This window comes from Pseudophryne corroboree, chromosome 10 (assembly GCF_028390025.1).
Source record: "Pseudophryne corroboree isolate aPseCor3 chromosome 10, aPseCor3.hap2, whole genome shotgun sequence".
In the NCBI taxonomy this organism is placed as follows: Eukaryota; Metazoa; Chordata; class Amphibia; order Anura; family Myobatrachidae; genus Pseudophryne; species Pseudophryne corroboree.
Window position 1 is genome coordinate 261227394 of NC_086453.1, and position 144179 is coordinate 261371572.

Below are 144179 nucleotides of genomic sequence, written 5' to 3' on the forward strand. Positions count from 1 at the left end.
ATCATGCTATGGGGATGTTTTTCAGTGGATAGGAACTGGGATACTAGTCAGGATAGAGGGAAAGATGAATGCAGCAATGCACAGACACATCCTGGATGAAAACCAGCTCCAGAGTGCTCTTGACCTCAGACTGGGGTGATGGTTCATCTTTCAGCAGCTCAATGACCCTAAGCACACAGCCAAGATATCAAAGGAATAGCTTCAGGACAACTCTGTGAATGTCCTTGAGTGGTCCAGCCAGAGCCCAGACTTGAATCCGATTGAACATCTCTGGAGAGATCTGAAAATGGCTGTGTACTGACGCTTCCCATCCAACCTGATGAGCTTGAGAGATGCTGCAAAGAGGAATGGGTGAAACTGCCCAAAGATAGGTGTGCGAAGCTTGTGGCATCATATTCAAAAAGACTTGAGGCTGTAATTGCTGCTAAAGGTGCATCAACAAAGTATTGATTAAAGGAAGTGAATACTTATATACATGTGATTTCTTAGTTTTTTTTATCTACTATATAAAGTGAAAATTTGTCCTTCTTTCTGTATACAAATCCACAGTTTACAAGTGAAGATCGTGAAATTTGACATACAAGCATATTAAAACACGGCGGAGGCATTTAAAAAAATTAGAAATCCCTACACCCCTGGGGAGGGAGACAGCAGCACAGAGTATATCAGGAGACAGCATAACTCTGGAATTGCTGGAGCAATGTACTCAGAAATTGGTACACATATGCCTTACAATCTGGGAACAAACACTGTGGGGGTAAGACACCCCTAGCACCCCTAGGTGTGGGACAGCAGCACAGAGTATGTTAGCAGACAGCATAACACTGGAATGCCTTCAGCAATTTACATCAAACTTGGTACACATATGACTTACACTCTGGAAACAAACACTGTGGGGGTCAGACAACCCTAGCACCCCTAAGGGTGGGAAAGCAGCACATAGTATGTCAGCAGACAGCATAACTGTGGAAGGGCTGGAGCAATTTACACCAAACTTGGTACACATCTGACATACAATCTGGGAACAAACTCTGTGGGGGATAGACACCTCTAGCACCCCTAGGGGAGGGACAGAAGCACAGAGTATTTCAGAAGACAGCATAACTCCCCGAATGCCTGGACCTATTTACAACAAACTTGGTCCACATATGACTTACAGGTTGGGAACAAACACTGTGGTGGTAAGATACCCCTAGCACCCCTAAGGGCGAGGCAGCAGCACAGAGTTTTTCAGCAGACGGCATAACTCTTTAATGCCTGGAGAATTTTACACCAAACTTGCTACACAAGTGACTTACACTCTGGGAACAAACACTGTGGAGGTAACAAACCACTAGCACCCCTAGGGGTGGGCCAGCAGCACAGACTATATCAGGACATGCATGATATGCCAGTGATGACAGGGCTGCATGTGACAGGGCCAGAGACATGATGTGAGGAGGGGAATGCAGGTAGCACAAACCCACACACTGAGAGTTATATAGTGGAAGTAGCACGGTCCTCCAGCAACACAGAGTATATCAGGAGATACAAAATTATTATTATTTATTAATATTATCCTTTATTTATATGGCACCACAAGGGTTCTGCAGCGCCCAATTACAGAGTACATAAATAATCAAACAGGAAAACAGCAACTTACAGTTGATGACAGTATAGGACAAGTACAGGGTAAATAAACATAGTTACATCAGCAGATAACACTGGAATAAGTATCAGGTGACAGAAGACTGCTGGATGTAGTACAGTTGAAGATTATTAAAGTAAGACAAAGGATAAGCACATGAGGGAAGAGGGCCCTGCTCGGGAGAGCTTACAATCTAAAGGTATGTGCTCTACTATATAATGAACTGTGAAAAAATCTATAATTTCACAAGGGCACTGACATGATGTGAGGAGGGGAATGGAGGCAGCACGAAGCCACAGACTGAAAGTTGTATAGTGGAAAGAGCAGGGTCCCTAGGGGGATCAAAAAGGGGTCTGGCCACTACATAAAGTGCATCAGGGAAGCAAGATATGCCTATATACTAGATCTCCAACCAACGTAAATTAACAAACAACTATCATTCTAATTTACCATCCTCATCCTGTAGCAAAGCATGGTTATTCAGCTATCTACAATGTTATCTATACTGTATGTTTAATATTTACATTTATTTTTGTAAACAGACATTCTTAAAATCTCGGGCATCACCAGGTACTCCAGCTAGTTTTTAATAAATTTGCAAAAATCTCAAAAAAACTTTTTTCACATTGTCATTATGGGGTATGGGGGGTCATTCCGAGTTGATCGCTAGCTGCTTTTGGTCGCTGCACAGTGATCAGGCAAAAAACGGCACATCTGCACATGCGTATGTGGCGCTATGCGCATGAGCGTTGTACTGTTGCAACAAACGATGTAGTTTCACACAAGGTCTAGCGATTCTTTTCAGTCGCACTGCCTGCCGCAGAGTGATTGACAGGAAGAGGGCGTTTCTGGGTGTCAACTGACTGTGTTCAGGGAGTGGTCGAAAAAACGCAAGCATGCCAGGAAAAACGCAGGCGTGGCTGGGCGAACGCAGGGCGTGTTCATGACGTCAAAACAGGAACTGAATAGTCTGAAGTGATCGCAAGCGCTGAGTAGGTCTGAAGCTACTCTGAAACTGCACAAAATTATTTTGTAGCCGCTCTGCGATCCTTTCGCTCGCACTACTGCTAAGCTAAAATACACTCCCAGTGGCATAGCATTTGCACGGCTGCTAAAAACTGCTAGCGAGCGATCAACTCGGAATGACCACCATTGTGTGTAGAATTTTGATAAAAATAATGTATTTATTCCATTTTAGATTAAGGCTGTAACATAACAAAATGTGGACAAAGTGAAGCGCTATGAATGCTTTCCGGGTGCACTGTATATCACTGCTGTGTATATCTTATTCTGTATGATTTGAAATATCTATAAATAAACAGTCAGATGATAAGAGCTGTTAATTCCACGTTGGAACTTACTTTGGATTCATAATTTAATAATTCATATGTATGAGAACTGCATATATGTATCAGCTACCTAATTTGTAAGTCTGACATAATATATTTACGGGTGTAGTACTTGTGACTGGCGGTCTCCTGACCGCCGGTCACCTTACCGACGCCGGGATCCCGGCAGCATAACGACGCCGGGATCCCGGCGGGGAGGGGCGAGTGCAGCAAGCCCCTTGCGGGCTCGCTGCGCTCGCCACGCTGCGGGCTCGGTGGCGACCTGCGGTCGCCACGGGTTCTATTCCCACTCTATGGGTGTCGTGGACACCCACGAGTGGAAATAGTCCCTGTTGGTCGGCATGCCGACCATCGGGATAGTGAGCTGTCGGGCTCACGGAGGAGGTCATGTGACTGTCGGTCAGCTGACCGGCGGTCACATGAATACCACCCATATTTACAGATATATGATAAATGTATATTATAAAATATACATATATTATTATTATTGAAGAGTCCCCTTTTCAATAATTGGCACCCCAGACATTAATATAAAAATATAATATAATAGAAGATTCCTCAACAAATCCCCGTTTTTCCCAACTCTGCCCACCGCCTGTCAATCAGGCAGAGGCATTCGTATATCTGTGCCGTGATCACAGGACCCATTCTGCACACATGCGATCCTTACTGAATTAGCCCGTGTAAGATAAAAGGGTCTATTCATAAAGAAAATAAAAATGGATTTGTTACTTATCACTATACATCGTATTGGTTCAATGCGATGTATAGCTGTTATTAGTAAAAATTCATTTATAATCACCCTTCATGCAAAGCGATGAGGTGTCCTGTGTTCCAGCAATGCTCTCTTCTCTGGCGGTCTCCCTCTGAGGTCTTGATGTCAGCCGGCTGGTCCTTCTGTGCATGTGTCACCAGCTGACCTCCCGGAAGGCTGCAGTGGCTAATGGGAGGTCAGGGGGCAGAGCCAGTGCCGGGTGTGGACAGAGCTTCCCTGCAGTATCTGCACCATGGTTCAAGTTGTGCCATCCTGAGATGGCGAACCTGAACACCATGCAGATGCGGAAAGCAGAGCTCCTTCATGAATCGCACTCACCATACTAAAGTATGGTGATGCGATTCTGCCGTGGAACAAGGGTGCCACTGGAGAAGTCAGGGACTTCTCCAAGGTAACCTGCTCCATGAATAGCAGGAAGCAGAGAAAAGCCCTGTTTTCCGCAAAACAGGATTTTTCTCTGCTTTATGACCTGACCCCAAATAGTTATGTTTTCAGACTGAAGTGCACTGCCTCGAATGAAATCGGATGCTTGCAGACTGAAGTGCAATATGTAGAATAAAGCAGGTGATTGCAGTCTGCAGTGCACAGGGCAGAATGATTGCTGGTGTTTCAGTCTGGAGGTTACAGTGAAGAATTAATGCTACTGCCTAGGGTCACAGGTCGGCTGCCACCTTCCACACCACCGTTGGCCAACCCGCAGCTCTTGACCCGCATGCGGCTCTTTCTATCTCCGCATGCGGCTCGTAAGCTCCCGCGGCACCTCCTGCTGCCCTAGTCTGCAGTGCCCGGTACCGGCCTGTGAGCCAATCAGAGCTTGCGGACCGGCAGCCAATCAGAAGTCTTACCTGCCAGTCTGCAAACTCTGATTGGCTCACACACCGGCACCTGTTTAGAGAAAATCAACGCCACCGGAGAGTGGAGAATGAGGGTCAGGAGAGGCGCACGCAGCGCTCTCCTCCCCTTACAAGCAGCAGACTGAGCAGCAGACTGAGCAGAGCAGCAGTGCGGTGGTGAGCAGTACTTGGGGGGTCGCAGTGTGGGGACATGTGTATATTACACTAGGGGCATATCTGGCACTGGGGGGACGTGTTTCTGGCACTGGGGGCATATCTGGCACTGGGGGGACATGTGTTTCTGGCACTTGGGGCATATTTGGCACTGGGGGCATATCTGGTATTGGGGAGATGTGTAGCTAGCAGTGGGGGCATATCTGGCCCTGGTGGGACATGTGTATCTGGCACTGGGGACATATCTGGCACTGGGGACATATCTGGTAATGGGGACATATCTGGCACTGGGGGGACATGTGTGTATCTTACACTGGGGGCATATTTGGCACTGGGGAGATGTGTATCAGGCAGTGGGGGCATATCTGGCACTATGGGGACATATATGTATCTGGCACTGTGGGGGCATATATGTATCTGGCACTGTGGAGGAATATATGTATCTGGCACTGTGGAGGAATATATGTATTTGGTACTGTGGAGGCACCCTTTTTTTGGTGTTTTTATATGTATGTGGCACTGTACAGGAGCTGTATTTGTATGTGGCACTGTACAACATGACTAAAAACAGGATTTTAATACCTACCGGTAAATCCTATTCTCCTAGTCCGTAGAGGATGCTGGGGTCCATTTCATGACCATGGGGTATAGACGGTTCCACAGGGCACTTTAAGACTTTTCAAGGGTGTGAACTGGCTCCTCCCTCTATGCCCCTCCTCCAGACCTCAGTTATAGGAACTGTGCCCAGGGAGAAGGACATTTCGAGGAAAGGATTTACATTTATACTAACGGTGAGAATCATACCAGCTCACACCTCAACCATGCCGCTCAACATGGCATTCAACATAACACACGCCAACAGGCATGAACCATATACAGCAACATGCTGAAAACAAATGTAACACAACTTGTGTAACTAACTGAACAAAACTGCAGGTAAAGTACGCAATGGGTCGGGCGCCCAGCATCCTCTACGGACTAGGAGAAAAGGTCATAACCCCATTTTCTCATACGTCCTAGAGGATGCTGGGGTCCATTTCATGACCATGGGGTTTATACCAAAGCTCTAGTATGGGCGGGAGAGTGCGGATGACCCTGCAGCACCGATTGACCAAACTTGAGGTCCTCATAGGCCAAAGTGTCAAACTTATAAAATTTAGCAAAAGTGTTTGACCCTGACCAAGTAACTGCTCTGCAAAGTTGTAATGCCGAGACCCCCCGGGAAGCCACCCAGGACGAGCCCACCTTCCTAGTAGAATGGACCCTCACAGACTTCGGCAAGGGCAAACCAGCCAAAGAATGAGCGTGCTGAATCGTACCACTGATCCTGCGCGCAATGGTCTGCTTGGAAGCAGGACACCCAATCTTGTTGGGAGCACACAGGACAAACAGAGCCTCTGTTTTCCGTATCCGAGCTGTTCTAGTGACATAAATCTTCAAAGTCCTAACCACATCTAGAGACTTTGACTCAGTGAACATGTCAGTAGCCACTGGCACCACAATAGGTCGATTTATGTGGAAGGATGAAACTACCTTAGGAAGAAAATGTTGGCGAGTTCCTAACTCCACCCTATCTTCATGGAAGATCAGGTAAGGGCTCTTGTGAGACAAAGCCCCCAACTCAGACACCCGCCTTGCGGATGCCAAGGCTAAAAACATCACCACTTTCCAAGTGAGAAACTTCAACTCTATCTCCTGTAGAGGTTCAAACCAACTCGATTGAAGGAACTGCAACATCACATTAAGGTCCCATGGTGCCAATGGAGGCACAAATGGAGGCTGGATGTACAAAACCCCTTTCACGAAGGTCTGAACTTCTGGAAGAGAAGCCAATTGTTTTTGAAAGAAAAATTATAAGGCCGAAATCTGGACCTTGATTGACCCCAATCTATGGCCCGCATCCACACCAGCCTGCACAAAATCGTGAAAACGTCCCAACTCAAACTCTTCCGTAGGAGCCTTCTAGGATTCACACCAAGACACATATTTTCTCCAAATACGGTGGTAATGTTTAGATGACCTTTAGTGACCTGAATAAGAGTGGGGCTGACGTCCTTTGGAATACCCTTTCGGGCTAGGATCCGACTCTCAACAGCCATGCCGTCAAACGTAGCCGCGGTAAGTCTTGATACACACACGGCCCCTGCTGTAGTAGGTCCTCTTGAGGAGGAAGAGGCCGAGGATCTTCTATGAGCAACTCCCGAAGATCTGGAAACCAAGCCCTCCTTGGCCAGTCTGGGGCAATGACGATTGCTCAAACTCTTGTTCTACTTATTATTTTGCGAACTTTTGGAATCAGTGGAAGTGGAGGGAAAACATATACCGACCAAAACACCCACTGGGTCACCAGTGCATACACTGCTATTGCTTGAGGGTCTCTTGACCTGGAACAATATCTCTGAAGCTTCTTGTTTAGACGAGATGCCATCATGTCTACTTGAGGAACTCTCCAAAGACTTGTCACCTCTGCAAAGACTTCTTGGTGGAGGCCCCACTCTCCTGGATGGAGATCATGTTTGCTGAAGAAGTCTGCATCCCAGTTGTCCACTCCTGGAATGAAAATTGCTGACAGAGCTCTAACATGTCTTCTGCCCAGAGGAGAAACCTTGTCACCTCTGCCATTGCCGCTCTGCTTTTCGTTCCGCCTTGCCTGTTTATGTACGCAACTGCTGTTACATTGTCCAACTGGATCTGCACGGGATGATCTTGAAGAAGATGTACCGCTTGTAGAAGGCCACTGTAAATGGCTCTCAATTCCAGAACGTTTATGTGAAGGCAGGCTTCCTGACTTGACCATTTTCCTTGGAAGCTTTCCCCCTGTGTGACAGCTCCCCAGCCTTGGAGACATGCATCCGTGGTTATCAGGACCCAGTCGTAAATCACAAACCTGCGTCCCTCTAGTAGGTGAGAACTGTGTAGCCACCACAGGAGAATAATCCTTGCTTTGGGGGACAGGATTATTTTCCGGTGCATGTGTAGGTGGGATCCAAACCACTTGTCCAACAGGTCTCACTGGAATACTCTGGCATGAAATCGGCCAAACTGTATGGCCTTGTAGACCGCTACCATTTTCCCCAACAACCGAATGCATTGAGGGATCGACACGCTTGCTGGTTTCAATATTTGTTTTACCATTTTCTGGATTTCCAGAGCCTTTTCCACTGGAAGAAATACTCTCCATACTTCTGTGTCCAGAATCATCCCTAAAAAGTACAATCTTGTCGTCGGTTCCAACTGAAACTTTGGAAAATTCATGATCCAACCGTGTTGTTGGAGTATTGACAGGGAGAGTGCGATGTTCCGCACCAACTGTTCCCTGGATCTCACTTTTATCAGGAGATCGTCCAGATAACGAATTATATTGACTCCTATTTGACGAAGGAGGACCATCAACTCCGCCATCACCTTGGTGAATACCCTCGGTGCTGTGGAGAGTCCGAACGGCAACGTCTGGAACTGGTAATGGCAATCCTGTACTGCGAATCTCAGATAAGCTTGGTGAGGAGGATAAATGGGAACATGCAAGTAAGCATCCTTTATGTCTACTGACACCATGAAGTCCCCCTCCTCCAGACTGGAAATCCCTACCCTCAGGGATTCCATCTTGAACTTGAACCGTTTCAGGTAGAGATTCAGATTTTTCAGGTTTAAAATTGGTCTAACCGAGCCGTCCGGCTTCGGAACTATGAAGGGGCTTGAATAAAAACCTTCTCCTTGCTGTGACAAGGGTACCAGGACAATGACCTGATCCTGACATCATTTTTGAATTGCCGTTGTTACTGTCTCTCTTTCTGGAAGAGAAGCTGGCTAGGTTGATTTGAAAAATCGGCATGGGGGGACATCTTGAAACTCTAGTTTGTACCCATGGGACACTATTTGTAAGACCCATGGGTCCAGGCCAGATTGAATCCAGATTTGGCTGAAAAGTTTCAGACGTGCCCCCACCCGAGCGGACTCCCGCAAGGGAGCCCCAGAGTCATGCTGCAGATTTGGCAGGAGCAGGGGTTGACTTCTGCTCCTGGGATATCTTTAAGAAGGGAAAATGAGGGAAAGGTATGTCTTCTGCACCAGAAATTTTTGGTTTTTACACTAAAAAGATCCCCAAATTAAATTGTATCTTGAAAAATTTGCATTAATTTGTAGGGGTTGCCGCCATAGACAATAAGAATGAAGAGCAACATTGGGCAGAAAAGATTGTCTCTTTGTTGGCGCCAACAAAGAGACAATCTTTTCTGTCCAATGTTGCTCTTCTGCTCCTTGGATCCTGGAGACGCTGCGGACCTCTCTCCTTTTCCCCTTCCCCTACCTGCAAAGAAGGGGAAACCTTTAGCCTTTTTGTATTTGTTGGGCCAAAAGGACTGCATGTGAGAGTGATGTGTCTTTTTTGCTGGTGCAGGAGCAGAAGGCAAGAATGTCGACTTACCTGTGGTAGCCGCCAAGACTAACGCATCCATCCCATCACCAAACAAGTCCTCACCTTTATACGGGAGAGCCTCCATATTTATTTTGGAATCTCCATCAGCATTCCACTGGCGAATCCACAACGCCCTCCGAGCCGAAACTGCCATGGTAGCGGTTCTTGATCCTAAGAGACCAATATATTTCATGGTTTCTAGTACGTACGCAGCAGCGTCTTTGATATGACCTAATGTTAGGAGTATCTCGTCTCCATGTATTGTGTCAATGTCTAATGACAAGTTTTCTGACCACTTTTCAATAGCACTACTCACCCATGCACAGGCAATGGTAGGCCTGAGTAGTTTCCCATTGGCCACATCAATAGATCACCTCACTCACTTGCGGTGTGTTGGCTCCTTAAGTGAAGCCATTCCAGGCGCAGGGAGAAACACCTTTTCTCTTTTATGTCAGGGCCATGTCTAAAATGCGGAGTGACTCCCACCTTTTGGAAAAAGGTAAGCTGCCTGAATTCCTTTTGGGAATCTGACATTTCTTTTCAGGTTAAATCAGACTCCCTCCAAGAGACTGTTCAACTCCTGAGGTGGAGGGAAAATTACATTATTTCTTTACGAAAGTAAACCCTCTCCTTGTGGTAAAAGAGGGGGCTTCGTAACTTCTAACACCTCCTTTATAGCTAAAACATGTTTTGAATGCTTTTTGCTAACTTAGGACCTATTCCCCTGGAATCACTAGTGTCGACACAGGAATCAGAGTCCGTGTCGGTATCAGTTTGTACTACTTGTGCAAATTTGTATGTGACCCAGAGGGGTCCCTGTGGATGAAAGGTAGAACTATTAAAAATCACATCTTCAACAGATTATATTCAGTTTTCTGTATGAGATTCAGTAGTGATTTACACTATCATGTAACCTTTCACCCAGTCAGGCTCTTGGTGTCATATTATACCTCTGTGTCTCTAACATGTCTCCCACAGAGGAAGAGTTCCCTGCCACAGACATGTCACACATGTGCACAACCACACCACAGACACTCTTGGACTTATAGGCCTAAGGGACACAGATAGGATTTGCCAGTTCACAACCCAGCACCAGTAACACAATGTCTGTGAACACAAAATGCCCACTGACATGCAGCGCTTTTATAATGCTAATCACACAATTATATAGCTGCAAATTCACTGTGGCCCCCCCTGTTTTGCACCCTGATACTTGTTCAGTAGTGTCAGAGGACCAGCGTTGTCTCTGCAGCCTGAGGAGAGAGAGAAAATGGCGCTGAACAGTGTGCTGGCTGACTGAGGAGGAAGCTCCACTCTTCAATGGCGTGTTTCTCCTCAGCTTTAATGAGGTAATTTTTTTATACTGGCGGGGGTAGGACTGTGCCTCAGCAACTTATGCCCCTTATTTATGCCAGTTTCCATAGGTTTCATGCTGCCCAGGGCGCCCCCCCCCTGCGCCCTGCATCTTGCAGTGCCTGTGTATGTGTGGGCAACATGGCGCACTGCGCTTTTGCCAGCCGCACGGTACCTTTAGCCGTCACTTTCTTGATTGAAGATCTGTCTTCTAACACTCACCTGTCTTCTGACTTCTGGCTCTGTGAGGGGGGTGAAGGCGTGCTGTGGGAGTGAGCATCTAGGCAAGGCTAGCGTTCAGTTCCCTTCAGGACCTAATGGTGTCCTGTCAGCCAGAAGCAGAGCCATGAAACTCTTTAGGAAGTTGGTTCCTACTTCTGCCCCCTCAGTCCCATGAAGCAGGGAGACTGTTGCCAGCAGTTCTCCCTGAAAATAAAAAGCCTAACATAAGTCTTTTCAGAGAAACTCAGTAGAGCTCCTCTGGAGTGTATCCACTCTGCCTGGGCACATTTCTACAACTGAGGTCTGGAGGAGGGGCATAGAGGGAGGAGCCAGTTCACACCCTTGAAAAGTCTTAAAGCGCCCATGGCTCCTGCGGAACCGTCTATACCCCATGGTCATTAAATGGACCCCAGCATCCTCTAGGACGTATGAGAAAATGGGGTTATGATGACACAAGGTCATACTGCTACAAACGTCAAACCGAAAGGTGTGCACATAAAAATGGGGTGTGGCTTTGTGACAACTATGCCATGCCCCCATTTTTGCTTGCGCGCCTTTGGCGTGCGCATGATATGGCTCTTACCAGGGGCGTATCTACCCATTGGCCGGGATGGCACTCGCCAGGGGCGCCAGCCAAGGTGGGGCGCCAACCAGTGGTGCCACCCATGGCCATGTGGTAGATTTGTTTTGTAGATGCTGCGGTATCACCTGTCTCCCGCCCCCCAAGGCAGTTCCATCCTCACCCGCAGTGAATTCCGTAACCGACCGTAGCAGCAACTGTTCCTGATGCCGGTGTCCGGCACTGCACCTCACTACAATCAAGAAACTGTGCATAAACTACAGCTCCCAGCAGCCCTGCTATTTGCTGGGAGCCGTAGTTTATGCAGAGTTTTTCGACTGTAGTGCGGTGCAGTGCCGGATGGACACCGGCATCAGGAACAGTGGCTGCTGCCTGCTGTGGTCAGTGCTGAGCGTCACTGCAGGTGAGGAACTGCCCGGAGGGGAGGGGGGTGGGACAAAAGATGCCTCTACAAAGTGAAAAAAAAAATAATAATAATATTATATATGTATATCTATTTTGTGGATATTCGGCACTTAGTAAAAATATTATTAGCTCCCGGGCTAGGGTGACCTCCTTGCATAATAATATAGCCTTGTATGGTCCCTTGTGTGAGGTGTGCACCTTCCTGACACACAAAAAGACACAGGCGGAACTCCATGGACTTGTATATAAATATAAATATATATAAATATATTAGTGCAAATACAGTATCATGGATCCCAACGTTTCAACACCACGCAGGGTGTTTTTTTTAACCACATTGTTTACTTGAAAAAAACACCCTGCGTGGTGTTGAAACGTTGGAATATATATATATATAAGTCCAAACAGACTGTACTCTCACTTTAATCCACACACCGGCTGTGGTGACGTTCTCAAAGCCATAAAAATCCTTTCTTGCCTCCAAATGCAGTGTACTGTAGGTAGAGAGGACACTCACCAGGCTTTAGCACTTAAAAGTTTGAAGTTTATTTCATCATATTAAAATTGATGTTCAATGTTTTCGGCCCTCAGCAGAGCCTTTTTCAAGACCACATCCGTGCACCACGGCACCCAAACAATAAATACTACTCCTCATCATTAAACCAATTATCCATGTCAGACGCCACCGGAAGTGATGTCACATTAGTTATTAGAATGAATCACATTCATATGAACTGTTTATGCTCAATTATAGAAACCAGGTAACATTTAGACACACCTCCGTGTGCCCCTGGTGCCACCTGCCTTTGGATTAACTTAAAAGCAAGCCTCCAGATCCGCTCGCGGCAGCCGCATCGCAGACCCCCACTTCCGGTAATCTGGCGACAGTAAGTATTGTCTGACCACGCCCCTATTTCAAATATGGGGGGCGCCAATCCCTTACTTTGCTAGGGGTGCTCGGACTCCCAGATACACCCCTGGCTCTTACCCTTGACTACAGATCTTTTCTGGCTCTTTGCCACTGACTGGTTGGCCACCCCTGCACTACACAGCTCTGCTGAAGCCGCGGCCGCACTGACAAATTTATAATAAAGTATCTTTAGGATAATTTACACCAGGCCTAATTTTTTTATTAATAAATATTTTTTACACAAAAAAAACTTTTTTTAAGATGGCGCCATTACTTACGGGCCAGTGCTCTGGACTTGCCCCCCCAGGCTAAAAGTTGCCAGCCAGCCCCTGTCTTTCAGCCTGGAGCATACTTACCTACTCTTCCAGAATGGCCGGGAGGCTCCCGAAAATCGGGTGACCCTCCCGGCCCCCCGGAAGAGCAGGCAAGTCTCCCAGAATCTCAGGGGTCCCCCTGCCCGTCCGCCCACTTAGTGTGTAAAGTGGGCGATCCGGGCAGTTGATGACGCGATTCTTGCTGAATCGCGTCATCATAGCCACGCCCCCTGCAGTGTAATGCCGGGGATCGCGGCATTACAGAGCGGGGGGCGTGGTTTAAAGGATGTACCGCCAAAACTCCGCCCCCGTCCCGCCTCCGGCCCACCTCCTCCCCACGTCACAGCCCTCCCCTGCCCATTTGCTGAGCCGACCTGGCTGCTCTCTCCCGCAGAGAGCAGCCAGAATGTCGACAAGTATGGTCTGGAGTCTACAGTGCAGAATGAATGCTGGTGGTTTCAGTCTGGAGATTACAGTGCAGAAAGAATGCTGGTGTTTTCAGTCTCAAGCTTGTATTGAATGAAAAGGTGCCAGTAAGTTAATATCAACTAAGTACTGAATTAACAGGTGTGAGACACAAGAAAACATACTGTATAGACAAACACACATATTTCTGCATTGTAAAGCAACATATTGTAACTATCATAATTACCCTTTCATCTACTACAGATATGGACAATTGAACTATCTCTGCGATTTGTACCAAGATGTCTATATCTTCTTGTCAACATTTTGAGCACGTCAAAGTGTTGACATTTAAAATCTAGTAACAGCTTATAGTGGTATTTTAGGTCAACAATGACAATGTGGACAGCCATGATGCAGATTGTAACATGAGTGTGCGGTGTGGGCCCCCCTGGACTCTAGAGGCCTGTGTACGTCCATGCCCTCATAGCAAATTTGTGACAGGGCATGCTGGGGTGTGTAGTTTCACAACAGCTGGAGAGCTACAGGTTGGCCATGCCTGCCCTAATGTAATCCTAGATGTTTATATTTTACACAGTATTGTATGTCAAAATTGGGACCATATCAAACTGATGAAATATAGGTTACTGCACATAGTTTAACCTGCTGTCAAAATATAGGAAGGTTGTCAGTCAAAACAGTCTATTTTGACTATTACATTTTGACCATTTTGGCATTATGGGAGGAACTTCAGGCCCTCATTCTGAGTTGTTCGCTCACAAGCTGCTTTTAGCAGCATTGCACACGCTAAGCCGCCGCCCTCTGGGAGTGAATCTTAGCTTAGCAAAATTGCTAACGAAAGTTTCGCAATATTGCGAAAAGACTTCTCTGTGCAGTTTCTGAGTAGCTCGAGACTTACTCTTCCAGTGCGATCAGTTCAGTGCTTGTCGTTCCTGGTTTGACGTCACAAACACACCCAGCGTTCGCCCAGACACTCCTCCGTTTCTCCAGCCACTCCCGCGTTTTTCACAGAAACGGTAGAGTTTTTACACACACTCCCATAAAACGGCCAGTTTCCGCCCAGAAACACCCACTTCCTGTCAATCACACTCCGATCTCCAGAACAAAGAAAAAACCTCGTAATGCCGTGAGTAAAATACCAATCTTCATAGCAAATTTACTTGGCGCAGTCGCAGTGCGAACATTGCGCATGCGCAATTAGCGAAAAATCGCTGCGATGCGAAGAAAATTACTGAGCGAACAACTCGGAATGACCACCTCAGTTGGGAATCAGGTTTAGCGAGGTAAAAAACCTTAGGTACCTCGTGCCCAGTTTTGGATTACCGTGGGTATCAGGAGTACGCATACCTGTGGTAATCCAATTAAAAAATGTTCACATGGGTTTCAGAGCTGCGATGATAGATTTAGGAAACATCAGATTTACTCTGGGGATGCGTGAATTTCTATAGAAATCACCATGACTCATTTTCTGTCCTGCAATTGAATTGCAAAACCCAGTGGCTGCTGGAATATCCCTGCACTGTTTTGTTTTTTAATTTACCACCATTAATTGATTTCTCCCTATGACTATATCAAGATTAAGACGATGGGATAAATTTACTAAGGTGGGAGTTTTTTTTTAGAACTGGTGATGTTGCCCATAGCAATCAACCAGATTCTATCTATTATCTTCTAGAAGCAGCTAGATTGGTGTTAAGTACTGTAGAATCTGATTGGTTGCTATGGGCAACATCAGCAGTTCTGAAAAAACTTCCACCTTAGTAAATTTACCCCATTGTTTATATTTTGTCCATGTCCACATTTTGACTATGTCTATATTTTGGTTGTATTCATTTTGACCCTATAAACATTTTGTCCTGTCTATATATTCATTTTCTACATTGCGGAACATTCAATTATCCAAGGTGTGTACAGCATAGGTAAAGTTCCAGGTTAAATGGATGGAGCTATTCAATTGTTCTGCATTGTCCCCATGTAGTAAACCTGTGCAGACATGTGGTAACTCATAGGTTCCATGTTAAGTGCCAGAAACTATGAGTTTCCCTGCACTTTAAGCCCCAGAATGTACATTTATGTAGATTTTTTTTCTTGTAGCTCCTGAGGCTGCAAGGAAAAATCTATGTTGTTAAGTGCACCCTCTAAAGCTTAATGCACAGGGTTAGAGCCTTAGTTGAATGGCTGAACAATTAGCTGTGGGGTAAACACAGCTACTAATTGAATCTACTCCCTTATGTCCAAGGCTACGTTATATCTCTGTCGACGTTTTGGTATTCTGCTTGTAAATACTGTACTTTCTGACTTTGGGGTCTATTCAGTGCATGTCGGATACTCTCCGACGGAGAGGATCTGACAATGCAGTATTCAATTTGCGGCCAAATCCGACTGGTTTTGCCTGTTTTTGACAATACCAATCCAACTTTTAAAGTTTTTAAAGTTGGATTGACATTGTCGAAAACGTGACTAAAACCTGTGGATCCGCGGCTAATCTGCTGATCCACGTGTTTTATGACAAGTAGGAATTGCCGACAAGTCAGAAAAATGGCAGTACCATTGAATAAGTCGAATCATGATTCGACCTAAAAAAGTCGGAAACTGCCGTCTCTCCGGCTAGACGGCAGTTCCGACTTCAATTGAAATGACCCCTTGGTGTCTATATTATGACTGTCTATATGTGCAATATCAACATAATATGCCACACCCCTTACAAAAACATGAACTGTAAATATAGTCCTTTGGAATATCCTGTGCACCCCTCCTGGTTATGCCAATATATTAAGCTGTATCTGCTGTCACCCCAGGTGAATATCTGAAACCCTAATGAAGTCGGATATGGGTCATTAGGTCGACACCACTTAGGTCGACAGTCATTAGGTCGACCACTATTGGTCGACGTGCATTAGGTCAATGGGGTCATTAGGTCGACATGCACTAGGTCGACAGGTCAAAAGGTCGACATGAGTTTTTTAAATATTTTTGGTGTCGTTTTCTTTGTAAAGTGACCATGAACCCCGATTAGTGCACCGCGTCCCCTCGCATGGCTTACTTTGCTCGCCTTGCTTCGGGCAAGGTGCCTCGCTTTGCTACCGCTGTGCTCGGCACAGGTTACTATTCCCAATCGTAGTCCACGTGGATCGGAAAGTGTGAAAAAGTCAGATTTTTTTTTTTTAAAAACCCTCATGTCGACATTTTGACATGTCGACCTCATAGATGTCGACCTAATGACCCTGTTGACTTAGTTACCCTGTCGACCTAATGCTTGCCGACCAATAGTGGTGTCGACCTAATGACGGATTTACAGCTGTCCGCTGACTGAGGGATTTTTTGCAGCTCAGCGTACACATGCAATCACACACTTACATGGCAAATATACATTCCCCTTGGCCAGCAACTATCTGTTTGCAGGATAACAATTTTAGCAGCCCAGCAATCAGGTCTGAATTAGTCCCAATATGTCTACAAGCACATACAGTACAGTATGGAACATGTTTTTGTCTGCTCTTACTGTAAGTCAGTGTGTGGTGATCACCAGATCACCAGACAATAGCTGCTAATGGGTCACATCATGTGAAATAGAGGACTACCCTCATTAAAATGTGGCTGCTGCTCTCCTCTCTGTATATACATTCTCTTTCACCTGCGTTTTAATTAGAGATGTGAGGGTTCGGTTTAACTTGTATTTACTCGGGGCTCAAAACGGCATCTTATTGGATCACGCATTTTGGATAGCCAATAAGCAAAACCCGAAATACCCGAGTAAAACCGAACCCACTAATCTGTACTTTTAATATAAGACAATCTTCATACAGTATGTAGATTTCCATTATACTTTTTAAATTACCCTCTGCATTTACATCTCAACCCATCTGCCCATAGCTGATGTTTTCTTGCCCATTGATGTGGTCTAACAGTTTGGTGGCCTCTAATGTGCTTGTAGAACAACATAATGCTTGATATTAGAGCACAGTTTCCCGATAAGTAAATCTGAAATTTCTGTAAACCAAACACACCCAAATTTCTCCATTTCTGTCTGAAGTGATTGCCATATAGGGGGTAATTCAGACCTGATCGCTCGCTAGCTGTTTTTTGCAGTCCTGCGTTCGCATAGTCGCCGCCCACCGAAGAGTGTATTTTAGCTGTGCAAGTGTGCGATCGCATGTGCAGCCGAACAGTACAAAAAGATCTTGTGCATTTTCTGAGTAGCCCAGGACTTACTCAGCTGCTGCGATCACTTCAGCCTGTCCAGGACCGAAATTGACGTCAGACACCCGCCCTGCAAATGCTTGGGAATGCCTGCGTTTTTCCAACCACTCCCTGAAAACGGTCAGTTGCCACCCACAAATGTCATCTTACTGTCAATCTCCTTGCATTCGGCTGTGCAAATGGATTCTTCGTAAAACCCATCGCAACGATCCGATTTGATCTGTGCGACGCGCCTGCACATTTGTGGTGCATACGCATGTGCAATTCTGACCTTATCGCAGCGCTGAATAAAACACTAGCGAGCGATCAGGTCTGAATTACCCCCATAGTAAACAACACATTCCAGTGGCCACCATACAGTACACGGCAGGGTCGGACTGGCCCACAGGGGTACCAGGGAAACCACCGGTAGGCCCCATTGCCTGAGGACCCAATCCTTCCTCTACGGATCAGGTTCAAGACTGTGCACTTGTATTGTACATGGTAGATATGTTGCATTACACTGCACTAAACTATTGTGTATTTCAAGCCTCAGTGGACAGTGGCCACACCCCCTTGATAGGATGGCCACACCCCTAAGTATGGGCCCCTATCACTGCATTCCCCCGGTGGGCCCTTCATGCCCCAGTCCGACACTGGTACACGGTGTATTCCAGTGACCGCTATATAGTACACCCTACATCTCTCCATACAGAACACTCTGCATCCCAATGACTACCATACTGTAAACAGAGCATTCCAGGGGTGCCATATAGTACAGAGTTACTGAATGCTGGTGAAACACTGGGATGGTGGGTGGGGTAGAGTGTAGTTGTTTGGATTGGATAATGAACAAGGGTGAAAGACTGGGATGGAGGTGTGAGGTGTAGTTTCAGGTTGAGTATCCCATATCCATATATTCCGAAATACGGAATATTCCGAAATACGGACTTTTTTGAGTGAGAGTGAGATAGTGAAATCTTTGTTTTTTGATGGCTCAGTGTACACAAACTTTGTTTAATACACAAAGTTATTAATAATATTGTATTAAATGACCTTCAGGCTGTGTATACAAGGTGTATATGAAACATAATTGAATTGTGTGAATGTAGACACACTTTGTTTAATGCACAAAGTTATAAAAAATATTGGCAAAAATTACCTTCAGGCTGTGTGTATAAGGTGTATATGTAACATAAATGCATTCTGTGCTTAGATTTAGGTCCCATCACCATGATATCTCATTATGGTATGCATTTATTCCAAAATACGGAAAAATCCGTTATCCAAAATACCTCTGGTCCCAAGCGTTTTGGATAAGGGATACTCAACCTGTATTAGAATAATGGATATTGGTGGAACACTGGGGCAGGGTATGTAAAGCATCTATTTTATCTAGGTTTCAAATTATAATTTGATACATTTTGGTGGTAAAAACATAAATCCACTCACTTGTTTTGCAAATTGTAAAATAAATGAATGTGACATGAAAAGTCAGGGATGCCATCCAGGGTGTAAGACCAAGGGAGTTACCATATAACTACTCCATCAGCACCTGCATTTGCTTGCCTGGAAAGGCATATTGTAGCCAAGAAATCCACTTAAGAATCACCAACCACTTTCTTAGGATATGTCTGGCTCTAAGGTTTCTGATGCCATCACCCCCTTTTTGGTGCTGTGACATTACATGTACAGGTGTGGGGGGTGGGGATGGTCCGTGTTCACAAGAAAACCTAAGAAAAAAAGAAAACATAAAATAATAACAAAATGAGTCACTTATCGACCAACTGAAGAAGTGGTTGAGCTGTGCAATGTTGTAAGATTCCAAATAAGTGACAGACATTCTGTTTTTATTATTTTATGTTTTTCTTTTTACTTTTAATTGATTCACATTTTTATGTTTTTATATTTATCATCTGACTTTTTAGTGTCAACAGCCTAGTTAAATGTAATTTATTTTGTTTTATTAAATTAGCCATTACCTGTTATAGGAACTGAAGAGGTCCAAGACATATTTGTACCTTATATACTGTTTCATTTATAATAAAATATATTTATTTTCCATCTAAACTACTGTAGTGGACAATTCCCCTTTCTTTTGTGCACATTCCATTTAGGAAGCTGCATTCATCTCCTCGGCTGCAGTCTTTAGATGCTATGGCACCAGCCATTTCTACTTTGACCTATTAAAACAGGGCTGGCCAAACCGGTCCTCGAGATCTACCAACAGTGCATGTTTTCCAGGCCTCCTGGAGGTCTGTAGAATTGTCAGTTAGGAATGAATGCATCACATCTTAATTAGTAATAAGAAAGTGTAAACTGGCGCTTATGTGTTTCTCCAATATTAATAATGACTGTGGATCAATTTCAATGAAAATAGCATAAAATTTATTACCTATACATCATAAACTAAAAAACTAAAAACATCCTGAACATATATATCCGATATAAAATTGAGGCATATATGGAGCTGAGAAATGTTTAAAGGTGGCTGCTTTCAGTGTCCACAAAAGGATCCCGGACTAAGTGCCTTGTGCAAAGTTCTCTGGTGAGAGGAAATGTGTACAGCTGGTTTTACCCGTGTTGATGGAGGCTTCCAGAGGTGTGGAGATTTTTCAGCAAGCAAGCTGTAGCAATGGAACAACCTGGGTCTCTCCCATCAATGCTGTACAGATGATATTCCTCAGAGTTCAAAAAAGGCAGGTTTGAAAGTCCATATCTGGATCCGTCTTGAAAGTGGAACACTTGTAATAGTCGTCGCAGCTTCAACACTTAACGCGTTTCCCTAGGTTAGGTCACCTAGCTTCATCAGAAGTATGGCTCCATCTGATTTTTGGGATCTATTTATACCCCATTTAATGACCTGATGCCCCACAGGTGTGATGTAAAAATAGTCAATCATCCACAGTCATGCTAAAAATACAGAAATTCTATAGATAGTATACTCATAATATACATAGAAAAGATTGGGAGGCAAACCCACATGAAAAAGAACTTTAAGAAACAGCAAATCAATGAAATAAATCTCTATGATCAAGAGGGTCAGAGGTCAATGTAGTCACATGACTCACCCCCTGTTTATTATGGACAACCGCTTTTAATCAGATGCATTAATTCCAGAAACTTCCCTTCCCCAATTACTGGGATGGTAGTGTCCCCATAATGAATATAAAACTTACATGACTATCCCCAAGCTGATATATGGAGATGGGGAAGTTTTTCTCCGGGGCTCCGTATAGCGCTGTGCGTTCCTTCCGGGTCACGTGACAGGCGGCGTCACGTGCAAAAAGCTTTACTAGGGCGCCCTGGTTGCTGAGCAACTCATGCGTGTATCCGCGTGGTGTGCAATGCGTGACGCCGCTGTCACGTGATCGGAACTCCGGAGAAAGCATATTTGTGATGCTGGTTGCCAAGTGACCTGAACGTGCACCAGCGTGGTGTACGTAACTATCAATCCGCTGTCATACAACCAAAGGCTTCCAATTATGTAGCTACAACATATATTCCCACTGATGGGCTAATCAGAAACCAATTATAAATGAATATATACATTTAATATGATGAGGTCATTGTACCCACATAGGTTAGTAACTCGTTTTTAATAATTACTATGTCCCTCAGCAGCATACTATTACACAGCCCACATGACCAGATGTAATCATATATTGGAATCTCACTGTACACACCAAGCATTACATAATAAATAGTGACAAATATTATAGCGCTCATATCACTTAGAATGGGAAACAACTGAGTTATATTGTATTATTTTTTGTTATTTGTTTTTTATTTTTTTATTTTTTATATATGTTTTTTATTTTTATTTTTTATATATATTTTAACCCTCAAGAACACTAAAAGAAGTAACATGATTATAGTTAATATAATAATGACATGCATTATGGTTATAGGGAAGCTTATCCCATTCATAGGTGTCTACTTATGTATGGTAAATAAAGAAAACTGACTCACATTGAGTCTAGGAGGCAATTATAAGTACATTTAATGCTGAGAGTATTCATAGGACATGTTAGACCCAAGTCATCACAACCCTGTCGAGAAACATAGGGTGGTTGTACAGCCCTGGAGTGACTCCGGTTGACAGGAGTTCCTAAACACTCAAAAGGAAGTTTTGAATGACCGCTAATCCTAAACGTGCTGACAGGTGTAAACACTGTCCCGTCCAGGGTTACGTGGGAGTCTCCAAGGCCATACAGACCACACACAGGTGACACAGATTTGTCACCTGTACCTATTGGTCTCGAGAGTGGTTGGTGGCATGGGATCAACATGAGAAGGTGGTCAAATATAATTAATAAATTCTAAACCACTACATTTAGTTCCATTGTCTCATTTAGACCTGTAGGGTGCACTGAATTGAACTGAAGCATCCAGTAGATTTCTCTCTTGCATAATAACGAAAATCTATCACCCCCTCTCCCCGTAGGGGCTATATGTTCCAATGCTAAAATCGAGAGACAGCTGGGATCTTTCTGATGTGTGGAATAAAAATGTCGAGACACACTATGTTTGAAAAAACCTTTTACAATATTTCTTTTATGCTCCATGAACCTGGTACGCAGTTTCCTAGTGGTGCGGCCCACATAGTATAGGTTGCAACTGCACCAAAGGAGGTAGACTACATAGGAGGAGTCACAATTTATAAATGATTTAATGAAATGAGTATCTATTTTATTTGGTAGTTCGATTGACACAGTTTTCCTTAGTGTATGGAGACAGACTTGGCATTTATTTTTACCACAATGAAAAAAACCCGAAGGTTTTTTTGTCAACCATTCAGAGCCTGATTCTTGTTTTCCAGTACAGTCTTTATTCTCTACTTTTTTCAAAAAGCTTGGAGCTAAAAGAGTTTTTAGAGACCTATTTTTTCGATAGATAATGAGTGGAGCTTGAGGAAGTGTCTCCACCAAGATACGGTCCTGTTTCAAAATTTTATAGTTTCTATTTATTATACTGCGTATCTGTCCTGCACAACTGTTGAATTTACATATAAATGCAGAACTCCTATCTTTTTTGGTTGGGTCTTCTTCTCTTTTAGAATGATGTTGTAAAAGGCTATTTCTATCCAAATCAGAAACCTCCGTGAGGGCTTTTTGTAAAATGTTATCTGGATACCCACACTCTCTAAAGGAAGTGAGTAGGGTATTCGCTTGTTCAGTGAAAGTGGTAAAATTGGAGCAATTTCTTCTAAGGCGGATAAGTTGTCCCTTAGGAATATTTTGCTTCCAGGGTTTATGATGTGCACTGCTAAAGTGCAAAAAGGAGTTGGTATTGGTCTTTTTACTAAATGTGGACGTAACTATTTTATTATTGATAATCTCTAAATCAATATCTAAAAAATTAATTTTGGTGGTGTGAAACATGGAAGTGAAAGTGAGGTTATACTTATTGCGTGATAGTGACTGAATGAACTGTGAGGCAGAGTGTGAATCCTCATCCCAAATGATAAAGAGATCATCTATGTAACGGCCATAGAGGACCAGGCCATAGAGGACCAGGCCATAGAGGACCAGGCACATAAGCGCCAGTTTACACTTTCTTATTCTGAAATATTTTCAGGGACTGACAATCCCTTCTGGCAGCTGTGACAGCGCGTCTGGGCCATTTTCTTTTCTTAATTAGTAATGACTACACCTGTGCACCAGCTAGGTGGTCTGGAAAATGTGAACTGTTGGTAAATCTCGAGGACCGGTTTGGCCAGCCCTGTATTAAAACATGAGGAATATTGTAAGAATATCACAATTCCAGTACTAAGGAGCGCTGTATTGCAGGATACAGGAACTGCAGATTTTGTATACCGTACTGTATGTGTTCTGCTTTTAGTGGCTATTTTTATTTACTTCAAAGCATTTATGATATTATTCTATATGAAATAAAGATTTGCTTTTTTAAGATGTGAACAATTGTATTGTGGGGAAGAAATAAAAGCACATGTGCAATAATAAGTAGGAAATTATTATATAATTTTAAATTTACAGCACAAATATAGGAAAGACAAATAGATGACAGCATGGCATTTGACAAATATTTTTTTAAGGAGGATGAAGCGGTGTTGATAATTATAAAGTTGCAGAAGCCGATGACGAAGGTAATGATGACTTCCATTATGTGCCAAATGTCTAAGAGTGACACTAAAGTCAATACCCTAGAGCTGCATGTTGCACTATAAATTGTCCTGCAGCTTGTGTAATTGCATATTCAAGTTGTAGCCTCAACACTAATTAAATTAACCATGAAGATTGCAATTGTTTTCCTCCTCGTGGGCCTCAGCTGTAGCTTTGGTAAGATCTGGTCTGTTTAATAGTGTTGTATGGGAATGTAAGACGTATATATATAGTTCCATGTTACCATACAATGCATTAATGGGTTTTATAGTAAATGTTGAGCAAAGGAGGTAAAATTGTAACAGTATAAGAATGGTGATGGCTAAAGAATGTATCATTTAACCCTTACTGTGTATTTGTAGCATTCCTAAATGATAAAGCAAAATATATGCACTTTTTCTGCCAATCATAGGAGATGACATTTCAGCTATACGTTAGCATCTCCCATTTCTAAAGATTGAGAACAAAGTTATTCTCAACTCTCTATCAGATTCAAGACCAATAAAAATGTTGTTCTTTTAAAACACTGGTTTCACTTCACCTTGCTAAATGCTTTTATTCTGTCTGTAAATTTTATATTGAAAAAAATTTTGTATTTTTTTTCTAGCTTCTGCTGGTTTGTTACCGTGCACTGGGACGCTGACAGTAAGAATACATTTCTTTTATCATTTGTTATTTGTCTCGTTATTATTATCCTTTATTTATATGGCACCACAAGGGTTCCGCAGCGCCCAATTACAGAGTACATATGCAAGTAATCAAAACAGAAACACAGTGACTTACAATTGAAGACAATATAGGACAAGTACAGGGTAACTAAAGGGGGGTACTCACGGGAGAGATGTGTGCTGAGTGATCTTAACACAGACCGCTCAGCACACATCTCTCACCCCGCTCAGCACAGCGCGAGGGGGAAAGCCGACGGGGGGCCGCTCACTTCACACAACGGTGAAGTGAGCGACCCGCTAGATTGAGCCTGCATGCAGGCTCAATCTAGCACCGGCGATAGCGATGCGCGGTGCCGCGCATCGCTATCGCTGGGGGGCATACCCACGGCAGATCCGTGCTTAAAATCTAAGCAATCTAGCAAGATTGCTTAGATTTTGAGCACGGATCTCTCCGTGTGTACCCCCCTTTAGCATAACTACATCAGCAGATGACACTGAGATAGGTATCACGGTGGCTGAAAACTGCAGGATTTGGGGCAGTTGAGGATTATTAAAGTAAGAAAAGGATAAGCACATGAGGGAAGAGGTCCCTACTCGTGAGAGCTTACATTCCTAAGGGGAGGGGCAGACAGGGGAACAATGATCATAGTTACTGTTAGGATTGCCAACACTTTACAATAGTTTCTAAAAACCCTTTGCTGCTCAGCCAGCACATCCAAATATTTCCTGATGCCCCATGTGAAACTGACTAGACGGACCTTAGAGTACTAATGTCTCTATTATGAGCAATTTATTTTGAGTACATTATACTTTTTTGAATGTTATATACTTCTACAGGGGGAACATATATATCCCAATTCGCCTCTCTGATGAGATGAGATAAACTCACCTAAATTCGCAATGTTATATTTGAATACATTGTAAGAATGTACTAGACATCACTTGCAGGGACAGAACTTGCAAGAAATCTCTGTCCCTGCAAATCCCTTCCAAGCACTTCTCAGGGTAATATGGGTTTAATTCTGTAGTTGTCATTCAGCCTAACATGAAATAAAAAGCTTTAAACTTTACCCATTCATATGAGCAATTAATGTATGGATTGTGTGATCTAGGGGCTAAAGAACTTCTGAGAATACTTTGTTAGGATTAGATGATTCTTCGTTGCTTAATTTAGCTGCAAACTCTTTTATGTGCATTGGGTTTAGGTGTCCTTAAGGTAAAAGCTACCCGAGGCATAGGGGCAAATTCAGGTTGGATCGCAGTGTGCGATCCAACTGGAATTTTTGCTGAAAAGATGCGGGCGCATGCGCAGCACCCGTCTTGTGGATGCGCCCGCAATTTCCGCAGGGGGCCATAGAAAATGCGATCGCCTCTGCCTGCCAATCAGGCAGAGGTGGTCGCGGGGTGGGTGGGGAGGGCAGGCAACGCTCCTTTTCTAGGGAGGAGACGGAGTGTTGCGGGGGCGGGGCAAACGGTGGGCAGTGCAGCGCGAATGGTGGTGTGTCAGGCGTGATCGCAGTGGCTGCGTCATGTCACACGCAGCCGCCATGATGGGTAAGATGGCGCTGGCAGGAGCCATCCTTAGTTTCTGCTGACAAGCAGAAATTGCGAAGTGATCACAATTTCTGCTTGTTGAAGGGGGGAGTTCCGGTCAGCATGCTGGGCGGCTTTGCCCAGTGATGGGCAGTCCCCAGCATGCGACTAAAAGGATAGCAAATTCTGAATTAGCCCCAATAGCTTCTGTTTTGAAAAAACTGTGTATGAAGACTAGGAGGTCTATATACTAAGTCTTGGAGAGAGATAAAGTAGATGGAGATAAAGTACAGTACCAAAAAGCTCATAGGTGCCATGTTATTGGCTGTGTTTGAAAAATGACAGGAGCCGGGCGGTTGGTACTTTATCTCTGCCTACTTTATCTCTCTCCAAGGCTTAGTAAATAGACCCCTAAGTCTAAACATCACAAATTTGATGAGACAAATGCTGAACATTAAGCTTTACATTTTTCACATCTCTTTTGCAATGTTTAGAATATAGGCCCTCATTCCGAGTTGTTCGCTCGCTAGCTGCTTTTAGCAGCATTGCACACGCTAAGTCGCCGCCCTCTGGGAGTGAATCTTAGCTTAGCAGAATTGCGAACGAAAGATTAGCAGAATTGCAAATAGAAATTTCTTAGCAGTTTCTGAGTAGCTCCAGACTTACTCAGCCATTGCGATCAGTTCAGTCAGTTTCGTTCCTGGTTTGATGTCACAAACACACCCAGCGTTCGCCCAGACACTCCCCCGTTTCTTCAGACACTCCCGCGTTTTTCCCAGAAACGCCAGCGTTTTTTCGCACACGCCCAGAAAACGGTAAGTTTCCGCCCAGAAACACCCACTTCCTGTCAATCACACTCCGATCACTTCAACGATGAAAAAACATTGTTATGCCGTGAGTAAAATTCCTAACTTTTGTGTAAAATAACTAAGCGCATGCGCTCTGCAAACCTTGCGCATGCGCAGTAAGCGACTAATCGCAATATAGCAAAAATCGGCAACGAGCGAACAACTCGGAATGACCCCCATAGACCAGAGGTAAACAACCACCCAGATGAATGTCTGACGTGGCATGCAGACTTAAATTTAGGACTCAATATTTTATAATTAAATCAGCAATTTGTTTACTTATTTACTTATAGCCAAGCATATTTCTAGATATAAAGGTCTGTAATGATATACTGATCGGTTGTATCATCTATGGACCATTTGGTGAATTTTATATTTAGAATGGCATAAATTCAGATAAGCACATTATTCCATTTATTAAGTACGCTCAATACCTATTCATATTTACCATTAAGTGGTGTTTTGTTTACTACATTATGGGCCTAATTCAAGGTTGATTGCAAAATAACATTTTCCTTTAATGGACAAAACTAGGGCCCTCATTCCGAGTTGTTCGCTCGCTAGCTGCTCTTAGCAGCATTGCAAACGCTAGGCCGCCGCCCTCTGGGGGTGTATCTTAGCTTAGCAGAATAGCGAACGAAAGATTAGCAGAACTGCTACTAAATAATTCCCTGCAGTTTCTGAGTAGCTCCAGACCTACTCCTAGACTGCGATCAGCTCAGTCCGTTTAGTTCCTGGTTTGACGTCACAAACACGCTCTGCGTTCGGCCATCCACTCCCCCGTTTCTCCAGCCACTCCAGCATTTTTACCTGGCACGCCTGCGTTTTTTCGCACATTCCCTGAAAACGGCCAGTTTCCGCCCAGAAACACCCACTTCCTGTCAATCACACTACAATCACTCGAGCGATGAAAAAACGTTGCTCGAGCTTGTGTAAATCTACAAATTTTTGTGTGAAAGTACTTAGCGCATGCGCGCTGCGTACCATGCGCATATGCATTTTTGCCGTTTTTCACTTGATTGCTGCACTGCGAAAATCGTCAGTGAGCAAACATCTCGGAATGACCACCAATGTGCACTGCAGGTGGGGCAGATATAACAGGTGCATAGAAAGTTAGATTTAGGTGGGTTTTATTGTTTCTGTGCAGAGTAAATAGTGGCTGCTTTATTTTTACACTGCAATTTACTGTAGATTTAAGTTTGAACACATCCCACCCAAATCTAACTCTTTCTGCACATGTTATATCTGCTCCACCTGCACTGCATATGGTTTTGCTTACTAGAGGAAAATGTTGTTTTGCAATCAAATTTGCATTAGGCCCAATGAGCGCCTTCCTGTATTGGCATTTTTTTACTGTTTCTTAGATCCATTCTTAACTAGCTCAAATTAAAAAAGGGACAGGAAGCAGTGACTAATGAAACCAATGTATCAATGTTATGACAACATAAGCACCCTGACAAAAATACGTTCTCATTTATTTGATTGCCGCCATGCTTATCATTGTACTGTATCTATACCTTCACAGCTGTGTTGGTCTTTGGAGTGCACCAGACTTACTACTGGCTGCAGGAGAGTCACTGCCCCCCCACCCCCCAATTTATATGTGTATATAGGGGTTGATTCAGACCTGATCGTTGGGCTGCAGACTTTGCTGTCCTGCGTTCAGATAGTCACCGCCTCCAGGGGGTGTGTAAACTCGCTGTGTAAGTGTGCGATCCCATGTGTATGCCGAGCTGCAAAGATCCACTGTGTGCAGTCTCTGTGGATATATATATTACATAAGCTTACCATTACATTTTATTGTATTTCAGAAATCTGAAGCAGAAGCAGCGGTTCAGGCTTATGTGAACTTTATTGCCGATTATCAAAAAGTAAAGGTATGTTTTATTTTTATTAAGTGCTTCCCATTATTACATGTGAATTGCATCTGCCAGCTCGTTGAAAATTTACTTACAGTAGTTACACAATCATGTTCCTAGATTTTCTATAGATACACAAAGTCATCCAGTTATTACTAGCAGCAAATAAATGATTTTCATCTGAGAACTCCGTTATAGCTCTCCAACACCCAGTGGAGGTTCTATTCACCCCACTTGGCTGCTTGTAGCCAGGGCTGCCATCAGAAATTGTGAGGCCCAGGACTGACAATAAGGCAGGCCCCCTAGTGCCAAACCCCCTTTCTCAAACCCCCGGCATGAGGCCACTGGAGTGCACAGCACAGGCCACACTAATTGACCGGGTCTGCCTTTAGTAGAAGGATGGGGAACAGAAAGGAGGGGGAGACAGATGAAATATTGGGACAAATAAAGAAAGTGACTAGTAGGCAGAGGTATACATGTTAGTTGGTGCAGTGACACATGGTGGGAACAGAGGTAAACACAAAAAAAACTGTAGTTAAATAAGGGTAAGACTGGAACAGACATATGAGGAGGGGGGGGGGGTGTCAGAAGCATAAGGCAGTAGACTCAGGGAATGAGATTTGTGTGATACAGTATGTACTTGCAAGGCCATGTACTCTATGGACTAGACTGTGTGGTGCAGCAGCAACAAACGAGGAAACTGGGCAAGGAGAAATAGCAGTGGTGGGGGTGGAGTCACATAGGGCAAATTGGAGTGTGCTCCATTTCCTGTCATTAAGGTCACAACATGCAGTAACACACAAACTGTCCAATGTTATAATTTTTACATTCAACCATAGAATAGATAAGGCCTTGGAATAATTTATCATAGGACTGGGACAAGGGGAAGCAATTGTATAAAGAGAATGGTCAGTGTGTGTGTGCAATGTGTATAAGGGGCTACCTGGTGCAATGTGTATAAGGGGCTACCTGGTGCAATGTGTATAAAAGGCTCTACCTGGCGTAATGTGTATAAGGGGCTCTACCTGGTTCAATGTGTATAAGGAGCTCTACCTGGTGCAACGTGTATAAGGGGCTCTACCTGGTGAAATGTGTATAAGGGTCTCCACCTGGCACAATGTGTATAAGGTGCTCTACCTGGCATAACATGTATAAGGGGCTCTACCTGACGCAATGTGTATAAGGAGCTCTACCTGGCACAACATGTATAAGGGGCTCTACCTGGCACAACATGTATAAGTGGCTCTACCTGATGCAATATGTATAAGGGGCTTTACCTGGTGCAATGTGTATAAAGGGCTCTACGTGGCGCAACATATGTAAGGAGCTCTGCCTGGGGCAACATGTGTAAGGGGCTCTATCTGACATAATGTTTATAAAAGGAGCTCTATCTGGGGTAACATGTATAAATGGGGTACTATCTGGCATAATGTGTATAAGGGGCTTTACCTGTCTTGTTTAAGGGTTACCATTGTGTGTTGTAATGTGACTGATGGACATAACTGTGAAGTGTAATGTGAATTGCTACTATTCTGTGGCCATGGCCCTGCCCCATGAAGTCACACCCCTACATTTTTGGCGCACACCTTTGGTGCGCACTGTCCATGTTTTAAGTGGGAGAGGGCATCAAAGGAAATGTTCACCCTGGGTGCCACAAGGTCTAGGTCTGGCCCTGGATGCAAAAAATAGTTATAATGTTCCTTCTCCTCTGCAGTAGCCATCGGGAACTGACTGGGATGACAGTGTTCTTAATATAAGGTGCAGCCAATCACGCAGCATCACAGTAAACATTTAATCCTGGACACCGGGGCTGGTGATCTGGCTATCTTCACTGAGCTCTGCTTATAAATTGAAGCAATGACAGGCTGCCCGCTGCTTCTTAAATAAATTGTAGTCACTTGGGGGACTGACAGTATAGAAGGGGATACATTGGTCTCCCTTGACTTAGCTCAACTATTGCAGTAGCAGCTGGGTTAACTATGTTACCCGGAACATTCAGGCCCAGCCCGACGCATATGCCAGTTACGTTGCAGCGTAGAGCACTGGACCACTGAAGGCGCTGCTGCATTCTGTGACAGTGAGACATTGTCACTCACGCTGCGGCGCGCCGCCCGCCAACAGTCTCCTCTGACAAGCGCACAGCTGTGACGTTGTACAGTGGAGACATGGAACCCCCTATACCTGCCCCGCACATTTTTAAAGCCGGTACCGTGACCACTCCAGTCACTTACGCCGCGACGTGGCCACGATGAGCAGCAGCATCAGCAGGCACCTCCAGCCTAAGCTCCTAGGACAAGTCTGCTGCTGTCTTTGCCATGGCTACACTTAGAGGGGATCCAGTCAGCGGGTGTCAGGTACGGGTCACTGTGCATGTGCTGCATGGTAGGGGAGCGGGTCACTGTGTAGTGTGGGGGAGGGGATCAGTGACTATGTGCTTTGGGGGGGTGAGCACTGGTGAGGGGATAAAAGAGGTGAGCAGGTCAGGGGAGCACTGGTGAGGGGAGAAGAGGTGAGCAGGTCAGGGGAGCACTGGTGAGGGGAGAAGAGGTGAGCAGGTCAGGGGAGCACTGGTGAGGGGAGAAGAGGTGAGCAGGTCAGGGGAGCACTGGTGAGGTGAGAAGTGGTGAGCAGGTTAGGGGAGCACTGGTGAGGGGAGAAGAGGTGAGCAGGTCAGGGGAGCACTGGTGAGGGGAGAAGAGGTGAGCAGGTCGGGGGAGCACTGGTGAGGGGAGAAGAGGTGAGCAGGTCAGGGGAGCACTGGTGAGGGGAAAAGTGGTGAGCAGGTCAGAGGAGCACTGGTGAGGGGAGAAGAGGTGAGCAGGTCAGGGGAGCACTGGTGAGGGGAGAAGAGGTGAGCAGGTCAGGGGAGCACTGGTGAGGGGAGAAGAGGTGAGCAGGTCAGGGGAGCACTGGTGAGGGGAGAAGAGGTGAGCAGGTCAGGGGAGCACTGGTGAGGGGAAAAGTGGTGAGCAGGTCAGGGGAGCACTGGTGAGGGGAGAAGAGGTGAGCAGGTCAGGGGAGCACTGGTGAGGGGAGAAGAGGTGAGCAGGTCAGAGGAGTACTGGTGAGGGGAGAAGAGGTGAGCAGGTCAGGGAAACACTGGTGAGGGGAGAAGAGGTGAGCAGGTCAGGGGAGCACTGGTGAGAGGAGAAGAGGTGAGCAGGTCAGGGGAGCACTGGTGAGGGGAGAAGCGGTGAGCAGGTCAGGGGAGCACTGGTGAGGGGAGAAGAGGTGAGCAGGTCAGGGGAGCACTGGTGAGAGGAGAAGAGGTGAGCAGGTCAGTGGAGCACTGGTGAGGGGAGAAGTGGTGAGCAGGTCAGGGGAGCACTGGTGAGGGGAGAAGAGGTGAGCAGGTCAGGGGAGCACTGGTGAGGGGAGAAGAGGTGAGCAGGTCAGGGGAGCACTGGTGAGGGGAGAAGAAGTGAGCAGGTCAGAGGAGCACTGGTGAGGGGAGAAGTGGTGAGCAGGTCAGGGGAGCACTGGTGAGGGGAGAAGAGGTGAGCAGGTCAGAGGAGCACTGGTGAGAGGAGAAGAGGTGAGCAGGTCAGGGGAGCACTGGTGAGGGGAGAAGCGGTGAGCAGGTCAGGGGAGCACTGGTGAGGGGAGAAGCGGTGAGCAGGTCAGGGGAGCACTGGTGAGGGGAGAAGAGGTGAGCAGGTCAGGGGAGCACTGGTGAGAGGAGAAGAGGTGAGCAGGTCAGTGGAGCACTGGTGAGGGGAGAAGTGGTGAGCAGGTCAGGGGAGCACTGGTGAGGGGAGAAGAGGTGAGCAGGTCAGGGGAGCACTGGTGAGGGGAGAAGCGGTGAGCAGGTCAGGGGAGCACTGGTGAGGGGAGAAGAGGTGAGCAGGTCAGGGGAGCACTGGTGAGGGGAGAAGAGGTGAGCAGGTCAGGGGAGCACTGGTGAGAGGAGAAGAGGTGAGCAGGTCAGTGGAGCACTGGTGAAGGGAGAAGTGGTGAGCAGGTCAGGGGAGCACTGGTGAGGGGAGAAGTGGTGAGCAGGTCAGGGGAGCACTGGTGAGGGGAGAAGAGGTGAGCAGGTCAGGGGAGCACTGGTGAGGGGAGAAGAGGTGAGCAGGTCAGGGGAGCACTGGTGAGGGGAGAAAAGGTGAGCAGGTCAGGGGAGCACTGGTGAGGGGAGAAGAGGTGTGCTGCCTGGGAGGGGAGGTAGGGGGAGCGGGTCACTGTGCATGTACAGGGGAGGGGGAGACTGCTATAATGTACATTGAGGGTATATCATCCAAATGGTACTGACTGCTGTTATATACCATATCACACTAACTGCTATTGAAATATGAATTGATACTATTCTGTGGTCACACCTCTTCCCCTTGAAGCCACGCCCCACTAAGGAGAAATATGATCCCCAGGAGAAAATGTGCTCTCTACTCTGTAGTGCAAGGCAGTGCCGTACCTATGTGTATGCCAGGTGTGCCTGGCACACAGCGCAGTTACCCTGAGGGCGCAACGGCCCCCATTCCCTAAAGTCAGCGGCTTGTAATGAGTCTAATTGACTCATTACAAGCCGCCTGTGCCGGAGGAGGAGAGGAGCAGCGGAGAAGGAAGAGGAGGGAGGGGGAGGAGGGAGGGAGCCGCAGCAGCGCTGTGTAATTGGTGGCGGCACCGCTGCAGCAGTCCCTCTCCTTCCACAAAGGCTTTCCGCCGCTGCTGTGAATGCCGGGATGCACTTCCCTCATCCCAGCATTAACAGCGGCAGCGGACAGCCAATGCGGAAGGAGAGGGACTGCTGTAACAGCAATTACAGTGTGGCATGCTGCAGCGGCTCCCTCCTCCTTCTCCCTTGCCTTCAGAGCTGCCAACACCGAGGAGCCTGACTACCTGAGCCAGCGGAGAGATGGTAACTATCATCTATTCCATAGGTTCTCAAACTCGGTCCTCAAGAACCCACACAGTGCATGTTTTGCAGGTCTCCTCACAGAATCACAAGTGAAATAATTAGCTCTATTTGTCCTGTCTACCTAATGTGTAAAAACGGGAAGCTGCCTGCCGCAAGGTGTAAAAAGGGGACGTAGTCTGTCGTAATGTGTAAAAAATGGGACGCTGTCTGCCATAATGTGTAAAAAGTGGACGCTGTCTGCCATAATGTATAAAAAGGGGGATGCAGTCTGGCGTAATGTGTAAAAAGGGGATGCTGTCTGCAGTAATGTGTAAAAAGGGGGATTCAGTCTGCCGTAATGTGTAAAAGGGAAATCTGTCTGCCATAATGGGTAAAAGGGGCTCTACCTGGTGTAGTGGCGCTACTGTGCGGCGTAATTTGAATAATGGAGACTACTATAATATGTAATATGAATTGGTATTATTTTGTGGACACAGCCCTTCTCCATAAAGCCACGCCCCTATATTTTTTGCGCACTGCCCCTATTTTGCATAGGGGGGGCGACGATGTCCTATCTTGCACACAGCGCTAAAATGTCTAATTACGGCACTGGTGCAAGGTGCCCACAAGTAGAAAAGCGCATTGCTACTCCCAGGGCCATAACTATGTGAGTTGTGTCACACCAGATAAAAGAACTGATTGTGGTATAATATAGAAAATATGCCTTATTGTAATAGTTGCGACAACCTCAAAAATTACACATTGGCAATAGGTGGCCAGTCAATGAGGAGGGGGAGCCAGTTGAGAGCTTAGCTCTTGGAAGGAGACTCGGCACCAGGAAGGCGAGAGAGGTTGCGGCTGCCTGAAGTGTCCATAGAGAAGACGTGTGTTATGAGGGGTGATTGCTTCTCTGGATCCGTCACTGCTACTTACTATCTTACAGATGTGACACTTGTCATCTTACACTCTAATTGTGGCAAACACAGGTCGTTTGCTGTGATTAGTGCCCGTGAATGTGCACATGCATACGATCACATGGGTGCAGGCGCACCTACGATCGGATCACAGTGGGGCATGAATAGTCACAATCACGGCACATTTACAGTTATAACTTCCTGCTGGTCTGTCTACGAGCGCATACAGTAACTCTACCATGACACTCACATTAGACAGATCTTTTCCATGCTTTGTTGACTTCAAGAAATGACCATTTCACGCAAAAGGGATGATCTACTAAGCCTTGGAGACAGAAAAAGTGAAGTGAGATAAAGTATCAGCTCATTAGCTTCTAATTGCCATGTTGTAGCTGTATTTAGAAAATGATAGGAGCTGATTGGTGGTTAGTTTATCGCTCTCCACTTTATCACTCTCCAAAGCTGAGTACATCTGCCCACAAGAGTTGATGGATCTATCAAACCGACCACATGCTCAAGCCCTGTCCATCTGTGCATGCATATTCCAATTCATTGCATTTATTGTTATTCTTGGTATCCAGATGATAGGTCGACAGTGAAAAGGTTGACAGTCAATAGGTCAACACAAATGGTTGACATGCATATGGTCAACGTGGTCAAAAGGCATACTTACCTACTTTTCATGTCTCCTCTAAGGGAGGAGCCCGGAGAGGAGACACTAAATGCCATTTGGGGGGTGGGGCTGAACTGTTGTGTCATTTGGCCCCACCCCAATACTGTGAAAAACCGGCAATTCGCAGGAGCTTGATGAGGGGTTGAGCTATAGGTCCCGCCCACAACACAGAAACCACATGTGATTTGCTGGTCCATGTCAAGGGGCGGAGCTAAATGACAATGCCAGTCATTTAGCTACGCTTACTTCCAGCTTTCCGCAATTTCCATTAATTATCACACCATCCTGCCTGCATCACTAGGAAGCGGGCAGGATGTGGGAGAGCCACCTACTCTTATGGGGCTGCGGGGAACTACTCCAAAAATAGCTAGTCTCCCACAGCTTCCGGGAGTGTAGGCAAGTATGTCAAAAGGTCGTTAGGTTCAAATGGTCAATGTGAGAATGGTCAACACAGGAAAAGGTCGACCAACATTTTTTTATGTTTTTTTTATTTCTTCAACTATTTAATACTTTACCATGCACATGGAGTATGATTGGGAAAAGTAACCCGTGCCAAGCGCAGCGGTAGGAGAGCGAGTCACATTGCCTGAAGCATGGCGAGCAAAACGAGCCATGTGAGAGAACGTGGTGCACTAACTGGAGTTCCATGTGCTGCAAGGTAAAATTTCACACCCCAAAAATGCAAAATTCATGTCGACATTTTTATTTATTGGCCTTTTCCGTGTTGACCTTTGCAAAGTAAAAATGAGATTATTTTGCGTTACAATAAATGTAGTCTCACAGGGAGCAGTGTGCTTTCATTACTACTCACTGTAATTTTTTTTTTTTTTTCTCTTATTGCAGTTCACGGGTGCTGAAAATTCACCTACAAATCTTCCCATAAAGATATGCCTTGTAACAGATCTCTTCAATGTTGTGGTAAATGAAAATTACATTAATATACAGTATTAGTGGATTTGGGGATTGTAGATGCTTCATTGCCGTATGCTAAATGTAATACTGAACAATGCAAGTTATTCAACTACCAGCTTGGAAGATAAAGGGAATATGTTTAAAGTTTTAGTTCAAGTTTTAGTCCTTTCACCCACTTGTGCCAAAAAAACAAAACAAAAAACAACTTGATCCTGTTAAACATGAAGGGGTAGATTTACAAATGCTTCTATAGCAGACAAGTGGATTTGTTGCCCGTAGCGACCAATCAAATCTATCATTTTCCAGAATGCAGTAGAGAAATGATAGCTAAAATCTAATTGGTTGCTACGGGCAACAGTAAATTTACATCGCAGTGTGTAACTAGTGTTCTACTAGATGTTTTCTTACTATCACTGCCCTCAGCCACAGGCACAAGCAGAAGTGGCTAAGTGGCCATTGGAATCCTCATATGTCATCCCCGCACTTGATTTCATACTTTTATTGTGTTAAAAACTTCCACAAAGAAATTTACAAAATATTTTAGTGAAAGTTATTATTATTATTATATCTCTGATCTGTAAGGCGCTGCAGTATTCTGCAGTACCAGAGAGTAGGGGAAACTGACCATATGGAAAACAAGGATATATAAGATAAGGCCAGTACACACAGGTCAATCTAGCATCGGTGATAGTGACACGCAGGGCCGTGCTCGCTGGGGGGCATACACACGAGAGATCCGTGCTTAAAATCTAAGCAATCTAGTCAGATTGCTTAGATTTCAGGAATAGATCTCTCCATGTGTACCCCCCTTTAGTTAAAAAAAGTGCAGACTTTAAAACCAAGGGTAGGAAGGGCTTTACTCACAAGAGCTTGCAATCTAAAAGAGGGCCTAGCTGATACAAAAGATGTGAACATGACTCAGAATGCAGATTGGACAGCAGGAAAGGTGTAACATAATACTCGTTGGTAATGAAGGCTCTAATAAAGAGCAAATGGCTATACTCCAGTTAAAACAAATATAATAGCAGAACTTTGATTAACAACAGTCTATTATAATATAATATATTATGATATGGGGGGATGTATGAAGCCTTGCACAGAGATAAATTGGAGAGAGATAAAGTACCAACCAATCCACATCTAACAGTCATTTTTCAAACAGTCTGTAACATGGCAGTTAGGCGCTGGTTGGCACTCATCTCTTGCCACTTTGGGGTCTATTCATATAGCAGAGAAAAGCCCTGTTTTGCGTTAAACAGGGCTTTTCTTTGCCTAGTGCAATACACAGAGCGGGTTACCTAGCGGCACCCCCGTTCTGTGCTTGATTTGCAACATCATACTTTTATATGGTGAGTGTGATCCGCTTCTCCATGGAGTTCAGGCTCGCCATTTCAGGATGGCGTAACCTGAACTGCGGTGTGGAGACGAAAGGGAAGCTCAATGCTTCCCTGGTCTCTGCCCGGCACCCGGCGCTGGCTCCACCCCCTGACCTCCCAGCAACCACTGCGGCCTGCCAGGATGCCAGACTGCGGCGCATGTACAGAGGGGCCCGCCGGAGGACTCAACGCGTCAGAAAGGGGACTGCCTGGAGAAGACCTCACCGCTGGACCCCTGGATTTCCAGAAGGGTGAGTATACATGAATTGCTTCTTATTACAGCTATACATGGCATCGAAACAATGTGATGTATAGTGATAAGTAGCAATTAAGTTTACATTTTCTTCATGAATAGACCCCAACTATCCAATCATTGATAGATATGCTTCATAATATAAAATTTTATTCAGTTATAAAACAACTTATTGAAAAAGTAACTAGTCGAAAGTAACATATAAACATATGACAGTAGTGGCACAGCAATAAATGCAGGATCATGGGGAGAGAAATCATTAAGAAAATTAAGTGATATGTTTATATGAAACTGTGAAGATTTATACATACTTGCCGAGAAGATGAGCGATGTCACTCATTTTCACCTTTCCTGAGCGACGTCGCTCATTTTCACCTTTCCTGAGCGACGTCGCTAACTGTCACCATTCCTGAGCGACGTCACTAACTTTCACCATTCCTGAGCGACGTCGCTCATTTTCACCATTCCTGAGTGACGTCACTAACTTTCACCATTCCTGAGCGACGTCGCTCATTTTCACCATTCCTGAGCGATGTCACTCATTTTCACCTTTCCTGAGCGACGTCACTAACTTTCACCATTCCTGAGCGACGTCGCTCATTTTCACCATTCCTGAGTGACGTCACTAACTTTCACCATTCCTGAGCGACGTCGCTCATTTTCACCATTCCTGAGCGATGTCACTCATTTTCACCTTTCCTGAGCGACGTCGCTCATTTTCACCATTCCTGAGCCAGGTCGCTAACTGTCACCATTCCTGAGCGACGTCGCTCATTTTCACCATTCCTGAGCGACGTCACTAACTTTCACCATTCCTGAGCGACGTCGCTCATTTTCACCATTCCTGAGCGACGTCACTAACTTTCACCATTCCTGAGTGATGTTGCTCATTTTCACCATTCCTGAGTGATGTTGCTCATTTTCACCATTCCTGAGTGATGTTGCTCATTTTCACCATTCCTGAGCGACGTCACTAACTTTCACCATTCCTGAGTGATGTTGCTCATTTTCACCATTCCTGAGTGATGTTGCTCATTTTCACCATTCCTGAGCGACGTCACTAACTTTCACCATTCCTGAGCGACGTCGCTCATTTTCACCATTCCTGAGCCAGGTCGCTAACTGTCACCATTCCTGAGCGACGTCGCTCATTTTCACCATTCCTGAGCGAGGTCGCTATCTGTCACCATTCCTGAGCGACGTCGCTAACTTTCACCATTCCTGAGTGAAGGCTATCGTCCAAAAGCTGCCTGCATGGCCCGGCCGCTGCGTGACGTCACTGAGCGATATGAACGTCATATTGCTCAGTGTGTATGCCCGGCCGCGGACCAGCCCTGAAGGGGAAACACTAGGCGATGTCGCCCATAGAGCACGTTGCCTAGTGCCCACCTTAAAAGTCACTCCAGTAGCTTTTATACAAATAAGGATCTCACAATAAAATCAAAGCTCTCCACTTGAAAAGTTCCCCTGATGATTGCTATAGAAAAAGAAAGCAATCTCCATTGTTTATTTTAGATAGGAAACTTGATACATTTTACAGAGCTACTGTATAGAGATTGGCATTGTCTGGTGTGACTGTCTTTTCCATGTGCTAATCTCTTTGTGTACACACGGTGAGATATGGGCTAAACCCCGATTCTCACTATGCGATAGGGACTAGGTCGGTATCACAAGCCTAGATGACTGTGCTATGATGTACAATTTTGGCTAAGTGTCAATTTTGTCTATACTTTTATACTATATAGTCAAAATTGATTGCCTGCACAGTCTATCTAGGCTTGCAATACCGACCTCGCGGGACCGCGCATCGATATCACATGGGGATCGTAAGGTGACTTTCACCTTGCAATCTGCACTAACTTTTCTTGTGATTTTCACTATATAGTCAAAATCGGAAGAAAAAAATCTTACCGTGCGAAGACACCTCAAGCTGTAAAACGTTTTGGTGTGATGTGGCACTCTCCTCAGGAAACTTTTGCAGAACTTAGTAATAAACACCACACATGTATCAGCCTCCTGCCCTGTAAATTTCACCTGCCATTCTTCTACATGTACAGATACCTCTTGTGGGAGCTCTTGAGAATACAACTCTAGCAAGAACTGTGCTCCCATATCAGTAGTTAGGAAATGCTGCAGGCACAGTTCTGAGTTAAGCTACTCACAAGCAGTCTAGATCATTTTATATACAGTATAGGCAAGAATCTCACCTAAATTTGCTGTAACCTGGCATACTGTATATTGGTGGTCATTCCGAGTTGTTCGCTTGCTAGCTGCTTTTAGCAGCATTGCAAATGCTAGGCCGCCGCCCTCTGGGAGTGTACCTTAGCTTAGCAGAATAGCGAACGAAAGATTAGCAGAACTGCTACTAAATAATTTGCTGCAGTTTCTGAGTAGCTCCAGACCTACCCCTAGACTGCGATCACCTCAGTCCGTTTACAGTAGCAGATCTTGCCACGGGCAAGCAGGACTTTTGCCCGGGGCGCCGCCTTCCGGAGGGTGCCGGCGCCATCCAGAGGGCGCCGCATCATGGCAAGATCCGCCACTCTGCCCCCCGCTGTGTCCCGCTGTGCCCCCCGCTTTGAAGGGAACCAGACGTGTAGCGTCTAGTTTCCCTTCATGGAGAGGACCTTTGTTGTGCGGTGCGCGATGACGTCATTGCGCACCGCACAGCAAAAGTCTTCTCCATGAAGGGAAATTAGATGCTACGGTCTGGTTTCCCTTCATGGAGAGGACCTTTGCTGTGCGGTGCGTGATGACGTCATCGATCACCGCACAGCATAGTGGGACAGACACTAGGGGTCATAATTGACCTCTAGTGTCTATGCTGTTCTATGGGAGAGACATAATAACGTCTCTCCCATAGATCGAGACGAGGAGAGGAGATGAGAAGAGCGGCGCAGGCGGAGGAGGTCTGCAGCGTTCTGGATCAGGAACGGGGAAAGTAAGTATACTTTTTTTTATTTTATTTTTTCTTCCTGCGGCGCTACAGGGGGCACAAATGGGGGCGTAACTGACCACGCCCCCATTTGAAGCGACGCCGCTATACTTTGCGCGGGGCGCCACAAGGGCAAGAACCGGCCCTATCCATTTAGTTCCTGGTTTGACGTCACAAACACGCCCTGCAAGCCACTCCCCGTTTCTCCAGCCACTCCTGCGTTTTTTCCAGGTACGCCTGCGTTTTTTAGCACACTCCCTGAAAACGGTCAGTTTCCGCCCAGAAACACCCACTTCCTGTCAATCACACTACGATCACTCGAGTGATAAAAAAACGTCACTCGAGCTTGTGTAAATCTACAAAGATTTGTGTGAAAGTACTTAGCGCAAGCGCGCTGCGTACCATGCGCATGCGCATTTTTGCCGTTTTTTTACTTAATCGCTGCGCTGCGAAAATCGGCAGAGAGCGATCAACTCTGAATGACCACCGTTATGCGCCTTTTGCTTTCTTTCCCATGCTCAGAATTGAAGCAGTGGGAGCAAGGGTAAAGCATTGAAAGAACTTTCTTTTGGAATGTAAAACTATTCTCTCTAATCATTACAGAAGTGAGCGGACCCTATAGCAAGCTGGCAGTCCCTGAATGTACACATTCATGGATGCGGATGGTGATAAATAGGCCCCTAAGGATTTGAAAAATGACAATTAGGAGCTGACTGGCTGGCGCGTTATCACCTTGCACTTATCACTGCTTTATCACTTCTTTATCTCTTCTTCAGGCTAAATACATCTGCTCCAATGATACATAAGTAGCTTGACATCATTTTATGTATTAAATTCAAGTAAATAAACAGTGCATTAGATATTTGCTTATGAAATATAGACCTTAATGTATTTTATGTATTAGTACATGTTTTCTGTTCAAATATTATCATAGGTGGCTGTTCAAAATATGTTTTTCTGTTCTCTAGAAAATGCTGGCTGCTTTCATGGATTGTGATCCAAACCTAGTCTTTGCAGAATTGGTACAGTATATTTTATTAATATTTAGTGTTAATTAGACTGATATCGAGGCAGTGATATATAATTTTATAAACTAATAATATTACCATCAATAATATAAAACAATGTATAACTGGATTTTGTTTACTAAAAATTGGTATTGTTATAATCCTGAAGCGGTACATTTATTGTCATTTCAAATTATGCAATTAATCAGTGTTGGCATCATTGGCATTTTTATTTTTCATCAAGCAGGTCATTGTAAGCTGGCTATAGACTAGTGCGATTTGTCCTCTTTTCATCAGATTTAGAGATGCATCGGGCCGAGAAATCAGATGAAAAGTGGCCAAATTGCAGGTGTTTGACATCTGACCTGATCCGATGCGCGGTCCCGTGCGCATTGGGGCTGAGTCAGTTGTCAGATGCGCTGCAGAGAGGATAACGCAGCCATCAGGTGCACATTGCAGTTGTTTTTTTAACACTTGCCATATATCGCATGCAATTGCTCGCATGTCTTCCCTTGAGTGGCTTTTCTCTGGACCCTCCCAACCCACGCACCCACACACAAAGAAGCAGCAGCAGCATGCGATGTATAGCATGCAATATATTACATTAAAAAAATGGCACATCAAGTAGCAAATCGGATGTAAGCACTCCCGGGGAGCTCCCGGGGGAGTTCACAGGAATTCGGATCGGACTTGTGCCTTAGACAAGTTGCAGTAATGTATGGGGTGGCTTTAGTCTTCACATGTCATACACATGGCCGCCACGGGGGGAGGTGTGTGTACTAAATAACTGTGTCCGGGCTTGCTGAGGAAGGACGGGATCTGCACCCCTGCCTCCATTCTACCTGTCCATATGCTGTGTTACTGGTGCTGTGTGTTGGGCTGCAGTAGGGCCAGGGAGGCTATGAGCAGCAGCAGTCTCCTATGCCTGTACAGAGGTTGGGATCAGAGAGGTCAGAATGGGTGGGGCAAGGGGGTAGCTCACCCCCCCAAACATGAGAGGCGCCAGCAATGTACACAGGAGCGATATGTTGCCAATTCAAAGACCGCGCATCACAACCTCCATGCAGTGCTGGGACCAGGCAATGGTGCTCTCCCACCCCCAACTCCCAGCAGAGCAGTGCCACGATTTGTGGGTATTTAGTGGGTATGGCCTAATGCCCAGCAGTGCCCACTTCCATGTGGGTGTGCTGCTGTGTAATCAGGACAGGTACAGTAGTGTCTCTCCCACTCCATCTTTCTCCCTGTTCCACCCTCTCTCCCTGTTCCACTCTCTCTCTCTCCCAAACACTAGCTCCTCTTTCTCTCCCTAACACTATCTATCCGCTCTATCTCTCTCTTCCTAACACTCTCTCCTCTCTCTCTCCCTAACACTATCACTCCTCTCTCTCTTTCTACCTAACACTCTCGTTCCTCTGTCTCTACCCCCTTAACACTTTTGCTCCTTTCTCTCTCTCTCCCTAACTCTCTCTCTTCACTCTCTCTCCCAAACACTCTTGCTCCTCTTTCTCTCCCTAACACTATCTATTCTCTCTCTCTCTCCATAAAACTCTCTCCTTTCTCTCTTGCTAACACTCTCTCTCTCTCCCTAACACTCTTGCTCCCCTCTCTCTCCCTGACACTCTTACTCCTATCTCTCTTTCTCTCCCTAACACACTCTCTCTCTCCTCTCTCTCTCCCCCTAACACTCTTGTTCCTCTCTCTCTCTCTCTCTCTCTCTCACTTTCTCTCCCTAACACTCTCCCCTCTCTCTCCCTAACACTCTTGTGCTCTCTCTGTTGCTTGCTCTCTTTCCTCTCTCTCCCTAACACTCTTCTCTCTCCACTCTCTCTCCCCAACACTCTTGTTCCTCTCTCTCTATCTCCCTAACACTCTCTCCTATCTATCGCTCTCTCATTAACACACTCTCTCCTCTCTCTCTAACACTCTCTCTCCCTCCCTAACACTCTTGCTCCTCTCTCTCTCTCTCTCTCTCTCTCCTTAACACTCTTTCCCTAACACTCTCTCTCCTCTCTCTCCCTAACACTCTTCTCTCTCCATTCTCTCTCCCTCTCCATAACACTCTTGCTCCTCTCTCTCTCTCTCTCTCTCTCTCTCTCACACACTAACTCTCTCTTTCTCTCCCTAACACTCTCTCTCCTCTCTTTCCCTCCCTCCCTAACACTCTTCTCTCTCAACTCTCTCTCTCCCTAACACCCTTGCTCCTCTCTCTCTTTATCTCCCTAACACCCTTGCTCCTCTCTCTCTCTCTCTTTCTCTCCCTAACACTCTTTCTCCTCTTGCTCCTCTCTCTCCTTGACACTATCTCTCTCTGTACATGACACGGTCTTTCTCTCTTCCTCTCTCCTGACACTTAGTATCTCTCTCTCTCTTTCTCCCTCTTTCTTTCCCTGACACTCTCCCTCTCACTTCCCACCTCCTCCCCACCGTGGTGCCACTGCCGCCTCCATTTTGTCCCCGAAGTACCGCCTCCTCCTCCCCAGTTGCTCCGCCACAAGGGGCGCCAAATTAGGGTCTTTCCTGCCCCCCTCCCAGCCCATATATGTTCTGACTCCCCTGGTTGGGACCATCATACTGACCATGCGTCCCCCATGTATTTGTCGCTGGCTGAGGAGAGCATGTCATCCCACAGAGATTAATAATAAAGGAGGAAAGAGAGAGGAGGAAAAAAAGCTCTCTGCAGTTGTTCATAAAAGACTGCAAAGAAAGATACATGTGTGAATATACAGTGCGGCTCAAATAAAAACTGTGACATCTAAACCAGCACAACATCTACTAATGCAAAATAAGGCTGTCACTAACAAGCAACTGTGACGCTGTTTGCTGAAATAAAGCAGTTATATTTAACTCAGCACAAAATATATTAAGGTTTAATAAGGCTTTTTACTAACAAATAATTGTGGACTTTGTCTATTTTAACAAGTAATCTGTTACAGCTGTGCTGAGGCAGCTTTCACTAATAAGTGTTATGCTTTTTGATTGTTTGTTAGGGTCTATATAGTCCTGATAATATTAAACTATGGATTTATCAAAATATTAGTAAGATAGATTTGGGGTTAAAGCAGGACGTTCTTATGGTGCCCACACACGGTGCGATTTGAACTAGACGCGATGCTATTTGAACTAAAAAGATCAAATAGCATGCGAGAATCGCACCATGTGTGGGCACCATTAGGCATATTGTTATTATTGTTTATCTTATATAGAATACATTTATATTCTAAATAGACTGTTTGCCAGCGCTTTCTCTGAATTTGTTATTACCATTTGTAAAAACCACATGGACATTTTGCTTAACTATAGGAATAATTCAATATAAAACACAAGTAAACCACTTACAGTACTTTGTTTTTATTAACAGGTTTTGCATTTTTATACATTTCTAAATGCCTTCCAAATAACTCTGAAAATCCAGATCCATTAACAGTGTCATCCGTTGTTGTTCTATAAAAGCAAAATAATCCTGTATACACTCTTGGTATAGAGGTTCCTATGTTACACTATGTAACGTAAAGTTTCCATGACTAATACCAAGAACTGTATATAGCCACACATTGCACGGGGCTCCAACGGGAGCTACTGTATAATTATGTACATGAATGTAAACTGCAAGATTTTATGTAAAGACGGAAGCACCATTTATACTAAAATCACTGTTTTGTTAATAGTTGAACTGCCTTACGGGGCTTGACGACCAAACCAAAGAATACTTGAAGAAATGTTTCGCAGTAAGTTTATAATATCTTTACTTGTCTAGCATCTATTAGAGTACATTAGCATGATGTACAGCAAGAGCAATACTGCTGAAGTAATCACCCAATGGCTCCATATTGTGCACTAATTAAAATAGAACAGACATCCTTATTTACTCCATCTTGTAAAAAAACAAAACACTTTGTATTTGTACATGTATGGAAGGGCAGAGACCAAAAACTCAGCATCAGCACTCAGCTCTCAAAGCATCTGCCAGTCCTTCATCTTCATTTGTTTTATGTTTGTATACTGTACTTTCAAGAATGGACTTCACATTATGATTGTAACAAACAAGTATTAAGAACTAAGGATCAACTGGGGTTGAAGTTACCAAAAGGTAAAAAAAAAAAAGGCAGATTAGATGGGCCCAGTGGTTTTTAACTGCCGTCACATTCTATGGGGGGGAGGGGGGTATTCAAATGTTTGAAAAGTCAGTTGTGTGTCTGTTTTTTACTATCTAATAGACAGGAAAAAACCCAGCCAACTTTTCAAATAATTGAATTCCCCCCTATGTGTCTATTTTAAATAGCGGAGTAATAAACTGGGTGTTGGTACCATTAAGGTGCTGCCCAAAGGAATTCCCTTGTAGGTCTTTAATCTTGTCAGCAGTGACTGTAGCAAATAACTATGAAATGAGTGTAGGGAGATCTGTTCTTGTTCAGCAGCCCCCCAGGTGCCCCCCAGGATCCTCTGACAGCTGGAACCCTGTGGCCACTTCCTCCAATGTCTCTGGAAGTTATGCCACTGCTTCCGGCAAAGAGGCAAAGACCCCCCAAAAATAAACAAGAAGGGCTACAAGGAAAATTAGAAGAGTTGGAATCAATAATTACCAGATTTTTACTTATACATTATTTAATTTGTCACAAATTCCACACAATTAATAAGTCTTCAATAATAAATTGAACTTCACTAAATAAATGAATGAATATTATACAGTGTGTATGAATTAATAAACCTTTCTACCCTACAATAGGTTAATACATTTTAAACTTCTATGTTACACTACACACATCCACAGCAAATATTAAAGTAAAATCAGTTCATCTACCACAATGTAATTGTAATGTTGGTGCCAGGGACCAGGGCCAGTTCTATCCCTTGTGGCACCCCGGGTGAAAACAGGGGCATGGCTTCATAAATGGGCGTGGTCAGTTATGCCCCCTGTAGAGTTGTGCTCCTGTTTGTGCCCCCAGTAGAGTTGTGCCCCCGTTTGTGCCCCCAGTAAAGTTGTGCCCCCTTTTGTGCCCCCAGTAAAGTTGTGCCACTTACAAAAATAAAAAATAAAAAAATTAATTAATACTCACCATCTCCGCTCCTGATTCCCGACCACTACTGCCCTCCGTCTCCGGCCGCCGGCGCCGCTCCTCTGATCTATGGGAGAGATGTCATGATGTCTCTCCCATAGCACCGCATAGACACTAGAGGTCAATCATGACCCCTAGTGTCTATGTGCCACTCCCACAATGCCGTAAGGTGCACGATAACTTAATCGCGCACCGCACTGCACCGCATCTACCGAGGACCAGGGGCACCAGTTGCGGATCTTGCTACGGCGACGGCACCCTCTGGATGGCAGCTGCGCCCTCCGGAAGGCGGTGCCCCGGGCAAAAATCCTGTGTGCCCATAGCAAGATCCACTACTGCCAGGTACACTGCCTCCCCTGCCATTAATGATTACAATAATAAAAAGTGGATACTTGAGACACATATTCTATGTCAGAAGTATCTTCTTTATATTATTCTGAACAATTTAATGCATTAATTTAGTTTGGGAGGCACCGATAGCAGTTCCACCCATTGACAATGGTAACGGTGATAAAGCGGGGGGCGGGGCCATGCCATGGGCAGTAAATGCCCATTTAATAAAGTGGAGGAAGCGGCACTTACACAAGTGCCTCAGGGACAGGGGCGTGCTTTCAGCTCACATGAAAGCACGCCCCTGTCAGTGATGCAGATGTGATTGGACAGCGGATCCGTGCTGGTTCCACTGTCCAATCACTCATATATGGTGGGGAGACAAGGAAGCAGATCATGGCACACACACCAGGCAGCAAAGGATGTTTTAGAAAGGTGCCCTGCGTACATAGAGTATGTGGGTGCTACCTGGCTGGTGTATGTGTGGCCTTAACTAGACTGGGGTGAGTGGCTGTACATTGGTGGTGGTAAAGCCCACCTCCACAATCTCCACCTACCCGGCTCCATTCACTGAGGACTCGGAGCAATGGGCTCGGCCTCCTAGTGCCGCTGCCGGCACACTTAGAGCATGGGAGGCGAGGCCCCTCCTCATGCCTGATAGATGTGCTGGGAACGGCAATGACGCTGTGGCTGCCTTCTCTCGGGGCAACTCCCAGCAGCGGCGGTGCGTGTGCTTCCTGCAATACAGGGTAAGAGAAGTGGTGGCTGCAGGAGAGAGGTGCAGTGATGAGGCTGCTGAAATGAGAGGCGGTTGTATGCACTTATTAATGTCAGGTGGGGATGGGGACGGGGGGCGCTGGGCAGACAGCAGCACACTCAATACGCTGCTCATACTCTGTCTGCATGCAGTGAAGGCGACTATGGTTGGTGGGACCCAGGGGGCCCCTCTGTCAGCTGCCACCGCCTAGTTGTATATGGTGATTTTTTCCTCTAACACGGCCACAATCAGCAGGCGTGTGAGCCGCAATCGAGAAATGTGGGGTGCCAGCGCCTAGACTCACCTGGTGTGGGTCTACTATGATATCCTGGCTGTTGGGATCCCAGCGCCCAGCATACCGGCACCGGGATCCCGACCACCGGAATGCCGGTAGTGGGGTGAGTGCAAAAGAGATCCTTGTGGGCATGGGGGCGCGCTGCATGCACCATGCTATTTATTCTCCCTCCAGGGGTGTTGTGGACACCCTAAGAGGGAGAATAGTTGTTATCCGGCAGTCGGGATCCCGGTACCAGTATGCTGAGTGCCGGAATCCCAACAGCTGGGATATCGAATATTTCCCCCTGGTGGTGGTGGGAGCCTGACAGCAGCAGCCACAGCCTGGTGGTCTCTCTCTGTTACCCCACCGCAGTAGGCACTAGGGAGAAGGCAGAGCCAAGTGCAACTAATCTGCGGCAGCCCCGGAGGAAGCGGGAAGCCCAGAGCTTGGGGGTGCATGCATTGACAGGCGTTCTTCCCTCTCCTTCCTCCTCCTCCGCCCTCCGAACCCACAGCAGCAGCATCGGTGTCTGCATTCTCCTAGACCGGAGGCTCTGCACAGGGCATGTATACCCAGGACCCAGGTGAGAGAGGGGGGCAGCTGGGCTGGGTGGGAAGTGACTGGACAGCTCACCCTCAGATCCTCTACACCCACCCAGGTGAGATGGGTTGCAGGGAGGTTTTGTAGAGGGAGGGCGCAGAAGCCCATGGGTGATGCTGCCCATGCCATCCTGTGCTGTCTTGGTACTTTAGGTCTGTATTGTAAATACAGTATATACACAAAGCTGCAGTACCAGCGCACCTACCATGCCCTCTACTGTATCTGCTGTTCCTAAAAAGTGAGCTGTGGTTTGTGTTCTTGTGCTGCTGGGAATGTGATGGAGAAGTACAGAACCCAGTGCCTCCCCAGCTATTAACCTCCCCGCACGTCACTGGTTGGTGCACATTTGTGGCACATACTGTATAACATTTTCTGAGGTCATGTCTGCAGCTGCACAAAAGATATATACAAGTGGATTTCCATGACTTGTACCCTGTTTCACCGTCTGGCTATGATAATTATCACATATTAATGCTGGAGACTAGTGACCTCTTAAATTCATGGCTGTATATCTATGAAACATATCTCAGTTCCTAAATAAAGGTAACTGGATGCATTCCTCATTGTTTGCCCAGCTGCGCTGTCTATGTAGCACAAAATACTTTCAAGATAATATTCATAGGTTTTCTGACAGCAAATGGCTAATTGCGTTTCTGCTGTCCATATACCTGTAGTCTGTGATACATGATCTCTTTTCAGTGATTGACAGCTGGATAAGAAAATGGCTGACTGGGTTCTGACTAACCAGTGACAACTATTTGCAGAAGGTTATGTCTACCTTATGGTTTATAGTCTGACAATATTCAACATTTTAGTCACACAGCCTCTTTAGGCCCCCCTCTCTCTCTTACACACATATGGCACACAGATAGAAACATACATACATACATGCACTTGTGTCACACAGGCACACACATACATACAGGGCCGTAACTAGAGATGTGCACCGGAAATTTTTCGGGTTTTGTGTTTTGGATTTGGATTCGGTTCCGCGGCCGTGTTTTGGATTCGGACGCGTTTTGCCAAAACCTCCCTGAAAATTTTTGGTCGGATTCGGGTGTGTTTTGGATTGGGGTGTTTTTTTACAAAAAACCCTCAAAAACAGCTTAAATCATAGAATTTGGGGGTCATTTTGGTCCCATAGTATTATTAACCCCAATAACCATAATTTCCACTCATTTTCAGTCTATTCTGAACACCTCACACCTCACAATATTATTTTTAGTCCTAAAATTTGCACCGAGGTCGCTGGATGGCTAAGCTAAACGACCCAAGTGGCCGACACAAACACCTGGCCCATCTAGGAGTGGCACTGCAGTGTCAGGCAGGATGGCACTTCAAAACAATAGTCCCCAAACAGCACATGATGCAAAGAAAAAAAGAGGCGCACCAAGGTCGCTGTGTGACTAAGCTAAGCACACAGGTGGCCGACACAAACACCTGGCCCATCTAGGAGTGGCACTGCAGTGTCAGACAGGATGGCACTTAAAAAAATAGTCCCCAAACAGCACATGATGCAAAGAAAAATGAAAGAAAAAAGAGGTGCAAGATGGAATTGTCCTTGGGCCCTCCCACCCACCCTTATGTTGTTTAAACAGGACATGCACACTTTAACGAACCCATCATTTCAGCGACAGGGTCTGCAACACGACTGTGACTGAAATGACTGGTTGGTTTGGGCCCCCACCAAAAAAGAAGCAATCAATCTCTCCTTGCACAAACTGGCTCTACAGAGGCAAGATGTCCACCTCATCATCATCCTCCGATTCCTCACCCCTTTCACTGTGTACATCCCCCTCCTCACAGATTATTAATTCGTCCCCACTGGAATCCACCATCTCAGATCTCTGTGTACTTTCTGGAGGCAATTGCTGCTGGTGAATGTTTCCATGGAGGAATTGATTATACTGTAATTCATTTTGATGAACATCATCTTCTCCACATTTTCTGGAAGTAACCTCGTACACCGATTGCTGACAAGGTGAGCGGCTGCACTAAACACTCTTTCAGAGTACACACTGGAGGGAGGGCAACTTAGGTAGAATAAAAGTCAGTTTGTGCAAGGGCCTCTAAATTGCCCTTTTTCCTGCCAGTATACGTACGGACTGTCTGACGTGCCTACTTGGATGCAGTCACTCATATAATCCTCCACCATTCTTTCAATGGTGAGAGAATCATATGCAGTGACAGTAGACGACATGTCAGTAATCGTTGGCAGGTCCTTCAGTCCGGACCAGATGTCAACACTCGCTCCAGACTGCTCTGCATCACCGCCAGCGGGTGGGCTCGGAATTCTTAGCCTTTTCCTCGCACCCCCAGTTGCGGGAGAATGTGAAGGAGGAGCTGTTGACGGGTCACCTTCCGCTTGACTTGACAATTTTTTCACCAGCAGGTCTTTGAACCTCTGCAGACTTGTGTCTGCTGGAAAGAGAGATACAACGTAGGTTTTAAATCTAGGATCGAGCACGGTGGCCAAAATGTAGTGCTCTGATTTCAACAGATTGACCACCCGTGAATCTTGGTTAAGCGAATTAAGGGCTTCATCCACAAGTCCCACATGCCTAGCGGAATCACTCTGTTTTAGCTCCTCCTTCAATGTCTCCAGCTTCTTCTGCAAAAGCCTGATGAGGGGAATGACCTGACTCAGGCTGGCAGTGTCTGAACTGACTTCACGTGTGGCAAGTTCAAAGGGTTGCAGAACCTTGCACAATGTTGAAATCATTCTCCACTGCGCTTGAGTCAGGTGCATTCCCCCTCCTTTGCCTATATCGTGGGCAGATGTAAAGGCTTGAATGGCCTTCTGCTGCTCCTCCATCCTCTGAAGCATATAGAGGGTTGAATTCCACCTCGTTACCACCTCTTGCTTCAGATGATGGCAGGGCAGGTTCAGGAGTGTTTGCTGGTGCTCCAGTCTTCGGCACGCGGTGGCTGAATGCCGAAAGTGGCCCGCAATTCTTCGGGCCACCGACAGCATCTCTTGCACGCCCCTGTCATTTTTTAAATAATTCTGCACCACCAAATTCAATGTATGTGCAAAACATGGGACGTGCTGGAATTTGCCCAGATGTAATGCACGCACAATATTGCTGGCATTGTCCGATGTCACAAATCCCCAGGAGAGTCCAATTGGGGTAAGCCATTCTGCGATGATGTTCCTCAGTTTCCGTAAGAGGTTGTCAGCTGTGTGCCTCTTCTGGAAAGTGGTGATTCAAAACGTAGCCTGCCTAGGAACGAGTTGGCGTTTGCGAGATGCTGCTACTGGTGCCGCTGCTGCTGTTCTTGCTGCGGGAGGCAATACATCTACCCAGTGGGCTGTCACAGTCATATAGTCCTGAGTCTGCCCTGCTCCACTTGTCCACATGTCCGTGGTTAAGTGGACATTGGGTACAACTGCATTTTTTAGGACACGGGTGACTCTTTTTCTGACATCTGTGTACATTTTTGGTATCGCCTGCCTAGAAAAATGGGACCTAGATGGTATTTGGTACCGGGGACACAGTACCTCAATCAAGTCTCTATTTGCCTGTGAATTAACGGTGGATACCGGACACACGTTTCTCACCACCCAGGCTGACAAGACCTGAGTTATCCGCTTTGCAGCAGGATGACTGCTGTGATATTTCATCTTCCTCGAAAAGGACTGTTGGACAGTCAATTGCTTACTGGAAGTAGTACAAGTGGTCTTCCGACTTCCCCTCTGGGATGACGATCGACTCCCAGCAGCAACAACAGCAGTGCCAGCAGCAGTAGGCGTTACACTCAAGGATGCATCGGAGGAATCCCAGGCAGGAGAGGACTCGTCATACTTGCCAGTGACATGGCTTGCAGGACTATTGGCTTTCCTGTGTAAGGTGGAAATTGACACTGAGGGAGTTGGTGGTGTGGTTTGCAGGAGCTTGGTTACAAGAGGAAGGGATTTAGTGGTCAGTGGACTGCTTCCGCTGTCATCCAAAGTTTTTGAACTTGTCACTGACTTCTGAAGAATGCGGTCCAGGTGACGTATAAGGGAGGATGTTCCTAGGTGGTTAACGTCCTTACCCCTACTTATTATAGCTTGACAAAGGCAACACACGGCTTGACACCTGTCTGCATTTGTGTTGAAATAATTCCACACCGAAGAGGTGATTTTTTTGGTATTTTGACCAGGCATGTCAATGGCCATATTCGTCCCACGGACAAAAGGGTGTCTCCCCGGGTGCCTGACTTATACAAACCACCTCACCATCAGAATCCTCCTTGTCAATTTCCTCCCCAGCGCCAGCAACACCCATATCCTCATCCAGGTGTACTTCAACAGTGACATCTTCAATTTGACTATCAGGAACTGGACTGCGGGTGCTCCTTCCAGCATTTGCAGGGGGCGTGCAAAAGGGTGGAAGGCGCAAGCTCTTCCCGTCCAGTGTTGGGAAGGTCAGGCATCGCAACCGACACAATTGGACTCTCCTTGGGGATTTGTGATTTAGAAGAACGCACAGTTCTTTGCTGTGCTTTTGCCAGCTTAAGTCTTTTCATTTTTCTAGCAAGAGTATGAGTGCTTCCATCCTCATGTGAATCTGAACCACTAGCCATGAACATAGGCCAGGGCCTCAGCCGTTCCTTGCCACTCCGTGTCGTAAATGGCATATTGGCAAGTTTACGCTTCTCATCAGACGCTTTCAATTTTGATTTTTGGGTCATTTTACTGAACTTTTGTTTTTTGGATTTTACATGCTCTCTACTATGACATCGGGCATCGGCCTTGGCAGACTACGTTTATGACATTTCATCGTCTCGGCCATGACTAGTGGCAGCAGCTTCAGCACGAGTCGGAATGGGATCTTGATCTTTCCCTATTTTAACCTCCACATTTTTGTTCTCCATTTTTTAATGTGTGGAATTATATGCCAGTATCAATAGCAATGGCCTACTACTATATATACTGCGCACAACTGAAATGCACCACAGGTATGGATGGATAGTAAACTTGACGACACAGAGTTAGGTAGAGCAGTGGCCTTCCGTATCGTACGGCTATATATACTAGTGGTCACTGTCAGCAAACTGCAAAACTAAAATGCACCACAGGTATAGAATCTAGATGGATAGTATACTTGACGACACAGAGGTAGGTAGAGCAGTGGCCTTCCGTACCGTACTGCTATATATACTGGTGGTCACTGTCAGCAAACTGCAAAACTTAAATGCACCACAGGTATAGAATCTAGGTAGATAGTATACTTGACGACACAGAGGTAGGTAGAGCAGTGGCCTTCCGTACCGTACTGCTATATATACTGGTGGTCACTGTCAGCAAACTGCAAAACTAAAATGCACCACAGGTATAGAATCTAGATGGATAGTATACTTGACGACACAGAGGTAGGTAGAGCAGTGGCCTTCCGTACCGTACTGCTAGATATACTGGTGGTCACTGTCAGCAAACTGCAAAACTAAAATGCACCACAGGTATAGAATCTAGATGGATAGTATACTTGACGACACAGAGGTAGGTAGAGCAGTGGCCTTCCGTACCGTACTGCTATATATACTGGTGGTCACTGGTCAGCAAAACTCTGCACTGTACTCCTCCTATATAATATACTGGTGGTCCCCAGTACCTATAATAAAGCAGTGTGAGCACAGATATATACAGCACACTGAGCACAGATATGGAGCGTTTTTCAGGCAGACAACGTATACTGGTGGTCACTGGTCAGCAAAACTCTGCACTGTACTCCTCCTATATAATACTGCTGGTCCCCAGTCCCCACAATAAAGCAGTGTGAGCACAGATATATGCAGCACACTGAGCACAGATATGGAGCGTTTTTCATGCAGAGAACGGATAAAACTGGTGTTCACTGATCAGCAAAACTCTGCACTGTACTCCTCCTATATAATACAGCTGCTCCCCAGTCCCCACAATTAAGCAATAAGCACAAATATTTGCAGCAACATTAATAAATGGAGAGGACGCCAGCCACGTCCTCTCCCTAACATTTCCAATGCACGAGTGAAAATGGCGGCGAATGCGCGGCTCCTTATATAGAATCCGAATCTCGTGAGAATCCGACAGCGGGATGATGACGTTCGGGCGCGCTCAGGTTAACCAAGCCATACGGGAGAATCCGAGTATGTCTCGGACCCGTGTAAAATGGGTGAAGTTCGGGGGGGTGCGGTTTCCGAGGAACCAAACCCGCTCATCACTAGCCGTAACTAGGTTTGTGCGGAGTGTGTCACCGCACATATTACTGCAGCGTAGGGGGCACTGTTAGCGGCACTTGCCAGTTATCTGTTTTATTACTTTCTCTTGCAGCTCCCCCCTTTTTTGAAGCCCAGCAACCTAAGCGAGCCCATCTCCCCCCACCCCTTCCGTCGCTAATACCTATACAACATTAATAAACTTAACTTGAGAGCTCTTATTCAGTCACACTGTCCTTTATTACATTTCAAAATGCTGACATACCCGGGATTCTAACCCATTGCCTGTGGCTTTGCAGTCAGTCACTCTATTTATTGCGCTATCTGCCCTTGTATAGAAAGCTAGAGAATTCTAAGCCAGAAAATTCTAACTATTTGATGCTTACCTTGTACTTTGTGAAAAATGATCAGCATTGTAGCTAAGTACATCTATGTAGTGTGTGGCTGCAAGGGATTGGATGTGTGACTGCATGCTACATAGATCTGTTCAATTGCAATGCTGATTATTTTTTACAAAGTAAAAGTAGCTTCATATAGTTAGAAATCTCATAGTTTTTATGCAGGGTCAAATAGCTCAATGAATAAGATGCTTGACTGTAATGCAACAGGTTATAGATTTGAATCCTGTCTATATCGGTATATTGAAACTTTACTTAATAAAGGGTATTGTAATTGAATAACCACAAGCTCTCTAGTTAAGAGCATGAATTTGGTATAGAGAGGATTTGTGTCCAAATCTATTTTCTTGCAGAGTTCTATGAATGTGTGTGCGTGTGTGTGTATATATATGTATATATATATATATATGTATATATATATATATGTGTAGTTACGGATCAGAGCGGCACTCATAGGACTTCAATCAAATGATCAGGACATCACCCCGTCTTTAGCAACGTTTCGGTTTTATTGAAAAACCGTCATCAGGCTTACATAACAAACAGAGAAATACATCTAGAGCGTGGACAGCAGAAGTGGCTCGCACTATTCTGTCCTTTCAGTCTCCAGGTCGACGGTCTTTCCCCGCTCTCATTGTATCCATTCACTGCCCAGGTATACCTTGGCACATGGAACAACAGTAGAAAGGGAAAACCGTCAGGATACACCTGGGACTCTTTATCTTCTAGTTATGATACTCATTAATGGTTGGAATTCTTGGACTTCATCATATTAAGGAATATCCCAGAATTGTTTGTATTTAATCTGAAAATGACTACTAATGGTTACAGGAATATCAATGTGAATGATTTACCAGCAGAGAGATAGGAGCACAATTGACACTACAAATGTCTCTGAGAATTCTGATGTGTTTACATCAACAATCATCTTAACATTAGTAATAGCTCAGAAATAGCTATCACAGAACTGATTTCATTAGAGAGGAATTTAATCACCAACATTGAATATTGGAGTGTCATCATATTTTTCAGCACATTACTGCTTCAATTGTATGGTTATTATTAGCGCATGCACCCTGCTAGGTGGAATTTTCCTCACGGCGTTAGTACCATCCATATATGATCTTATCTGTAGCATGCGTCCTATTGATTCAGTTTTTTCATTTTTTCTAATGAATCAGAAATTATACCACTATTATATGTGAATATTTAACACATACCACACCTATTTGTCAGCGTGCTTTTCAAATAGGTGCTGCGTATTTCTCATCTCAATCGTTGTGATTTTTGCATATGATTTGCTAATTTCTACTATAGGTTTAGAGACAGTATGAATATTATCTGTTCTCTTGCATGAATGGCCTTTTTTTGCCATTATTGTATCTTGTCACTGTGGATACAAAGAAACTTATTAAATTACATATGCACAGCCACTGCAGTCTGAATAATAGACTGGCAGACGAAGTGTATACATGTTACAATACACATTGCCACTGTCTCCCCCTGCAATATAAAGATGAGAAATTACCAGGAAGATCTCTACATGGACAACCTCTGAGGTAATTCTGAAACTCACAATTTTGAACTATATTGATCATTACAGTATTAAGGCGCCTAACATCTCTTTATTCTAAATGTAACCACATCCTTTAATAGCGGTCAATTTCTAAGCTATGTCTGTGATTACAGACTAATCAAGTCTTGGTAACAGGTGATATTGGTAACCGTTACAGTACGAGATATTTACAGTAATATTTCACTAAGCTTGACATTTAGTCTTAATTGGCCCTAATCACAGTGGAAAAATTAATTACTATCCCTGAATAATAATTTTGGGCAATAATTACACAGGTGTTTACTCTCAGGCTATCAAGCATATTTATTTGCCTGGCTATAGAGATTTATTTTATAATTATGTAATAAAAGTTAAATTTTATTGATTCATAATCATTTCAAAAGAGTGCGCCACACACTAAGCTCTTTTTCAGTGCAGTACCCACTAGTGGTCTACACTGATAACCTTTAGAAAAAATTACTAATACTCCAGCTTAGTGGCGCACCTCCAACTTGATACATCATTTTGGTCTTTTCAAATAAAAGGACCACGAATTCATTTTATTGGTTGGTTTTATCTTAATTTTGCTGCTAATTCTAGTTACCTGTGCATTGTCCCACTGACACTTTTGTGTTTCTCCCTAGAGAGAAATACATCTTACCTATATATCTTACCTGACTATTTATATATATATATATGTATATATATATGTGTATATATATATATATATATATATAAATGAATAAATAAATAAATAAGGAAAAAGGAAGCAGCGGCACTCCGTCGGTATAAATAATCATACGTGTATTCAAATCAAAATCATAACAATGGTCACATAGAGAACCAACGTTTCGGGGTCCTGAGACCCCTTTGTCAAGATGCCTTGACAAAGGGGTCACAGGACCCTGAAATGTTGGTTCTCTATGTGACCGTTGTTATGATTTTGATTTGAATACACGTTTGATTATTTATACCGACGGAGTGCCGCTGCTTCCTTTTTCCTTATTTGAATTATTGTTTGTTGCGGAGGGCACCCGGACTTGCCATATCATATCGAGAGTGCCGGGCATTTCTATACCATATATATATATATATATAAATAATGCGGGAAGGGCCATAGTAGCATGGGCATTCTCTGGGATCAATTTTGTCATGCCTCTTCCCATGAGGCATGTGCATTATGTCTCTATTGAAAAAATTGGGGGCGCTTCTCTTCCTGGCACAGGCCACCAAAAAGTCTAGTTATGGCTGTGCATACATACATGCACACGTGACACACAGACACACCCACACACAGAGTTTCCACTGCTTGTCCATCTTTGAATTAACTCTGGCATGTTGTCACTGCACTGCCTGCGCTATCGCCTTACTTATATAAGTTCATATGCTTTATGGGCTTCTCTCTCTGCCTCTGCTTACACTGTGCTTTCCCTCAGCAGCTCATTTTGACTCCTCTCTCCATGATCTGCCATCTCTCTCTTCACTTACACCTCATCTCGTGCTCCCTTTCCAACTGCCAGTAGTTTCCATCTGACTCTTGTCTCACCACTCAAGACTGCTTATGTGACGTCCTCCTCACTTCTTGAGCAGCTGCAGAGGCTCCTGAGAATTGCAGCCTGTGGTCTGCCTATATAACTATATTACACAATGCCTTCCTGTGTTGTGTTGACTTGTTTCCTGCAGGATTAATTCTTTATAAAACATATAGGGGCCTATTTATTAACATTATTTTGACTAAAAAAATGTGAAAAACTTTTCACATTATTTTAGTATCACAGGATTGTACTAAAGGGCAATTGTAGGAGAATACTCGAAATTCTCCTCTAAGCCCTTCTTATCACACTTCTTTAGTAAGCAGATCGCATTTCCCATAATTATCATGGGAAATGAGGTCTGATGGAATTTACTAACCTCAAATTGTGAAAAAATAAGTTGGAAATACCTGGTGTTAATTTCGCCAGTTGGGAATGACGTTATGGCAGTCCAGCTCCGGCGTCTCCCCCCTCCCTCTGTGTTTTGCTAAGCAGCAGCAGCCACCTGAGGACTCCTGTTATCAGTAAGAAACGGAGCTCCTTTCAGCCCTGCATGACAGGTTTATGGTAAGAGGGGAGACTGAGCAGCAGAGAGGGGAGAGTGGTAAATTATACATGTCACCTCACAAGATACATAAAAAAAGCACAGGGGTGCAGGTTTGTAAGCAGCGTTACCAGAATGTTAAACAAACAGGAGAGCCCAGTGTCGGACTGGCCCACAGGGGAACAGGGGAAACCACCGGTGGGCCCCACTGCCTGTGGGCCCTCCTCCTCCTCTAGGGATCAGGTTCCAGACTCTATCCTAGTGCACTTGAATTATTTATTATACTTATGTTACGTTATACTCCACAATAATATGGTTTATTATATATTTACCAAGGGTAACAGAACATGTACTCTGCTATGGTTAGCCAAATCTCTGTGGTAGCTTTCCTCGCACCAGTGGAGCTTGGCCACACCTTTAAGCATGGGCTCCTACAACATCATCCCCCGGTGGGCCTTTCATGCCCCAGTCCGGCACTGAGAGAGCCACACAGTAACCTTCTCTCCGTATAGAGTGGGAGCCCTCTGTCCAGCGGCCAGCGGTGTGTCTCCAGTCACAGCTGTGCATGCTCAGTAGGATTAGACTCTACATTTGCGATAAGCAGAGGGAAACTTCAGTGAAATGGATTCACCTGGAGAGTGCTATTTCACATGCTCTGTCCAGGCCTGTGAATATTGGTCCATTCCTGAGATTTAGATATAAATGGCAATGTGAATTGAATCGAATTTTTCACTTCATAAATGCAATGTAATTGTGATTTATGATAAATCTCCCCCACAGATAGTTATCTGTCTCAGCCATAAGTTTCTAATCATTTGTATGTGTTAATTTATATGTTTCCTAGACTTATCTCTGTGTAAAACTTCCTAAAAAATAGTCTTAATTGTTTATTTTATTTAAAATACACATCTTACAATTTTAACTACATATCTTTAGTATACCATACTTATTGTACCATGGTAGTTATACTGGTGGGGAGGGAAGGATTATGCTGCATAGTGGGGTGGTCATAGGCAGTAGTGCCAGTATGCGGGTACGGCATACCCTTAAGAATTTGGCAGTGGGTACGCAGTACCACCGGCCACACAATTTGTACCTGTGACCATTATTACCACAATTATAATGCGCCACCAAACAACAAGACCATGGTGCTTGGCAGCATGACAGCACCTCCCACTTAGACAGGTTTATTGGGAGCGCGACGGTGACCTCATGATGTCACATCACGCTACCTCCTCTGGCTGCTGTGGCTGGCGTGAAGAGAGGAGCCTGACTGCACTTTCCCGCAGCATCCCTTGCTGTGTGCCACAGTGCATTTGTTTCCCTTCACTCAGCTTGTGTGATGCACCAGATGCAACAGCAGTGAGCGGCTTTGTTCTTCACAGGCTGGGCTGCTGGGCATGTCTCTGGCTTCACTGTGTGGGGAAATTGATTTCTAATATAACGTGGACACTACTATATACTTCTATTATTATGGGGGTATTGCTATATATTTCTATTGTAATGTGGACACTACTATATAGTTCTATTATTATGGGGGTATTACTATATATTTCTATTATTATGAGGGTATTGCTATATATTTCTATTGTAATGTGGACACTACTATATATTTCTATTATTATGGGGGTATTGCTATATATTTCTATTGTAATGTGGACACTACTATATATAGTTCTATTATTATGGGGGCCATACTATATATTTCTATTGTAATGTGGAAACTACTATATACTTCTATTATTATGGGGGTATTACTATATATTTCTATTATTATGAGGGTATTGCTATATATTTCTATTGTAACGTGGAAACTACTATATACTTCTATTATTATGGGGGTATTGCTATATATTTCTATTGTAATGTGGACACTACTATATATTTCTATTATTATGGGGGTATTGCTATATATTTCTATTGTAATGTGGACACTACTATATATTTCTATTATTATGGGGGTATTGCTATATATTTCTATTGTAATGTGGACACTACTATATATTTCTATTATTATGGGGGTATTGCTATATATTTCTATTGTAATGTGGACACTACTATATATGTCTATTATTATGGGGGTATTACTATATATTTCTATTATAATGTGGACACTACTATATATTTCTATTATTATGGGGGTATTGCTATATATTTCTATTGTAATGTGGACACTACTATATACTTCTATTATTATGGGGGTATTACTATATATTTCTATTATTATACCATTGATTAGAACAAATAATTCCTGTGATATTGAGGTGTTTGTGTCACTTAGTTTAGCCATCCAGCGACCACAGTGCACCTCTTTTTCTCTTTTCTTTGCATCATGTGATGTTTGAGGATTATTTTTTTAAGTTCCATCCTGTCTGACACTGCAGTGCCACTCATAGATGGGCCAGGTGTTTGTGCCGACCACTTGGGTCGCTTAGCTTAGTCATCCAGCGACCTTGGTGCAAATTTTAGGACTAACAATAATATTTTGAGGTGTGAGGTGTTCAGAATAGACTGGAAATGAGTGGAAATTATGGTTATTGAGGTTAATAATACTATAGGATCAAAATTACCCCCAAATTCTATGATTTAAGCTGTTTTTGAAAAAAAAAAACACCCGAACCCAAAACACATCCGAACCCAAAACACACCCGAATCCGACCAAAAATTTTCAGGGAGGTTTTGCCAAAACGCGCCCGAATCCAAAACACGGCCGCGGAACCGAATCCAAAACCAAATCCCGAAAAATTTCTAATTTTTACACATTAGACAGGCAGTCCCCCTTTTTACACATTAGACAGGCAGATTCCCCATTTGTACACATTAGACAGGCAGTACCCCTTTTTACACATTAGACAGGCAGAATCCCAGTTTTTACACATTAGACGGGCAGAATCCCCATTTTTACACATTAGACAGGCAGTCCCCCTTTTTACGTATTAGGCAGGCAGTTCCCCTTCTTTCCACATTAGACAGGCAGAGTCCCCCATTTTTACACATTAGACAGGCAGTGCCCCCTTTTTTTTTGTACACACGCAGAGGGAGAGAAGGAGAGATTGTGAGAGAGAGAGAGAGAGAGAGAGAGAGAAAAAGAAAGGGAGGGAGAGACTTGCCTGCCATCGGGGGAGCCACCACTCTTCCTGGGAGCCCACAGCACAGGGGAAGTCACTTCTCTGCTCCTAGATGCTGATGCCGTGAGATAACAGTGTTGGGGGGGGGAGCGGGGGAAGCAGCTACGCTGTCCTTCAACAGCGCCAGGGAGACCACAGCATGGAGACAACAAGCTACAGTGCCCGGCGGCCAGTCTATATTACACACTGACAAGGTTGCCGGGCGCTGCAGCTTGTCGGCTGCATGTTGGTTTCTCTTGTGCAGCGCAGCCCTGTACGATGTGTGTGTGTCGGCGGATGCGCCTACAGCGCAGATGCACTGTGGGCAATGCACCATTGGCCCACACGTAGTTAAGGCACTGGACACTACTGTATATTTCTATTATTATGCAGGTATTACTCATACTTGCCTACCCTCCTGGAATGTCCAGGAGGCACCCAAAAATTGGGTCACCCCCTGGCCCCCCGGATAGGTGGGTAAGCCTCCTGTTTTCCCTGTCAGGCCCTCCGCACCCCCCCCCCCCACCCCTCCCCTCGGCCACACACAGCTGGAACATGTGGGCAGTCCGATGGGACCTGATGACGCAATTCGGGTTGAATCACGTCATCGTAGCTCTGCCCCTGCTATACAATGCCTATTTTCTTGGACGCAATCGTGCCTTTATCAAAAGATGGCGATACCCTCTGTGGCGAAAACCCAGCAGCCGGGGGTTAGTACATATGAAAATGCATTAAAAACCCTGAAAATTGGGGTTTTACCACATTTTCCCTTTAGTACATCCCGCCCTAGACTGTGGTAGCTGTTACATAACAGATTGGGTGCTGGTTACAAAGGATCATATCAAAAAACCTTTCAAAACCGCAGTGTTACAATTTATGACATTGAAATTATTAGATCTACCTTGTAACAACTTAGGAGCAGCATTTACAGACTGCTGAACATACTGCTGGAGCTGGCTCTGGTTTGGAATTGAAGCAAAAAATAAAGCAAGACCTGTGCACCTGAGCAAAACCATGTTACACTGCAGGTGGGGGAAGATGTAAAAATGAGCAGAGATTCATATTTGGGTATTGTGTTTCCAAACTGAGGGCCTGATTCATTACGGATCGCATCCACGATCCTTTTTGCAAATCCCCACGGTTTGAGTTCTGCGCATGTGCAGGCTGACCATCTGCACATGTGCAAAATGGGTGCTGTGATTATGATGCAGATATGCGAACGCCCCTGCCTGATTGACAGACAGATGCGTTTGCGGGGAGGGATGGGGGTGAGGGCAGCCGGCGTTGGGGAAAACTGAAGTTTATCTCCCCCATTTTCTGGGAGTGGTGAGTCTAAGGACTGTGTGCGAGACGCAGTTGACTTGGCCTTGCAGTCCTGTCGGAGATGGCAAAGCTTAGTAAACTGAAGCCTATCCAGCCTACCATTGCAGATTACCATCGCAAATGCAGGTAGGAGTTGGTGTGCACCTCCTCCTGCATTTGCATTGCAAAGGATTGTAAATGCAAAGGTGCTGCATGCAATTTTGCATTTGCAATCCTTAATGGATCGGGCCGTGAAATCTAAATTGCAGTGTAAAACTAAAGCTGTCTAATATTTGTGGGCTGCATGCAAAAGCTGCAAGTATTTACCCTGCATGGAAAACTATAAATGTATTTGCTCCGCTTGCATGGCAACATGGTTTGTTCCAGACACAAAGTTACTTGCTTTTTTGCTTTACTTCCAAACTAGTAATTAGCCCCATAGACTGAGTTAGCTGAAAACAGAAGGATATTGTGTTGCAGTAGCTAATATAGGGCCTGATTAGGATTTGGAAGCAAAGCAAAAAAGCAAGCAACTGGGCAAAACCATGCTGCACTGCAGGTGGGGCAGATGTAATGTGCAGAGAGATTTAGATTTGGGTGGGTTGCATTCAAACTGAAATCTAAATTGCAGTGTAAAAATAAAGCTGTCCAATGTTTTGGCTACATGCAGAAGCAACCAGTATTTACCCTGCACAGAAAAAATACAAATTCATTTACTCCATTTGCATGGCCACATGGTTTGTTCCAGATAAAAATTACATGCTTTTTCTCTGTTGCTTCTAAATCTGAATTAGACCCATAATTTGGACAATTCATTCGATTCACAATTGCTCAACTTCAGTGGTTCCCAAACGCAGTCCTCAAGGCACCCCAACAGTCCTGGTTTTAAGGATATCTATGGCTGAGCATAGATGCTTAAATAAGAATTATTGATGTACTACTTAATTCACCTGCACTCAATCATGGATATCTTTAAAACTTGGACCATTGGGGTACCATGAGGACCATGAGGACCGTGTTTGGGAACCACTGGTGTCGGCTATTTATAATCTTGCAAATACAGTAAATGTATTTTATTTGCACTATATTTGAAACTTTATGTTATATCACACGTTTTAATTGAACACCTTCTGTTCTGTTCAGTATAAACACTGACCGCATCTATTTTTTAGAAACAAAGGGGGAGATGTACTAAGCCTTGGAGAGAGATACAGTGGAGAGAGATAAAGTACCAGCCAATCAGCTGCTAATTGCCATGTTACAGGCTGTGTTTGAAAAATGACAAGAGCTGGTTGGTTGGTACTTTATCTCCGTCCAATTTATCTCTCCAGGTCTTAGTACATCTTTATTTTGTTGGTAAGTGCTAGCTATATATACTTGTTCTTACCTATTGGGGAGGCTGGTGACCTTTGGAAGATTAGCTGCTCCTAAAATTGTGGGATGTAGTCATGTGACCAGTGGTCAGGAGACCAGACGGTCCCATTACCTCCCCCTACATCCCGCTCCCTTACAATCCCAATGGTCGGCATGTCTACCAATAGGGACTATTCCCACTTGTAGGTGTCCACGATACCCATAAAGTGAGAGTAGAATCCACGGAAGTCGCCACTGAGCCCGCAGCATGGTGAGCGCAGCAGGCCCACAAGGGACTTGCTGCACTCGCCCCCCCCCCCCCCTTCACCTTCCCACTTGGATTCCACTGCTGGGATCCCGGCGTCGGTATGCTGACCGCTGGTCAAGCATACCACACACCAAAACCGTAATCCTGTGTGTCCTTGTTATGCAAACCCACCATCTTCAGTATCTATATGTGTATGCACAAAGACTGCACATGAGACCCCTCCTCCAAAGATACGCTAAGTCAGCCATCTTTACTAAAACATATCTATTGTGGTTATGGCCTTATAACCCCTTCATGATTCAGGGGTAACTTGACTCAGATACAGAAGTTATTGAATTTCCAGGCTCTGTGCTGCTCACAAATTTGAACACCAACCATTTAACATCACTTGTCATCTATGTGTAGTTTTCCATCCTTGCTTTTGGGAGAAGGTAATGCCTGAAAGGAAAATGTGATTCAAACCACAAATTGGAGGGGTTATTACAGTATGTTTTATTAAAGTGAGCGGTAGAGGCGTGATAACACAGTTCATGTTATCATACCCCTTCTGTAAAATTATATCTTCCCAATATAAGCACATGACATGTAATACAAGTGAATATAACACGCTAATTTAACATTGTTATTGAATTCAGCATGGGTGTATTATTGTCAAGACCAATAAAAACATCCTACCGTATGCCTATCCAATTAGTTAAGATTATGGGCCGCATGTAGTGAAGTCTGAGTTGGCAGGAGGTGGGGGCATTTTTAAAGTGGCAATCATGTACAAGGCAAAACCATGCCTTGTTATGGATTGCCACTTTAAAAAATGTCCGAGTCCGGCTGGGAACCCGCACTTCTGGTCAACTGGGACTTCACTACATCCGGCTCTATACAGTAGATCAGGATTGGGCAACCTGTGGCGCTTAAGCTGTTGTGAAACTACACATCCCAGCATGCCCTGCCACAGTTTTAGCATTACCTAAAAGTAACAATGTGGAAGGACATGTTGGGATTTGTAGTTTCTCAACAGCTGGAGAGCCGCAGGTTAGCCAGTACTGCTATAGCTTGAACTTTGAATTTTAAAAGCATTACGTTTTCAATGATTTTACTTAACTGTCTTAAATAATTGAACCTTCTTGGTGCAAGGGAAATTATTAGTTTCTATGAACCATAACACCATTTCCTTTACATATTAATGTACTTACAATGTTGGCATAATAGTGCTATCTGTCAGTAGATATCCTCTGTATATCTAGTATTGCATGATTATACAATACACTAGTCACATCTGCATCTATCCTCAAGTGTCATTTAAATGGTCATATTATATTATTCATGTGTATTAATCATACTTATATATATTTATTTGTTTCAGAACAATGACTATGCTGGAACTGCACAACTTGTGATACCTATTAAAGTATTCTCTGACGCTACTTGCTGCTTAATGGTAATTTCATTCTATTGCTGTGTTTATTTGTGTTCTGGCATTATTGAAATAAAAGGTCTGCAAAATAAAAATAATAATTTTTCAGTGTCACATAAAAATAACAAAAACTTTTTTGAAGGGGAAAAAGGAACAACCTTCTGCAGTAATGTAATTTTTTTTAACCACTTAACTGGCTGTTATTTTTTCCCAAAAAAACACTCAGAAATTGCTATTTTTCAAATGATTGAATTAGGTTAAGATCATCTGCTTAAAACCTATCCAGCACTACTTTATTAAACAAATTTTTCATATCAAATATTATTATTATTTTTTTAAACTTCGATGACTGACACAACAGACCATCGCGGCATCACAGCTTTATATTTCCCCATCAGCTGCCCCTCTCTGCATCCGCTGGGTGTACACTGGGAGGCTGGGGGCTGCTTTATTTACATGGCTCCAGTGTCTGATCCTTTCTGCAGCCAGTGGGTGGAAAGTGATCAGTGATTGGCTGTTGGGGGAGGGAACAAGTATGTACTGGGGCCGGGAGGTCCCATTGAGCTTACCTTCCAGCAGCCGCCCACTGAGTGTTTCTGACTTGTCACATCAGATGCAACCGCAAGTGGTTAAAGACTAATGGAAATTTTTATCAAAGCTTCTAAAGAGGCAACAGCTCCAAGTTCCTTCTTTAGAAGGTTTGATAAATCTGCCCCTAAGGAGCTGATACAAAGCCCATACTACACAAGTTTGTGTTGCTTATTATGGGTGATATCTCTGTGTATGCTCATAAAGAAAATACACGTATATTCATGATTACAGATGCATATAGTAATACTCTCTATAACTGGAGATCTAGGACAGGGGAGGGAAGGGCTGGTCTAATACAAGCCAATTACAGTAAAATCAGATACATGCATATACACATGCAGGGCCGAAACTAGGAGAGTGTGAGCGGTGCTGTTACACAAGGTGGAGGGCCCAGGTGGTGGCACTATCATTGCCCCATTGCACCGGCATTTGCCATTCATGATGCTTGGACTGACACCCTGCATCCAGTAATGTTACTGTAGATCTGCTAGGGGACGCTCAGGGAAACCACTTTGCAGCCTATTGAGCTTCCCGGAGTATCCATAAGATGCTCCATCCAGAGCTCTACCTCCCAGAGCCGATGGCCCCACCCACACACGTGACATCATGACATCACAGGCTTAGAAGGCGAGGGATGACACAGGGTAAACTGCATCCTTTTATGGTGCAGCACACATTAGAAGGTGTATGCTGATGATGAAGACTTGACATAAATGAGATGCATTTGCTGTAAGTGTAGAGCAGAATGCATGTAATTATGTGTACAATTCTCCATAAGTGCAAAATAATGCTACTGTACTTCTGTGCTCTGTTTTACACTTTACTCCTCTTTTGTCACTATATTAGCTACAAGACCAGCTCCAGGTCACTACACAAAAATATTTTTAGTCCCCCCCCACACCACACACACACACACACACACACACACACACACACACACACACACACACACACACACACACACACACACACACACACACACACACACAATACAGTATTATACAAATGTTCTATTTGTATGTATTTAGGGATACATTGGGGCTGATAGTGTCGGGGTGTACATGCCCACATGTCACTGTCACTCCCACACAGCACTGGTCAAAGCTCCTCTCCTTCTCAGTATAGACCCTTGAACATTTCAACCCCAGGCCCATTTTCTCCTTACTCCAGCCCTGATCAGCTGCTATAACCACACAGTACGCCAAGTTTTGTTTTTCTAACACAGTGCACAGTAACACTTCTCTTATTTTGTATTATTCAGCACATTTAGTTATGTGTCTATAAAACAGTTATATTCTTACACACAAGTTCTTTACCATAAATACAAAATGGACAAAGTGTTTTATGTTTAAATGAAAATGTAGAGCTTATCTGTTGTCGGTACCATTTGTTCTTTTTTTACGTTTCTGATGTTAATATGATGATATTATTTGACAGAGCCGTAACTAGACTTTTTGGTGCCCTGTGCCAGAAAGAGAATTGGAGCACCTCCCCCCCCTCCCCCTAATAGGTACATAAGGTGCATGCCTCGTGGGAAAAGGGCATGACAATATTGACAAAACTAATCCCAGAGAAAGTCCATGCTGTGATTCCCTTTCACACATTTTGGGCTCACTGTTATTCAGTTACAATATCCTATATTACATACTGTAACACATTTCAATATACTGTCATATCCAGGATTTAAACCCCATATCTTGTTGCATTCCAGTCAAACACCCAACTCATTGATCTATTTGATCCTGCATAAAAACTGAGATTTCTAGCTATATGAAGCTACAGTACCTTAGAGGAGTTGCTGGGCTCCAAAAAGGGGAAAAGCTGCAAGTGAAAGTAATTAAAACAGACAATTGACAGGTGCCACCAACAGTGCCCCCTACCCTGCAGCACTATGTGCGGTGCCACACTCCACACACACCTAGTTACATCCCTGTGGTTTGACTTCTGAGAATACTATAAACTAATAAATAAACATCAGCTTAATGGAACCATAGTATTTTTATATTTAACAAAAAGAAGAAAATTAAACATTGGTAAATTGCGCTTTATGTGTTTTTTTTGTTTCAGAATAAGTTATATAATGAACAAGGTTTGGATCTTATTGGTATTTTCAATTCAGTGCTCAGTTCTGCGGTAAGTACACAGCATATGAGATAATATATATGCAACCTTTTTTGTTGTCTAGGGCCACATTGTACTGTGCAGGGACCGTAATAAAATGACATTTGCTCACATGTACATACAACCACAGGAAGAAAGTTCAACAATGGTAAAAATCCCAGCTGGAGTAGAAGTGCGTGCGCCCCCTGGAGGTATTATAGTCATGCCATGAAGGAGACATGTTTACGTCACATACAGTAGATGGCTACCACACCCTTCCTCAGTAATACATAGAGGCCTCCCCTTTGTACTGTATAAGGTTTACTTCCACCACTTCCATGTAAAACTTTGTTCCTTAATGCTTTCAATTCTTACTGCAACTGCAGAGGAAGTGACTAAGGGCCTAATGAGTGTTCCTTAAACATAGGTGAAAATAATAATTTTCTCCTACTTTTGTAAAATGTATGTGCTGTCCACATTCATTAAATGGATAATGCTGAAATCTCCTGCTTACTGGTCATCCCATACAAAGCTATGAGGACCTCATCTTTCCTCAATTCATCAAACTACAGAATTTTTGGAAATTGATCGCAGGAATGGGCGCCAACTTCAAATGGCATCCGTTCTTGAAGCCCCGCTCCTTCCTATGGTAACCTATCCCCGGTTGCAAGGAGGGTTCAATTTGGATACTTCTGTCACCATTTTTGTGCATTCTCAGCACGTTGAGTACTAACTCCATACACTTAAATAGGGTGATAAAAATCACTCTCACCTTCTGGGGTATGCTTATGCTAATTGTAGAGAAAAGGGAAATGGATCCCTATCCCCATGTTAACTGCAGGTAATTGGGTATTTAACTGCCCTTTGCTGCAAGGTGTTTGGTTTGATTATTGGGTCTGTGGATGAAGGTGTATACTTCACAATGCTGTCTGTTATTAATTACTGGCTAAGGGTGTGTGTGATATTTGTAGGGTCCACCTTTATGTGAATTGTATTTATCTGGCAGTACTACCAACTTATATCCACGTCCCTGCCTTTATATAGATAATTAACTAGAATACCTCCAAGTTGTGAAAGAAACAACTGTACTGTAAATATACAAAAAGTGACTCCAAAAATAGAAACAAATATCATATATCCATAAAAAGAATCCCTTGCTGTCCAGGGCACATATGTCAGTATTATCTCATGGTTTGCAAGTATAAAGTGATTAGTGTAGAAGTCAAATGTATTGCCAGCCAGAAGTGTTACGTGTTATGCTGCAACCAAACACCAAAAAGGAAAACCCAGAGCTTCATAAACAGGAGGGGTATTAGTATTAGTATACATCTGCAGCAAAGAAGAGATTATTGCCAATCTCACAGGAATCCAAATTAACACAAATTTCTGCAATGCTGTATACTTAATTCAGACTACGTGGTATAGTAAATACACATTTATTGGGATAAATGATTTATTGGGATAAATGAAATTGATATATACATAAGTGGGATGCAGTCAATTTGCCGGCTGTTGGGATCCCACCAGGATACAGATGCCGGAATCCCGACAGCAGGGGAAATGCCAGTGGTCAGAATCCCGACCACAGCCCTGTATTCCCACTCGGGTGGTGGTCCACGCCACCACCCAAGGGAGAATATAATAGTTTGGGGAACAGCGCTCGCCACTTGGCCTGAAGCGTCACGAGCGCTGTGAGCCCACGAGGGGACTCATTGTGCTCACTGCCAGCATTCCGGCTGTCGGGATTCTGCCGGTGGTCTCCTGACCGCCGGGATCCCGACCACCAGTAATGCATACTGAACCCACATAAGTAAAGGAGTGCTTTCACAGTTGGATAGAAGTGTATAAAGTTCAGTCCAGTCTGACTTAGGAAAAAGGAAGCAATAAAGGCAACAGTGTAGTAGCATATAAATCCTGTGATCACAGTGGGCAGTTAGTAATAACCTAGCTGTTAGACTGTTACAAGGTTATTTAGCAGTTAGCAGTTAGAAGTGACATCAGTTTCTTGATAAATGTAATCAGGTGGAATAGATGGAGATTACAAAATATACAGTACTGTATTAAATGACTTTATACAGAGCTTAACATTCCCAGTTGATGTCCACAATAAGGTTGCTGGGGTGCTGCCAGTGGCAGTCACAATAACCACTAACAAAGTGGCTCCTGGAACTAAAAGCCTGCTTCCAGCTTTATATCAAAAGCCGTTATCAGGGGGGCATGGCCTGGCTGGTGACCTGACTGGACGTGCTGCTGGGGAGCTCCTGCTGGTCTCGTATATTATTTAATTTATCCCCCGTTGGTTTTGACTTTATGAGCCCCTGAACGCTGCATCCAACACCCTGCATTGAGGTGGACGGAGTCACAGAGCCGGGGGACACGTCTCCTTGTCCCTGCGGGTTGTGGCCTCCCCACCCTTCCAAGTCGGGACCTCGATTTGTTGCCCCCTCCCCGCGACACCGGGGGCATCTTGAGAGTCAGCGTGAGCCTTCCTACCTGGCGCCCACACTCCCCGGACTGTGCGGCCCCGTCCGTGTACCTTCCCCGTACCCGCGGACCACCATGCAGCGCGCCGGGGGGCGCCGATCGGCCCTGCTGTGACGGTGCCTTGCTGGTGCTGCAGGAGCCGGCGGCCATCTTTGGCAGACTGGGGAGCTGCGGCCTGACTGCACACTCCAGCCGGAGAACAACTCTATTGGCCAGTCGTAAACTCCTGCCATGCACAGGACTCGGACGCCCCGATTCTTCACCTGCCCCTTCCTACATAGCCTTCTGCCTTCGTACCGCTGCTCCGTCCGGGTGAACCCGCAGGCCACTGGCTAAGCCTGGCGGAGTGCAGCGCCTGCAGCCCTCCTGGGAGTCCACCAGCAACAGCTCGGAGCGGAAGGCCATCTCAGGTACATCTGGCCCCTCCATACACTTCTACACACCCTATAAAGCTTGGACACATACTCTATCAAACGGTCCCCTCTGCTTCAATCTCCCGCAAGGAGGTCAGAGGTTCGGCTGCCTGCCTGCCTGGCCCGGACGACCCTGCACTACCACAGGTCTGTCCTTACTCTGCAGACAGGGAACAACAGTCTGCTTCCACCCCACTGGTGCTACCTGAATTTTTTTTTTTAACTATCCAATACACCTGTCTGGCCCCTACTGTTTGTATATACTACCGTTTTGCCTATATGTGTGCCAACTACACCATATCTGTGAGTTATTTTTGACCAGCACATCCTACACTAGCTGGAACTCCCGCATCCTCCTCCTACAACGGTTGCTCCCTTGTTTAGCAGCTTGGCCGTTATACTGTAATATTTCTCAGGAGCCCCCGGGCCCTGCAGCCACATCGATCTGATGTGATTTCAGCTGCATATTGAAGTGGGGAGTCACCCCACGACAGGTCCCTCTACCACCCAATTTCTTATGTGAGGTCCACATGATTGCTACGCCTTGCCACTGATGGGGGGGCTATGTTCCCCGATCCCTCCTATGAGTTTTGGTGGTGAATAATGACATGAACCTACACTCTACGCTGTTCTAATGGGAAGAGGTAGAAGGAGCTCGCAAGGGAAGACTTCACGGCCTAAACGAGTTGTTTCCTCCAGAGTTACCCTCCGCTCATTTCTCCCTGTTCTGCAACATCCGGATTCTTCCCCTCCCTCCATTCAGGAGATTGACTCTCCTCCCTCGTCCAGAATGGCCCACTCTCCTCCTATTGAGTTCCAAGCCCAAATGTCTCAGCTACGCAGTGAAATTGGTGAAATTTTAACGCATGTTCATTCCCTACCCACCAAACAAGATATGCAGGCGCTTGAGTCTCGCTTGCAGGACTCGATTCAGACCCAGATCGCCTCGTGCAATCAGATATTAAGCACCTGGGGTCTAGAGTGGTGTTATTGGAAGAGGAGAAGGAGTCCGTAGATGTCCAAATAGCACATCTCCATGGAGTCATCTCTCAGCAGGCTTCAGATATGGAGGTCATCCAAAATAAACTGGAAGATTTAGACAACAGAGGAAATCGTAATAACATCAGGGTCCACGGCCTCCCTGAATCGATCCCCCAGACGGGCCTCATTGATGCACTCAACAAAATATTTGGAGAACTTTTGAGTCTTGATCCTAATGACCCTATCACTTTCGACCGTGCTCACAGATCGCTTCGGCCAAAAGGATCTACCTCTGACTTTCCAAGAGACGTCATCTGTAGACTTCACTACTTATCACAAAGGGAGGTGATCCTACGCAAGGTTAGGGAATTGGAGGGAGTCGAGTTCAATGGAGCCCGAATACAGATATTTCAAGACCTTTCGTGGAGAATTCTCCAACAGAGGAGGCTGGTGAAACCTCTAACGGAAGCATTACGCAAGGCAAATTTGAAGTATAGATGGGGCTTTCCGTTCTCTGTTCAAGTCACTCATGCTGACACGTTCCTATCTCTCCAGTCCCCTGCTGACCTCCCCGCCTTTTGCTCAACGCAGGGACTGGAAGCCCTTCCTGACTGGCAAGCGTTCCACTTGTCTGACCTGGCCCCTCCTGCCTCTGCTGCTAACAAATCAAAATGGCAACAAGTCCCGCGCTCTAAGAAGAAGCCCAACACAGAGGAATCCACGCGGGCCCGTGACCACACTTGATAGACTTTGACTTGCCTCCACTTTTCCCTTGCTCTCCTACATGGGCTTAAGCGCCCTTTCCGAGACTCCACCGTATGTACTTTTACATTGCACACATCGGCTAGGGTGCCATCTTTAGTCTTCTACGAATTGCCCCTACCTATGTACCTGTTTTTAGGTGTCCCTAACAATGCTTATTTTCTATATGTTTCTCTTCTAATTACTGTAGAGTCTGCATAGGTTAGCCGCTAGACGGCAACTTTATTTCTCATGGTTTTCTGCACGATGTTATTTCTGGTCTATAAAAAGTAATTTTGCCTAGTGGATTGGGTAGATCCTATCATGCACCCGATCACTTACTAGGATTTTTTTCCCTTTATTTCTTTCTTTTCTTAATGGTTTGCTGGAACAACGATTGTTTTTTGAATGTTCATTGTCGTTATTCATAAATTGCATATGTTTATCTTTATTTTTTTTATTTTCTATGTTAACTGCATAACCACGATTTCTATGTTGGGGTCGGGGCTCATGTACCCCCTAGTGCGCCCCCTACTGCCCACTTTTTTTCTTGATCTCCGAGACATGGGATCCTTCGTGACCCCTGTTTGGTCCGGAGGCGTTTTTTTCTTCGCCTTACTTCCGAGGCTTAACTGTTACTTTCTTGGTTTTGATTTTCTGTGTTTGCTTTCTTTCTCTTGCTGTCTTCTTCTCTTCTCTCTCTCTCTCTCTCGACCTCTTACTCCTCTTCTCCTCCCTGTCCCCCTGATCCGCTGCCTCTCTCTGCTTGAACTTACTAATACGTTGGACAAAAACAGCGCTTTTCAGGAATCGTGTATATTTTATTTATCTACACATAGAATTAAAAAACAATTAAAAACTAAAAGCACAATACTGGCCAGTATATATTACAATTCCATTTGTAGAAGAAAGAATAATTGAACACTTATAAAGCCACACAGCTAATTTAAAACCTTCAATTTAGGCAGCTTCTCAGTAATCAAATTAGTCCTGCTCAATCAGTATATTAGTCCTTATGTTAGTAGCGCTCATAGCAGTGTTAAAGTTATTGCATGCAATGAAATTAGTGCGCTGGCATAGAAAATCCAGCTGTATTGATTTTGCTTGGTTAGATACTTTAAATGCACTTGCTTCACAGAGTTAGTAACAATGTAGCACAGCGTAGCATAAACAGCTTTCTTGGATATCACCTGATTAGCCAAAATCTTGCATAGACATCCACAGGCTTCCCCCGGCTCCTGGTGCATTTAAACCTTTTGCGGTGCTATATCTGGAGTGTCCAACTTTAAAGCTGCTGATAGCAATGTGGTGTGCCGCGCAGTCTTGGCCAGTACTGGACTTACAATGACGTCTTACGCTTTTCTCCGCCTTCAGCAGCACTGCTTACGTCGGCGGCTTCCTCAGAGACAGTCGCCGACGTAAGCAGTGCTGCTGAAGCACTGATTTCATTTCATGCAATAACTTTAACACTGCTATGAGCGCTACTAACATAAGGACTAATATACTGATCGAGCAGGACTAATTTGATTACTGAGAAGCTGCCTAAATTAAAGGTTTTAAATTAGCTGTGTGGCTTTATAAGTGTTCAATTATTATTTCTTCTACAAATGGAATTGTAATATATACTGGCCAGTATTGTGCTTTTAGTTTTTAATTGTTTTTTAATTCTATGTGTAGATAAATAAAATATACACGATTCCTGGAAAGCGCTGCTTTTGGTTTTGTCCTGTGTTGTTAATCAGGGGTTGAATTGCCTCTATATTACGGCAGCTGAAGGAACCGTGTGTCTTTATAAAATATTCTGAATTATACCATTGCTATTAATTGGTTTGTAATTAGCCTTGCCAAAATCCAAAAAGCGCCAAGTCTTTTTTTCCTTTTTAATAATACGTAGTCTTGATGGCCCCTACTCTTCGTTTAGTTTCGCTTAATGCGAGGGGTCTCAACATCCCAGAAAAATGGTCCCAAGTCCTCCGCTCCTTTCGAGCTGACAAGGCTGATATAGTTCTCGTCCAAGAGACTTCCATCACTCTACCCCCTCCCCTCCACTTAAGAATAGATTTTTCTCCTCCACCTATTACAGTAACTACCCACTTTCAAAGTCTAAGGGGATGTTCGCTACTCACTTACCCCTATCTGTTAGTGCAGTTCACCGTCTGGAGACAGGGAGGTGCCTGGTATTGATTTGTACCATATTTGACACTATTTTTACCATTGTCAACATATATGCCCCTAACCTGGGACAATTGCCGTTTCTGGAAAAAATATTTGATAAAATTGACTCGTTAAAACAGGGCATTTTAATTGTGGGGGGAGATTTTAACTGGGCACTTGACCCTCAGCTTGACGTCTCCTCTGGTTTCTCCTCCATTTCAACTCGTATGTCGAGACGATTGAATACTCCATCCCAGCGATCGTGATTTCACAAACTACTCTGTCCCTCACCTTCCTATTCGAGAATTTATTATATGCTTATTGACCATAGCTACCTTCAATTAGTGCATGACGCATCAATTGGCCCGACAACTTGGTTGGACCATGCCCCAATCCGACTAGACCTGGCGCTGGGCACCTTCTCTCCTACCTTTCGCTCTTGGCGATTCAAAGAATCACTCCTCTATGACCCCTACTGCAAATCCCAATTAGACGACGCTTTAGATCTGTATATTGAAACCAACGTGTCCCCTGAGATGTCGAGCCTTACCACTTGGGAAGCCCATAAGTGCATGATACATGGTAAATGTATTCAACTAGGGTCTTATCTTAAAAAACAGAGACAAGGTCAGTTCGATGAACTTTTACGGACAATCCAATCTTTGGAATCCTTTCACAAAACTTCTATCTCATCTGATATATATGCTGATCTTGTTTCGGCCCAGTCGTCACTTAATAAATTACTTCTGGACAAAGTTAAATTCTCCTTTAGGAAGTGTCGCAACAGATATTACCGTTGGGGGAACAAACCTGGTAAGATGCTGGCCAGGGCTTTGTGCTCTCAGAGAGCACTTTCCTATATTTCATCCGAAAAGAATGAACAGGGTTCCATCCTCCATAGTACTGCCGAGATAGCTGCAACGTTTTGTTTTTACTACTCTTCATTGTACAACCTGCCCTCCCCTGTAGACTTCGCTGATGTTGACGAGAAAAAGAAGGCCATTCACTCCTACCTTACGAAAATCGGGTTTCCCAAGTTTGATGCCGCATCTAGCGAAGAACTTGAGAAACCCTTTTCCTCTATGGAACTTGAGGAGGCACTCAAATCAACCCCCTCCGGGAAGAGTCCAGGCCCTGACGGCTTCACAATTACTTACTATAAAGCCTTTAGGGACAGGCTACTCCCCTTGTTTCTGGATGCCTGCAATTCTATTTCGGATAATGTGCCTTTTTCTCAGCAGTCTCTGGAAGCTCACATAACGGTTATCCCCAAACCCGGCAAGGACCCCACCCTGTGCCCCAGCTACCGGCCTATCTCTCTCCTCAACACTGACATAAAGCTCTTTGCAAAACTCCATGCGAACAGATTAAAACACCTTTTGCCGTCTCTCATACATACTGACTAAGTGAGCTTTGTCCCTGGCCAAGAGGCTAGGGATAACACCACCAAGATAATTGCTCTTATTCACTATCTTTCGACCTCAGACTCCTCCGCTATCTTGCTCTCTACTGACACCGAAAAGGCCTTTGATAGGGTTGATTGGGGTTTTATGGCTGGTTTGCTGGGCCACATGGGACTGGGTCCCTCGTGCCTGCAACGTATCCTAGCTTTATACACTTCCCCAACGGCTAGAATTAAGATTAATGCCTCCTTATCGGGCTCTTTCGATATTCATAATGGAACCTGGCAGGGATGCCCACTTTCACCCTTAATATTTGTTTTTTATATGGAGGCTTTAGCGACGGCAATCAGACTTAATTCTAATATCACTGGGGTCAAGTTAGGAGGTGCCGAGTATAACCTCGCCCTCTTTGCCGATGATCTGTTAGCCTCTCTTACGAATCCCGTTACTTCCCTACCAAACTTGATGGAAGAGTTTAAAACTTTCGGAGACCTCTCAAACTTCAAAATCAATTATTCTAAGTCAGTAGCCTTGAATATTACAACTCCTTCTAGGATGATGGCAGGGCTTCAAACAGCATTTTCTTTCTCCTGGGACAAGTCTCAACTTAAATATCTAGGGGTTACTCTTACCAGAGATCTTTCACGCCTTTTTAACTCCAATTTTGCCCCATTATTAGTTAAGTGACGGTCTAATCTTCAGACTTGGAAGTCGAAACCGTTCTCTTGGTTTAGGAGATTGTGCATACTTAAAATGAATTCCCTTCCTAAAATTCTCTATTTATTGCAGGCCCTTCCAGTTAAAATCCCCCTGAAATGGTTTCAAGATATCCAAACTTTATTTAGAGACTTTCTTTGGGGAGGTAAACACCCGCGCTTGAGGCTCAGTCTGATGTTCTGACGGAAAGATAGAGGCGGGATAGGCCTACCGAATGTCATGGGGTACTACCAGGCATGCTACTTGAGCAGAATCATGGAATGGTCTTGGTCGGACTCGTCTAAACAGTGGGCCCAGATGGAAAACTGTTCCCTGTTGATCCCTCTGAGTATAGCCCCATGGCTCCCTACCCTTCCCAGCTCCCCCCATCCTACCGTTGGTCCAACTCTGTTATGCTGGAAGAAAGTCAGGAGACTGCCGTCAGTCTCTTCCTCTAAGTCCTCGTATCTTCCTTTCTTGCTCAACACTCATTTCCCTCCGAGCTTGAATTTAACAGCTTTCCACTCTTGGTACGTTAGAGGCCTTTTTCGCATTGGACAGCTGGTGAGTGGGAACGGCATTGTCTCCTTCTCAGACCTACAGACTAAATGGGGATAGTCACAGGGGGACTTTTGGCGCTATCTACAGGTTCGCTACTTTTTACATTTGTTCGGTCCATTACGGTCCTGGTATTCGGTTTTGACACCCTTCGAATGCATTTGTGCTAGTTTGGAAAGTCCCACACATTCTGTCTCTTAGATCTATAACATCCTACTCGCTGATTCGAGTGTGCCCTTCCCACCCTTTACCCAAGTATGGAATAAAGAGATGGGAGTACACCTAGATGATAACCAGTGGGAAAAAAAATTCAAATTAACCCATTCCTGTTCTGCGAGCACGCTAGTTGTCGAGACTCAATATAAACTAATTTCCAGATGGTATAGATGCCCTGATACCCTCTCAAAAATAGGGCTGGGTGTCCCCAACATCTACTGGTGATGCTCTACTGACTTAGATAACCCATTCCACATTTGGTGGCTATGTTCCACTATTCAACCCTTCTGGAGGGGATTCCTTTCCCTATCTGCTAAAATAATGGGAGGGGAAGTCCCTACTGACCCGCTGTTCTGGCTTTTCCACTTCTCACCTAGTCCCCCCCCCCCATGTTATAAACAGTCATTGTTGTGCCATCTAAACAATTCAGCGAAGGCGATTATTCCTGTTTACTGACGCTCGCCCTCCCCTCCGACGGTGATGGACTGGTTCTGTAGGATTGATCATTACATGGAAATGGACGACATCATGTCATCTGTAGATAATGGTTACACACGTTTCAGGGATACCTGGCTTAGCTGGATAACATTTAAAAATTCCTCTGTATATTAGGAGATCCTCACTAATAACCGTCACCAACCCCCTTAGGCTTTCCTGGCTGGGCACTTTATGTATTAGTTTTGCCTACATAATTCTCACTCTTTCTGTTAATCTCGGGTTTCGGATCAGGTCCCTTTTTTTTTTTCCACTTCCCTCCTCTCCTCTTTATCTATTCTTCATCTCTCCTTGTTGTTCTGTCTGTACTTTCGGTTTCTGCTCTCTTCTGTTTTCTCTCTTTTTCTTTCTCCTGTTTTGTAGATATATTTCAAAGTCTTAGGTTTTTATTACATTTTTCATAATCCGGCCTGTCTATATTACTGTTCTAACTATGGGTCAGGAATTTTTTTTTTTTTACTGTCTAATTGATTGACCGTCCTAGTATGCTAACTGCTGGTACCCAGAATATTAAGTATGACTTCGGCCTATTTGAGGCTATTTACCGCTAATGCTATGTTCTGCTGTTATATGTGTTCTTTTTTGTTCTGCAATAAAACTTAATTTGCACTAAAAGCCGTGATCACCTAGGTGCCAGCAGTTTGAAGGGCTCTCAGTGGTCCACTGGATGGATAACTCCTGTATCCAAATAGGAACCTTACACGAGGCGCTAATGGACTGACCAAACTTAGAGTCCCAGGTTTTATTTGAAGATGGTCATTAGTTGCACCAGCGTGAATGGCAGACACAGTAGGGAGAAGCGCTGCGGCCTGAATATCCATAGGATAACTGCACAATAAATCACATTTGTGAGTTTGCAGAGCAGCAACATGTGTCATCCATTACTTTAGCCTTTCTTAATCTTGTTATAACTAAACAAGGACAAAATGACCAACCCTTTAATCGTATCGTATCCCTGAGGAAGGCCAGGAGGCCATTATGCTTCGAATAATGCGCACTGATTCCGTCTACCAGTACTAGCATTAAGAGATAATCACCAGATGGCCATCTGTCATAATCTATACAACGAAGTATTGTTAGACAGCATACTCAGAAGTCTTGCGAATGATAAGATTGCAAACGCAGCATCACAATATACAGCAGACATAAAGCGTATGACAAAGCTCCACAATGGCAAGCAACAACTGACATGGGGTGATCCCTGGAATCCCAGATGGAAATTAGGAACAGGTTGGAACTTTACTTCAGAAACTCAGTCCTCCACAGGAGCACACCACCCCCAGCCCCCAGCTTGCACCAGACACAGCACAGCGGCACACTCTCACCTTTATATATCTGTGCAGCGTTCAGACATCAGGTCCTGCAGCGTCACCCGCCCCTGCAGCATCCATCCCATTCTCCATCTCGGGGCTTCCGGGAGCTGTGATGTGGAGTCCGGGGATCTAGATGCGCTGGTGGCAGGGAGGCACCTTTGTGACGTCAAGGCTGCTGAGGAGGTGCCGGGTCACTCCCAGTGAGTATACAGCTCCTCTAGAGAGTGACGGATGTTAATGTCAGAGGGGGCAGGCGAACTGGCAGCAAGTTCTAGGACACTGCTGTAAAAGGAATTTGTTTTTCCAAATTACAGCACAGAGACTTGCCACAGCAGAAACGGTGGGCCTATTTTGGGGTGTGGGCCTGGAGCTGCAGCTCCATCAGCCCCATCATTAATCCGGCCTTGTTTCAGGGGCAAACACAGGATTTACTGGTTGATATATATATATATCAAGGTAGAACCTCAATATCCTGCTGCCACGTGTCCCCATAGGATACAATGAACCAAGATGGATGACCCCCACGGTACTAATAGCACTACCGTCCACACTGCCGACACTGCCGCCTGCTCTGCAGACACTCCCACACTGTTGGCACCCCCGCACTGCTGATTCTGCCGGCAACCCTGCATTGAAGACACTGCCGGCATCCCTGAACTGAGGACACCTTCAGCGCTCCCGCATTGCCGACACTGTCAGAACCGCTGCACTGAGGAAACCGTATGCCCTCTTGCACTGCTGACACAGCCAGCACCTTCACGCTGCTGACATCTCCACAGAGAGGACATAGCCCACACTGCCAACTACCCCGTACAGAGGACACCAGATGCACCCCCACACTGCCGACACTGTTGGAACCTCCCCACAGAGGACACCACTGGCACTCCCGCACTGCCGACACAGCCAGAACCCCCGCGCATAGGACACCACCGGGACACCCACAATGCTGACACTGCCAGAACCCCTGCAGTGAGGACACTGTCAGCACCCCTGCACTGAGGACCCAGTCTTCACCCACCACTGCTGACACCACTGGCATACCCACATTGAGGACACCGCCGACACCCTTCGCATTGTGCACAGCCCCACACTGAGGACAACGCTGACACGCCCAGCCACAGTAAGTGCACTATTGTTTATCTGACCTGCACTGTATCCAACATGCACTGTATCTGACCTTGCACTATAGCCAACCCACACTGTATGCTACCTGCACTGTATCCGACCCACACTGTAAACTGAAATGTATCCAAACTACAGTGTATTCCACACTGTATCCGACACGCACTGTATCCAACCTGCACTGTAACCTGCACTGTGTCTGACCAGCACTGTAACCTGGTCAATATTTAACTGACCCCCCCAAAAAAAAGTATTACGCACTGTACTATGAAGGTACAAAATGCTATTTTTTGTGATTGGGGAGATTTTGTGGAGCTGCTCGACAAGAAGGCTGATTGATAAGAAATATTTCTTGCCACTTTGCGGATGGCAGAAATATTTGCCTGTAATCAGGGATCTGCAGGTCGTGCAGCCCATGCACGAGAAGCAACCATTACAAACCAGCTACGTTGCATTTTTTGAAGGAAAGAATCAGATGTCAACACTGCGATACATGATCAATGACTGCCTCCCCCCACGTAGGGGAGGAGATCATGGGTTGACTCTGCTGAAAAGAGAGGCTTGTTGGATCCATCAACTGGAAACAGTGGCCCACAAGGGCCTAAATGTAACAAATTCTCTACATATGTTTATTTAACAAGACATCTTCTATTATTGTTGGATTCCTGTATTTAGGTTTTTATTATAATTGCCAGCTGTATATGGCAATTATGCTATTTAGTCTATTGTTGTACAGGCATGAAATGGACGTAACTGACCTCCATTTGGTTGAGTGATTAACCCTTTCTATGTCTGATAATTAATAATGTGTTTGGTTTTGGTGTTTTAAGTTGTTTTGTATATATGTTGGCATTATGTTGATGTACAGTATTGTTACCTATTACCCTGAGGCACTGCCTGCAGGTCTATTGCATGTTAACCACTGCCTTTTTCTATTAATAGATGACTATGTCAACATAGTATGATAACCAATTGGGATATTAAGGGTTAATGCTATTCATTAATGAATGGCGAGTGTTAGTCACCCTACTTCTGGATAGTGCTGTGTGTGGAACGCAAACTGGTAGTGGCGTGTGTTTGAGTATGGATAGAACCGCCTGTTGTGATCAGCTATTGCGGTCACTATGGTGACGCGTCTGCTGGCCAGGACGTGGATGCGGCTATGGTGCGACGCATTTCCGGTAGAGATGAGCGCCTGAAATTTTTCGGGTTTTGTGTTTTGGTTTTGGGTTCGGTTCCGCGGCCGTGTTTTGGGTTCGAACGCGTTTTGGCAAAACCTCACCGAATTTTTTTTGTCGGATTCGGGTGTGTTTTGGATTCGGGTGTTTTTTTCCAAAAACACTAAAAAACAGCTTAAATCATAGAATTTGGGGGTCATTTTGATCCCAAAGTATTATTAACCTCAAAAACCATAATTTACACCCATTTTCAGTCTATTCTGAATACCTCACACCTCACAATATTATTTTTAGTCATAAAATTTGCACCGAGGTCGCTGTGTGAGTAAGATAAGCGACCCTAGTGGCCGACACAAACACCGGGCCCATCTAGGAGTGGCACTGCAGTGTCACGCAGGATGTCCCTTCCAAAAAACCCTCCCCAAACAGCACATGACGCAAAGAAAAAAAGAGGCGCAATGAGGTAGCTGTGTGAGTAAGATTAGCGACCCTAGTGGCCGACACAAACACCGGGCCCATCTAGGATTGGCACTGCAGTGTCACGCAGGATGGCCCTTCCAAAAAACCCTCCCCAAACAGCACATGACGCAAAGAAAAAAAGAGGCGCAATGAGGTAGCTGACTGTGTGAGTAAGATTAGCGACCCTAGTGGCCGACACAAACACCGGGCCCATCTAGGAGTGGCACTGCAGTATGTATGTATAAAGAAAGAAAAAAAAACCACGGTTAGGTGGTATATACAATTATGGACGGGCTGCCGAGTGCCGACACAGAGGTAGCCACAGCCGTGAACTACCGCACTGTACTGTGTCTGCTGCTAATATATAGACTGGTTGATAAAGAGATAGTATACTCGTAACTAGTATGTATGTATAAAGAAAGAAAAAAAAACCACAGTTAGGTCACTGGTATATACAATTATGGACGGGCTGCCGAGTGCCGACACAGAGGTAGCCACAGCCGTGAACTACCGCACTGTACACTGGTTGATAAAGAGATAGTAGTATACTCGTAACAACTAGTATGACGACGGTATAAAGAATGAAAAAAAAACCACGGTTAGGTGGTATATAATACAATTATGGTTGGACGGACTGCCTGCCGAGTGCCGACACAGAGGTAGCCACAGCCGTGAACTACCGCACTGTACACTGGTTGATAAAGAGATAGTAGTATACTCGTAACAACTAGTATGACGACGGTATAAAGAATGAAAAAAAAAACACGGTTAGGTGGTATATAATACAATTATGGTTGGACGGACTGCCTGCCGAGTGCCGACACAGAGGTAGCCACAGCCGTGAACTACCGCACTGTACACTGGTTGATAAAGAGATAGTAGTATACTCGTAACAACTAGTATGACGACGGTATAAAGAACGAAAAAAAAACCACGGTTAGGTGGTATATATTATAATACAATTATGGATGGACGGACTGCCTGCCGAGTTCCGACACAGAGGTAGCCACAGCCGTGAACTACCGCACTGTACACTGGTTGATAAAGAGATAGTAGTATACTCGTAACAACTAGTATGACTGACTATGACGGTATAAAGAATGAAAAAAAAACCACGGTTAGGTGGTATATATTATAATAATACAATTATGGATGGACGGACTGCCTGCCGAGTTCCGACACAGAGGTAGCCACAGCCGTGAACTACCGCACTGTACACTGGTTGATAAAGAGATAGTAGTATACTCGTAACAACTAGTATGACTGACTATGACGGTATAAAGAATGAAAAAAAAACCACGGTTAGGTGGTATATATTATAATACAATTATGGATGGACGGACTGCCTGCCGACTGCCGACACAGAGGTAGCCACAGCCGTGAACTACCGCACTGTACACTGGTTGATAAAGAGATAGTAGTATACTCGTAACAACTAGTATGACACTATGACGGTATAAAGAATGAAAAAAAAACCACGGTTAGGTGGTATATATTATAATACAATTATGGATGGACGGACTGCCTGCCGACTGCCGACACAGAGGTAGCCACAGCCGTGAACTACCGCACTGTACACTGGTTGATAAAGAGATAGTAGTATACTCGTAACAACTAGTATGACTGACTATGACGGTATAAAGAATGAAAAAAAAACCACGGTTAGGTGGTATATATTATAATAATACAATTATGGATGGACGGACTGCCTGCCGAGTTCCGACACAGAGGTAGCCACAGCCGTGAACTACCGCACTGTACACTGGTTGATAAAGAGATAGTAGTATACTCGTAACAACTAGTATGACTATGACGACGGTATAAAGAAAGAAAAAAAAATACCACGGTTAGGTGGTATATAATTATACAATTATGGATGGACGGACTGCCTGCCGAGTGCCGACTGCCGACACAGAGGTAGCCACAGCCGTGAACTACCGCACTGTACTGTGTCTGCTGCTAATATAGACTGGTTGATAAAGAGATAGTATACAACAATATACTACTATACTGGTGGTCAGGCACTGGTCACCACTAGTCACACTGGCAGTGGCACTCCTGCAGCAAAAGTGTGCACTGTTTAATTTTAAATTAATATAATATTATGTACTCCTGGCTCCTGCTATAACAACCTGCAGTGCTCCCCAGTCTCCCCCACAATTATTATAAGCTTTTATACATTGATGTGCAGCACACTGGGCTGAGCTGAGTGCACACAGACTGAGTCACACTGTGTGACTGCTGTGTATCGTTTTTTTCAGGCAGAGAACGGATATAGCAGAGAACGGATATATTAAATAAAAGTTAACTTAACAACAACTGCACTGGTCACTGTGGTAAACTCTGTCTGCACAATCTCTCTCTCTCTCTCTCTCTTCTAATCTATTCTAATGGAGAGGACGCCAGCCACGTCCTCTCCCTATCAATCTCAATGCACGTGTGAAAATGGCGGCGACGCGCGGCTCCTTATATAGAATCCGAGTCTCGCGAGAATCCGACAGCGTCATGATGACGTTCGGGCGCGCTCGGGTTAACCGAGCAAGGCGGGAAGATCCGAGTCGCTCGGACCCGTGAAAAAAAAAGTGAAGTTCGTGCGGGTTCGGATTCAAAGAAACCGAACCCGCTCATCTCTAATTTCCGGTGGTGTTCGTGGAGCCCATACCGTAAGTGAGTGATTGCAGTTTGTCAGTTGTCTCTGTTATGAGACATTATTGGTGAACGCAGAGCTAATGAGGGTAATTCCAAGTTGATCGCAGCAGGATTTTTGATAGCAATTGGGCAAAACCATGTGCACTGCAGGGGAGGCAGATATAACATGTGCAGAAAGAGTTAGATTTGGGTGGGTTATTTTATATCTGTGCAGGGTAAATACTGGCTGCTTTATTTTTACACTGCAAATTAGATTGCAGATTGAACACACCCCACCCAAATCTAACTCTCTCTGCACATGTTATATCTGCCTCCCCTGCACTGCACATGGTTTTGCCCAATTGCTAACAAAAATCCTGCTGCGATCAACTTGGAATTACCCCCCATGGTGAATGCTGCAGCAGCCAGTGGTAACTGTTATGCTCTTTCATTTCTGTGATTGGGCACATCTGTGAGCATGTGGAGGCATAACGAGTGTCTCACACTGATGACATCAAGTGTTTGGGGTGAAGACATGTAATGAGTTTCAGGTGTGCATTAGGTACTTACAGGCCAATGTGGGCACACAGTGGGGTTTGCATCTCTCCTGTCTGGTTTTGGTGGTCTTGACAAAGGTCCCTGTGAGGACCAAAACATTGACAGCAATGTTTCTATCTGTGATGTGGTAAGTAAAGTTTGGTGCATTTATACTTGAAGACTGGTGAGTGCTCTCTATTATAATATATATATATATATATATATATATATATATATATTTATATTTGGCCTTTCTCCTGTAGACAACTTGCTCCAGTGCCCTCAACTGGTGCGAGACCTGTGTGTAGTAATAAGAGGTAGGCGGCACTCTGAAGTCTTTGTCACCTACTGTCTGAAATTACTAATTCAACATATGTTTCAGGCAGCCCCCCATTGTCAGGAATTCCTGACGATGGGCGGCTGCCCGAAACATGTTGAATGAACAAAGTGTTGCATTTGACTGCTGAAATGACCCCAGAGGTGCCACTTTCCTCATATAGATATATATATATATATATATATATATATATATATATTATTATAGATATAGAGTCACATGCACTACAGTTTGTGTGTATGTGTGTGTATATATATATATATATATATGTATATATATACACACACAAACTAGTGTGTGTGTGTGTGTGTCACACACACACACACACACACACACACACACACACACACACACACACACTACATTGCACATTCTGTAAAGTGTATGAAGCACAAAGGGTAAGCAGATGCAATTTTTTTTATATAAAATTCCAAACACATACTCTGGGTATGGCTGGGAGGAAGACGCAGGTAGCCGAATCACTAGAGAATGTGAGTAGTAGCCATTGGATGCATCATGAGCTGCTGTGCTGAGCATTCAAAGCTGCGCCCACGCACCTCTGAACATTCTGTGTATAGAGCTCTGCCGACGAAAGCTCCCTGCAGCAGCAGCTATGATCCCGATTGCACTAATAATTGAGACAAGACACTGCTGTCTCCGTCTCAGAAAAAAGAATTTGGCCGATCATGGGGGGGTTTCTGGGTACTCAGAACCCCCCTCCCTGTGTGCACCACTGGGTTTGGGGAGTGCAATTTCTCTCCACCCCCAAACTAAAGCAGGAAGAGAGGACTGACTGACTGCTGCCACAGTCTAGCAAACAGCAGCAGTCAGCCCTCTCTCCCTGCCTCAATTGCCGTTGCAGATTACAGGGCCCGAGTAACATGTACACTTTATACACATAACCTGAAGGAATTTTATACATTATTAATAATTTTCTGCGTTACACAGTCATTGAGCCATCAGTAAGCATTGCAGAGGTGTCTCTATCTCAGAAGGCATTTAAAACATTTTGGATATTGGAATTGCGGCTAAGGGAGAGCAAACTGTAAACTATTTTGGTCCATTGTATCTTTGCTGCTTCCTGCAGGCAACAAAAATTGGTCTTGGATGATTCACATGGGTTCTGCATCTGTGAAATATGATATAGATAATACAGTATTTGCACACATGGGCCCAAATGTAATAACCTGTGAGTTGCAGGCAGGCACCTGATGTTAGCAATTTAACAGCTAGATTTAAGGCAATTTTTTTTAAAATGCAAAACCAGGTTGGTATTTTATTGTAAATTACTTTGTCACTTACAGTAATCTGGGATTAAATTGAACTTTTACAAATAAATTACCGGGTATGAATAACACCTCTCAAATAAATGATCCACAGGCCCATTCATTTAACATTAGTTTAAACTTTAAACTAAACGAAAAACAAAACTGGAAATGTTGTTCTATAAACATTTATCTGTTACAATATAAGGAAAGATGCAATTGTGGTAACATTTCTGTAGTACCCTGTATATTACTATAATATAGACTGCTGTTGCAAACTAATATTGACAAACTCCTTGGCTTTTGCCTCTAGACATAAATGTTTTGTATCAGAAATAAATAAATTGCTTGAAAAAGTGAGACAAACTTTAGTTAAACATTTTGAAGAAAAGCAGTGTCATTTTGTATTACAATTAACCCTTTTCTTTTTTCTTGTTTAGCTTTATGCAGGTCTAGGAGTTACTAATTTCCTTACAGGGATTATTGCCTCAGCACTTGGAACTACAGTTGGTTCTGGTGGTCTCCTGAAACCTCTTAATGCTGTTGGTGATCTTCTTAAAGGTGTTGCTAATGCTCTTTGAGCAACCTGCAGTGCTAATAACAGGTAATAATATATATCTACATCAGGATTCATAGGTTCCACAGGGAACATCGGAGTTGTAGGTGGTGTATGAGAATGCGGGCCCCAAACAGTTAAAGTTTTCAGCTGTCCCAGAACGCACAGCTCCTCTCCCCTATTACCCCACCTCCATGCTCATGCAATCAGTTTATAGTCCGGGACCCACAGCTAAATCGCAGTCCGCTGTTCTTCTGGGGAGACTGACTGTGGCGCAGGCGTGGACACTGACACAGAACATGGACTCCACTGGAGCACAAGGGCAGGCCTGGGCACAGGTCTAGGTGTTTAAACACCTCTTTAATAAGGCCCATTTAGTATCTGGGGTGAAAGACCAGCATAGTGTAGGCAGCGCTTGAAATGAAGCCCCTCCCCCGGCTCTGGGTACCAGTCTGCAGCAGATTTCCGACCCTTGAGCTGCCTCCTCTCTCGTTCGTTCCCTCGGAGACCCGGGCAGTCATCTTACAGCAAGGCAGCAAGAAGTCTGGGCTTAGTCTCCCTTTAAGAAAAATGTTTGCAGCACGCAAGGTTTTTTCATTCACTTATATACTACCCGCTTCAAAACAAAGTGATAGAACAAGCCAACCTAGGTTGGAAGGGGCGCTGTGGGTGTGATTCCAATTGAAAAGTGCAGCAGCTGCCTGTATAGGATAGTTACACCTATATAGAAAAACCAAACTGAAATACAACAATAAGGCTGCGCTTAGAGAGATGAATTGTCTGTATAACAAAGTAAAATTTATTAGACTTAAAATCTGTCCATTGGACAATTAAAATGAAAATACACTGTGATAAATAGCCTCTAATCACCTTTTAAAACAACACATGAGCTTGTTCCAAATAAACCATAGGACCCTGTAGGCTTAGAACCAATTGAATCCTGGGGCTATAGCATAGTCCCTGGGCTGGAAAGTTAAATCCCAACGCTGGAGGATTAGCAATTCCAATACTGTATCATGAAGTTAAGGAAAGTCCTCACCAGTAGGGCGTTTTGATGAACAGAAAGTCCAGTCCTTAGTTGTGGATATGGTTCAAGTCGAGCAGGTTTTGGGGTCCAAGGTGGTCCAAGCTTGCGATGATAAGTGGTGATGTGGTGATAGGGAGGCTCACACCTGACGCGTTTCACAGCTACTGCTGCTTTATCAAAGGTGACTTTAACTTACAACTGGCAGTGTATTTATACCATGGTTAATTACCTCATTCAAAACATATGTGTAGACAATTCATCTCTTTGTGTGTGCACAAACTTAAAAGATAGACCTATTTCGTTATTCTAATTAGACTCAGAGGCATGCTGAAACACAATTTAAATGTAATTAATTAAAATTAGCTTAAAACATGTATTATAACTGAGCTACGGGTGTTGGAACGCACGCGAGCCCGTTTCCTTCCGGTCTTTGGGCCGCATCTATTACCATAGTAACGGAGCCTATTCACCGCTCCAATCTTACGGCGCCAGCATGATCACGTGACCGGACTTGTATGACGTAGTAGCCGTGTGCTGAGCCATATACTGACTCGCACCCTTCCGGTCTATGGACCGCAACTGTTTCCATGGGGATGAAATGTATTTCCGCTCTATTGCTCTACGTGGTCACGTGGTCAGACTCTCCGTATTTCCTAAATGGTAGCTACCATAAATGTTTTATAGAGAGAATCACAGTCTTGCTCATGGAGCGCTACATGATTTTTTATGCTTTAAAGGGGTCAAATCAACAGCGTCTCATTTTTGGTTATGAGCGCTTATTGTCCACCCGTTAGTTCTTCCATTATAGAAATATAACGGAAACAAAGGAGTATATACCATTTATCATTTAAATGAGACATTATAATTTTCAGATCTATTAGTGACAATATTACACCAAAACACATTCCTTACTATATGATATATAAATACTTATACATTCTTTCTATATACTCTGAAAAATATCTATAGTGGATTTCCTACAGATGATTCTGTTTAGGAACAATTTTATTCACCCCAGATTGTGGAACTTGATGAAAAGGCTACACAGATTATTATAATTAATACAGAGAAACTGCACCTAGTGTCTATTTATTACTTAGATAGTTCCAACAGCTTTCCTTTTTACATTTACCATGAAAGAGAAAAAAATATATGTGGGCTAATATATATGTATATATATATATATATATATATATATATATATATACACATATATATTACCATGTTTTACTTGAAAAAATTTAGAAAGGGAGATTCTTTTGATATATTTATGATTTAACCATTATGAAGCACTTAAATCAGATGACACAATTAAGTTCTACGGTTTCATTTAAACCTGCAGGGAATATGCTGTTCATTTTTAGCATCCAGTAAACTTCCTGTCTACATAAGGTTTTATACCGGTCTCCACCACGTGTGGTTCTGGGTATAAATTCTAAACCTACCACCTTGAGACATTTAGGATTGCCGTGATGGATATCGGCATAGTGTTTTGACACACTGTGGGTGGAGATTTTCTTAATAATATTCCTACGGTGTTCGAGGAATCTTAATCTCAATAAGCGTGTGGTTCTGCCCACATAATTTAAGCCACACCCACATGTTAACATATAGATTATGTAGGACGTATTACAATTCATAAATGTAGAAAAACCACAAGAGATTAAGGTCTATGACATTAATAATGAACCTAGATGTTTTAAAAATAAGTCAGACTTCTATCATATAAAATCTAAAGGAGTAAGCATAGAGAGTTTCTACAAAACCACCTTAGATGATTTTAAAAAACTATGTAGTGAGAACTCCAAAACCACCAACAACAATAAAAGTAATCTTAACAAATGGGAGAAGAGAGCTTTGTTGAAACTTACCAAAGACAGCTCCATTATTATTAAGGCTGCAGATAAGGGAGGGGGACTTATCATACAAGACCGATCGGATTACATCATAGAAGCCAAAAGACAATTGGGAGACAAAGTTCTATGCAACATTATCCAGTGATCCAACAGAAAGATATATCTCAGAACTTCAACACTTGCTTTCAGGAGCGGTTAAAGATGATATTATGACCAAAGAAGAGTACCGATTTTTATTTTGTCCTCATCCGACGGTACCCATTTATTACCACCTTCCCAAGATACACAAATCCCTCACGTCACCCCCTGGTCGTCCTATTATTTCTGGTGTTAATTCTCTCACATCTAACTTATCCCATTATGTTGATTCCTTTTTACAGTCACGTGTCTCCACCCTGAGGTCACACATCAAAGATACCACCCATTTCCTAAATTTAATTAGTGGCATCAAGTGGAAGGACTCTTATGCATTTCTTACACTGGATGTACAAAGCTTGTATTCTAACATACCCCATGATCTGGGGATTTGTACTATTGCAAATAGACTTACAAAGGATGGTGACCTCAGGGAGGGACACATGAAATTTATTTTGGATTCTATTTCATTTATTTTGACTCACAATTATTTTTTATTTTTGGACACTTTTTATCTTCAGGTGATGGGAACAGCGATGGGGACCAGGTTTGCGCCGAGCTATGCCAACCTCTACATGGGGGAGGTCGAAGACCAGCTCGTGTGGGGGGGCGGGTTCGACGCAAGCCTGGTCCTCTACGCACGCTACATAGATGATTTGTTTATTATTTGGGATGGGGATTACACTTCTGCCCTTTCATTTGTCACTCACCTAAATAATAATTCTTTTCACCTAACTTTTACTCACTCTTATAACACTTCCCGCATGAATTTTTTTGATGTTTCGCTGGAAATTAGAGATCAAGAAATCTCTACATGTAATTACATTAAAGAAACAGGCACAAATTCTTATTTACATTTTAACAGTGCACACCACTTAGCTTGGAAAAAAAGTATTCCAAAGAGTCAACTACTACGCATCAGGAGAAACTGCTCAGACCTCCATTCCTTTGATATCCAAGCTAAAATTATGGTAAATTCATTTTTAGATAGAGGGTACCCAGGTTACTTAGTACAAAAAGCACTGAGAGAAGTTAGGGGGTTAAATAGAGATGAACTTCTCAATCCGTCAAAGGAGAAACAAAATAAGAGAGACGGTGATATAAAGACTGATATGTCATTTATCTCCACTTATAATAGTTGTCATACAGACATCAAGAAGATTATAACTAAGAACTATGACATCCTGAAACAGGACAATATACTAATAAATTTTCTCCCTAAAGAACCGAATTTTATTTTTCGTAAAAACAGGTCCTTCAAAAATATATTAGCACCGAGTTATCTAAAAGGAATCAAGGAAGAGAATAGTTCTATAACCACTAACTGGTTATCACAACATAATATGAAAATAAAAGGATTCTATAAATGTGGAGGTAATAGATGTCTGACTTGCAAATATACAGCTGACCACACACTCAAGATCAATATAGATGAGGGAGAGAATTCCTATGAGCTAAAAACATTTATGAATTGTAATACGTCCTACATAATCTATATGTTAACATGTGGGTGTGGCTTAAATTATGTGGGCAGAACCACCCGCTTATTGAGATTAAGATTCCTCGAACACCGTAGGAATATTATTAAGAAAATCTCCACCCACAGTGTGTCAAAACACTATGCCGATATCCATCACGGCAATCCTAAATGTCTCAAGGTGGTAGGTTTAGAATTTATACCCAGAACCACACGTGGTGGAGACCGGTATAAAACCTTATGTAGACAGGAAGTTTACTGGATGCTAAAAATGAACAGCATATTCCCTGCAGGTTTAAATGCAACCGTAGAACTTAATTGTGTCATCTGATTTAAGTGCTTCATAATGGTTAAATCATAAATATATCAAAAGAATCTCCCTTTCTAAATTTTTTCAAGTAAAACATGGTAATATATATGTGTATATATATATATATATATATATATTAGCCCACATATATTTTTTTCTCTTTCATGGTAAATGTAAAAAGGAAAGCTGTTGGAACTATCTAAGTAATAAATAGACACTAGGTGCAGTTTCTCTGTATTAATTATAGTAATCTGTGTAGCCTTTTCATCAAGTTCCACAATCTGGGGTGAATAAAATTGTTCCTAAACAGAATCATCTGTAGGAAATCCACTATAGATATTTTTCAGAGTATATAGAAAGAATGTATAAGTATTTATATATCATATAGTAAGGAATGTGTTTTGGTGTAATATTGTCACTAATAGATCTGAAAATTATAATGTCTCATTTAAATGATAAATGGTATATACTCCTTTGTTTCCGTTATATTTCTATAATGGAAGAACTAACGGGTGGACAATAAGCGCTCATAACCAAAAATGAGACGCTGTTGATTTGACCCCTTTAAAGCATAAAAAATCATGTAGCGCTCCATGAGCAATTAAGACTGTGATTCTCTCTATAAAACATTTATGGTAGCTACCATTTAGGAAATACGGAGAGTCTGACCACGTGACCACGTAGAGCCATAGAGCGGAAATACATTTCATCCCCATGGAAACAGTTGCGGTCCATAGACCGGAAGGGTGCGAGTCTGTATATGGCTCAGCACACGGCTACTACGTCATACAAGTCCGGTCACGTGATCATGCTGGCGCCGTAAGATTGGAGCGGTGAATAGGCTCCGTTACTATGGTAATAGATGCGGTCCAAAGACCGGAAGGAAACAGGCTCGCGTGCGTTCCAACACCCGCAGCTCAGTTATAATACATGTTTTAAGCTAATTTTAATTAATTAAATTTAAATTGTGTTTCAGCATGCCTCTGAGTCTAATTAGAATAACGAAATAGGTCTATCTTTTAAGTTTGTGCACACACAAAGAGATGAATTGTCTACACATATGTTTTGAATGAGGTAATTAACCATGGTATAAATACACTGCCAGTTGTAAGTTAAAGTCACCTTTGATAGAGCAGCAGTAGCTTTGAAACGCGTCAGGTGTGTGCCTCCCTATCACCACATCACCACTTATCTTCGCAAGCTTGGACCACCTTGGACCCCAAAACCTGCTCGACTTAAACCATATCCACAACTAAGGACTGGACTTTCTGTTCATCAAAACGCCCTACTGGTGAGGACTTTCCTTAACTTCATGATACAGTATTGGAATTGCTAATCCTCCAGCGTTGGGACTTAACTTTCCAGCCCAGGGACTATGTTATAGCCCCAGGATTCAATTGGTTCTAAGCTTACAGGGTCCTATGGTTTATTTGGAACAAGCTCATGTGTTGTTTTAAAAGGTGATTAGAGGCTATTTATCACAGTGTATTTTCATTTTAATTGTCCAATGGACAGATTTTAAGTCTAATAAAATTTACTTTGTTATACAGACAATTCATCTCTCTAAGCGCAGCCTTATTGTTGTATTTCTGCTTCAAAACAAGCTGAGTAGTTGATTCAAGTGTTCATTGCAGTAATATTGTATATTTCTCTGCATTGTATGCGACTGTGTGCTAGTTCTGCTGACTGATCTCCCTTTCACTTGTATCATATATTTCTATCTCTGTTATATTTCTGTACCATGGGCACAGGTGCTGCTGGGGCTATTTATTACAGCACATATATATATATAGCTGTGTTCAGTCACATACCATGCTCTGCACTTCTGTTTCATTATATTTCAGTGTGTAGGGCGTGTCCACAGGGCCAGATTAACAATGGGGCAGATGGAGCTCCAGCTCCAGGCCTCCACATAAAAATAGGCCCATCATGGCAGCATGATGATCACTAGCCACCAGCTGGCCACAAGGTTGTTCATAAATCATAACTATTAAGATTGCATTTCTATTTTTCTCACAACATTATACAATTTTTTATATTTTTAATTATTTAGGGAGACATTGGAGCTTATAGTGTAGAGGTGTACATGTTCATATGGCTCTGGCCACACCCATGTAGCACTGATTCCACCTCCCCCATTTCTCACAATAGGCCCTTGAATATTTTTAGCCCCATGCCCATATGGCCCTTAATCTGGACCTGAGTGTACATATTGTTTTACTAACATGTTTAACAAAAAGGGATGCAAATGAGCTGAATCACCGGTATTACGCTCATGTAGAGTTTGCTCAGCAGGGTTATCTGCGGAGGATGTTATATAGGCTGGCCTCTGTGCTTACAATTATACACCTCCTAGTCAGTACATACCTCCTGCTTCCACGCAGGAGCCTCCCTGGGCAGCCTTTTCTAAACTGTTAGGTACTCTATTAGACTTACTTATGCCCACCTTGGGCCCCCCTTTTGGCACTACTGCCCAATATAGTACCAATAATAAATCTGCCTTGGGCGGATACCCTTTTTAATCAGGTGCAACAGCTAACGCAAACTTTGACTAGACAAAAGGCTCCGACAGGGCATAAAAATGCCACTGGTTCCTCTAAGCAGGTTACTTCATCCTCCCAATCTACAGTCCTCTCAGACATGTCACCTTAGGAGGAGAGTGAGCATACAGCTTTCTCTGACAGACTCCTGTGCCGCAGAGGAGGGAGTTCCCATTCTGGTAGATGTCCCTGCTTTCGTTGCAGCTATTAAACATGTTCAACTCTCAGATGAGGAAGAACCCACACCTGTTGCTAAGAAAATGGATTTGTTTAAAAAGCAAAAGATAATTAAAACAGAATTCCTCCATTCTGATCATTTAATTGAAATTAGACTGGAACCGTGGAACACTCTGGGTAAAAAGTTCCCTTTGTCTAAGCATGCGTTAGCTCGCTATCCTCTGCCAGCAGCTATCTGTGCAAGGTGGGAAACTCCACCTCTAGTGGACTCTCATGTCACACATCTCATGGTATCATCCACTCTACCTGTTAACACTATCTCCTCACTGAAGGAGCCAACAGATAGATGAATAGTTATTCTCTCGCAGGGGCTATGCATAGGCCCACAGTGGCAGCTTCATGGGCCACAAAGGTTATTGAAGCATGGATACATGCAATTGAAGAGGAACTGTCTTTAGATATGTCAGATGAATGCATCTAGCTTATATCAGGTCTGCATCTTCTTACATTGAAGAAGCATTATCTAAGTCTGGCATATTAGCAGCGAAGGCATCTGCAACACCTGTGCTGGCACAACATATTCTTTGGCTACTTTCTTGGAAGGTAGTTTGAATTCCAAGAAAACTTTGGAAATTCTCCCCATTACAGGTGACATTTTCTTTGAAGAGCTAAACACAATTGTGACATCTTTGGCTGCAGCCAAAAAGGACCTTTTTGCCCCTGATTATTCCTGCATAGCAGGTCAAAGGCGCCAATTTTTTTACTTTTCATCCACAAGGAAAAGTGAAGGGAAAATCATTTCCTAGACGAACCCATGCTGCAAAGCCCTATTAGCCCAAGGCCAACTAATCCGGAGTAGCTCGTCAACCTGCAGCAAAGCCTGACAAGCCTGCATCCTGATGGGGCCGGCCTCCCCCTGGGAGACCTCCAGGGTGGAAGGGCGACCTCAGCACTTTGCGAAGGTTTGGACGACGACCCCTTCAGATGCTTGGGTGCAAGAAGTAGTCTTTCACGGGTACGCTGTCTTGTTCAAGGGATGCCCCCTCAACAGTATTTCACCACAGGCCTACCATCAGGCCCAAACAAGGCTCAAATTCCACACAATGTGGTCAGTTAATTTCTGCACTCAGGAGTGATAGTGTCAGTGCCTCAGTCCCAACGCAGCAGAGGCTACTATTCGACCCTGTTCCTGGTCCCAAAACCCAATGGGTCACACCAACCTATTCTATATCTTAGATCTTTAAACAAGTTTGTGAAAGTTTCCAAGTTTCGCATGGAAACCTTGTGATCCATAGTTCTAGCCATGGAACCTGCAGACTTTATGTTTTCCCTAAATATACTGTACAGGATGCGTATCTGCATATTCCTATTGCTCTTTTGCATCAGCATTTCCTGCGGTCTGCTAGCTGCAACAAACATTATCAGTTCCAGACACTGCCGTTTGACCTAGCTATGGCACCCAGAATTTTTACCAAAACCATGGTAGCACACCTACGTCGCCAAGGTATTTGGATTCCCCCATACCTGGATGATCTTCTGATCCTGGTGGATTCACATGACGTTCTCCTCAGCCAACTCCAATTGACAGTAGCCTTCCTGAAATGTCACGGATGGCTAATCAATTGGAAGAAATCCTCCCTTACCCCATCACAAAGGATGTTACATCCGGAAGCATTCTGAAATCTTACAGTCAATGACTGTACCTATCACCACCGGACAAAGTTTTGAAACTACAGAGCAAAATACACCATCTTGTTCACTGTCCTCGAGTATCTGTGCATTCAGCCATGCAAATACTCAGACTGATGGTGTCAACATTCACCATGGTTGAGTTTGCTCAGTTTCATTCTTTCCCTCTGCAAAGACTGAATCTTTCTTTCCAGGTGAAACGTCCATCCTCATCACATCAGATCACAAATGATAACTCTGACTCAGGAGGTTTGGCTGTCACTCACCCCTTCTGGGTCCTGCTCACAACAGATTCCAGCCTTCACAGTTGGGGAGTGGTAACAGAACAACATTCATTTCAGGGGTGTTGGAACTTGAGAGCAGTTTACAGGGCCTTGAATCTAGCCCACACTCTCCTCCAAGACAGACCAGTTGTTAGGAACCACCACCAGTTGTTAGGAACCGCTGTCGCGGCAGTCACTTAGCGACAGGAATACTGTGTCATTAGCTGGCTGCTTCAGGCTACTTATCAGTCCTGGAGTGATAGTTTGCAGTACTGTGCTGATTTGCACTGTCAGGTGCTGTAATCATGCAGGCTGAGTTCTCTGTGATGGCAGCACTCAGCTGGGCCCAGTCAGCTAATCAGCTCCTTATAAATAGGATTTCTTTTTGCTCAGTCAGTATTGGTGATAGCTTCATGTAGGCTGTATCATTCGACCTGGCAAACTACTTGAAAGACTCTGTTAAGAACTTTGGAAAGACTCCGTCTGTCATCCTCTAGTAAGATCTTGTCGATTTACAGCTCCAAGAAGATCTTATGCCGATTCGACCAGGAAAGTTTCCAAAGCTAATCTTGGGAGAAAGATTCAAGTTTGTTTTTGTGCTTTGTTGAGAGATTCTACTGGGCGAACTTTGGGAAGGTCTGTTCTTGCCTAATCTGCTGGAGGATTCTGTCATACGAACAGCTCCAGAAAGGTCCAGTGGATTCTGGTCCAGAAGATCCCTTTTATTCTCAGGTTTAAAGAATCTTACCTGCCACTTCTGTGGTGAAAGATTCAATTTGGAAGGATTCTGGAAAGACCTTGTGCTGGTGTCCATTGGAGGATCCTGTCGATATCATCTCCAGGAAGGTCCCATGGATTCCTGTTTAAGGACATTTTCTGGACACCCGGTGGAAAGATGCATCATAGTTCCAGTCCATGTTTTGTCCAGATCACTCGTGTCCATGTCTGTCCTGAAAGTCCTGTTGCCAGTCAAGCTAAGTCCTGGTTTATTTATCATCCATTCCAGTTGCCTTGCCGTGTCTTGATATATATGTGTACCGCCCATTGACTGTGACTCCGTGACTGTGCTTAGCCCTTCTGCCATATACCATATTTACCACCTTGAGGGTAATCCTAGTGACTAGTTTACAGTACCTTCAGCAGCTGTATTGGGGTGTTTTATAAGTATCTACTGCCTGTAGGCAAGAAGACCTGGGGGTGGCCTAAGTACCAGTGTGCCTGCTTGGACTAAGGTAAAAAAGGGTAATTGCTTATAGGCAGAAGACCCTCCACTGAGGGGCTCCAGTTACTTATCCTGCAGTACAGGGTTCCCTAACACCAGTTTAGTTTCAGTCAGACAGTGGCATATACTGTAGCAATCATCAGGGCGGCACTCACAGCAAGATGACGATGCAAGATGATGTGGCCAAAAATTCTCCAATGGGCTGAACGTCATCTACCAGCCATATCAGCAGTATGCATCCCAGGCGTACTCAACGGGTAAGTGGACTTCGTCAGTCCCCAGGATGTTCATGCCAGAGAATGTGTTCTTCACCCAGTCGTCTTCCAACTGCTGGTGGAAAAATGGGGTCTTCCAGACGTGGATCTCTTGGCCTCACACCACAACAACAAGGTTCAGGTATTTGTATCCTGCACAAGGAACCAACAGGCAGCATTTGTAGATGCCTTGTCAGTCCAGTGGACTTTTTGCCTACCATACATCTTCCCTCTGGTATCCTTTCATCCTTTGGTCCTTTGGAAGTTCAAACAAGAAGGAATAACCTCATTCTGGTAGCCCCAGCATGGCCCAGACAGCATTGATTCTCTGATCTGTAGGGCAACCTCTTCAACCTCCTTTCCGATGAAACCTTCTGTCGCAGGGCACACGTCTCCATTTGGATCTGGCCTGTCTGTTGATGGCGTGGCTCTTGAATACTCAATCCTAAGAACAAAAGGATTTTCTGTGTGATTCAAACTATGCTTCAGACCGATAAATCTGCCTCAGTACGGATCTGTTAGAGAGTCAGGCATACTTACTTCATGTGGTGTGCTGCCAAGCATAATGATGCAACTATATTTCGAACCTCACTTATACTTGCATTTCTCCAATGGGGTTTAGATCTAGGTCTGTCATGCCTCTCTCAAAGTGCACTTTTCTGAATTGTCTGTTTGGTTCCAGCACAAGATTGCCTCATTACGTGATGTACACACATTCCATCAGGGTGTTATTTGCATCCAACCGCCTTATGTCCCTCCTCTCGCTCCATGGGATCTATCTGTTGTGTTGAATGCTCTTCAAGAGGCTCCCTGTGAGCCTTTACAGTTGATCTGAAATTGCTGAAACTCTTTCTGCTTGCTATTGCTTTAGCCAGAAGGATATCAGACTTAGGAGCCCTCTGCTGTCACCCCCCCCCCCACCCTTCCTGATTGTTCATCAAGACAGAATGGTTATCCGAACCACGCCTGGTCACCTCCCTAAAATGGTTTCTTCCTTTTACCTCAATCAATAGATTGTGGTTCCATCCTTTGTCTCACCAGACTTGTCTGCAAAAGAACGTTCTTTAAATGTGGTTCATGCTCTGTGTCCATGTAGAACATACTCACTTGGTCAAACGATCTGATGCCCTGTTCATCCTTTTTGGATTTCACAAGCGTGGTTGGCCTGCTAAAAAGCAGAAGCTGGACAGATAGATTAGAATGGTAATTGCACTTGCTTATTCTCAAACAGACCTTCCAGTACCAGCCTCCATTTCTGGGACCTTCATAGGCGGCATGCCGTGGTGCATCTGCCAAATAATTGTATATGACAGCTACGTGGTCTTCAGTCCATACGTTTCTCACAGGTTTTATGCCTTTGATACCTTCGCCTCACAGGATACTTCCTTTGGATGTTGGATTCTTTTATCTTCTCAGACGTGTCCCTTCCCTTGAAGTACTGCTTTAGGACATACCTGATGTTCCCTGTGGAACCTATGAACCCTAATGAAGAAAAGGAGAGTTATGATAGACTTACCCTTGCTAGTATTAATGCTTGTAAATTCTTTTTCTTCAACGTTCATAGGGTCCTCAGGGCACCCACCCTGACGTGCCTGGCCTCTGAGTTTTGCGGCTTTGGTGTCCGGTTCCTTTCTCCTGTCTGTGAGAATGTGTTCTTATATGCCATTTAGCTTCTCGCCTTTCTGCTTCTTGCTTTGAGCTGGTTAACAAAACTGATTGCCTGAGCAATCGGGGTTATAGGGGAGAGGAGCCGTGCATTCTGGGACAGCTGAAAGCTTTAATTGTTTGGTGCCTGGACTCTCATCCACCACCTACAACCCCAATGTTCCCTGTGGACCCTATGAATTTTCAAAGAAAGAGTTAACTAGAGTAAATCTGCCATAACTCTCCTTTTTTCCTACAGTAAGTTTTCAATATAAACAACTTCAGTCTGACAAACAAGACACGTCATAATTAAAATTAAAATCAAAATTTCAGAGCTGCATTTCCTTTTAAAACAACACATTATAAGTAATGGTTTAGCTGCAGAAGTTTGCTTTTAAAGGATATTTTAAATATCACTTACTGATGGTAATGTTAGAAATTTAAGATTATCATTGTTAGCATTTATTGAAATCTTTTGTGACCAAAAATATGCAGAGTCAAGATTTCCAGAAAGCTGACATGTGACCTCTGAATGATGTTGTGTTGCCTCATTCTTGATGCAAACGTAGAGGGAGGAGCAGAGGCAAACTGAGCCGCTCATCTCCAATTGACAACTTCACCAGTATGAAGTGTTCTTATGTAAAGTATTAATTCATTAAATGTAATAAACACTGGGAGCTATGACGCTTACTATTGAAGGAACTTGTACAGGTCTCAAATGTGTCTTATATGGCAGAGGTGGTTACATTAGCTAGGGATGATTGCGTATATTTTAAAACATATGGGACTTATTAGTTATGAGATGAGTCTGTAGTGTGAAATTAATAATTCCTTCAATTTAGCTAGATCAAAGCAGAATAATGCCAGCAGATACTGTAGATCTCACTGGTCATCTGCAGTCCATTAGACATTTGCATAAAGACAGTTTAACTCATCAGCCTTTTATATTCAGTGCTGGAGCTGAGATGTCCCTTAATGAGACAATGTGTCAGTAGAATTATAGTAGTCAGCAAGGCTTCACCATTCAATACAGCATGCAGAGAATTGATACATTATAGGATTTGGCTTGTGTTTTCTCTGTATTGTTTGTCTGGACTGTATGAGACTGTGTCATGTGACATTATCCACCACATCTCCGTACTTAGATGCATGGTCTGGCTTTTCAGTTGGTGTCCAGACAGTATCCTAGACAGGAAGGTCTCCTAGTTTTCCTGGAGTTTCCTGGACTTTGTGGAAGAGTAGGCACTTAGACATAATAGGTTTATTGATTATTATTATTATTATTATTATTATTATAATTATTACACATTTAAAATCATTGCAAATTTCACATTTCTCATTTCTCAGACAAATCATACTGCCACAGCTGGTGAGCAGCCATTGTGTTTCATTGCTGAATAAATGTGCTATATTCTGAATACATACATGTATAGTATTAATCACTGCAAACAATAAAAGCTACAGTATGATCACATTTAGAAATACCTAATACAAATAGATCTATACCGTATAATACATTTCCTCAAAGGAAATGCCCAAAATCTATTCTGTCCTGGGCTGCACTCCACACATAGCTCGCCTCTGCCATAGTGGCACACTCTCACCTGTGATAGCAGTGCAGCATCACCCACCCTGTCCCATTTCTTGTCTCTGGGCTTCCAACAACCCCGGTTTCCCGCCTCCTGCTCTCTTGTGCTCTAGTTATTTGGTCATCTCTTGGTCTATGCTGCAGGCGCTGCTTGTGCCTTACCACTAGGGGGACATCAGTAATAGTCACTTTCCTCCAGGCTCCCTTTGTGCTGACGCCACCCTCCAGCTATAGCTGTGACCAGGGCTGCCATCAGAAATAGGTATTGGCAGTAGGAAACAGGGGAGGGTCAACTTCTCTGTCCAGGCCCAGAACTACAGTCCCGGCAGTTCCCCTCTGATGGCGGCCCTTCCTGCTGGTACAGAAGGTGGCTAAAGAAAAAAGGCTTATTTTCCCAGCATCAATCTTTCCAGGTTGGCCAGAAAAGAAACAGACACAAAAATACTCGTAGACAGGAACAAATGCTATAATTGCTCAGCATGCCCAGGGCCGGTGCTAGTGTGTTCCCCCCCCCCCCCCCCCCGCAAACTATAAATTTGAGCCCTCCCATACTTTACAAAGGGTGCAAACCAAAAAAGGGGTGTGGTCTTACACAGAAGGGGTATGGCCACACAATAGTATCCCCATTTCAAATTACGCCACAGTAGCACAATCTTATTCACATAACACCGCACCTAGTAGTGCTTCTTATACACAAAATGCCCCCTGTAGTAGTGCCGCTTACACAAAATGCCCTCTGTAGTAGTGCCGCTTACACAAAACGCCCTCTGTAGTAGTGCCGCTTACACAAAATGTTCCCTGTAGTAGTGCCACTGACGCAAAATTCCACCTGTGGTACTGTGGTAGTGCCACTTACACACATTTTGCCTACCCAGTCACACGCATAGATACATATACATACACAGATGCACACATACATACAGATATATATATATATATATATATATATATATATATGTATATATATACACACTTACACACTCTCTCAAGATCACTCACTTTCTTTACCAAAGAAAGTGTGGTGGGCCGGAGCTGTTCATCCTCCTGTTCCTCCTCATGATGATCAGCCTGGTCCCGTGTAGCTCCGCCCCTCTGTTCCGTGTAGCTCCTCACCCTTTTTGAGTCTTTAGTTCCTGCACAGTGAACACTAAGTGGCAGTACTGTCACACAGTCAGTGAGGGGAGAGGATACTTAAAGCTGCCGGTGCTGGTGCCTGTCAGTGTTACAGGCATAGCAGCCGGCAGCAGCAGGGGGGACAGGCGGTGCAGCACAGGGATGCAGGGCAGGGAGAGTGGCTCTCCACCCTGGCGCCTACCTGCACTGCATACCTTTGCTGAGGGGTAGTGCCGGGCCTCAGCACGCCTACTCAGTAATACAATAGGTACTGTATTGAAAGATGGCTCACGAGAGACTTTGGGGCCGATTTATCAAACAATATTCACAGCTATTTCCCCACACAATTTTTTTTTTTTTCGGGGGTTAGCTGCAAATAAGTATCCCTGCAATGTATGTAGGATGGAATGCAGGCGGTATCTCTTATACTTGCTGCGATCCCTCCATTCCCACCTGCAGCCACATCCCCCATAGGTTTCTATAGGGGATGCAAATCTGACAGATTTACCAATATCAGGATGTCAAGCAATCCCGATATTGGCCCCCACAGCTACAGCCATCTGAACACTGCAATGGCCGAACTGCAAGCACAGTCAGCGGGGTCCTAAAATGCGCAGCACTCCTGGTAACACACGGAGCACATCGCAGGGGCGGGCTCCTTTTGGACAACCTGTTATTGCCTGTGCCAGGTGATACATTCAACCAATGTCATTGCATTCTGCAATGTGATCTTGGGTTGTAACATTGTGCCCAGATTGCATTGCCCCCTTTAGCCACTACACCATAAGCCTCACAATGATAAAGTTAAAACAGGTACTGTAGCATCTGATTCCAGCCAAAAGCAACATTCAACTCCGATTTAAATCAGATATTTTACACATTTATTGCATATGTAAAAACAGAAAAACTATCCAATAAAAGCCATGTGTCTATTGATAATTTAAGGTAATTCTATAAATCAGTAGAAATGCATACACCAGTTCATGCCATGGCCACAAGGGAATACAATACTCGGCTCTTCTATTTGGCTCCAGTAAACTGTGATAGAAGATCCCATTATTGCGAGTAATACAAATGATGACAATATATCACACTGCTTAAGGTTGTGAAGCTGTGTCAGGTAGCCCAGTCCGCAAGCAAGGGGACTCCAATATATAACTCAGTGAAGCCCACCAGATTGCTCCTGTGTTGTACATGGTGGCAACACCCCTCCGCCAAATTCAAAAAGCAATTACCGGCTTTATGCCTGGTGGTACGGATCCAGACAAGTGCACTTCGGCTAGTACTCTATCAAGTCCACCAGCCTTCAGCCCAATGTAAAGGGTGCCCTGTGGTGCAGCTGCTGTGCAGTATTGTGCTCAAATATTGCTGGCCTCTATCCATAAAGGGATCAATAGTCTGATGTGTGTGGACACCAGAATGAACACACAGCACTCAACGCGTTTCTCTTTCTGTGGAAAGTTTCTTCAGAAGGTTAGGATATTGGGTAATAGTAACCAGGTAACTAAAATGTCTCCATCCAATCAGAAAGATTATTAGCAAAGCTAAATTAGTAGTAATATGCATTTGAACAGTATTCCTATTATCATGCATTAATTATGTAACAGGTGAGAATATCATTCCTAGGACACATGATACAGATAAATTACTGTTCCAACATAAATTAAAAATTAGTTGAAAAACTTGAAAGAGCTGCTAGAAAGTAATAGTTATAGTATCCCATAAACTTAAAGTGATACTCGTGTTACAAGATACTTATAGCTAAAATGTTGCTGTAAAGTGTTAAGAAACATTTGTTATATTCCATAAGGCTAGTACTGTCAAAGACACTAAAAGATACACAAAATAAAAACGATATATTCTATCATAAAACAAACCAGACTTCTTTTAAACCTATCATCCCCTATAAAGGTGTCACTGATGTTGTCCAAACTCCCCCCACCACCCCCTAAATTGGACATACCCCCCCCCCCCCCCCTTCCCGCTTCTCAGCCGCAAATAACTAATAGGTTTTTTTTATTGTCTAAGGAGGGGTCTGGCCCCACTTTCCCCATTGGCCAGTCTCCCTCCCAACCAGATCTGCGTCCATCTCCTCACATGCTGGGGTCAGCTCAGCACAAAGCAAGGCCACCCAGCATGTGCAATAGGGCGCCTCTCGAAGTGCCCACAATTACTTTGCGGACACATCCAATTAAGGTTTAGTCCTGGCAGCAAAGCCTGGCTGCACTGTCAGGTGTTCGGCTGCCATTTTTTTTAAATCAAAGCGCCTGTGTGTGATGTTGCGCAGCTGCCCCAAAAGTGCTACCGGCCTGTCCCTGATCAGCCAGTCACCCCCCCCCCCCCCCAATGCTGCGTTGCTGTCAATAACCTTGCAGCCGCATCCATCCTGGATTTGGCCACAAGTAGGGTCGTGCGCAGACCAGATGGACGTGGCTGCTGCATATGGATGTGTGGCTGTGTCCATCCCTAAGTAAATAGGGGCCAAGTGATTCTGCAAAAAAAATTATGGTTTCACTTTGAGGTTTTCCTTGATTTTGGATACAAACACTACTGTATCAAAATAAGATCTTCTATTTTTCATTTTATTATGGGAGATGGACCCAGGGCCAGATTAAGGGTCGCAAGGGTCTGGAACTGAAAATATTCAAGGGCCTATTTTGAGAAATGGGAGGTGTGATCAGTGCTGTGTGGGTGTGGTCAGTGCCATACAGGCATATACACCCCCTACACTATCAGCTCCAATGTCTCCCCAAATATGTAAACATATAAAAAATTGCATAATTTTGTGAGAAAAATAGAAATACAATCTTAATAGTTATGCTTCATGGCAGACCATGTGACCAGCTGGTGGCTAGTTATCATCATGCTGTCATGATGATGGGCCTATTTTTATGTGGAGGCCTGGATCTGGCGCTTCATCCGCCCCATTGTTAATCTGGCCCTGGGTGGACCCAAAAATAATCTATCTAGAATCCTAGTTTATGTTCTAGCTTGAGGAGTCAATATTATTAGATAACCCTTTTCTTGAAGTACACTTATTCAAGTTTTACAGTGGATGAAAAAAATGCTCAGCCTGTCCCTGCTGGGAAACTCCAATTTTGGGAGTTCTCCCAGACTCACATGCATCATCCTTTACTTTGTTTCAACTATTTACATGCATTGTGCATTTTGTTTTATTTCCATGCTTCAATAATGAAAGGGTTTTTTAAAATAAAAAACATATATAAAATACTGTAGTTTGAATTCATGGTTTTTAAAATTTTATTTTCCAGGCACCACAATGATTGGCCTGAGAAGAAGAAAGTGATCTGTCCTCTATGAATCTATCCTGATGAATTTTCTAAATAACTGTCAACGATTTACTTTGATTACTGTTTCAAAATGAATAAAGTAGACATATAGAACTGCACATTGCTTACTGTGTTTATACCAATTACTGTCATTAAATCCATTTACCTTGTAAGCATCTCAGAAGCAAAACTACACTTACCAGAAGAACCGTGAGCACTAATCAGAGAGATAAGTTGGAAGGCCTCCTAGACACCAGAATATTGGCCTGATTCAAAGGTGGTGACAGAGGCTGCCGCAGCTGCATTTATTGGCAATTACCAATCTGTGACTTTATGCAAATGCCTCAACAAAGCCCTTCCCTGGTGTACATCTGTGCATGTGACTGTCAGTGACCATAGGTACTGAAATACTGATATCTTTAGATGCACCAATCGTTGCACCATTTAAACTTGCACCAGACCAGTAGTACAGTAGGTGCAGTTTCTCTATCTGTGTATGGCCTTGTGAGTAAGTGGTTCAGCATCTGTGCATGCAGCCACTTTCACCAATGTCCCTGTGACACTCCCATCATACGCCCATAAGACATAATACAGTGTCTGTGTGTCTGTTTATCCTTCTCCCAGTCACCACCCACAAATGCCCAGCACTTTCCCAAGACATTTCTGATATCCTGCATCTCTATTGCAACAGCACCTTTGTGTGTACTCTCTGTAACGCATGGACTGTACAAGTTTTTAGGGATTATTGGACACAGTAGCAAAAAAATTACTTAACTGCATGAACAGATGCATTGTGTGTGGTTGTGAATCAGGCCCAGGAGTGCCAGAACACATGGGTTTAAAGGGAGAGGTCATAATCATGGGAGACTTTAATCTACCTAATGTAATTTGCGAGGGTCTTCTGCAAGTTCAGATACAATTGTTACATTTCTAAATTCCTTACAGTGAGCATCTCAAGCAATTGGTGAGGGAGCCCACTCACAATGACTCAATATTAGATTTAATACTCACAAATGATGATAGGTTATCAGACATACAGTATAAAGATGTGTCCACATACACCTTTCCTATATCCTGCCATGTATGGCATGGCTTGGTATGCCATAGACTCAGATTTAGCCATTATTTGTGATTTTTCTTAGTATGTGGGTGAGAACCTAGGATCCAGTGATCATCAAGCAGTATGGTAGTGTATAAAGACAAGGTCCAACTCCCATCACACAAAAACAAAGGTGTTGGATTTTGGAAGGCTTTGCAAAAATGGGGAGATGTTTAGGCAATTTTTGGAGGATTGGAGGAACTTGAAAGGAGTGCAGGAGAGGTTAGAAAACTAAAGTGCAATATTAAAGGCAATAGACCTTTGTTTCAAAAAGTTTAGCAACAGCACCAGGAAAAGGAAACCAGTGTGGTTCACAAGAGGTATCAAATAGTCTGAAAGCAAAAAAGACAGCCTTTTGGAAATACAAAGACTGAAAATAATGAGAGGTGCTTCTTGCCAGATGGAGCCTAATAAAGTGATCAGACGTGCAAAGGCAGTAGCTGAAGAGAAAATTGCTCAGTCAGTAGATAAGGGGGGGGGAACTTTTTTTTTAAGTATACAAGTGAAAGCAGAAAATCAAAAGTAGCAATAACAAGATTTAAGACAGAGTGAGAATTTGGTGGAAGGAGACAAGGCAATAGCAGATAATCTCAATAATTATTTTTGCTCAGTATTCACTACAGAATGAGAAGCGAAGAAGCCACAGTTGAGTTGCATGGACATTCATAAAAAATAAGGTAGATGAAAGTACATTTACAGAGGAGAAGGTCCTCACAGAACTCTGAAAACTTAAAGTGGATAAATAAATGGACCAGATGGGATACATCCAAGGATACTAAAAGAGCTAAAAGATGTGCTGGTAGCACAATTAACAGAATTAATCAACCAGTCACTAGATACTGGTGCAATTCTAGAGGACTGGAAATGAGCAAATTAGTTCCACTGCACAAAAGTGGAAGCAAGGAAGAAGCTAGTAACAACAGACCTGTAAGCCTTACATCATTAATAGGGAAAGTAATGGAAAAAACAATTAAAATAAAGACTTGTGGAATATCTTAAACAATTTTCAGGATCCAAAACAGCATGGATTTACTGGTGGGAGATCACAAAAAACAAATTTTAATGACTTTTTTGACTCCATGACTAAAATAATAGATCAAGGGGGTGCTGTAGATGTAGTATATCTAAACATTAGCAATGCATTTGACACTGTCCCACATTGCAGACTGCTAAATAAATTCGAAAAGTGTGGCATTGAATTACAAAACAGTTAAATGGATATGAACCTGTTTGCAGGATAGGAAACAGGCAGTTCTTGTAAAGAGAGTGTGTTATATGGAGGGAAATGTTACCAGTGGAGTAGCCAAGGTATCTATTTGGACCAGTGCTCATTAATATCTTTGTTGATGACATTGCAAATGGTATTGAAGAGAAAGCATGCCTTTTTGCAGATGATATAAAGATATGCAACAGGGTAGAAACCCTGGGAGGGGTAAAGCAAATGATTGATGACCTAGGTAGACTTGATAAAAGGTCAAAAAATGTGGCAACAACAGTTTAATGCTAGCAAATGCAAAATCATGCACTTGGGTTTTAAAACCCAAAGGCTAAATATAGTATCAAGGGTACTATAATGGAAACTACTGAGGGGGAAAGGAATTTAGAGTTACTATTTCAAGTGACTTAAAGGCAGGAAAGCAATGCAACAAAGCAATGATAAAAGCAAGTCAGATGCTTTGTTGCACAGGTAGATGAATCAGTAACAGGAAACAAGAAGTAATAATGCCACTGTATAGGCCATTGGTATGGAATCATCTAGAATACAGTGTCCAGTTCTGAAGACCGTATCTTCAGAAGGATATAAATACATTAGAGAGTGTACAAAGAAGGGCAACTACAATGGTGCATGGCCTACATCACAAAACTTACCCGGAAAGACTAAATTATCTAATTATGTATAGTTTGGAGCAGAGAAGGGAAAGGGGGGACATAATAGAAACTTTTAAATATACCAAGGCTTTTAACAAAGCCTGGGAGGGAAACATTCTTCAAAGGAAGAGAAGTATTAGACCACGAGGACATACACTGAAACTGGAGTGAAGCAGGTTCAGAGAAAATTTAAGGAAAAAAAGACTTCACAGGAAAGGTAGTAGATAAATGGAGTAGCCTCCCACCAGAGGTGGTAGAGGCTAAGGCAGTAGAGCAATTTAAATATGCTTGGGCTAGTCATATGAATATCCTTACAAAGAACTAAGATTCAATAAGGGTCAATGGTGCAAGTAGAAATCTTTTCTTAGTGGTACTGAGTGTACAAAAAAATGGGCGTGGTCACGTGTCATTAGGGAGTCCCTTTTCTTTGCACTCTGCAGGCATGGCTAGAAATATTTAGTACTGTCTTCAGTATCATAGAAATATATAGTAATAACCCCAGTATCATAGAAATATATTGTAATGCCCCCAGTATAATAGAAATATATTTTAAGTCCCCCAATTTAATAAAAATACATAATAATGCCCCCATTATAACAGGAATATATACTGTAGTATGCCTCCGGTGTAATAGAAATATTTATTAGTGTCCCACATTACAATATAAATATATACTAATGCCCCATAATAATTGACATATAAAGTAGTTTCCCACATTACAATTGAAATAAATACTAATGCCCCCATAATAATAGACATATACAGTAGTGTCCAACATTACAAAAGAAATATATAATAACGCCCCCATAATAATAGAAATATATATTAATGCTCCCATAATAATAGAAATTTATAGTAGTGTCCACATTACAATAGAAATATATAGTAGTGCCCCATAATAATAGACATATATAGTAGTGTCTACATTACAATGAAAATATATAGTAATGCCCCCATAATAATAGAAATATATAGTAATGCCCCCATAATAATAGTCATATATAATAATGTCCACATTACAATAAAAATATATAGTAATGCCCCCATAATAATAGAAATATATAGCAATACCCCCATAAAAATAGAAATGTATAGTAGTGTCCACATTACAATAGAAATATATAGTAATGCCCCATAATAATAGACATATATAGTAGTGTCTACATTACAATGAAAATATATAGTAATGCCCCCATAATAATAGAAATATATAGTAATGCCCCCATAATAATAGTCATATATAATAGTGTCCACATTACAATAAAAATATATAGTAATGCCCCCATAATAATAGACATATATAGTAGTGTCCCCATTGTATAAAAAAATGAATTACCCCACACAGTGAAGCCAGAGACATGCCCGGCAGCCCAGCCTGTGAAGAACAAAAGTCGCTCAGTGCTGATGCATCACTTGAGTCGAGTGAAGGGAAACAGCTGGACTCTGTGGAAAAAGGAACCCAGCCCAGTACCCAGGCTCCCCTCTTCGTGCCAGCAGCGGCCGCCAGGAGAGGAAACGTGATCTGATCTCATGATGTCACTGTCATGCTCTCTGTAGCCTTGACAAAGTGGGAGGTGCCGTCACAATGCTTAACACCATGGTCTTGTTGCTCAGCAGTGCATTATAAATGTGGTAATGCCAGTCACGGGTGCAAAGTGTGCAGTGTGTGGTACTGCATACCTGCTGCCAAATTCTTAAGGGTACTCCATACCCGAGTGTACCTGTATACTTGCACCACTGATAAGGGTTGAGATTGCCTAAAGGATAAAAAAGGGACAGGCTAGATGATACTGCTGTGTGTGTGTGTGTGTGTGTGTGTGTGTGTGTGTGTGTGTGTGTATGTATATATATATATATATATAGAATAGTGGGAGTATGGCACCACAGGTGTATGTGAATAGAGTAAATGTTGGGGTTAAAAATAACCACAATGTAGACACTCCTTTAAAAATGTAAGGTGTCAGCTGACCCCTAAAGAAATGGCAGGGATAAGCTGCCTAGCAATTTAGAAATAAAAAAGGGGGGGGTAGGGGTACTAGCAACCAACAAAGTCTACAAGATATAAATAAATATGAAGAATTTAACAGGATACGTAGTTATAAAAAAAAAAAAAAATATATATATATATATATATATATATATACAGTATATATATTGTTCTAGTGGTAAATCAGTTGCGCCTTCAGTGTTTGTGAATAGTTCATTATAAATCCTTAGATGACAGTTAAAATATGCATAACAGTCGCCTTATATAGAATGTCTTTGCATCGGGGTGTCCCTTACTCGTACTGACTCTCCGTTTCAATCCGTCCAGGTGTTGGTGTGGAGTTTGTACGTATATGCAAGACAATGTATCAGTAAGCTGCTCTTAAAAAGTGACAAAGTGCTGCTTTGTGCAAAAATTGCAATAAAAGTGAATGTGTGCAGAAAAGTGCTAAAAGTGCTTGTTCAAATAAATATGGATAAAATAGAATAAATGCAAGTATGTTACTAACAGTGTGCTGGTCCCCCTTTTTTCTTAGGTAATGTACTTAGGTACCATTTATTAAGGGTGCAACACCATATATCTCAGTGATTCAGATGAGATCAAAAAGTATATTTATACGAAGCACTTACATATAGAATTGCACTACATTGAATGATGCTGTCGTCATTCTGTCATCAGACTTATGTGCCTTAAAAGAATCAAAACTCCCATATGGTGTCAAAGTCAAAAAATATTGCAGCACACACATCAAGTACAGACCACACACACAGTCCCGCTGCGCGTGCACTTGTTCTGCCGTGCGTGCACATATCCGCAATTTGCGTATGGTCGCTCCCGCGGTCCTGCGCGTGGTGTGGGTATTTACGGCAGAGTTTGTGAACGCATGGAGGGCTATCAAAACATTACATATTTAATCCAAATAGTGCACATTGTACACATAGTCCCCCTGCACCACATCAGAAAGTAACAACAGTTTAAATGATTCCAGAACAAAGGGATTCGCCTTTACAGAATAGGAGGGGACAGAACAAGGTCATAAGGTGGTGTTTGGTATCCACCTGTAGGGTATTTTAAGGGTAACATTCCGGAGTTGGTTTGCGGAAGATCGCATGTTCCAGCGGATAATTAGGTGCAGAGGCAGAATATAGGTTTAAACTGTATTTACTGTATATTATGTATGCGGCGGGAATCCAGAGGAGACCACCCACAAGAGCAGTTGGGAAAGACATCGCCCACCTTTTCAAATAGACCAATGACCTCTCCTGTACTGCAAAAGTGCATTCCTGTGTCCAATGGACAAAGGGATTACAGTATCCATTGTATTGCTTTTGGAAGAATTGTATAAATAAAGCCTGCTACTGGCCTGGTCACACAAGACTCTCAACGCTATCTACCTGATTGCGGAGGACCGGGCTGGGTTGCGCAAGCGAATCTACTCACGTATGTACATTGACTGTAGCCATTTTACTCTCTTGTATTGTAGTGCATAATTTGTATTGTGAACCCCCTTTCAGAAATAATCCACTGTGGTGTCGGAACCCAGCGGTAAAATCACAGTTGGTGTTGTGTCCTCATTTCCCTGCTAAGGTTTAAAGTGTATTTATTATCGCATTGCTTAGCTGTATAAGGTTTGTGTATTAATTGGGTGTGTACGCGCTGCGAGTACTTTGTATCGTCAGTGCGGAGTGTGTACGCAGAGTCCGTACATTGTACGGGACTCCTTACGCAAATAGCGTAAGAGGTACATAGAGTGCGTATTAAGTTTAGCGGTCGCAGCGGCTCATATGGTAAAGTGTGTTTAAGGTATAGCTTTGTGTTTTAAGATAAAATCGACATTATCAATTGGGGGCTATCGTCCAGTTTTTCCACATACCCGCAGCCTAGCAGGTTAAAGCAGACTTTATCTATCAGCAAAGGGCGGACAGGTATCCCACGTAAGCCTTCTCCTGGTTGGTGAATACACTGGAAACCCTAATTTATTGCTGATTAGATGGCATCTGCTCTACATGGTTTGTAGGGATGCTGGTAGAACCCGTAAAGTAAATACGCAAAGCTATTTGAAAAGTCTGTGAATTTCTGTTTGGCGCCAAATGCGCACACAACACAAGCGTACACACATACTCTTTGTATACCCGCTCGCATTGTTGCCATAAGTACTGATTAATAGATTCATTTAGACCTGTGTAAAGCCGCAGAAATTTGTTGCTAATTAGTTAAAATATAGAATAAATATTAAGGGAGTAAACGTAAAACACAAACGGAGTCTGGCCTAGTAAAAAGGGTTTATGCAGAAAGACACTGTGTTGTGTTAAGTGAGCGATTATAGGTAATATCGCTTACATTTATAGAAGTGTGGGATTTGTACTATTGCGGACGTACGTTTTTTGTACACGTGTCTCGGACAAAGTACGGGACTGCGTACGCAACGTAAAGATGTACGCACGGTCGCGTGTTTACGCAATGTGCGTAAGGGTACGGCCGCTAAGTACAAATTACACAATAGAATCGTTTAGTTTAAAGGCGGGACAGTAGCCACGCTACATTAGCACAAATTGCTCGGTTTCCAAGATTTAGTTTAAATAAAACCTTTTCTACTGTATTACCTCTGGGAATAAGGCTGTTTATCTGAATGAAAGATACATTTTCTGTACAGAAAAACCGTGTATTTGTGTGAACGGACGTGAGTGAGCGAACGTAACAGTAAACGTAGTGAACCCCGGGAATTCGGGATCCCGTCGAGTGGTACATCAAGTGAGTGGAGACTTGGTGGCGTGAGGCAGCTGACTCATGTTAATATAGATTTAAGAAGTACAAAGGAGCAAGGTAGGCAATTGTGTACCGCGGCCCAGGAGGTCAGCGAGGTTTAGAGTACCGTGGCCCAGGGGGTCAGCGAGGGTTACCCATATAGTTTTGATACGCTCCAGCTGAGGTTTCGCAGCTTGTGATTCGATTCCAGTGGTCGTACGGAGGATAAGTAACAAGTACCTATACGCTGTGCGATTGGACCGTGCGTTCGTGAGTGCAATATTTAGCGCAACTTGATACCCTTTTTACGAGCTTTGCGTAAATTCGCGGTATCATTAGCGCTGGATATAGCATACGCAAGCGTGATTTGTGTATAATAAAGGTTTAGGGAGTTTTTCGCTGGTCTCTCTCAGGAAATCTCCAATGACCTATATTTACTGGAAAGGGTAAATTATTCCTAGAAACTTCCAGTAAATAGAGGTTACATAGGGTCCCTAGGTTGGGTACATTGCTTTCGCTATCAACAGTGTATGGTAGTACTGGCCAACGTGGGCGTGAGTGGGTGAAAGCTCCTGGAGAACTTTCACCGTTGCCTTATATTGAGTATTTTTTTTTTTTTTTTGTGGGATTAGCTGAAAGGGCAATACCTGCAAATTATGGGGGCCAGTTGCTCAAGTAAGAGACGTTCAACCAGGGTTCAGGTTGACATTCCGCGGCCCAGGGGGTCGGCGAGGTTCATTATGTGTGAGAAGCATGGACCACACACAGAAGTTTTTTGCAATGAATGGGAACGTATGACTGAGGAAGATAGGAAACTATTCCCTAAGGTAGGCAGTTTTGAACCAGAGGTATTGCAGAATTTAAGGATTAGGATATGTCTGATAAAATCCCGAAAACAAACGGTCAGACATACAGATTGTTTAAAGTTATGGCAGCAAGAGGGTGATATGCAGAGAGAATTAGCTCATGCAGCAGGTTCCAAACCTAGCAGGAAAATGATGGCAACCGCACCACCACCACCGTATATTGTGGGGGAGAAAGTGGCTACAGACAATGGCATATTGGTATCCGATAAAAGTATGGTTGATAAATGTACTAATGCTAACCCTTGCCAGTTGTATCCCATTTTAAATTTTTCCCAGGACTGCGAGCAGAAAGATGAGCCCAGCATGATATCGGCACTCTCTCTAGCAGCCACCATACAAGACACTCAGGTGGGCACGGCCCAACCAGCAAGAGCAGTAGTAAGGCCCCCTAGCGGAGGGATAAGTGAGGTCGTGTCCACAGGTAAGTACGGTACCGTACATTATGCAGAGACAATTGCACCCCACATTGTAGAATCAAACCAGAATGACGTAATTGAATTAAATCCTGTCAGGGTGATTGCAGTCCCCAATGGGAAGACTGACGCTCAGGGAGTCACTCCCGTCAGGAACATTGCCATGCATTGTCCTTGGTCCCGGACTGAATTAAGGTCAATTATGTCTAAATTTCCTGATCCCAGAAAAGATTAAGTTGCATGCCAGAGGTTCATTAAAGAATTAGGTAACGCCACCGAACCCACAAACAAAGATTGGCGAACAGTGCTACGGGTATGTTTACCCTCCAATATTGACCCCACGAAGTTCATAACTGATTGTAACTTAGACGCAGAAGTACCTCTCACTGAGGAATACACTCAGGAGAATGTGCGGCAAATAAATCTGCAATTAGGAGTATATTTCCCGACTGTTGTCAAATGGAATAAAATCTTTTCCATAAGACAAAAAGAAGGTGAAATGGCATCTAAATATTTCCATCGAGCACTGCAGGAAATGGCTAGATACACTGGGATCGAGGACATTCAGGACAATGTACAACACAGGGAGGTAGCTGTGTCAGTATTAATGGACGGGTTAAAAGAGGTGTTAAGAACAAGGGTTCAAACCTCTCTACCTAACTGGAGAGGTATCTCGGTGGCTGCATTAAGAGAGTCCGCTATCGAGCACGACCGGAACGTCATTAAGCACAGGGAGTCTCAGGGGGATAAGCTGATGACAGTAAGTATAAATGCTCTTACAACAAAACCACATCAGCCAAAACCCCAGACCCCTGATGGTAAGTCGCGTGTAGTAGTATGCTATAACTGTCGGAAGGAAGGACATTTTGCACAGAACTGTAGTTATAAAGGCACACATAATGTATATCGACCCCCTAGACCAGGATATGAACCACACTATAATACACATAATTGGGATCAGGGACCGCATAGGAGAAGTTATGAGCCACATGCAGGGGAAACAAGGAGGTACCCACCTAGGAGGGACTGGCAGATCTCTGAAAAATCTCAGCTACCCCCCTCACATATTGTAGCTGCCAGAGCGCTGCGGGAGGGTCACAATACACAATAGGGGTTGGGCCACACCTGTAGTCTGCAGCCAGTGAAGTTGATCGCTAGCCTTGGTAGTGAACCTGAGGTCACAGTTGATGTAGCTGGTAGATCATTACCTTTTCTTGTAGATACAGGGGCGGCCAGGTCAGTGTTAAATTCAATGGTAGGTATAAAAACCACGGGTAAAACAATTTCGACAATGGGAGTAACAGGAACAGTGCAACAGTACCCTTTGAGTAGACCAGCAGAGGTTAGGATAGGGCCTTTGCAGACCAAGCATTCCTATTTCTAGCTGCATCGGCTCCGACTAACCTGCTTGAAAGAGATTTATTGTGTAAAATGCGGTGTGTCATATATTGTACTCCTGAGGGTGTCTTCTTAGATATACCTGAGAATCACGTTCAGGAAGTGCAAGATATGTTAGACACCCCTCAAAGGCTAATGTCGCATTCTGCTGTTATAGACAAGTGTCCATCAAAGGTAGAGGAAATGATCTCACGAATACCGGGATCCCTTTGGACCAAAGATGGACAAGACACTGGATTGATGGCAAATGTAGCTCCAGTAGTAGTGCAAGTAAAAGATGGTAGGATAGCTCCAAAAATCCCTCAGTATCCTCTGAAGCCAGAGGTAGAGTTAGGAGTGTACCCCGTCATAGAGCGCTTGCTACAGCAGGGCATCCTAGTCAGGACGTCCAGCACTGCCAATAGTCCCATCTTCCCTGTGAAAAAGAGTGGGGGGAGGGGTTACCGGCTAGTGCAGGATCTAAGGGGGATAAACAAGATAGTTGAGAGCCAATTCCCCGTAGTGCCCAATCCAGCTGTCATCCTCATGCAGATTCCCCCGACTGCGAAATTTTTCACTGTCATTGACCTCTGTTCTGCCTTCTTTTCTGTCCCTCTGCACTCTGACAGCCAATACCTGTTTGCGTTCACATACAGGGGAGTACAGTACACCTGGACTCGTCTTCCCCAAGGTTTCATTGACAGCCCAAGTATTTTCTCCCAGGCATTACATGACTGTATACAATCCTTACAACCTGAGAGTGGATCAGTGCTAATACGTGCAGTACGTTGATGACTTATTGTTGTGTTCTGATTCACTCGAATCATCCTAGAAAGACACGGAGCAGCTTCTGTTTCCTCTTTCCCATACGGGACACAAGGTTTCAAAGGATAAGTTGCAGTTGTGCCAGACCAGGGTAAAATATTTGGGACATTGCTTGACGCAAGGACTTAGACATCTCACCGCTGATAGAATACAGGCGATTCGTGACATGACTCTGCCACAAACCCAGCAACAGATCCGCACTTTCCTTGGAATGTGTGGGTTCTGCCGAAATTGGATCCCAGGGTTCTCCATACTAGCTTTACCTTTGCAAGAAATGGTCTCTTCAAACAAACCAGAACGGGTCTCGCACACAGATGAGTCCGAACTGGCATTTGAGAGACTCAAACAGTGCCTATCACAGGCACCTGCATTAGGCATGCCAGATTATGGGAAACCCTTTGAATTGTACGGTACGAAAAGTGCTGGGTGTGCGGCAGGTGTTTTAACCCAGAAACATGGTGATGCCAGCAGACCAGTAGCATACAACAGTGCACAGTTGGACACCGTAGCGCGGTTTCTCCCCACATGCTTGCGAAGTTTTGCATCGATAGCTTTGCTAGTGAGTAAGAGCGAAGACGTAGTGTTAGGACACAATCTGACCGTCCATACACATCATGCAGTGTCAGCCTTACTGAACTCAGCCCAATCAAGACATGTCTCATCTGCACGGTTTACAAGGTGGGAATTATCACTAATTGCCCCTGTAAACATCACCATTAAAAGATGCCGCTCACTAAATCCTGCAACTTATCTGCCAGGTGTGCCTGGACAGGCACAAAGGGTGGAGGATGAGAATGATGGTGAAGGAGGATTTAGTGCAGACACTGATACGCATGATTGTATGGAATATCTGAACCAGACTTTCACAGCGAGACATGACATCAGTGACAACCCACTGGAAAACGTAGATTTTACTTTTTACACTGACGGTAGTTGCCACAGACAGACGGACTCGGGAGACTTGTGCACTGGGTACGCAGTTGTAGACGACAGAAGTATCATAGAAGCTGAGCCCCTGGGCCCACTGCACTCAGTACAAGTTGCTGAGCTGGTCGCCCTAACCAGAGCATGTGAATTGGCCAAGGGTAAGTCAGCTAATATATACACAGATTCTAGGTACGCCTTTGGAGTGGTGCATGATTTCGGGGCCCTATGGCACCTCAGAAATTTCATGACGGCAGCTGGCACACCTGTAGCGCATGCGTCCCCCATAAAAAGGCTTCTGACAGCAATACACGAACCAGACAGAGTGGCTGTTATCAAGTGTAAAGCACATACTTACAACCAAGACCCAATTTCACTTGGTAACAGCTGGGCAGATGAAGCTGCTAAATCAGCAGCCAGCACCCCCATACAAACGAACACCACATCACTGATGACATTCAACACAATCAACACACAAAAATTAATTGAAATGCAAGATTTGTGTTCCACACAGGAAAAGGCGGTCTGGAGGTCAAATGGGTATGGCCAGGAGTCCTCAGGACTCTGGACAGGTGGACAAGGTAAGCCAGTAGCCCCCAGAGCATATCTCCCAAGCTTAGCTGAGGCGGCACACGGTCTGACTCATCGGGGTAAAGAGGGTATGTGTAAGCTGGTGAGAGTCTACTGGTGTGCGCCAGGGTTCTCTTCTCATGCAGGTAAGAGAGCAATGACATGTCTTACTTGCTCGAGGAAGAATATTTTAAAGTCAATACCAACAGAGCCATCCCATATCCCCCTGACAGACAGCCCTTTTCAGGTAATACAAATTGATTTCATACAGTTACCACCCTGTAGAAATTTAAAATATGTGTTAGTCTGCATTGATGTGTTTTCCAATTGGGTAGAGGCATTCCCTGCTGCCACAAATACTGCTAAGTTCACTGCAAAGAAAATTGTGCAGGAATTTTTGTGTAGATATGGTATCCCTAGAATAATTGAAAGCGATAGGGGTACCAATTTTACAGGTGAAGTCTTTCAGGTTATGTGCAAACTGATGGGAATTAATAGCAAGCTGCATACTCCGTACCGACCACAGGCAAGTGCGAAGGTGGAGAGAGTGAACAGCACTATTAAGAACAAGGTGAGCAAAGTGATGGCTGAGACTGGATTGTTGTAGCCAGAAGCTTTGCCACTAGTATTGTACAGCATCAGAACCACTCCCAGGTCCCCCCTTAACCTATCACCCTTTGAGATTCTTTTTGGCCGACAACCCCATGTAATGATAGACCCCCAGGAGGATTTGAAATGCAAAAATGAAGTGACTGTGAAATATTTGGTTGGGATGAGCCGGCAGCTGAGAAATCAAAATAGAAATCTAAAGCTGGTGATTCCTGACCTACCGAACAGTAATTGTCATGACATTAAACCTGGAGATTATGTAATGATTCAAAATTTTCTACGCTCAGGTTGCCTCATTGACAGATGGGAAGTACCGTACCAAGTCTTGCTAACCAGCACGACAGCATTAAAGGTTGCCGAAAGAGAGACTTGGGTCCACTCGTCCCACTGTAAGAAGGTCGCTGACCCGGAGAGAACCCGTGACAAAGAGCAGAGTGTAGAGAACATCGTATCACTGGAGTGTCTGTTCCGGGAAGGTTGAGACGGCACCTGAGCGCAGAGAACAACAAGACCAGAGGTGGTTGTCGCACCAGTTTCTCTTTTTCCATCTCCCACTACCCATCTCCCACTACCCTCCCTTCTTTTCTCCCTTCTCTTCCCTTAACAAGATGGACTTATCCCAAGAGACTGCGTTCCGGGTTTTCCTGTTAATCCTGTTGTTGATCAGGACAGTCTGTTTCGGTGAGGGTCCCAGAGAGGTCGAGAAGGGATCTGGAATGGGTTCTGATGGCGAGGATGGATTTGTAGAAGCTCAAGAGCAACACATCCCTCGAGCAAAGGCGAGTATCAGAAAGCGCTCTGGTAATCAAGGAGCTCGGAGGCACTGTGAAGGGTTATTATCTGAGGAAAATTGCATTTGTAAGAATTGTGAGAACATAGTCGAGGATGGGTGCATCCAGAAATGTCAGTCCAGCCTTAATATCGACATGGACCGTCATCCGTTGAGTGATTACCACTCACTAGTGGGTAAGGTCTTAAACCAGACAGAATGCTGGGTGTGCTCACAAGTACCTCAAGGACAGAGTAAGACAGGATTAGCACCATACCCTTTAGCAATAGATGAGGTACTCGAATTACGGGGTGGGAGACCAGTGGACAAGAAATTCAATATTTCTAGGCCCCCTAGTTTAAAGCTCCACCAGTATCACGTAGACAGATCCTTAGTGTGTTTCAACATTTCCAATTACCGAAAACCGGGAAATTGGGAAGTGACCTGGAATAACCAGACAATGACCTTTTCACACAGAGCTGATAGGATACCAATAGACTCTGAACTTGTACGCCAAATAGCCAACAGTGGAAGGTATTTCCGGTATAGGTATACTCGAGGAAGCAAGACCATGTGGGTAGGAAAAGTATCACCAGGGTACTGTGCTCATATCATCCAGCCCGATACTTGTACAGAGCAGATGGGAGAACTAGGGATGTGGTTTTTTACTTGGAAAGTTTGCAATATGGTAATGTCATATTCTGTCCCATATGTTCTCCCCGATGATGCCTATTTCATATGTGGGAGGAAAGCGTACAAGTGGCTTGCCCCGATCTCAGAGGGATTGTGTTATGTTGGAAGAGTGTTGCCAGAGGTCATGACCATAACCCATGATAAGATTAAAAAAAATGTTCACCGCAGTGCTCAGGCTCCTTATACTCACACTCATTATGAACACATCATCAAGAGACACCTCATAGATAGGACAGAGCACGTAGCCTCTGATTTGATCCACGAATACACCGGGATTCAATTCCTTCTCGCATTAGACATCACCCGTACTGCCAGAGGAATTATTAATTATAGGTATATCCATGCGCTAGCGAACTTGATAGATAATATCACTGAGATGTATGACGACACCTTCAGGTATACAGGAAGGGAGTTACAAGCTTACAAGAAGGAATTGATTCAGCACAGGATGGTCCTTAATTATGTCACAGCCGTCCCGGGTGGGTACCGTGTCACTTTGGCAACTCAATACGGCGTGAAGTGCTGTACGTATATTACGAACAGCACTGACGACCCCACAGAGATCATCGATCAAAAGATGGATGATATTTTACAGTTAAAGTGGGAGTTCCGAAGGAGACACAATCTTACCCTGACAGCTGTGGGTAATGAACTGACCGGCTGGGTCTCATGGTTGAACCCACGAAATTGGTTCTCTGGATTAGGAGAGTGGACTCAAAATGTTATTATGAGTGTAGGGAAGTTTCTCCTTTGTATCCTGGGAGTCATCATAATTATTGGCTTGATATTAAGGTGTGTTCGAATTCTAACGCGGCGCAAGCAAGGCACAAAATTAATGAGTCTAAGGAGCGGGGGCGCTGTTACAGCAGCAGATTTAATTTACAACCCATCCATAGAGACAGTGTTGTGATAAGGATTGCAAATGAATTCCATGGCCTGTTTCTTTCACCCGTTTTTCCTTTGTCTCCCCCTCTGCCCAGATCCACCCATCCGGAAAAGACATCGACCCTACCCAAGAATGTTTATGAAAATGTTATGTGAATGTATTCTAGATATGTGTCTTATCTTCATCTCTACAACCTTCAGTTAATGGCACACATAGTCGACAGGTGATATCCACATATACTAGCACTCACATATGTTCCCCCTCCATGTATCATCGACTAAATGTGCACCCCATTTGTTGGAACAAGAAGCCGAAAAGAGCTCGGTAGTGTTTGTTGGCCCAGGATTTAATGTATACTTCGCAATACCTCGAAGCTTATTTAGAACATATACGGCACGATGATACATGCCCCTCAGACATGGATTCATACATACATACTTTTTACTATCCCACTAGGTCATATCTATCCTACCTACCACTCTCCCCAGATCATCATCTTCTGTAAATATAGTATTGATATTTTTCTGTTTAGTAATTAGATAGTGGCAGTTATTGGTGACTGCCAAAGGGTGGACTGTCAAAGCTGAAAAATATTGCAGCACACACATCAAGTACAAACCACACACACATGCCCGCTGCGCGTGCACTTGTTCTGCCGTACGTGCACATATCCGCAATTTGCGTATGTTCGCTCCCGCGGTCCTGGACGTGGTGTGGGTATTTACGGCAGAGTTTGTGAACGCATGGAGGGCCATCATAACATTACATATTTAATCCAAATAGTGCACATTGTACACATAGTCCCCCTGCATCACATCAGAAAGTAACAGCTGTTTAAATGATTCCAGAACAAAGGGATTCGCCTTTACAGAATAGGAGGGGACAGAACAAGGTCATAAGGTGGTGTTTGGTATTCAGCTGTAGGGTATTTTAAGGGTAACATTCCGGAGTTTGTTTGCGGAAGATCGCATGTTCCAGCGGATAGTTAGGTGCAGAGGCAGAATATAGGTTAAAACTGTATTTACTGTATATTATGTATGTGGCGGGAATCCAGAGGAGACCACCCACAAGAGCAGTTGGGAAAGACATCGCCCACCTTTTCAAATCGACCTATGACCTCTCCTGTACTGCAAAAGTGCATTCCTGTGTCCAATGGACAAAGGGATTACAGTATCCATTGTATTGCTTTTGGAAGAATTGTATAAATAAAGCCTGCTACTGGCCAGGTCACACAAGACTCTCAACGCTATCTACCTGATTGCGGAGGACCGGGCTGGGTTGCGCAAGCGAATCTACTCACATATGTACATTGACTGTAGCCATTTTACTCTGTTGTATTGTAGTGCATAATTTGTATTGTGAACCCCCTTTCAGAAATAATCCACTGTGGTGTCGGAACCCAGCGGTAAAATCACAGTTGGTGTTGTGTCCTCATTTCCCTGCTAAGGTTTAAAGTGTATTCATTATCGCATTGCTTAGCTGTATAAGGTTTGTGTATTAATTGGGTGTGTACGCGCTGCGAGTACTTTGTATCGTCAGCGCAGCGTGTGTAAGCAGAGTCCGTACATTGTATTGGACTCCTTACGCAAATAGCGTAAGAGGTGCATAGAGTGCGTATTAAGTTTAGCGGCCGCAGCGGCTCATATGGTAAAGTATGTTTAAGGTATAGCTTTGTGTTTTAAGATAAAATCGACATTATCAATGGGAAGGAGAAGCCTCTGATAGTGTAGTATCATTTAAAAAAATATTTTAATAATACACAAAGTGACAGAAAAACATATAGATGGACTCGTACAATTTAAAAATGCATATGAGCTTATCTGTTATTTCCTCAAATAGGAACGGATTGCCGGTTGGTGACCAACGCGTTTCGTCCCTTAATTCATCTCTGGGACTTCCTCAGGGGTTAGTGGTGGTCTGCTCTGCATCCCCACACCTTATATTCACTAATAACTAGGTCAAACTATCAATCAAAGGTCCCGCCCATCTCCGGCACGTGTAGCGCTACTGCGCATGTGCGGGACTTAAAGTACCGCGAGATTACGGCCGCCGTTTGTTGGAACTACAAGTTTGAGGTTCCTATAGCGCCTGCACGTCCACGGCTGGCGCGCATGCGCACGGGGGATAATGCCGCTATATTGCAGCACTCTGTCTATAAGCTCTAAAAGACAGAGAATAATGCGCCTGTGTGTCCAGCATCGCATACCCAAACTAAGGGTCTCCTAATAATAAGATCATACATCTGGAATATTTAATTGAAGATTAAACATCTTATGCAACAGTTGATATCATCAGAATATAATTCTCCAATTTATCGTCAAACAACATGTTTTTGTTCTTATGATGTATATGATCTAAAAGGAATATGTATTGATGTTATTAACATCTACAATAGTATTTCAGATCTATTGTCAATTTTATGAATAAATAATTTTTATTTAATTGGTTCATTTTTCTGAGGTGGTTTAGCTCCCATGAGAATTCTGTTTTTTTCTTTTTATATCTATCTATCTATCTATCTCTCTATCTATACCTATATATATATCTATATCTATATATAGAAAGCCGCGGTCCGGCACTCCATGTAAGCCATTGTAGTAACTGTCGCTGGTGCCCTTACGAAAATTTTGCAATATCAAGTCCACGGTGCGGCACTCATGCTAAATTCAGAATTAAACGGACCAGAGTCCTGGTTGCTTCAACGTTTCAATTTATTGTGTCAAATTGTCATCAGGAAGTGATACAACAAGAAATACAAAACATTTATATAGACATACCACATCAGGAGCAGGAAAGAATCAAGCGGGAAAATCACCCCGATCACCGGTGTGTGGATTACTCTGACATCATCAATCCAAGACCAAAGGCCAACCTCTATGACCTCAGTGAGATTGGTTGTCATAGTTACCGTGCAAATATGTTTATCAAACATCACATGTATTATGAGAGAACAACTTTAAAAATTACTTTAAAAACATACAGCCATCAGAAAAACCCATAACACCTTTACTATAACATATATACAAACGGTGTATTATTGACAAACTTTTCACAGTTGCACCGCACCACTCAGAGCTCGGCGCTACGAACATTGTATTACAACATAAGCATCCAATGTGCAGAATTTGTTGTCCAAAATAAATTAATACTGTTAATACTAAAAATCTGTTTAATTTATATGACCAATATCAACTATTATAGTCATTATGCTGCATCCATTAATGCTTGATGTAAATTGGCTCACAGATGTATGTTACTGCTCATCAGAGAGGCCCGTCTCCTTGCATCTAATTAACCCTTCCACCCATATCATGTCAAAAGTGTTTAAATGCAAGCTGGAAAACAAGGTAATACATACTTAGTAATGCATAAATAAAGAGCCACCAATGCTCTAACCACATTCTTACAGTACTTTAAAAATACATCCCAATGTGTGTTATCGTAGACTAGAGTATGTAATACACTCATTTAAGCCCTTAGGAGATAGAACATTCAGGCGGTGTATCCATCTCGCTTCCCAGCGCAACAATTTTAATGATCTATTACCACCTTGTATGTTAGGTAAGACAGTGTCTATCATCCGATATCTCAAGCTAGATAGTGTATGTTTTTTCTCCGCAAAGTGACGAGCTACTGGTTGTTCACCAGTGCTCGATGTAATCGCAGCTCGTATAGCTGCTCTGTGATTACCCATGCGCTCCTTGAATTTTGATTCAGTTTTGCCAATATAACTAAGGCCACACGGGCAGACGATCTGATAGATCACAAAACACGAGTTACAAGTGAATTGATGTCTAATTTTATATGGTGTACCTGTGTGCGGATGGTAAAATACATCACCTGTCAACAGAAATTTATAACCATAGCATTAAAACCTATATGAGTTTATTAGAACATGAGACACATACTGATTTGAAAAATAATAAGCAAGCATGTCACCCTAATTTAACCCCTATGGAGAGGGAAGCTTTAGAATCTTTGTCTCAAAATCATAATCTAGTATTCAGACAGGCCGATAAGGGTGGGGCCTTGGTGTTACAGGATTGGCAGGATTATAATAATGAAGTATTACGGCAGCTTGGTGATTTAGAGGTTTATAATAAATTACACAGAAATCCTTTGAATTCTTGTAAACAACAATTGTTAGATTTATTGTGTATTGCTTTGGATTGCGGTTTAATAACTGAGGATGTAAAAGAGCTTTTGATTCCAACCCACCCTATCATACCAATATTCTACATTATTCCAAAAGTCCATAAAGGACTAAATCCACCCCCTGGACGTCCGATAGTATCGGCGCAGGGATCCTTATTTCAACCGGTGGCCACATTATTAGATGCCCTTTTACAACCATTAGTTCAACAGGAAAATTATTTTTTACTTGATACTACAGCCTTTCTTAAGAAATTAGGTGAGTTAACCACTTTTAGGGCTGATAATTGGCTGGTATGTTTAGATGTGGTGAATTTGTACACCTCAATACCACATACTTTAGGTCTTGAGGCTGTTAAAGAGTTTTTAGTTACTAAGAGTAACTTTTCTACAGAAAAAGTGACTATCATCCTTCAATTATTTGATTTGATTCTTAATAACAATTTTTTCTTATATAATAATGAGTTTTATTTGCAAGTAAAAGGCTGTGCCATGGGAAGTTCCATGGCACCGACATATGCCAATATTGTTATGTTCATGATAGAAAATGCATTATTTTTTTCTGATACAAACATAAGTGGACATATAATACAATATTCAAGGTTCATAGAAGATTTATTTCTGGTTTGGCAAGGGGATGTGTCGATTTTACTATCATTAATTGAGACACATAACCAATCTCTCAGCCTCATTAAATTTACACATACAGTATCACAAAACACAATAAATTTCTTGGATGTAAAAGTCACGATAATAGATAATAGCATCCACACAAGTTTATACGTAAAGCCAACTGATATAAATACTTTTCTGAAAGCACAGAGCTGCCACCCTAGAGCTATGGTCAATAGTTTACCCTATTCTCAGATGATCCGCATTCATAGGATCAATAGTAATCATATTATTGCAGAACAAGAAATTGATTTGTTAATACAGAAGTTTCTGCTCCGTGGTTATAACAAAAAATCTTTATTGCGTGATAAACAACAGGTGTTGTCAATGGATAGGACATCTTTATTAAATAAGGCAACCAAAAGAAATCATCATTTAAAAAACATCCCTTGGGTGAGCACATACAATATCTCTTCGGAGAGTATAGCAAAGACAGCCAAAAAAAACTGCCCGATTATCCAGAGCGATTTGAATCTGGACTTGCAGGGACACAGGTTAATGCCATGTTATAAACGAGGTAGATGCCTAAAAGATATACTGGTGAAGACAGACATGACACGTTTAACTGATCGGTCTGGCATATTTGGTTTTAAGAGGAACGGTTGCTTTAAATGCACATGTGTGACCTGTCAATTTCTGTTGACAGGTGATGTATTTTACCATCCGCACACAGGTACACCATATAAAATTAGACATCACTTCACTTGTAACTCGTGTTTTGTGATCTATCAGATCGTCTGCCCGTGTGGCCTTAGTTATATTGGCAAAACTGAATCCAAATTCAAGGAGCGCGTATTAATTTATTTTGGACAACAAATTCTGCACATTGGATGCTTATGTTGTAATACAATGTTCGTAGCGCCGCGCTCTGAGTGGTGCGGTGCAACTGTGAAAAGTTTGTCAATAATACACCGTTTGTATATATGTTATAGTAAAGGTGTTATGGGTTTTTCTGATGGCTGTATGTTTTTAAAGTAATTTTTAAAGTTGTTCTCTCATAATACATGTGATGTTTGATAAACATATTTGCACGGTAACTATGACAACCAATCTCACTGAGGTCAAAGAGGTTGGCCTTTGGTCTTGGATTGATGATGTCAGAGTAATCCACACACCGGTGATCGGGGTGATTTTCCCGCTTGATTCTTTCCTGCTCCTGATGTGGTATGTCTATATAAATGTTTTGTATTTCTTGTTGTATCACTTCCTGATGACAATTTGACACAATAAATTGAAACGTTGAAGCAACCAGGACTCTGGTCCGTTTAATTCTGAATTTAGCATGAGTGCCGCACCGTGGACTTGATATATCTATATATATATATATATATATATATATATATTAGTGATGTGCACCGGACATTTTTCGGGTTTTGTGTTTGGGTTTTGGATTCAGTTCCGCGGCCATGTTTTGGATTTTTATTTATATATATTTTCTTTATTATTTTATCTTTATATTTATTATTTTTTAATCCGGATATGCTCCTATATACATATGTACCTATACACACTAAATAGTTTGTCCACTGCCATCCTCCTTTACTGCCCCCTTTGTTTCATTGATCACTGAAAGAGCAGCAGTTGATCACTGCTGACAAGCTCCGCTGTGCAGAGCGCATCGTCACGGAAATGACGATGCGTTCCACAGTGCGTTCCACCGGCCGGCGGAAGTACCTTCCGCAAAACCGGAAGTGACGCACGGCGGACCACGCCAGGAACTAGCTGTGCGTTCCAGCGTGCGTTCCACCGCGCTGCACAGCGCCATACGAAGCTTTTAAGCTTCATTTTAGATTCCCATTTCCCTGCTTTATAACTTGTTTGTGCCCTTTATACATCCCATATGTACCACGCCTGAAACTATAATTAAACTGTCTCCCATTATCAAAATCGACATCACCTAACAGGAAGTGATGTCATCAATTACCTGGCCATGTGCTGGGTTCTCACTATCTCTTTAGGTATAAATAGAGCATCTTTGCTCACTGACCTTATCCCCATGATGAAGTCTAATTAAGGACGAAACGCGTTGGGCCTGATGCACCTGAACTTCCCTTATGGGCAGATAAGCTGTTTTAATACTTATTTTTTGTACGTTTGAAATTTTACTATTTATCGTGGATGCTTATGAAATATCTGATGTATCCCAGTCCTAATATGGACAGATAAGCTTGTCATTCAATTTTATCTTGTACGCTCGCATTACTTCTACCTTTTCATGTTTATGTGTTTTATTAAATTTTGTGAAAAACTTTTAAAAAATCCCTGGCTGTGGATTTCAAATTTTTGGGACTTGCATATACCCAGAAAGTTTTCTTTAAACACATAATTGGTCCATTTTATCTATAGATTGAAAACTGTATATTTTATACTTCTACCTTTATGTTTTATGTGTGTTTTATTATGGTGAAAAACTTTTAACAAAATCCCTGGCTGTGGATTTTAAATTTGTGGGATTTACCTTTACCCAGAAAGTTTTTTAACACACAATTGGTTTATATGATCTGTAGATTGTGATTGCGTAAAAACAGTACGCGCTATGTTATTTTGTTCTTCTTTTTTCATGTACCTGTACTGGTCCTATGACTGAAGCAAAAGTCTATTTATGACAGATAAGTAGTATCCTGTTCTCAATCACACCAGCTCTATAATTTTATTAGACACTAGTAGGCGCCCTTTTCTTCACTTTCTGAAAATTTTGTTTATGTGTTTTCCAAGCACATATTTATTGCTTAAGGTTGCAGCCACTCTTACTTTAGAGGAAGTGTCACATATTCTATACACTTGATTTCATATTTTATTAATTATTTATTAGTGGTAGTGCACCGTGATATCTGAGCGCCCCCGTTTCTCTTTTCGACCATATATATATATATATATATATATATATATATATATATATATATATATATATATTAGTGATGTGCACCGGACATTTTTCGGGTTTTGTGTTTGGGTTTTGGATTCAGTTCCGTGGCCATGTTTTGGATTCGGACGCGTTTTTGGCAAAACCTCCCTGAAAATTTTTTGTCGGATTCGGGTGTGTTTTGGATTCGGGTGTTTTTTTACAAAAAACCCTCAAAAACAGCTTAAATCATAGAATTTGGGGGTCATTTTGATGCCATAGTATTATTAACCCCAATAACCATAATTTCCACTCATTTCCAGTCTATTCTGAACACCTCACAATATTATTTTTAGTCCTAAAATTTGCACCGAGGTCGCTGTGTTACTAAGCTAAGCGACCCAAGTGGCCGACACAAACACCTGGCTCATCTAGGAGTGGCACTACAGTGTCAGACAGGATGGCAGATTTAAAAAATAGTCCCCAAACAGCACATGATGCAAAGAAAAAAAGAGGTGCACCAAGGTCGCTGGATGGCTAAGCTAAGCGACCCAAGTGGCTGACACAAACACCTTCGCCCATCTAGGAGTGGCACTGCAGTGTCAGACAGGATGGCAGATTTAAAAAATAGTCCCCAAACAGCACATGATGCAAAGAAAAAAAGAGGTGCACCAAGGTCGCTGGATGGCTAAGCTAAGCGACCCAAGTGGCTGACACAAACACCTTCGCCCATCTAGGAGTGGCACTGCAGTGTCAGACAGGATGGCAGATTTAAAAAATAGTCCCCAAACAGCACATGATGCAAAGAAAAAAAGAGGTGCAATGAGGTAGCTGTGTGACTAAGCTAAGTCACCCAAGTGGCCGACACAAACACCTGGCCCATCTAGGAGTGACACTGCAGTGTCAGACAGGATGGCACTTCCAAAAAATAGTCCCCAAACAGCACATGATGCAAAGAAAAAAAGAGGTGCAATGAGGTAGCTGTGTGACTAAGCTAAGCGACCCAAGTGGCCGACACAAACACCTGGCCCATCTAGGAGTGGCACTGCAGTGTCAGACAGGATGGCACTTCAAAAAAATAGTCCCCAAACAGCACATGATGCAAAGAAAAAAAGAGGTGCAATGAGGTAGCTGTGTGACTAAGCTAAGCGACCCAAGTGGCCGACACAAACACCTGGCCCATCTAGGAGTGGCACTGCAGTGTCAGACAGGATGGCACTTCAAAAAAATAGTCCCCAAACAGCACATGATGCAAAGAAAAAAAGAGGTGCAATGAGGTAGCTGTGTGACTAAACTAAGCGACCCAAGTGGCCGACACAAACACCTGGCCGATCTAGGAGTGGCACTGCAGTTTTCTAGCGAGAGGATGAGTGCTTCCATCCTCATGTGAAGCTGAACCACTAGCCATGAACATAGGCCAGGGCCTCAGCCGTTCCTTGCCACTCCGTGTCGTAAATGGCATATTGGCAAGTTTACGCTTCTCCTCAGACGCTTTTAATTTTGATTTTTGGGTCATTTTACTGAACTTTTGTTTTTTAGATTTTACATGCTCTCTACTATGACATTGGGAATAGGCCTTGGCAGATGACGTTGATGGCATTTCATCGTCTCGGCCATGACTAGTGGCAGCAGCTTCAGCACGAGGTGGAAGTGGATCTTGATCTTTCCCTATTTTACCCTCCACATTTTTGTTCTCCATTTTTTAATGTGTGGAATTATATGCCAGTATCAATAGCAATGGCCTACTACTATATATACTGCACACAACTGAAATGCACCACAGGTATGGATGGATAGTATACTTGACGACACAGAGGTAGGTAGAGCAGTGGCCTACTGTACCGTACTGCTATATATTATATACTGGTGGTCAGCAAACTGTGCAAAACTGAAATGCACCACAGGTATGGATGGATAGTATAATTGACGACACAGAGGTAGGTAGAGCAGTGGCCTACTGTACCGTACTGCTATATATTATATACTGGTGGTCAGCAAACTGTGCAAAACTGAAATGCACCACAGGTATGGATGGATAGTATACTTGACGACACAGAGGAAGGTAGAGCAGTGGCCTTCTGTACCGTACTGCTATATATTATATACTGGTGGTCAGCAAACTGTGCAAAACTGAAATGCACCACAGGTATGGATGGATAGTATAATTGACGACACAGAGGTAGGTAGAGCAGTGGCCTACTGTACCGTACTGCTATATATTATATACTGGTGGTCAGCAAACTGTGCAAAACTGAAATGCACCACAGGTATGGATGGATAGTATAATTGACGACACAGAGGTAGGTAGAGCAGTGGCCTACTGTACCGTACTGCTATATATTATATACTGGTGGTCAGCAAACTGTGCAAAACTGAAATGCACCACAGGTATGGATGGATAGTATACTTGACGACACAGAGGTAGGTAGAGCAGTGGCCTACTGTACCGTACTGCTATATATTATATACTGGTGGTCAGCAAACTGTGCAAAACTGAAATGCACCACAGGTATGGATGGATAGTATACTTGACGACACAGAGGTAGGTAGAGCAGTGGCCTTCTGTACCGTACTGATATATATTATATACTGGTGGTCAGCAAACTGTGCAAAACTGAAATGCACCACAGGTATGGATGGATAGTATACTTGACGACACAGAGGTAGGTAGAGCAGTGGACTTCTGTACCGTACTGCTATATATTATATACTGGTGGTCAGCAAACTGTGCAAAATTGAAATGCACCTCAGGTATGGATGGATAGTATACTTGACGACACAGAGGTAGGTAGAGCAGTGGCCTTCTGTACCGTACTGCTATATATTATATACTGGTGGTCAGCAAACTGTGCAAAACTGAAATACACCACAGGTATGGATGGATAGTATAATTGACGACACAGAGGTAGGTAGAGCAGTGGCCTTCTGTACCGTACTGCTATATATTATATACTGGTGGTCAGCAAACTGTACAAAACTGAAATGCACCACAGGTATTGATGGATAGTATACTTGACGACACAGAGGAAGGTAGAGCAGTGGACTTCTGTACCGTACTGCTATATATTATATACTGGTGGTCAGCAAACTGTGCAAAATTGAAATGCCCCACAGGTATGGATGGATAGTATACTTGACGACACAGAGGTAGGTAGAGCAGTGGCCTTCTGTACCGTACTGCTATATATTATATACTGGTGGTCAGCAAACTGTGCAAAACTGAAATGCACCACAGGTATGGATGGATAGTATACTTGACGACACAGAGGTAGGTAGAGCAGTGGACTTCTGTACCGTACTTCTATATATTATATACTGGTGGTCAGCAAACTGTGCAAAATTGAAATGCACCACAGGTATGGATGGATAGTATACATGACGACACAGAGGTAGGTAGAGCAGTGGACTTCTGTACCGTACTGCTATATATTATATACTGGTGGTCAGCAAAATTATGCACTGTACTCCTACTATATATACTACAATGCAGCACAGATATGGAGCATTTTTCAGGCAGAGAACGTATAATACTGGTGGTCACTGGTTGTGTAAAAGCTCCCTAAAAAAGAAGAACAGGCGCTTCTTATGAAGTTGCTGCACCAAGCAGCTGCCACAAAAACAGGAATGTCAATCCTGTATAGACTAGAGAAAAAATTGTGGGTTGGTAGCGCTAATAATGAAGTTCAGCAGCTTTATCAAACCTTTGATAAAGCTGCTGAACGTATTGGGGTGCAGCGAAACGCGTCAGTACCCCCTGTTTTGCATCACTTCAGTTCCAACGAGCTCCAGCGTGTGTCTGAACCAGCCTTGGATCCACTACTAATCTGCCGTGCGGCAATAAAGAGGACAACTTTAGCACTCACCACTATTAATGAGGACATTTCCCATCTAATATGGACTGCTACACATGGAAGCCTTTCCACCTCTAAGGCGGTGACCGGTAATTATACAAAAAAACCGAACTGTGCTAAACTAATCAAACCTCTGTATAAATCAGTGGACGTTTCTGGGCATCTTAAAGGAACAGACACCGAGTGATCCTAACAGCTATAGGACGAACTGAATGTGATGTGTTTTATTCATTTATATTTTAAACATGAGGAGAGTAATTGTTTATTATATATGTTTTTATTAGAAATAAATTGATAAAGTATTATACTAATCCGATCACTTCATTATTAGCGCTGCCAACCCACAATTTTTTCTCTGGTGGTCACTGGTCACTGGTCAACAAAACTGCACTGTGCTCCTCCTATATAATACTGCTAGTCCCCAGTCCCCACAATAAAGCAGTGTGAGCACAGATATTTGCAGCACACTGAGCACAGATATGGAGCATTTTTCAGGCAGAGAACGTATAATACTGGTGGTCACTGGTCACTGGTCAGCAAAACTCTGCACTGTACTCCTCCTATATAATACTGCTGGTCCCCAGTCCCCACAATAAAGCAGTGTGAGCACAGATATTTGCAGCACACTGAGCACAAATATGGAGCATTTTTCAGGCAGAGAACGTAGATATTTGCAGCACACTGAGCACAGATATTTGCAGCCCCCTGAACATAGAAACTGAGAGGACGCCAGCCAGGTCCTCTCACGATCATCTCCAATGCACGAGTGAAAAATGGCGGCGACGCGCGTCTCTTTATATAGAATACGAATCTCGCGAGAATCCGACAGCGGGATGATGACGTTCGGGCGCGCTCGGGTTAACCGAGCAAGGCGGGAGAATCCGAGTTGCTCGGAACCGTGCAAAAAAAGGTGAAGTTCGGGCGGGTACGGATTCCGACGAACCGAACCCGCTCATCACTAATATATATATATATATATATATATATATATAGAACATGTATGCTCCTGCACTCGCATCAAAGATAACAACAGTGGGGTGCTCCTAGTGGGGTACTCCAAATAATGGTAGGCCCACAATATTCAAGCAAGAGTCCAAAGATTGGAGGTGCACTCATCCAGTAAAAGATTCACAGCGGCTTTTCTTAATTCACATAGACTTTATTGGTAGAAATTCGGCTTATTCAGTCGACGTTTTGATCCTCAGTGTCGGGATCTTTCTCAAGACAAGCTTCAAAGTATAATTAATGCTCACAAGGCATCATATATTGATTTTCAGCTTAATCAATATATCCAGTTCGTACAGGACCAAGGCTGCACGGCTGGTAAGGCCATGTGCACTGAAGATTACGTGTGGATATAAAACTCATGAAGACAACTTAGACAACTCCATAGATCACCTAGATGATCATGTCATAACAGCCTCAGCAGCCACACGACAATAAAGTCTATGTGAATTAAGAAAAGCCGCTGTGAATCTTTTACTGGATGAGTGCACCTCCAATCTTTGGACTCTTGCTTATATATATATATATATATATTTATTATTGCTTGAGGTATGCAAAGGTATGTCATACCACCATATCAAGCACTGATATTTTTATTTCTTCTCCTGAATCAAACACCGTGGCTTACAGTCAGGGCTGGTTCTAGTCCTTATGGCACCAAGGGCAAAAGTTTCCTTTGGCACGCCCCCATAGACATGTAAAACAGGGTTAGTGCGCACCTACGGCACGCAGCAAAAATAGGGGTGTGGCTTCACAGGGAAGGGGCATGGTCACAGTTATGCCCCCTGTAGCTGTGCCCCTGTAGTTTTGTGCCCCCTGTCACTGTGACCTCAGTAGTTTTGCACCAGTAGCTGTGCCCCCTGTACCTGTGCCTCCAGTAGCTGTGCCCCAGTACTGTGCCCCCCAGAACTGTGGCATCAGTAGTTTTGCCTCCAGTAGTTTTCCATCCAATACTGTGCCCTCATTAGTTTTGACACCAGTACTGTGGCCTCAGTAGTTGTGCCCCCATTAGTTGTGCCCACTGTAGTTTTGTCCCCTGTAGCTGTGCCCTCAGTAGCTGTGCCTCCAGTAGTTGTGCCCCCTGTACTGTTACCCCAGTAGCTGTCCCCCCTGTACTGTGGCCTCAGTAGTTGTGCCCCCAGTAGCTGTTCCCCTTGTACTGTTCCCTCAGTAGTTGTGCCCTCAGTAGTTGTGCCCCCTGCAGCTATACCCCCAGTAGTTTTGCCCCAGTACTGTGCCCCCAGTAGTTGTGCCCCCTGTTGTTTAAAAAAAATCACCTGCTCCTGCAGTGATAGAAAAGTGTGTCAGTCAGTCTCCAGTGTTGAGCACAGTTGAGCGGGGTGCAGCCAGCCATCATCAGAGACCCGGCCATGACGTCTGAGGAAGAGGTGGGCTCCCCTTCCGTGATTGACGGCGGCGAGCAGAGCTCCCAAACCTACCTGCTCCTGCTCAGATCCCGGCTTTCGGCAGTGGTAATCCCTGGCAGAGAAGAGGCTGAGGGGGAGATGTAGCGGAAAGGCCGCACTGTGTGGGAGGGAAGCGTGAGCAGCGCTGACAGGCTCCATTGCGCACGTGGATGTCGAGCTGCAACCAGTTGAATAGGGAAGCATCTGGCAGCGGAAGTGAGAAATTGGGGCTGAGATTCCACTCCTGCCCAAATGTTCCACTCCTGCCCAAATGGCAGCAGCGCCCTCAGCACTGCGGCGCTGCAGGCAAAAAGCCTGTTTGCCCGCGGCAAGAGCCGCTTCTGCTTACAGTGATCAGGCGGCCTGCTGCACCCATCCCCTTTCTATCTGACAGCTGTGGCTTGCACTGTCTCCCTCCAAGAGCCCCCCCGCTCTCCGACCTGGCAGCTGTGTCTTGCCCTGTGTCCCGCAGCCCGCACTCCACTCTCCCACCAGGAGACTGTGTCTTGCATTGTGTACCCCAATCCAGCTCTCCCACCCTGTGGCTGTGTCTTGCACTGTGTCCTCCGATCTTCCACCCAGAGGCTGCACTGTGTCTCCCCCCATCTTCCCGGAGGCGCAGACACCTGGGTGTGCAGGACAGGAAACCGGAGTTGTCACATAAAAAGCAGTATATGTGTACAGAATGCAGGGAGGTAAGGGACATTCTGTGAGAGAGGTACCTAAAAGTTAAGGGACATAATCCTGGAAAGGCCAATGTCTGTGTGTCATTGCCTGTATTTTAAAACCAAGGCTTTGGTGGAGACAGAGTGCGCAATCAGACCGAGTGAATCGACCCAGTGAAAAATACAAAGGAAGTTTCACCTGCTTCCAAGACAATTTCTATATACACAAGTAGTATTCCACTCTGGCGCTTCACTAGGTTTACATGTATAGGAGTATCTTCATATCCTTTAGAACCTATATATATATCTTACATCCAATTTTTCAAGGATGTAAGTAAAGAAAAAGGAGAACAATATAGTGCAGAGACCTTTTTTAAAATGGTGTACTTACAAAGACGAATATACACTCACAAGCCGACTTTTAAATATAAGCCCATCAGAATTTCTCTCTCTTGTGTTGGTTCCAAATGGGATCTTATTCTTCATTCTCCATAGCATCAACCTGAGTAAAGTGTGTATGTGTCTCCCACAATGGAGGTACACAATGGCTCACACACATAAGACAAAGAAAGGCTTATAGTGCAGACGTCCTTAAAAGTATAACAAGGTTTTATTCTGACAAATTTGCACTTACATAACATAAAAGAATAAAAGGCATATAGAATCTCTATATCACTTCCCACAAGTGCCAAGATGATCCACACCGGAGCGCAGAGATCACAGTAAACTGCTGGTTGGCTACGGTTCCGCTTTTGAAAAAGGGAAACCGAAACGCGTTAAGCGGGTCTGCATCACGATACCACTATCTGCCTGAAACACCATCGCTGTCCCCTGGAATAGGTGAGCTACACGGTTCCCGGGACCGTAGCCAACAAGCAGTTTACTGTGATCTCTGCGCTCCGGTGTGGATCATCTTGGCACTTGTGGGAAGTGATATAGAGATTCTATATGCCTTTTATTCTTTTATGTTATGTAAGTGCAAATTTGTCAGAATAAAACCTTGTTATACTTTTAAGGACGTCTGCACTATAAGCCTTTCTTTGTCTTATGTGTGTGAGCCATTGTGTACCTCCATTGTGGGAGACACATACACACTTTACTCAGGTTGATGCTATGGAGAATGAAGAATAAGATCCCATTTGGAACCAACACAAGAGAGAGAAATTCTGATGGGCTTATATTTAAAAGTCGGCTTGTGAGTGTATATTCGTCTTTGTAAATACACCATTTTAAAAAAGGTCTCTGCACTATATTGTTCTCCTTTTTCTTTACTTACATCCTTGAAAAATTGGATGTAAGATATATATATAGGTTCTAAAGGATATGAAGATACTCCTATACATGTAAACCTAGTGAAGCGCCAGAGTGGAATACTACTTGTGTATATAGAAATTGCCTGTGTTTTAGCATCTATCCATGTCTCAGCATACAGACTGAGGCGTTAGTCGCAATCGTGCATACGCAGTGTACCTGCGCTCAAGGAGGCGCGCCTTGTCGCAGGGAGGTGCACAGAGCGTTTGGCATTACCTTTGAGTGTAATACCTAAGATCATCCACCAGATGTCACTTTTTAAAATCACCAATGCGCATGTGTGTGGTCTCCATTAAAATACAATACTGAACTACAGCACAAGAACTACTTTACTGGTGTGTCTCATTATGCTACATTATGCTACAGTATGTCATACAGTATATAACAGTATATACAGTACAGACACAAATAGTACAGCATATACAGATGCAAATGAATGTGTTACAGGTACAGTATTGTATATTGATGTTAGAGATATGTGAGCGTCCAGATCCCCTAGTATTAAGTATAATAGGGAGAGAGAAAAAATCCTCCCTAAGTTTCTGGTTGCCAAATCACCGTTCTTAGTATCTCTGTACAGTAATTCTATTAGGGTACAAATTAGAAGGAGCAGCATTCTTGGATGCCAAATCACCATACTTAGTATCTCTGTACAGTATGTTCTATTAGAGTACTAACTAGCACGAACAGCTTGTAACGTAGAGTGGCAAGTGTAATCTTTCTATGTATAATGGAGAGAGATATAAGCTCATCCCTAAGTTCCTGGATGCCAAATCACCATCCTTAGTATCTCTGTACTGTATGTACTATTAGGGTACTAATTAGCATAAACAGCTTGTAACGTACAGTGGCAAGTGTAATCTTTCTATGTATAATGGAGAGAGATAAAAGCTCCTCACTAGGTCCCTGGATGCCAAATCACTGTCCTTAGTATCTCTATACAGTATGTTCTATTAGGATACTAATTAGCACGAACAGCTTGTTACGTACAGTGGCAAGTGTAATCTTTCTATGTATAATGGAGAGAGATAAAGGCTCCTCCCTAAGTTCCTGGATGCCAAAACACCGTCCTTAGTATCTCTGTGCAGTGTGTTCTATTAAGTTACTAATTAGCACAAACAGTATTCCTGGATGCCAAATCACCATCCTTAGTATCTCTGTACAGTATGTTCTATTAGGGTACTAATTAGCACGAACAGCTTGTAATGCTTAGTGGCAAGTGTAATCTTTCTATGTATAATGGACAGAGATAAAGTTCCTCCCTAAGTTCCTGGATGCCAAATCACAGTCCTTTGTATATCTGTACAGTATGTTATATTAGGGTACTAATTAGCACGAACAGCTTGTAACGTACAGTGGCAAGTGTAATCTTTCTATGTATAATGGAGTGAGATAGAAGCAGCTCCCTAAGTTCCTGGATGCCAAAAGACCGTCCTTAGTATCTCTGTACAGTATGTTCTATTAGGGAACTAATTAGCACATACAGCTTATAAAGTACAATGGTAAGTGTAATCTTTCTATGTATAATGGAGAGAGCTAAAAGCTCCTCCCTAAGTTCCTGGATGCCAAATCACCATCCTTAGTATCTCTATACAGTAAGTAGCCATGTGTTAATAAAGTAATAATAAAATTGTGTAAAATAAATATTAATATATAAGATACAATTTATAGAATAAAATTTATAATACTAAAGCCACATTTATAAAAGATACTGTAAATAGAAGTTAAATTATAATACATATGATAAAGTATGAAATATATATATATATATATATATATATAAATATAAAGATAGATAGATAGATAGATAGATAGATAGACGTGATGGTTGTGCAATCAATGTCCTGTGTCCTTAAACATAAATAGTCCATAGTTTTCAATGATGTGAATGCTGGCACCTCTACTTGGACAGTGTTACCAACACCGTTATTCCAATACAAATGAACTGAAAGAGAATGAGGGCAGTGAGATTAAAAATCAAGTATTTTTATTCAAAAGGTAACATGCTCATGTACATCAACGTTTAAAAGCACCAGTATGCAGACGATTCACTGCTGCCTCCGGATAGCAGCTTGCGGCTCGCCCCACACAACTCTGGCGGCGGTGTTTAATTATTCAGCTTCTCAGCTCATGGACCCAGTGTTCACAGGGTATAAGTCAAACATGTCCTCCAAGGCCACGCCCAATGTGTTTCGTCACTGTGGGACTTCGTCAGGGGGTGTGGTATATGTCTCTCAGGCTGCCTTTTTGTATCCGTAGTTTAATTACTTCAGTTACTTACATAGGGTCATTAAGTGCAGACTGCTTAATTAATTCACCAAATACATACACATATTAATAACACTAAAATATTTTTAGATACCTAAAAGTTGCTCATCCAAATATCAAATGCTTTATCTCTACATAATTCATATTTACTAAAAAATTCTATTTTATTTTTTAGAATGTTAAAAACCATAAAAAATATATCCTATACCCAAGATAAGCAGTGATGAGGTATCTTCACAAGAGAATACATATTAACATATATAAAACATGCTTAAATCCAGCATTGCAATTAATTAAAACTTTCAGTATAACCATATTTAAATATACAAACAAGCATCTGCATAACAGGGGTGCACGGCTGCCGTCAGCCACACTCACAGGACGGGAATCCATCTGCGCCGCTGCCGTGACCACCGGAAGTCTCGGAAGCACCACAAGAAGAAACCCCGACCCTGTGTTGAATTCTCTTGGTTAACTAAATGAACCATCTTGTTGCTGTTTGGGTTGTTAGGTAAAATTAATGAATTGAAAATGGATTTATAAAAATCAATTATTATTTATTAAAAAGGCCACGCCCGTATACAGGGGAGAGGGACATCCTCTCCTCCTGGGTTAAATCCTTTTAACAACCAGCTACACGTATCAACAATGAGTTTTATATAATACACAGTTACGCCCCTTTTGTATATCCCTCCCATATGATTTCATACCTCAGGAATACAGTGTTAGGCAATAATGTTATGCAATATTATTATGCAATATTAGGACCATTGTCAAGAATACTCAAAGATACTCGTGATATTCAACGGTGTCCATATTAGGAATTACATCTGGACTCTATGAGCTTTTAGAAAGTGCGTATGTGGAATTAATACTTAGCCAACAAAGTTGTTTTTCTCGTCTCTCAGTGTGTAAAAAGTTCAAGATGAATTTGCTATATCATCTAGCTAGAATCAAGATGGATTCTCTTATGCTTCTACACTATACTAATGAATATGAGAACCCTTTGCTACTGTGATTATTGGGTGTATACATAATATACGTACTATCCCGTAGTGCACACACATAACTGTTAGGCCTTCAGCAGGTTGCCTCTGTCCCAATATTCGACAGCTCCACCCTTTGATCAGAGACATTATCCATGTGCCCTGTCATCTCAGGAGAATTTCTGGGAACGTATAGTTCGCTAATAATCATTTCATGTAGTATTGCTATTCTGCGTTTGACAGTAGCCTTCTAAATACAACATAGGCCGCACCTGTATGAGGTGAACATCAAATGAATGTCTATAATCACATCGGGGTTACCAAAGAATAAACCTCATCACAGAATACATCATCACATACAATCACATACAATCTACTTAAAAAACATTTTCCTAATCCTGAAAATTGAATACTAGGATTTAAACATTTATCTTTTCCAGTCCATATCATAATGCTTTGGTTAAAGTTCTTTTATATCATGGACCTCCTTTATATACTTGGCAATACACGTATCAGGATCCGTAATGTCTTTGGTCAAATAAGCACAAAGTGCTGTTTCCGGAAATCAACAATATCCTCCAATTTGTGGTATTAAAAAATGTAGAACAATATGGTATCGTAATAGTTCATATCTAATGTCCTGGAATCATCACAAATGTCCACAGTTCTGGAATATCCTATCATAAAGTTCAATCATGTTATCAATAATTTAAACGAAAAAAACGTCAACTTCCAGTTGATTAATCACACGACTTCATTAGCCATAGGAGAACTTATTAGCCACCTTTACCACTTCGAGGTTTTATTGATACTCTGGTGGCAGGAACATGTTTCCTGATTACTGAGTCAATTACTCTTTTTAGGAATAGTTCATCCTGCAAGAAAACTTTTCTCAAGTTAATATATGTTTTTGTATAAAATTGCTAAATCAATCTTAAATAACAAACATTTTTAGAATTAATAGGTAACCAATTATATATCATATCCTAAGGACATGGTGACAACTACCATTCCCCGTTATGTATGATATCTTCTTTTAACCTTTGAATCTACTCCTAGTAAAATACATATTACATCATAAACTTTAATGAACATCATATGTAACCATTACTATATATATACCTAACTCATTATATCTAGCACATCTAGAAACCTTAGGTTAGTATATTGTAACAATCCTTTCACATTCCCTTAAATCAACCTTTTATATCTACATAAGATAATTTTTTTCCCTGTATTATTGACCTATTTTATTTCCACTAACTGAAATACACCCGACATGTGTAGCTAATATTATCACCAGTGGTTCTTTCTTGAGATACTGTTGTATCTATACAAATGATTAGCAATACAATTTATATAGCTGCAGTACTTAAAATCTTTCCAACAATTAATGGTATTGCTGGACTGGATACTCCTCAGAATAATATCCTAAATTATTTAAATTATCCATGCATTAATCTATACATCTGTCTTCAAGGGGAGTATAATACTCACAACCACGTTTGTCAAAGTGTGTGTTCGTTACACCAGTCATAAATCCCTCTGGATTTCCTGCTTAGAAAAGAAAAGAGGAAGGAAGGGTCTTATTGAAATAATTCCCATCCACAATAATGGATGAGTACTCATACCTACACCACACGTTTGCTCGCTCTCTCTTCAAAGAAAAATAAATAAATTAAGTCCTAATGCTGTTATAAATAACGTTGCTCCCGTATACTTTCAGAAATGTTAAAAGTTCTGTAGGATATTAGCTTATAAGCACATAGTCTATTATTAATGATCATAATCATCTCTATCTTGATTGAAGGGTTCATTCAAATACAACTCTGTGGTAGTAACAGTAGTAACAGTCTCTGTATTGTATCTCCATACAATAGTTTTTTTTAGTGTTAGGTTTCTTTAAGCTCTGGTCTCTGACCTTTTCATTTCATTGCAAGCTCATGAATCTAGGTGTCCTTCTTCTGCAGCCTTTGCAACGGCTGTATCAGTAGTCAGCGGTACTTGCCAAGGACCATCCTATGCGATCTGTAATGGAACCAAAACATAAGCAACTTCTCACCATAACACCGTCTTCACTCTCTTTAGTGATTGTCCTGTGACTGTGCGTTTTCGTGTTGGTTAAATATCTTTCCAAGGTTCTTGCAGCTTTTGATATTCTTGTAACTGTTTAAATAATTTGTGTGACACATTTGAATCGTCAAATCATTTTGTAGTTTTGAATCAGTCTCTGGATAATATATCTTTGCTGGATTCCAAAAAGAATAACAAAAAATTATATAGAAGAGAGACAAAGCAGAGGCTTAGGTGTAATTCTACCACTATTGAACCAACGATTGGACCATGCCATGATTCAAATTCTGCCTTTCCTGTCTCTTTTGTAGATTAATAATGCTTAATTCTTTAAACCT

General features: G+C 43.4%; 1 protein-coding gene across 3 annotated transcripts; it reads left to right on the top strand.

Moving 5' to 3' along the window:
• Positions 1 to 23796: 23796 nt before the first annotated feature.
• LOC134965497 (uncharacterized) lies at positions 23797 to 107097 on the top strand. 3 transcript variants are annotated; one of them, XM_063941899.1, is made up of 10 exons: positions 23797 to 23863; positions 24294 to 24331; positions 28547 to 28612; positions 35859 to 35933; positions 41460 to 41513; positions 45164 to 45223; positions 66116 to 66190; positions 68825 to 68890; positions 88278 to 88441; positions 106961 to 107097. In XM_063941899.1, exons 1-9 carry the CDS (start codon positions 23815 to 23817, stop codon positions 88416 to 88418), a joined length of 624 nt encoding a protein of 207 aa, XP_063797969.1. In that variant the 5' UTR covers positions 23797 to 23814; the 3' UTR covers positions 88419 to 88441; positions 106961 to 107097. The 3 variants fall into 3 exon arrangements, 1 of the variants encoding a protein (XP_063797969.1); XR_010188401.1 differs by lacking the exons at positions 23797 to 23863; positions 24294 to 24331; positions 28547 to 28612; ... (4 more) ...; positions 68825 to 68890; positions 88278 to 88441 and adding an exon at positions 94333 to 94658; XR_010188400.1 differs by lacking the exons at positions 23797 to 23863; positions 24294 to 24331; positions 28547 to 28612; ... (4 more) ...; positions 68825 to 68890; positions 88278 to 88441 and adding an exon at positions 94333 to 94489.
• The last annotated feature ends 37082 nt before the right edge of the window (positions 107098 to 144179 follow it).

What these genes read in the sequence shown, in the direction of transcription:
- LOC134965497 (XM_063941899.1), top strand. Translation starts at nt 23,815, where the DNA reads ATGAAGATTGCAATTGTTTTCCTCCTCGTGGGCCTCAGCTGTAGCTTT. An exon ending in GGGCCTCAGCTGTAGCTTTG is followed by an intron (nt 23,864 to 24,293) that starts GTAAGATCTGGT and finishes TTTTTTTTCTAG; the next exon opens with CTTCTGCTGGTTTGTTACCG. An exon ending in ACGCTACTTGCTGCTTAATG is followed by an intron (nt 66,191 to 68,824) that starts GTAATTTCATTC and finishes TTTTTGTTTCAG; the next exon opens with AATAAGTTATATAATGAACA.